At 36.9% G+C, this 144,179-nt stretch overlaps 4 protein-coding genes across 4 annotated transcripts; 2 read left to right on the top strand and 2 right to left on the bottom strand.

The window, feature by feature from the left end:
- Positions 1 to 18,658: 18,658 nt before the first annotated feature.
- prrx1a (paired related homeobox 1a) lies at positions 18,659 to 24,225 on the bottom strand. The gene is made up of 4 exons (XM_048164055.1): positions 23,535 to 24,225; positions 20,924 to 21,099; positions 20,558 to 20,739; positions 18,659 to 19,541 (listed from the first exon to the last, which is right to left on the bottom strand). The coding sequence occupies exons 1-4, from the start codon at positions 23,779 to 23,781 to the stop codon at positions 19,409 to 19,411; spliced, it is 738 nt and encodes a 245-aa protein (XP_048020012.1). The 5' UTR covers positions 23,782 to 24,225; the 3' UTR covers positions 18,659 to 19,408.
- A 33,353-nt stretch (positions 24,226 to 57,578) lies between these two features.
- Positions 57,579 to 96,122, top strand: kifap3b (kinesin-associated protein 3b). Its single transcript, XM_048164678.1, has 20 exons — positions 57,579 to 57,765; positions 58,154 to 58,285; positions 58,387 to 58,538; positions 58,704 to 58,765; positions 59,623 to 59,764; positions 60,019 to 60,118; positions 63,358 to 63,482; positions 63,579 to 63,677; positions 63,775 to 63,953; positions 70,777 to 70,939; positions 73,982 to 74,082; positions 77,549 to 77,657; positions 77,856 to 77,968; positions 78,275 to 78,440; positions 79,234 to 79,359; positions 80,823 to 80,921; positions 81,937 to 82,022; positions 86,104 to 86,269; positions 86,598 to 86,679; positions 94,876 to 96,122. Exons 1-20 carry the CDS (start codon positions 57,734 to 57,736, stop codon positions 94,958 to 94,960), a joined length of 2,319 nt encoding a protein of 772 aa, XP_048020635.1. The 5' UTR covers positions 57,579 to 57,733; the 3' UTR covers positions 94,961 to 96,122.
- Positions 96,123 to 130,619, bottom strand: niban1b (niban apoptosis regulator 1b). Its single transcript, XM_048164677.1, has 14 exons — positions 130,419 to 130,619; positions 111,961 to 112,091; positions 111,697 to 111,825; positions 111,491 to 111,605; positions 110,657 to 110,821; positions 105,976 to 106,091; positions 104,600 to 104,704; positions 104,092 to 104,254; positions 100,228 to 100,415; positions 99,804 to 99,950; positions 99,398 to 99,508; positions 99,172 to 99,279; positions 97,842 to 97,953; positions 96,123 to 97,742 (listed from the first exon to the last, which is right to left on the bottom strand). Exons 1-14 carry the CDS (start codon positions 130,471 to 130,473, stop codon positions 96,733 to 96,735), a joined length of 2,655 nt encoding a protein of 884 aa, XP_048020634.1. The 5' UTR covers positions 130,474 to 130,619; the 3' UTR covers positions 96,123 to 96,732.
- Positions 130,620 to 132,995: 2,376 nt separating this feature from the next.
- Positions 132,996 to 139,283, top strand: rnf2 (ring finger protein 2). Its single transcript, XM_048164679.1, has 7 exons — positions 132,996 to 133,123; positions 133,932 to 134,044; positions 134,623 to 134,783; positions 135,074 to 135,289; positions 137,043 to 137,315; positions 137,438 to 137,609; positions 138,209 to 139,283. Exons 2-7 carry the CDS (start codon positions 133,958 to 133,960, stop codon positions 138,308 to 138,310), a joined length of 1,011 nt encoding a protein of 336 aa, XP_048020636.1. The 5' UTR covers positions 132,996 to 133,123; positions 133,932 to 133,957; the 3' UTR covers positions 138,311 to 139,283.
- The last annotated feature ends 4,896 nt before the right edge of the window (positions 139,284 to 144,179 follow it).

Below are 144,179 nucleotides of genomic sequence, written 5' to 3'. Positions count from 1 at the left end.
TATTAACTAACATAAACAAAGATTAATAAATACTGTAGCAAATATATTGCTCATTGTTAGTTGATGTTGGTTAATACATTAATGTTAATAAATGAGACCTTATTGTAAAGTGTTACCATTTTTATTTATACTGTTTTTATTTCTACGATCAGTTTGTGGAAAGGAGTTCAGTTAGGAGGTCAAAAGTTGTAGAAGTCAGTCAGTTGAAAAAAAAAATAATAAAAGTTGAAATATTATATTAGAAGTTGTACTTATAATTTTTTGTAAAGTTATCCAAAGGATTCATTAGCTAATCAAAAAAAAAAGGACACTAAATTAAAAATAAATAAATAAATAAAATAATCGTTAGATTAGTCGACTAATCGAAAAAATTATCGTTAGATTAGTCGACAGAAAAAATAATCGTTAGTTGCAGCTCTAATTCATACTACTATTACATACTTTTTTTTAGCAGTCGTGAAGTAATCATTCAAATATGTACCTACTCAAGAGAGTGTGCGATTTTGGACAAGGCCCATATCTGGGAATTTGCTAGGCTTCCTTCCATATTATGTTTGAAACAGATGTCCACATCAACATGTAAGATAATTTAACTTTGGGAGAATTCAAGAACTTGTATGTAGAATGTATATGTAATTGTATATGTGATATGTAAATTGTATATGTAAAAATGTATGTGTAAATTAAAGTAGATTTTTATAAATTAAAGTAGATTTAGCACAGTAAATTTCCCGGTGTTAATTTAACACCGCACAGTGTTCATATGAGAATGTTAAAAGTAACACCGAAGCAGTGTTAGAGTTAATTAGATACTTAAGTGATTAATTGAGTGAGTGCTGATTGTTTGATTATTGAAGACACCTGTTGATAACGAGCAGAATCACTGAAGGAAAGAGAAACTGACAACTGACTTCCAGCCACAGCCTTAGATGAAATCAACTGAAAAGACATTAAATCTTTCTTATTACAAACTTTATTTCTGCCATTCTATTTCTACAGTTTTTTTTTTTTTTTTTTTTTTTTGAGAATTAACAGAGGTTTAGATGTTCATGTTTTATTGAAAATGTTTGGTCGCCATTGTGGTGATCGGTGTTCATTCGACTTTCAAGTTTTTATGTCAGTTTGTGGTCTTTGTAACAGTGTTTGTTAAAACATAATTCATTGCAAAGGAAGCCATAAAGACAATCAGATGATAAAGTTTTAATCATTGTAAAGAAAAATGATTGATTAATCTCATAACTGACCAAAAGTAGTGCGCAGATCAGACATTTCGAATTTTGATTTTTAAAAACATTGTGGGAAAAATGTTTTTAGATACACACAGACATACAGAATCAGCATATGAATCTCAACAATGGTGACATGCTTTTAATGCATGCTGGGAATCATGAGTTTTATACTATGGTGGCATGTCATCAGTTGCTTCGGTGTTACTTTTAACTTTTACTTAATAATTTTAATTAAAATTATAAATAAAAAGATAGATAAGATTAAATCAGTTATATACATAATATTTTGTTACTTTAATAATAATAATAATTATTATTATTATTTCAACTTTTTAGCAAACTATCAAGAGAGAGTGATTGGCAGTGACAGACCCTGTAGAAAACAAGCTGTCAATGCCACATCAGTTGTTATGGAGCGAGGCAGCTCTCTTCTTTAGATATCTCAGCATACTGGACCTCTAACCACCAGAGCCTGGGAAAAACATGATCTTAGGGGTGCTTTCCAAGAATGACATGTATTCATTCCCCTTCTTTAACATTATTCAGGCCCCAAGGCTTGATTATCAATGACTAACATGGTCATATTTCCAATGGTTGATTGTGAATCTCGTTGGACCATGTTGGTGCCATATGTTACAGATTGAAGCCAGAATTCAACATTCAATGCTAAAATATGCTACAAACAAAAACACTGGGAAATTAACTGGAATATGTCCATGAATAACTAGACAAATGAATAACCAGACAAATGTATAACTACACATGAAATAAGTCTTTTTAAGCTTTGCATAATATCTAACTAATATCTAATAGAGATTCAAGAAGAAAGGTTTAGATTTGGTCACGCATATCTGTGTCATCTAACGTCTCTGTTGATGTGATTTAGTATCAGTGCTGGCTGGAACTGACGTGTTTTATTCACTGTGGCTGCGGCAAGTGAATAAAAACAAGAGCGAGAGACAGAAAAAAAGGATAGATGGAGGGACAGAGAGAGTGTGCGAGAGAGGAAGAGAGAGCATGCTGCCACTGGATCGGTCACACCCACCACGTGTGTTGTGTTTAGACAGCTGCTGTTCAAATGACCTGCCTGTGGACACGAAACATGCACTCCACATAGCCGTAAATCATCTCTATTATGGAGTTGGTAAAGCTTACAGAGATCTCTGCAGAGCACTTACAGAATAATAATTGTCTCTTCAAAGTATAGTGCCATATTATACTCTGACACGCCAACCTACCTCATTTGATTAGTTTGACAATCCTCTAGGTGCTTTAGGGTAGTTTTTCAGTAGTTCGGACCATCAGAAATTGCTTTAACACAAAAGTTCAATAAACATGAAGTTGATATTAAGTAACTTGCATTTTAGACAGTTATGCAATAGTTCCAAAAGTAAGGTGGCCGAGAGAGCTCAATGCGCTGCAAATGAAGAAAACATATGCAAATAGAAAAAATACCAGCAAATAAGGAAAACATCTTCATCAGTTTGACAGCACATGCACTGCAAAAGTCCACAACACATGCAAATAGAGAAACGCACTGCAAATAGCACAAACTAGGCCCGGCGATCTCGAGCCCCTTCTGCGAAAATCTGAATGATGATGATGATAACGATTATAATTAGGCTACTTTTACAATTAAAGGTGCCCTAGATTCAAAAATTGAATTTACCTCGGCATAGTTAAATAACAAGAGTTCAGTACATGGAAAAGACATACAGTGAGTCTCAAACTCCATTGTTTCCTCCTTCTTATATAAATCTCATTTGTTTAAAAGACCTCCGAAGAACAGGCGAATCTCAACATAACACCGACTGTTACGTAACAGACGGGGTGTACGCCCCCAATATTTGCATATGCCAGCCCATGATCAAGAATCAAGACATTAGACATGGCCAGTATTAACTTCTGGATGTTCACAGCTGAATCATCAGACTAGGTAAGCAAGCAAGGACAATAGCAAAAAATTGCAGATGGAGCAATAATTACTGACATGATTCATGATAACATAATATTTTTAGTGATATTTGTAAATTGTCTTTCTAAATGTTTCGTTAGCATGTTGCTAATGTACTGTTAAATGTGGTTAAAGTTACCATCGTTTCTTACTGTATTCACGGAGACAAGAGCCGTCGCTATTTTCATTATTAAACACTTGCAGTCTGTATAATACATAAACACAACTTCATTCTTTATAAATCTCTCCAACAGTGTAGCATTAGCCGTTAGCCACGGAGCACAGCCTCAAACTCATTCAGAATCAATGTAAACATCAAAATAAACACTGTACTTACGCGATTAGACATGCTGCATGACGAACGCTTTGTAAAGATCCATGTTGAGGGTTATATTAGCTGTTTGAACTTTTTTTATGTTGTTTAAGGCAAGCGGGAGCTCATGGGGCGTGGAGCACGAGATTTAAAGGGCCACACACCCTGAATCGGCTCATTTCTAATTATGCCTCAAAATAGGCAGTTGAAAAAATGAATAAAAAAAAATCTATGGGGTATTTTGAGCTGAAACTTCACAGACACATTCAGGGGACACCTTAGACTTATATTACATCTTTTAAAAAAAGGTTCTAGGGCACCTTTAAATTAATATTTTAATTTGACCCGCAATAATTTATAGCGCATCATGCATAACCTATGTGCTGTAATAAGATTAGCTAACTCCCCATTTAAAAAAAAAACAGCTTGTTTAACACCTACACCTCTTCTCATTTTTTTCAATACATACGGGGCACAAGAGAAATATTAAGAAATAAATTAATGTTAAATAGTGTTATCAGAACATGTTGAAGTAGAGCTCTCATCGCTGAGTTTTTAGTTTCATTTTATGCAGTGAATAACTGACTGGGATTTGAGACATAAAATCAAGTAACTTATTAAAAATTATATATATTATTTATTATTAATAATTTATTAATAATATTTTTTAATGCAAAATAATACCCCCCAAATCGTTTGTCCTGGTTCCGGGACTGTCACAGACCACAATGAAAATGTTATAAGGGAACACCAAGTGACGTACCTGTCTGGGACCGCTGGCTGGGATTGTTCAATGTTTACTCTTAGGTGGTGTGCACCTGAAAGGTGAGTTTTTTTTGTTTATCTTAAAGGTGCTCTAAGCGATCCTGGGTGGAGTAACGTCCTGTTGACGTGCAAAGTGTTGTCAAACAAAACAGAGGCTAGCTAGACCCTCCCTCCCCTCCGTGCTTCCTGAAACAGTCATGAACGCGCATTTAAAATGGAAGTAGCTTGCGTATTGGCTGGAGCACTGTTTATTATGTTTTGTGGTCCAGACTGCACCAGTTTGTTTTTGTTGCCGTTTTTGGAGCTTGTGGCAACTACAGAGACCGCGTTTTTTTACAGCGTGTTCAGGGGACAGGCAGCTAGCGGATAGTGAGGAGATGTTTGCTGTATGTGACAAAAAATGTTTTGGCCTAAAAATGCGTGACATCGCTTAGAGCACCTTTAACATTCTGATCATATATGCATTATGAGCAGGCCTATTTGCAGCGCGTTTCTCTAGTTGCATGTGTTGTGGACTTTTGCAGCGCATGTGTTGTCAAACTGATGATGTTTTCTTTATTTGCTGGTGTTTTTTCTATTTGCATGTGTTTTCTTCATTTGCAGCGCGTTGAGCTCTCTCGGCCACCGTACAAAAGAAGGTACAGCAGCAGAAACAACAGTGTGTCTCAGGGTATGTTTACACGACAACGATATGCTTAAAACGTTGAAGTTTTTCTATTGAGTTTTCTACATAGACGCCATTGTCAAAACGATCCCCATTCACGCGGGCCCAGACTAAAAACGCTGTATTCTGCTGCCAGGCCATTAGATGGCGATGAAACACCATAGACGCATGTGCATGATGTTGTAGTTTCCACAGATTCACGTTTTTGTTGTTTGCATGGAGTCTGTTTTCAAAATCTTGCACTTTGAAATCCGTTTTAAAAGGTTGCATTTTCAGGCACCCAAAACGCCATTGTTGTGTAAATGAACAGCCAAAACACATTCAAAGTTTTACGTTTTTAGTTGAAAACGGTGTCGTGTAAACTGCCCCTCAGTCGCTTGTTCCCAACAGAGTGTTTCTGAACAAATCGGATAAAGACATTGTCACCACCTACTGGCATAATGTATCACGACAAACAATGAAAAGTTTTAGAGCTGTTGGACTGGAATCACTGCTCTACTAATCAGATTCTAGTACTTAATCTTGTATAAAATGTCTCATAACATAACGGTTCCCTGAAATGAGGGAAAGAGGCATTGTGTCATCCTATGACACTATAATGAAACACTTTTCTCAGACATATTGAGGCCTGACTGGAATAACTCTGTTGCACCACAATGGTGGGAATGCCTCATATAATACAGCGCTGAACAAAATTTCCTCAGAAACTTTTGACTGAATAAGGCACTCACCAAACCCCCTGAGCATAAGTACACGGCATGAACGTGACGTCTTGTTTCCTCATTTCAGAGAACCGAGGTTACGTTAGTAAGCAGAGATGTTCCCTTTCGATATTGGTTTCTTGACGTTGCATCATCCTATGACGCTATGGGGATTGGGAACGTAGTCCAATCATGCCGTGTTACTGCGAAGGGTGCTCAGCATAAGTGGAGCAAATGACCCTTTAAGCACGTCTCACATTAGAAAGACTGCGTGCAAGATACAACTATCATAACAAATTGCATAGCAATAAATGTCTCGCAACAGTATGCTTATGGTGTTAACAGACAGCAGTGAAGACTTATGAACGTAGTTGAACATCAGCGTTTTGGGGGGTTCGGTGTAAATGGGTTGGCTAAGTGGCGGCAATGCCGGTGTCATGACAAATCGGGTCCTTCCTCAAAATCGGGTCTCCCCAAACTGTCAGTTTGAGATTATTCTAAGTATATACAAATGATATTAATTTAAAGGTGCCCTAGAATTAAATATTGAATTTACCTTGGCATAGTTGAATAACAAGAGTTCAGTACATGGAAAAGACATACACTGAGTTTCAAACTCCATTGTTTCCTCCTTCTTATATAAATCTAATTTGTTTAAAAGACCTCCGAAGAACAGGCGAATCTCAACATAACACCGACTGTTACGTAACAGTCGGGATCATTAATATGTATGACCCCAGTATTTGCATATGCCAGCTCATGTTCAAGGCATTACACAAGGGCAGGACGTCTGGATGTGCACAGCTGAATCAACAGACTAGGTAAGCAAGCAAGAACAATAGCGAAAAATGGCAGATGGAGCAATAATAACTGACATGATCCATGATAACATGATATTTTTAGTGATATTTGTAAATTGTCTTTCTAAATGTTTCGTTAGCATGTTGCTAATGTACTGTTAAATGTGGTTAAAGTTACCATCGTTTATTACTGTATTCACGGAGACAAGAGCTGTCACTATTTTCATTTTTAAACACTTGCAGTCTGTGTAATTCATAAACACAACTTCATTCTTTATAAATCTCTTCAACAGTGTGTAATGTTAGCTTTAGCCATGGAGCACTATCATACTCATTCAGAATCAAATGTAAACATCCAAATAAATACAATACTCACATGATCCGATGTATGCATGCAGCATGCATGACGAACATCTTGTAAAGATCCATTTTGAGGGTTATATTAGCTGTGTGAACTGTGTTTATGCTGTTCAAGGCAAGCGTGAGCTCCGGGGGCGGGGGAGCACGAAAATTAAAGAGGCCGCAACCTATATATCGGTGCATAGTTAATGATGTCCCAAAATAGGCAGTTAAAAAAAAGGCACCTTTAAAATACCCATATAGCTTACTAAATAATGCATTTTTCCAATCAGGCTTCCGTATTTTTAGGAGAAAGGTGTTATTCCATATAGCGTCATAGGATGACGCAACGTCAAGAGACTGATATTGCAAAGGAACATGGCTATGTTGAGTGTTTTCCTGTCCTCAAACTGGACTGTATTATTGGTATGTTTTGGATTCAATCCATCATTTGAGAAAAGAGACAAAAGACAAAGTGGATGAATGTAATAGTTATGTAATTTTAATAACCAACTGAACTGTGCATAAAAGAAGGAAAAAAGGGGCCTACTGTTTGTTTATAGTTTTATAATAGGGGTAAAGGAGGTCTGGCCTACCACTGGCCTATACTTTTATGGCATAATTTTAAACAGTTTATTAATAGTGAATGTAATTTTTGGAAATCAATAAAACTACATTTGAATGCTGAAACAAGTAGCCTCCACTAGCAAATATGCATTATTTCATTTTAGAATCAATTATGTGAAAAGTGCAGGAGGAATTATTTGAAAATGATAAACATGCATACAGTACCATTACTGAACAGTATATATTGAGCATTTGTATTATTGTATTACTTCATACTTAGGACATGGACCATGAAGTAACAGAGCATGCTAGATGCTGCTATATATATATATATATATATATATATATATATATATCATCCTACAAAGCACAAAAAACCAATGTATTTCTAAGAGTCACCAGCAGTTCGCTTCGGTGTGTTAATATTTGCCCCAATTTTGGATAATTTGTCATTGGCTGGAGTTTGTGAGGCTGATGAGGAGCTGATCATGTGACATGAGGCTGAAGCCAGGCTGGGCTTTGAAAGGGGAAATGCACAGCATTCCTCAACGATCCCTGCTGAGGTCTGGCTGAAAACTGATAGTCCTGATGTACAGCGCATGGCACGGCTACAAGAGCCAGATTCAAACAGCAAGGCACGAAAGAGCGATTCAGAACCCCTCTCTACCACTAACATCATTTTTCTTAATTCAGTTTAACTTTAAACTGCTATCCAGAGTTAATTGTATTTATATGAACCTTGAGTATGGAGTTATGGTTTAAGCAAATGATTTTTGTCTAAATTGTATTTAGCCCAGCTCTGTTCAAAGTAGCCACGCCTCTTAAGCATTGTGAATTTGTATGTGTACACATTTGTGTGTGTTTTTTTTTTTTTTTTAAGTGCGTGTGGTGTTTTAATGTGGCACATATGCACCAGACTGTTAAAGGCATGGAAGAGTGTTTGTTAACATTTGTAGTGTGGGAAAAACAATAGTTTCCTCATACCTCTTTCCTGACCTTCTGTGCTGTGGCGGAGAAGGCCAACTGATCAAACTCTTTAGTCATTCTGTGGACTAGCATGATGATGGAAAACAAAAACCCACGCCTTCACTCTCCACCCATTAAGTGGTCCTTCAGCTATTCCCCTTGATATTGTAGTCAAAGTTTCCAGATTTAGGGAGGGAATTCTTTCCACTCTGAGTCAATATAGGCAGTACAATTTCCTTTGCAATTTAATTTGACGATTGCGTTAGGTTGGAGTTGCAAAGGGGCGGTGTTTGTGCGGAAAGAGTGGTAAGCAACATCTTGAAATTGAGACAAACACTGGCAACATGTAACAAGTTCTCAGGAAAAGAAAAACCTTTGAATGCGTTCCATCCTTCGGAGGCAAATGTAAGATGTGTTTGAAGTCTATTTTTTTGTATTGCATTCCATTATAAGTTTCTAATAAATACCTTTTTCCTTTGGTTTCCATTGTTTTATGCTTAAGTACAGTTTTTTCCATACATCATTGTATTTGTACACTCCCTGAAAACTACTCAATCTGATACTAACATCCCCTTCAAGGACTTGAGAACCCAAAGTTTTATCCCTAATTAGGGAGGACTGGAAAATGAATTAGGGAATCTTGTAAATCTAGCATGTAAATAAAACACACATTGGAATCCAGTTGTAGGGCTTGCCGCGGTTGCCCACCAGTGTGTTTGTGAAATACTCTGGCAGAGATCCTGATCAACCCTAATCAAAACCAAATGAGAGAAAGAGAGAGTGAAAGGAAAAAAGAGAGCAATGGAGAGTGGGAAAAAGCAAAGAGAAAAAAAGAGAAAGGGAGAGTGAACATCATTAAAATACTATCCAAAGCAATTACCAGCAGATTTAAAACAGATGACTCAAGCATGTTTTTGTCTTACTAGATCAACCAGATTAATTTCTGCACATTATTTTTTTTGTTTGCACAGGCTTTCTAACTGCTTCCTGTCTGAATATGATAAAAGTGAATGAAAACTATAGGTCATTAATGACCTGTGGTCAGAGATTTTCCTGTTATTATGATATCATGGTGAGTCTGTAACAAGTCAACATATGACATAATGAAGTTTGCATACTACAAATCCTAGTTTAGGAACCTTTGCTTTATTAATTTCTTTTGATGCTTAGAAAGTCTGTTAGAATACTCTTTAACATAAATAACATCAAACATCAAATGTTAATCAAAATTATATGTAAAACATGCTGAATAGAGGGAAACTAAACAGTAGAAGATGCAAATCAGCACTGACTGAGATCTAAAGTGTTTGATAGTAGCATTTAGAATCGTGGAGATCTTCTCGCCACACTGCCAATTAGTCATAATTGGTAATTGGAAAACTAAACTTCCGTGTGCTGTCAGAATGCTGCCAGAAAGGAAATTGAAGGCAGATTTTCCACGGCCTCCTGACCAGACCCTTTTTGGAGAAAACACTCACCGGCACAAGATGTTATATTATTAAATATCTCATTAGTATGACTGAACCCTTAAATGGATTTCATATCAAAGTTTCTTTGAAAATGTACCTATTAATGAATTAAAGTAGCTTGAGTTGCTATTACTAGGTACAGTACTAATAAGAAATAGCTATCTATATTAACATATATGAGGTGTCAAATAATATATAGTTTAAAAGTTTGGGGTCAGTAAGATTTTTTTAATGTTTTTGAAATAAGTATCTTATGCTCACCAAGGCTGCATTTATTTGACCAAAAATACAGTAAAACAGTAATATTGTGAAATATTATTACATATTAAATATTATAACTGTTTTCTATTTGTATTTTCTAATGTAATTTATTTCGGTGATGGCAAAGCTGAATTTTCAGCATAATTACTCCAGTCTTCAGTGTCACATGATCATTCAGAAATCATTCTAATATGCTGATTTGATGCTCAAGATTATCTGAGGAATGGAAAACTAAAAAAAAGAGCATTTATTTGATATAGAAATTTTGTAACACTGTAAATGCATTTATTTTGTTAAAATGTCATAACTAAACCATTTTTTTTAAACAACTAAATAAAAAAGTGATAAGCAGTATTTAGTTATTTTGCTATAATATTGGGGGGTGGGGGTGGCTTCACAACACAGGGACTTCCTTAATCAGGGTTGACAGCATTTTTATTTTTTCAGAAAGACATTTCTTCAGCTGAACAATCGATATGTTACTAAAAAACAATACAGTCCATTGAACACTTCTATTCTTCACAGCCTTGTTCATTACAATGAATCATCCACTAAACCAACTCATAGAAATGAATCCTCAGTTCTGTTAGAGACATTAGGTGTCACATTTTGAGTTTGTTTTTGATCTTCATTTTGTTTTTCATTGTCAGTTTTCTAGTTTGCTGTTTCAGTTTTCCTCTTTTGTCGTTAACTCCTTAGTTCACTGTGTATGTACGCCCTTAGTTTCAGTCTGTTCTTTTCTAGCTTTATGTTACACTGTGTTTGTAGTCGTTTTCTTGGTTCTTTTCCCTGATCCTTGTTCGTAATACTCCATTAAACTTTACTGAATATATCTTCTTCGTCATGCATTGAATACTACAATCCAGTCCATGACACTAGGAGAGTATGTTTTGATTATCGCTGATTTATCATGATATCTCTCAGTTGCTTTGAAGGTATAGAAGATCAGGATAATTTTCCTGGGCCTGCTTGATAATAATCTAATTTGTTGTCGATAATTTTTTTCAAAACAAACTTGACAAAGTGATAATATGCTAGTTCTCCCGAATTCCCTTTTGTAATAGTGAAGTTTTGTGGTCCAGTGAGGTTCGTAATTAAGCGTGTAAATCAGTGGAATTTTTACCTGCAGCAGGGGGCTGATTGTATTGAATATACAGATGAGTTATGATAAGCAGCACAATAGCAGCCTTTATGAATGAGTCCACTTAATCAGCCTGGGGAGGAAGGTGCAAAGCCTCTGGGACAGATGTATAATATCACTACTTCCTTCCATAAGCCTGTGCTGCAGATTTATGGTGTGGCTACTTTGTTAGAAAAACTCTCTCATGCCGTCTTCCGCCCCAACCTGTTTTCCTTCTCCTGGAGTTTTAGTGTAGTGTTGTTTCCTTCACTTGGGGAAAGAGGGAGTTGCTATTAAAGCAACAGAGAAGGAAAGGAAAACTGAACTTCAAATGGTCCAACATGCCACAGAGCAGCTGGATGGTTTACAAACATGTTTAAAGGTGCGCAGTCATTTTTTTGTTTATGCTGTGCTGGCCCATATAGCACCATCTAGAACTTACATTTAGCGCGGTGGATGTAGCATCACACAAAATAAATGTTTTCAGATATACTAATGCCATCATAGAAATACACTATTCGTTGTCAGCCATGATTGTAGTACATTTACATTTAGTCATTTAGCAGATGCTTTTCTCCAAAGCGACTTACAAATGAGAATAGTAGAAGCAATCAAATCAACATGAGTACAACAGTATGTAAGTTCTGTGTCAAGTCACAGTTGCATCAGTAAAGTGCTCACAGCAAGGCATTTGTTTTCCTTAAAGGTGCCCTAGAACTTCTTTTTAAAAGATGTAATATAAGTCTAAGGTGTCCCCTGAATGTGTCTGTGAAGTTTCAGCTCAAAATACCCCATAGATTTTTTTTAATTCATTTTTTTAACTGCCTATTTTGGGGCATAATTAACTATGCACCGATATATAGGTTGCGGCCCATTTAATTCTCGTGCTCCCCCTCCCCCGGAGCTCGCACTTGCCTTGAACAGCATAAACACAGTTTACACAGCTAATATAACCCTCAAAATGGATCTTTACAAGATGTTCGTCATGCATGCTGCTTGCATACATCGGATCATGTTAGTATAGTATTTATTTGGATGTATTACATTTGATTCTGAATGAGTTTGAGGCTATGCTGCGTGGCTAAAGCTGACATTACACACTGTTGGAGAGATTTATAAAGAATGAAGTTGTGTTTATGCATTATACAGACTGCAAGTGTTTAAAAATGAAAATAGCGACGGCTCTCTTGTCTCCGTGAATACAGTAATAAACGATGGTAACTTTAACCACATTTAACAGTACATTAGCAACATGCTAACGAAACATTTAGAAAGACAATTCACAAATATCACTAAAAATATCATGTTATCATGGATCATGTCAGTTATTATTGCTCCATCTGCCATTTTTCGCTATTGTTCTTGCTTGCTTACCTAGTCTGATGATTCAGCTGTGCACATCCAGATGTTCTGCCCTTGTGTAATGCCTTGAACATGGGCTGGCATATGCAAATATTGGGGGCGTACACCCCGACTGTTACGTAACAGTCGGTGTTATGTTGAGATTCACCTGTTCTTCGGAGGTCTTTTAAACAAATGAGATTTATATAAGAAGGAGGAAACAATGGAGTTTGAAACTCAGTGTATGTCTTTTCCATGTACTGAACTCTTGTTATTCAACTATGCCAATATAAATTCAATATTTAATTCTAGGGCACCTTTAATACACAAATACATGGAAAAAGAGAATAGAAATTATATATATATATATATATATATATATATATATATAAAAGTAAGATAAATAAAAAGTAAGTGCTACTATTACTGGGTCAAGTGTTGACGACAAAGATATGTCTTTAGCAGTTTTTTGAAAATGGCTAGACTCAGCTGCTTGGATAGAGCGTGGTAGGTCATTCCACCAGCCAGGAACAGACCCGGAGAAGGTCCGTGAGAGTGATTTTGTGCCCCTTTGGGATGACACCACAAGGCGCCATTCACTTGCAGAACGCAAGCTTCTGGAGGGCGCATAAGTCTGAAGTAGTGAGTTTAGGTATAGTGGTGCAGAGCCAGTGGTTGTTCTGTAGGCAAACATCAGAGCCTTGAATTGGATGCGAGCAGCTATTGGCAGCCAATGCAAAATGATGAAGAGAGGTGTGACATGCGCTCTCTTCTGTTCGTTGAAGACCACTCTTGCTGCAGCATTCTGGATCAGTTGTAGAGGCCTGACAGTGCATGCTGGAAGGCCAGCCAAGAGAGCATTACAATAGTCCAGTCTGGATAGAACAAGAACTTGGACAAGAATTTGTGTGGAATGTTCCGATAGAAAGGATCTAATCTTCCTAATGTTGTACAAGGCAAATCTGCAGGACCGGGCCGTTGTAGCGATATGATCTGTGAAGCTTAAACAATCATCCATCACCACTCCAAGGTTCCTGGCTGTCCTGGAAGGAGTTATGGTTGACGACCCAAGTTGAATCCAATCAGGGGTGCGTTTCCCGAAAGCATCGTTGGTGAACCATGGTCGTAAGTCCCATTGAACTCTATTGGTAACGACGGAACTTGCGACCATAGTTCGCTTTGGGAAACGCACCCCAGAGCAGGGCAGGCTCACGGAAAGGAGGGATTTAGAGAAACTGAATTATCGGACGAGTCGTTTGAGAATCATTGAAAAATGTGGTGATGTGCAATGTATATTATGAGAAAAAAATTGTTGACCTTTGATGCATGAAAACCTGTTATAGGAGACCTCCAAAACACAATTAGGAACCTTTAAATTAGCATAATAGGGGCACTTTAAAACTAAATCTCAGGACAATACTCATCATCAGCTAAACAGATGATGCCTTGCGTGCTGATGTCTCTAAATGTAAACTATTTTAAAGAATCTGACTGACCTGTTTATTCTTAAAATTATTCTAAATCCAACTATTTCACATGCACAAGATCCAAAATGGAGAGAGAATGAAATATTTTAGTGCCTGTGTGTCTCTTACAGCTATTAAATATTTGCAGATGTATATTTCCCCCAATATGGATCATTTACAGTTTCCCCCTACTTATTCACTGGCTCTGAATGTCTGTGTACCTGAGAGTGATCAGTAATGAACCGTGACAGACTCTAACATGAGTGCCACATCACTGTTCACATGCTGAGGAAATGATAGTCAGATAGGTCCGTGTGGGGAGGTGCTGGTTCAGAAGGTTTCCTCCTCTGGGAGAGAGCAGAGAGAACAGAGACTGAACGAGCAATGTTGGGATTGTTTGCTTTGATGAGTTCTAAACTGCTCCAGAGGGCATTATCAACTAGAGATGTCCATTTCAACTAACTTCTCATGGACACAATTTGAAAGACTGCTATTAAAGAAAGGAGAGGTTGTTTGAGGACAGACCTTTAGAAAAACATTTCAATTTTAATATGTAGTGAAAACAGATTGATCTGACAGGACCATTGCTGGGGCAATGTATCTCATCAGGTCTGGAGTGACTTCTTTTGGGGCTCTCAGAGCATATTTTTCATTGCTCAGAGCAATCATTTTCAGTGTCTGTGTGAGAGGTGACCAGTGTTTTGGACCATTTCATCTCCAGCATTCATCATTTCTGAAAAATGTAAAACAATGTTCAAAGCCTCATAACTTCCACAATCTGGAATGCTGTCTTCAAGGAACAAGCTACTTTTTTCCAAGATGATGCATCTGTTTGGTATTTGATGAATAGATATTGTGATAATAATTTATTAGAACAGCAGATAGATTTATTTTGTTTTTTTCTGAATGGGCCAAGCTCAAGTTGTTTTGAGTTTGCCTTATTTTATGAGTTTGTTTTGTTTTTTATGTTAAAATATTTAAAAATCCATTATAAAAATAACTGAAATTAATTTTACAATTTTATTATTAATTTAAATATTTTTTAATATCTTTGAAACAATATAAATGTACTTGAGAAGCAATGCTGCTTAATATATTAAAACTTGTTTTCAGATAATGTATCTTTAATATAAGGGTATTTTGTTTTGGCACTGTCAGATTTTATTCCATGTTATAGTGTTGATTCCCAAATAAATGTATCCTGTTTTCAATGATTTTAGGCATTTTTATTGGAAAATATGTTTTTTTCTTTGTTTGTTTTTACTCATTAAGAAGTTGTTTTTGCACTGTGGTGTTTTTATGGTGTTTTTTATGTTTGACAGCCCACGATTAAAATGAAATGTTAAATGGCAAGAGCTGTGTAACTATTCTTCCAAAAAAACAAAAAAACAAAAAACAGTCATGTTAAAATAGCAGCATGGTTTGGAACAATATGAGGGTGAGAATTTAAAAAATCTGCAATTATATAATTTAATTAAAAGGAGCATGTTATCAATATGATACCATAACCCATGTGGTCATAATTAGAATTCTTTTTATTTACATGGTAATTGTATTGATTATCTCTGAGATTATCTCCAGAAAGCACAATAATGTTTACTATAATGAGCTATAAAAAAATTGGCATTTTCAAAGGTAACAGCTTGAGGAGAGATCAAACCGCAATTCCAGCCAACACTAGTTTAGCTGAACCCCCACCCCATTCTCTTTAGCATTCTCTCTCTCTCTGACTGTCTCCTTCTTAATGGGCTCCAGATGTGGAGGTTGATGGGGGTGAGCTGCTCGCTTGTCATCTGTGGAGCTGTCCGTCCGTGGGGAGGCTCTGTCAGTGGGCTGCAGGGTGCAGAGGGATGTGGGGGTGGGGTGGACGTATGATCAGGGCCGCTGGGGCTCAGGTTAGAGCTAGACGACATCTGGAAGCACTTGGGGTCAGCGAGCCCAGGCTGTGAAAGGTAAGATGGACGCCCAGGCAGGGGGACAGAGGAGACAACATGAAAGTTGTTTTTTCAGTCTTTTCTAGTGGCTTCCTCAAACAACTCTCCTAGGGACATGAGCAAAGACTTCTCATTATTTATGAAATCAACAGTGTGAACAAACATATATGAGCATAGTAGCCCACCTGAGAACATTACAGGATAAAACTTGCACGTGTTTTAGAGTCATAAATTCATTCTTAGGTGTTTGGTTGATGTTGGCGCGAGGACAGTAACAAATCCGTCCAGCTTTCTGCATGTATCATTAAAAATCCTCCAACCAGAGACTCACTTTGTTAAGGAACCTTCAAGGCCCATCAACCTTGATATAAATGGTTCAAAGAGGGTAGTGTCAAAAAAAAAAAAAAAACCTGTAGAAATAGGAAATGGCTCCCTCTCCAAAGTGAACATCCCGTATATTGCAGGTCCTCAGAGGATGGCTGTATTTGGAAAGGGTTTGACTCATGAACTGCTTGGATCATAAAGATTCCGCTGTAAATTGGCTGGAACGAGCACAGCTTGTGGGTAGAAGCCACATTAAAGGCATCACAAATGGAATAAAAACAGGAATTTTAATATAGATGCATCATTTAAGAAAATGCTCAAACTCGGATCATTGAGAAACACAGTTCTTGTCCATCACTGCTAACTCGGAAGAGGTCAACTAATGAGGAACGTAGTCGGTCCTAATCTAGATATCTTGGATGTGAAGAGGCTCTTGCCAACTGTATTTGGAAAGCCTAAGGCAACATTTTATTGAATGTTAAACAACCTTATCTTCCAATAGTTTTTAACAGTTGGAATAACACGATTTATTGAAACTCTTTTGACTGAAGCTGTTCTACTGCCTGCAGATGTTCATGTGCTACAAGTGAATTTATATAGGCATAACAACATCATAAAGTACAATATGAAAAATAAATAATTCGATTTGCTAAAGATTACATTAAACAGCTTTATCAAATTTTTACGTGTTTATTTGGGGTCAGTATGATTTTTAAAATGTTTTTTGAAGTGCATTTATTTGATAAAAATAAAATCGGAAACATTATTACAATTTAAAATAACCATTTTCTATTTTAATATCTCAAAATGTAATTTATTCTTGTGATGGCAAAGCTGAATTTTCAGCATCATTACTCCAGTCTTCAGTGTCACATGATCCCAATATGCTGATTTGCTGCTCAAGAAAATTTCTTATGTTATGTTGCTTAATATTTTTGTTAAAACAGAACAATTTTTTTTTTCAGGATTCTTTGATGAATAGAAAGTTGCTTTTATTTGAATTACAAATATTTTATAATCTTTACTGTCACTTTTGATCAGTTTAAATGCATCCTTGCTGAATAAAAGTATTAATATCTTAAAAGTAATAATCTTACAGACCCCAAACTTTTAAACAGCAGTGCTCTTAAGTGAGTGTTAGATTATGGCAATTGGCAAAGGTAATCAAAATGTAAAACTAGAAATGAGCATGCACAATCAAAATAGCCAATATCAACTAATTCAGTACATAAAGCGCACTAATTTAGTGCGCTGACATCTAAGATATTCAGCAATGCTGTGTGAGAATCTCATTTTATCCCACAAAACATGATGTAAACAAATTGTTGGCACACATTACAGTGATGACAGCTGACAGATTTCATTCACAGAGCTGAAAGACAGATGAAAAGAAAAACAACTCACCGGCTCACCCCCTTCCTCCAATTGACTGTCTCTGAGGTCATATGAGGTCACATGTAATCAGCAGACCAAGGGAGCCATCAGGTACATAAACAAGCCAGTGTCAGCCATTCAAAAACAGCCCGAGGCCACTTAAACTCAAACGATCGCTTCCTGTGCCATAAACAGACTGTTTTGAAAGTAAACATTCCTGTTCAACAAAAAATTAACAGCGCTGGGCCTGAAGACTGCGTAAAGGAATCAAGGTTCACCACGCGACACCAAAGTCTCCATCATCAGGTAGTAAAAAGCAAAGGCTATTTTTCAGAACACTCCTGTCAGCTGATTTTTCTCTTCAACCTTTAAAACGCTTTCAAATCCAAAGCAAATACACAACACTTTATTGGAACGATAGCTGGCAGGAGAAGAACAACAGCGCTAGAAGTGTTTGGATCACATTGTAAATGACCAGTTTGATTAGCTAAATTTTTTAGTTTCCTTGCCTTTGTTTACCCTAGAAAAGAACAGAGTTGAAAATGGGTGGAGAGGAAAAGAGCCGCAGGAATTTCTGCAAAGCTTTCTACGGGTTCTCACGAAACCCCCAGGAGTCCCGACAAAGAGTTATTTTACAGTTTAAAGGTAGATGTTCACACTGAGAGAAGGAAAGAGTAACAATCATCCATGGGAGCCCACAACACACTTTGAGCAGTTTAGCTTTGGAAAAGCACTTAAACTCTCACTACTCTTGGGTTTCTCAATGATTTCACCTGCCTTTCCTTCTATTACATAATTTTGTAAATTCAATGCATGGGCCAATAGTGTGAATACGATTTTCATCTAGTTTTATTCTAAAACACCTCTTCTGAGGCTATACGTACATAACGAAATAGGAATTGATATCTGAAATGTGGAACTGCTGCCAGCAACAGAACAAGCCAGAGAAGAAGTAAAGTCTATATACATGCTAATTAGTGAATCTTGAACATAGTTGTGGTAAAAACATGGTAACAATTTTTGCAAATGCCGAAGTGTTCTCTAGCAGGCCATAGACATTTGAGGACACTCTAACCCTGAAGCGCAACTGCTTGGACATCTTTATTGCGAAGGAATATTACATGTTTAGATATGTTTAGACAATATAAGTGGGTAAAATCAACAAGGCTCCAAATTCATTACTTACATATATGGCTAGAGTTCTGAATATGCCAAAATGAACAAATAACCCCGGCATGTTTTAAACTGAAAACAGTGAGGATTGATTTTAGAGTAATAAGGTAGCCGAATTTCACCCTGTTCCAAATTATCAAAATATCCAAATCCCAATTTTGTGGCCTCAGTGCATAGTTATGAGTTCCAAGGAGAAATCAAGGGGGAAATCCTAAAAACTTCCCAGATGTCCACAAGATTGTAGTATATGGATTCCGCAAAGGTCATCAAATCCCTGTGGTCGGCAAAAGTCTCGAGAAAGAAATCTATAGTAAGCCACGGTCTTCAAACGGGATGACCACACTCATACTGCCACAGTGAGTGCGAACAGAGAAAGTTTCCATTTTGTGCTTTCCAAAACTGAATTTTCCCACATGTCATTTTCCCACATGCCAAGAACATGACAGTCTTATGTAAATCATTGGTTTAGGAAAGCTCTGTACCTTGGAGAAGTTCTCGTTTCCTTGTAGAATTGATGGATAAGAGTAAAACACATATAGGATGACAGAAAACAACATTTATGTCAATAGTAGGGGGCCAGTTTTGTCGAGACTTTGGGATTGCTCTCTGACATGTGGCTCAGAGTCTCTGACAGCCCTGCTGTCCACATCAGTTGACGGTGGGTACCTGGTTCAGGCTGTATTCTTTGGCCTTCAGTCTCAGGTTGGCGATACTGTTGGCCATATTCATGCCCTGGGCTGTGTTGTTGTTAGCGCATGATGGTGAATAAGTTGCCATGGCGCTGTAAGGAAGAAGTCAGGATGAGAGTTCACACTTTTCATTAATTATAAATAATGCATGTTCTGTGTCTGTTCATTTTATTTACTTAGACAAAAATTATTCATATGTTTTTGTATGGATAGCATTTGTGGCACCACATCTCTGATTTCAAGACAATCATTTTATATTTTTTAATAATTAATACTTTTAATAATTTTCACTCTCTTAGTTGGAAAAAAGAGATGTTAACACCAATAAAAAAAAGGAACGTAAAGTGGTATTTTTGTTAAAGCATTTTTATGAAATCTTCCCTAAAAATGCCTCTTACTCAAGTTGTAGAGTTGTCTAAAGTATCCTTAAAACTACTTTTCTTATTCATCGTTATGTATCACTGATATAATTTCTGTAGGTGGATTTCGCAGAATTCAGCTCCAACGGTGCTTTATTTACATCTAAACTTTTATCCAAGGCTAGTGACATTGCAATTATTGGGTAACACTTTACAATAAAGTCCCATTAGATAACATTAGTTAATGCATTAACTAACATTAAGCAGTACATTTGTTACATATTTATTATTCTTTGTCAACGTTAGTTAATAAATAACTGTTCGCTGTTAGCTCATTTTAGCGCATGTACATCAAATAATATTAAAAGATGCTATTTTTCATTGTTAGTTCATGTTAACTAATGTAGTTAACTAATGCAAATCTTATTGTAAAGTGTAACCAATTATTGTACATACATTCCCAGGGAATTGAACCCTTGGCCTTAAGTCGAATGTAACTTCGCACAGACAGGTCACACTTACTAACATATTTAGTGTTTAAATCTCATGGTTATACTTTTGAAATGGTGGTATAGTTGAATATTTCAAACATTTATTCACAAGTATACTACTTTCATTCACATTTTTAGTTAAATGAGGGCAACGTTATATTCTTGCTGCAGATGTTAATAACCCAGAATATTCTTATAACTTCTGTGCAACCAATGGAAACAGCAGCAGAGGCTTAAAAAATGAGATGGACTTCTAACCTGTACGATGGTGAGCTGCCCCAAGACAGATAGTCATTTGGTCTGGGAGCGGGTCGTGGGACAATAGGCTGCTCTACGGCTGTTACTTCTCCTGAGAAAGTCTTGAGCAATGAGGCATTTTTACTGGCCAACATTGCGCGTTCGTTTCGTCGAAACTTCGCCCGCCGATTTTGAAACCACACCTGGAAAATCATGAAAGGTGCTCAGTTTGACATAGTCTGAAGAGTAGCCTTATAATGGAGCACTGTGTTTAGTTTCAACTGAGAAGGTAAAATACAAGGATGTGCTTCTGCTGCATCCACATGAAGTGACGACAGTGAGCACGATTACATTCTGTAGACCAGGCTAATATAAAAAATGGCTAACCTGCACTCGAGCTTCAGTGAGGTTGACTCGGCGTGCTAAATCCTCCCTGACAAAAGCGTCGGGGTAGTGCGTCCTCTCAAACACTCTCTCTAAGGCCTGCAGTTGACTGCTGTTGAACGTGGTCCTATTCCGCCTCTGTTTACGCTTTTTCTTCTCCTCTGAGTTGAGCTGCTCATCTGCACACACAGAGAGATTTAAGGATGACATGAATATCCCCATTATAGTCTGTAGGCCTACTCAATAAACAACCTGGAAAAAGGAAATTAAATTCTTAGGATTATGCTTAAGTCATACTAGTAAATATTCAACCCAAAGTCACAAACATTTCTTTGAAAAACTGGAAGTTTATAACTGTTTAATGGACACTTGGCTTAATGGAATGGAGCTGCAGATACTTGTAAGGCAAAAGTGATGTTCCTTCCTAAAACCGTATGCCAATCAAATCATGCGTAAGCAAGAATACTGATCCTAATTCGTTAAAAATCTGCAATTTTTCTCCTATTTTTTTTCCAATACATTTTCAACACATTTTAAGTTAATAAACCCGCTGGGTCAATATAACCCCAGACCCTTATCAAATTATTTAAAAATGTGCACAATTATTATTATTTTTTTATTTCTTGATTTTTCCTTATGATTACATAAAATCCTTTCAGAAATGTGATTTTGACTTTCTGATGGTTGCTTTTTATAAACAGTGCGGAAACATTTTTAGAGGAAAAACTTTGTTTTTTTTAAAACATCAAAGAAAATAAAGTAATAAATAAAATAATTGATGTGTTGTAATATTTTATGTCATCCAGTCTAGCATAATCTTATATAAATGATATTACACCAACAGAAATGGAACTTAAAACTAATATATATATATATATATATATATATATATAATCATCAGGTTTTATAGAAAAACCCATCAGCTAAAATGTATATGAAGTAAAACTACATGTATCAGTTTCCAGTTAAATTATTTATCCATAGTATTTCATGTATCTATTTTCTTCATTATTTTACCTTTTTTCTTTCTAAAATTATTCTGGCTTCTTCTAGTAGTAAAATGACAATTTTAATGTCTCTAGGGATTTTTTGATCCAGGGAGAAGCAGATAGTTGCAGACTCACTCCTCTTTTGATACATAAATCAGTTCTTAAATCGCTCCATAAAACTCCCAGAGAGGGAGAAAATGCCCCAGTGACGAATTGATTCGCCCCAATTCCTCCAAGGCCGTAAAGTCGAAAGAAAGCTGAAAGAAGAGGTTATCAGTACTGGGCCCAGAGCATGAACAGCTATGTGACAGCTGTGTGCTTGGTGACAACGAAAATCATCTCGACTTTTTCGTCTATTATAGGCCTACATGAGATTTATCTTCATTTCAGTTATGGTTATTCATTGGTCATTTATCTTAAAATAGACCAAGTACATATAAATTCACATCTGAAATGTTGCGTAAATGGTTCAGGATTTTTTTTTTTTTTTTTTTTTTGCCTAGTCCTAAATGCCCCCGAGTAAATCGTGTGGTTATAGGCCTAATTTTATTTCTCCAATGTACGAAATACACGCGCTATTATAAGGCTATTATTTAGTTAGGCTACTTATTAAAATTTATTTCGTTTTAATCTTCGTGTTCAAAGAGAAAGATTAAAAATTATATGGGCAAAAAATAAAGCCCATCAGGTAGCCTAGACATAGGCTAATTAGCCTATAGCTTTCGCAAAACAAGTATAAAAATAAACGAACAGTTTTGTTAAACCCTTATAGTTTGGAAACATGTAGACGGTCTAACAAATTTAGTGAATTTAGTACTTCACTGAAACTTTGGACTAGCCAACTTCTTTAAATCTGAAACGCATATTTTTTTTCATATGCTCTAGAAGACTTAGCCTACAATCTCCTTTAGTGAGTTTGCAGATCCGAGATCACTCTTGCCATTGGCTTCATTGAGAAAAAATTGCTGACTGGTAAGTCTACAGTCATGACATCCTGCAGAATTAGTCTGAAAGGTTTACAAAATTATCACTTTTCTGCTCAAAGTTTAAAATTTTGTTTTGATAGGCTATTGTTTTATTTTAATAAACCTTAATAGGCCTATCGAAGAAAACTATTAGGCAGGCCTAGATGTAGGCTATTTTTAGGCCTATTGTTTAAACAAGTTTGGAATGTCTAAGCAACAATACACTACAATTAATTACTGCTTAATTGCTAACTAAACGCATATGGAGTAAATGAAGCAGAACGCATTCAGAGTTGGGACTCTTGTACGGCCAATAAGCATCCTTCAGTAGCTACTGATGTCTTGTCACATATCTGCTAAGGTGACTGTTTTCTGCACGCTACAGTGCTAATCATCTATTAGTTCATGTGTAGGGTGTTCATAGGCTATAAAGAATAGCTTGTACAAATTCTTTGCATTTACTCAGCTGGGAAACCCTAAATAGAAGTAATGTTAATTAACTTAATATTCAATTTTTGTGTTGAAATCTTGCTTAGCTATACTTATGTCTTATTAAATTAGAAAAAATTAATTAACTATCACCCTAAGCCTACTTCAAAGCTACGAATGTTTTGAGTAATTAAAAGAATTTCGGGGATCATGTTCTACTCGTGCACTTACTCTCCTGCTGTGTCGTGTCGCTGCCGCTGGTCAGTCCCGGAGACTCGAGCATACTCCTGCCCGCCTCTCCTGCGCTCTCCTCCGCTTGAGCTCCCACCATTTCCCGCGCCTCCTCCAGATCCAACAGGTGGCTCACGGAAAAGTTCTTCTTAGCCTGTAAATGATCCTGATTCGCGCTGATCGGACTCTCCAGTCGGTTAGGTAGCGTGGCTTGTCTGTCCATTACATGAGCATAGCTGGAAGTCATGACGCAAACTGACGAAACCCAAGATATCCTCTACATATAACCAACATGGGTTAAGTCTTGATCATAAACAATCACTCTATATTCGACAAATAGATCAATTTTGATTTCTGCATCCGTAGTTCAGTGTCACGTGAATCCAAACAAGCGTAATTATCGCTCTTTTACTTGGCAATCATGCGTCTTTATGGAAAAAGGCATCACCGAAAGATATCTCCAAATTTAGAACTCCAAAGTTTTCGCCTTTTACCCGACGACTCCCTCTTAGTTTCTGCAACTGAGACTTTCTCCTCTCATTCCGAGAGTGAGGGAAGGAGTTATCTGGCGAGAAAGGTTTGATGGCACAGACGAACGATTTACGCCCAATAGTAGGAGGTCGGACGAGCCTCTCTCAGCTCCTTTCTCCGGTACTTCAAACGGTACACACTGGCGCTGAGGGGGGAGCCTTAGAGCAAAATACACGAGCATTTGAAGCCCTGGGGAGGGATGATAGACATACAAGAAGCCCTAATTACGTGGCAATGTTTTTTGTCGGCGTTTCTAACGTTTAACAAAGTCATATCTCTTTTCTCCACCCCTAACAACCCCACTAAAAAACTTAATAAAAAAAACGTGATAGTTTTTTGGGGGTCCGGATATATAGGCTACGAGTTATTCCGAAATAAAAAACTCATACAAATATGATAAACATGGTATAAATTTCTGAATTAAAAGTCATTGATATTTATTTTGGGTTTAAATAAAATATATCAAAGACTACATTACACTAGTTTGTCATTTTATTTTTATTTATTTAAAATTAAGCAAAGTTTTTGTTGTCATAGGCCTATTAATCCAAACCAATAGCGTAACCAACATTCAGGAAGCGATTTTTGTTGTCATGCGTTTTTTTTATATATCATATTTGTTTTGGCTCCTTAATGAAAAAGCAAAAAAAAAAATTTTTTGGGTTCAACTTTTGTCATTTTATCATCTCGAAATCATTATTTGTCAAACTGAATAGACTTAAATGTCTGTGTAGTGATCATCACAATCACTTTTGTTGCATGCTGAATAAAACAGTGTAACCTTACTAAATCACAGGCTGCGGTGTCTTAAAGTCAAGTTTGAAAGGGACAACAGTCTTGTTAAGATTAACTGATGTTAAGCTATATTAAAACGAACACTTAAAATGATCAAAGTTACACAATGGCAAAGTCGGTCCATGATGTGACACTAAAATGTTGTTCTTTTTGAATCGGTTTACAGAGGATGTCGAAGCATTGCGTGCGCTTTTAAAGAGTCTCTCGACAGGAGGGGATCGAGCTCTGCATGTGTCGCAGTGACATGAGTTCAGGCTCCAAGCTGCCTCCGTCAGCCTCCTATAGGTCTGGGAAAAGAACACTTGATGCCATCAAAGGGGCGCAGATTGAATCCAGATGTGCAGTGCCTCTCTCGTTCTTTCCGTGCATTTAATTAAGGAGCTTGGATTGAGGAGATCTTTCTTCATCATTAGTTTTCCCCCAAGATCCCATTTCTCCCTCGAAGCCCAGCTCGCTGCCCTGTGCCAGCGCAAGGCTTTGCTTTTATTATTATTATTTTACTCTGCCCATAAATCTGCCACATATCGAAACTTTGAATCTTTGTGAAGAATGAAATTTCTTGCTTCTTTGAGGAATACAGGGAAACAAAACCAGGCCCGTATAGTTTACCAGCAAGAAAAGTTCTAATCAGCCTCCATAACATGTTTTTCTTTATGAGCAGGGCTTAAGAGTAATCTGAATATGGATGAAGAAATACATTATGCACTAAAACAAAATTACAGTAATAAAAAGTCAACGTCTAGCGACCTCTATATTTTTCACGAAAAGTAGGCAATAAAAAGTAAAATTGTAAAACGAACTGGATAAAGTAAAAATAATAGGCCTAATCTACCCTGAAACGATAAAACAATAATTGTTTGCACAGAGGAAAAAAAAAAATACAATAAACGCATTGATATTGAACAGCGGTCATTTAGTTACAATTGAACTTTATTAAAATGTGGTGAGGTTTATTTTGAGGGCAACACTTGCCCTACATTTATTATCGAAAGAAATAGAGGTCATGATGGTCACACTAACAGCAACAAATAACAGTTGACAATAAAACAAGACGATCAAACATCTTTGCATCTTGTCAGGGTTTGTAGTGAGTCGTCAATCGCATTTTTGTTTGTAACTTGTAACCCAGAATAATTGGAAAACCAATACAGATGCCAATTTGAATTAAGTGAACGGGACTAATCGAATAGGACTAATAGGACTAATCGAAACAGCTTAATTGTGATATTTTTAATAATACGGTAAGGCAATATTAAACCTTAATAGCAATAGGCATAATTTAGTACATTTTACCTAGTATGGACAGTTTCCTTTCTTCATGACAATAGCCTACCATTATTAATAAATAATGGAAATTATTATTGTGGTTATTATTGCTTTAGGAATTTAGGAATAACCAAAAAACAAAAACAAAAAACGGTCACGTGGGTTTAATGGCTACGAATTTGCTCCAAATAAATAAATAAATAAATAAAGTAGGCCTAAGTAGGTTAAGAAATTAGGAATGGCTCATTTTAAACATTTGGACTGATATATTTTTTATCAGGTTTATTTGATCAGTAATAATGCATAAGTAAAATTAGGTGAATCAACACAGTATAATGTATTAATATTCAAATTCGTTTAATTTAAAAAAAAATTCCCCACTTGTCGGCAACACGGAGGAGAATAAATTTCACTAAAGCAACTTTTTTGTAGCAGCTCTACACAGATCATTTTTCACGAGGATCATATCACATGTCCATAGGATTATTAGGGATCAACTGGCGATCATTAGGATAATTATTATGATCAGACTCGAGGATCCTCTCGTAAAAAGGGCTCGTGCCGAACCCTTAGGATCACAAACATACATGTGCACACCTTGCACAACATTTGTTTTCAGCAACGCGACATTTTCTCATAACTTAACGTTACTCATAACATGTTTGTCTAACGAGCAACAAGAAAAGAAACAAGGGCTTGCGAACTACAGTGAAGGCGTAGGCTATCATATAAACAGATGTAGGCTACATGCACATTAAACTCGGCATGTGCCCCACATTGAAGAAAAAAAACAAAACAAACTTTAGTTTAAAAAGTCCATAAATGACTATAAAAATCAGTTAATTTGGAGTTAAAATTTTTATAGCCTCCCTTTACAAATATCCAAAGTGAACTCTTAACACGGTTTTGTTTTCTTAGACATTAATTTAAAATTAATTCAATTTATGTCTTACATTTCAAATGATGCAGCTGTTCTGACTTTAATACAAAAAATATAAGAGATAGATGTCTAACTTTCTCTTATACCGCGCGAAAAAAAACATGTCCAGTAGTTATTAATGATTTATTGTAATCCAATTATTTAACCCATTTCGTTTACATACTGTGTCAAAAGCTACAATCTATAACTAATGCGTGGCCAGCGGCGTTAGTGCTCTGTATTTATCACACAGACTTTTTACGTCTCATGTTACACACTTTTCCAAGTTGTCTGGAGAGGAACCCCACTAAATTAAAAGCAGATCCAGAGAAATGCTGCTCTATGAAGATGAACTGTTAAAACACATATTCTCATATACACGTCTAATTATAGGCTATGTATCACTTATTTTTTAAAACGCGCATAATTAGCCTATTAGCCTAAGCCCTATCAGTTTTTTTTTATGCGTATATTTACAAAGATGAACAAGTAAAGCACCTGTCTTGAAATTGTCTCTTACAACAAATTATGAGGATATGAATGTAAATTATTTAATGTAGTCTATAATCTTCTGCTCTCATTTAATACTGTGGCATTTACAAACTACATTTTCAATCAACATGAGGACAATGTTAAAGGAAATTAGATTAGACTAAATGAGAGCCAGGAATAAATATAAAATAAATATATAAAAATGCTGAAAACCGCTGATAAAGCTTCTAAAATGTGTTCCTACTGGCCAGTTACCACACCAAAAATGGTATACTTTACCAAGACAGCCTGATCAAATTCAAAACTTAGGAAAAACAACAGATCCCACACAGAGATCAGTCTTACTTGATTTGCTATTCTCTGACCTCACTGCTGCAATGCAGAGCAATGCTGTAACACAGCAACAATGATCATTTCCCTTATCCTCTTAGTTCATGATATATTGATCGTCTTGGCCTGGAGAGCAGCATTTAAGCACCACCTCTTCACATTCCAGGGACCTCTTGGGACTTAAAGCTGTTTGGAAATTAGGCTCATTCTTATATTAACCCTTTGACCCTGCCGGCCGACAGGCTGAAGCCATGAAGAGGAAGGCCAGAGTGGCTAATTGATGGCCATCGCTGAGGGGAGAGAGCATGAAAAGATAAACAAAATTAAGAGCAGTGATGAATATCACCTCTGAAGGAGCGAGAGGCCAGGAGAAGTAGTCATTTATTAATGGGAAGTGTTAGGCTATTAGCCCAGTTATTGAGTGATGGGCCAATGACAGGGCCTTATTGCAGGTCCTCATGGAGAACTGCGATCATAGGCCGTGATAGGAGTTGTGTTGGTCTGCGTCAGCTTCTCCCAAACGCAGATGTAAGGTGACTGTGCAGATTGCAACGCTAATCCAATTTTCCCTTATTTGTCTATTAAAGTCTGATTTTATCAGCAAGCTAGTTCTGAAATCAGAGCGTTATGGTTTCAGGAGAGAACCATGTAACACAAGCAGAGATGTGAGACAGTTGATGTGGATTTGGGAAAGCGTATGTGTGCATTGGAACATTGAAAAAGTCTGACACCCAAGGTCCAACTTCACAGCGCTGCCTATTAATATCTAATAAAGTTTCTAGAAAATGTAATGACCATTAGTCACAATATGAGGAATTTCTCTGTGCCAGACTGTGCTGCCACAATGAGGGGCTCTGATTGAAAACACATGGGCTGCAAAAGATGGAGGGGGCCCATCAATGAAAATATGATAATTGTGTTTCTAAGGCTGAATACATTACTAGTACATCAAGACAAAATACAAATTTAGGCCAAATCCATAAAGTCATATTAAAAAAAAAAAAAACAATGCCTGAGGAAAAATGTCAAATCAATTTGTCGCGGCACATTGAGAAGAAGCAAATGTGGGATATTAGTGAAGAAAGACGGTATTATTTAATTATTTGGGATAAATGAGATTCAAAAATTGAAAACTGACCATATTCTGATTATATTTAACATCAGCTTCCTAGAAGTGCTAACAACACATGGGTGTGAGAGAGTCTCATTGCTATATACACTACAGGTCAAATGTTTGGGGTTGATATGATTTTTATGATGTTTACATGTTTTCTATTTGAATAATTTTAAAATGTAATTTATTCCTGTGACGGCAAAGCCACCATTACTCCAGTTTTCTGTCACATAATTCTTCAGAAATCATTAAAATTTACTGATTTGATGCTCAAGAAACATTTATTATTATCATCAATGTTGAAAACAGTTGTGCTGCTTCATATTTTTGTGAAAACCATGATGCATTCTTTGATGAATAGAAAAAGCATAGCATTTATTTGAACAGAAATCTGTTGTAACATTATAAAAGTTTTCACTGTCACTTTTCATCAATTTAATGCATCCTTTCTGAATGAAGTATTCATTTCTTTCTTAAAAAAAAAAAAAAAATCCTGATCCCAAACTTTTAAACAGCAGTGTACACAAAAAAAAAACACATTTTTGTTTGTTCATCAAGGGTGGTACTAAGATTGATATACTGAGCTCTAATGACCCACCTAATTTTAACACACCGTAACATTTCTGAATGAGCCTTTGAATCTGAGTTAATGAACATTTGAGAGCACTTAATCAAAAATAAGCTTTGTTTCATGACCAGGACATGTATAAGCCACATTTCACTCTTTAGGTTTATTTATACTGGGTGAACCAACCCTGAAACACACAAATAAGAAATAAATCAACGCGCTGATGCAGCGAGTGCTGCTGAAGTTTCTAAACACTAAACTTCTAAACTCTCAGACACAAAGGCAGCTTGTCATTCCTCCTCCACATGCCAACGCTAGCGGGACTTCAGAGAGTATTTTCATCGACTATCACCCATTAACTCAAACAAATTGGCAGCCAACTTTTCCACCAATATGATGGGATGTAAGTGCTAGGGAGCCTGAGGCGAATGTTGGCATGGCAGCAGAAAGGATTCGAGCAGGAAACAGGAAATTAGGTTTCAAAATATTTTAGATTTGTGCAGTGCAAGCACAGAGGATAGCATAGACTGGAAGCTAAGCGTTCAAGCCTTGCTTCCCAACAGAAGCGATTCTACATTCTCGGGAATCTGAAAACTTGTTGAAATTGTTGCAGATGACACTAAAACATTAAACGTAAATTTATGAATTTATCAAAGTCTTCTCCTACAGAAAGCACACAAATTTTATGATTGGGTTTTATGTATAATTTACATACTCAAATTATCATTATCATATAGTGTCTGTTAAAGGAATTCCTTAATGTTTGAAATTTGAGTAGCATGTGCTAAAATGTGTAAAAACAAATTTAAAACTGCATTACAAATCATGCAAAACATTTTAAACACACATTCTTTGATTTTTCTTTTTTTTTTTCTAGGCAAACATTTATCCATCTAATGTTGAGCATGATACTGATTTATGGACAAGAAATTGCCAGTTGGGTATTCTCTGAGACAAGAGGTTAAAGAAAATTAAGCCAGCCCCATGAACACAGCAGCCCAAGTTCAGAGTTCCCTTTAGCCATCAGCTTTGACATTTGTAAAATATCTTGCACTACTCGGTCAGGAGAAAAGGTAAGATACAAGGTTTCAAGGAGGGCAAACAGCTAAAGACAAAGTGTATGGAAGTTCTTGCATATGTCTCTCATATGTGTGTTACGCTCATGCACATTCGAACCTCTGATGTGTTTAAAGAGGCCACATGCTCTCTGGACAACCCTGACCTTACTATGGAGGATGTGTCCCTCTTCCTAACCACCAATGGGCTCCCTTACTCCTGGTCTGAATTTGTTCTTTAATTTCCAGTCCTGACCTTGCAGCTCTCCACATCTGCAGTGAGTTTGGGATGCTGGGATCCAGAGCAGGGTGTACAGCGTTCTTTTCAGCTCCTGGCCTGCTTGGAGAGACCCCTGCTGGGCTTGGTGGCACTGATTAGTAAGAGACAGCTGTGTAGGAGCATGAAAAACAGAAGGGTTTATGAATGATGTATGCTTGCTTTTTTGTAATTTACATTAGATTGAAGTAATAAAAGTAGAAGAAACAGTTAAGCAATTTCACATGAGAAATAGAGTTGTTCTTACGAGTATATTTTAAGACCAACAACACAGTTTCAAAATATTTCAAAAATTAGGAAATTAGGGCTGCACATGATATATCGAAATTATTGAAGTAGCCTATAGCAAATGTACATATCGCGATAGTTTGAAAGTTTCGCTCAAACTTTCACAGAAATTGAATAGAAGATTAGTTCACTTTAAAATGAAAGTGACCCCAAGATTTACTCACCCTATAGGTGTATATGACTTTCTTCTTTCTGATGAACACAATCAGAGTTATATTAATAAATATCCCAACGCATACAAGCTTTATAATGGCAGTGAACGGGGTTTGAAGATCAAGAAAGTGCATCCATCCATTATAAATGTACTCCACATGGCTCCAGGGGCTTAATAAAGCCCTTCTGAAGCGAAGCAACATATTTGTGTAAGAAAAATATCCATATTTAACAAGTTATGAAGTAAAATATCTAGCTTCCGTCAGACCTCCTTCTGTATTCAACTTACAAAGAAAGTGTAACACCTCTCACAGTTCAAAATGCTTATGCTACTTCCTACGCCTTCCGTATTCAACTTACAAAAAAAAGTTGAATACCAAAACCGGTCTGGCAGAAGTTAGAGATTTTACTTTATAACTTGTTAAATATGGATGTTTTTCTTACACAAACGCTTCACTTTCACCCGAAGCCGTCTGGAGAACGTTTATGAGGGATGGATGCACATTCTTGAGCTTCAAATGCATTGGCCCTGTTCACTGCCATTTTAAAGCTTGGACGTGTCAGGATATTTATTAATATAACTCAGATTGTGTTAATCAGAAAGAATAAAGTCATATACACCTAGGATGGCTTGAGGGTGAGTAAAGCTCTGGATAATTTTCATTTTAAAGTGAACTAATTCTCTAAGTTGTCAGAAGCTTAATGATCATGTGACTGTAATGTAGCTAATTTAGCATTTGTTTAGCTTTTTTCTTCTGCCTATTGTATTTATGCTCCAAAATTCATGAAAGCTGTGTTCCTTTGTGAAGAAAATCATGATGATCAAAATGTAAAAATCATAAACTTCTGCTGGTCACAGAGCTTGTTTTGTGCAATAATCCAAATGCCAATGGAAAAAAATCAGATTGGCTTTCTGTCGAGGGCACCAGGATGATGTAACTTCCGTGTTGGCCTAGAAAAATATGTCATCACTGCAGCACTCTATATCAGTGCCTGGAGAATCAAATTTGAGGACCAGAACTAACTGTTGTATAAACGTGTTTAAACACAAGGCTTTCATGAGTTTTATGTGTTTGGCCTTAGGACTGTCATTCGAGAATGGATTGAGCACACCAGTTAGTAGACGGTGAACATTCTTCAGGGAGTTTGTTACCATCAGAGACTTCCCTCATGTTTTCAATTACCATTAGGAGCAATACATCTCCATTTCCTGAACAAAAGCCAGGTTTCTTGATCTAGCCCCAAATGTACTTACTCATACACAATTAAACTAAAGTCATGGTCAGCTGCAGAAATTGTCAAAATCCCAGTGCCCCTATCCATATCTTGTTCCCACTGGCCTAAAGTCACAGAACTCCCTTTCTAAACCAAAAGCACTCAAGCACATCCAGAGTTCAGCCAGAATCCCTACATATTGCATTTCAAACAGTAGCGATTTCAATAGAATGCAAAATATTCAGCATGTCCAATCTGGAAAGTCATATATGTATTATATTTATGCCAATGTGACCGGGGTGAAAACAGGTTCGACAGGCCGTTGAGGGAGGCGATGAAATTAGTGAGACCATACGTTGTATGTAAGAAGGTTACTTTGAGTACTTGCAGAAGGGTCGGCCAACCTTAAAGGATTAGTTCACTTTCAAATTAAAATGTCCTGATAATTTACTCACCCCCATGTCATACAAGATGTTCATGTCTTTCTTTCTTCATTCGAAAAGAAATTAAGGTTTTTGATGAAAACATTCCAGGATTTTTCTCCATATAGTGGACTTCAATGGCCTTCAAATGGTTGAAGGTCAAAATTACAGTTCCAGTGCAGCTTCAAAGCATTCTACGCGATCCCAGATGAGAAATAAGGGTCTTATCTAGAGAAACCATCGCGTGACTTTGGCGCTCCGAACAGCAGATTCGATACAAAAATATTCTTGTCGCTTTATAATATTAATATTGTACCACTGTACTCACATGAACTGATTTAAATATGTTTTTAGTACCTTTATGGATCTTGAGAGAGGAAATGTCATTGCTCCCTATATGAAGGCCTCATGGAGCCATCGGATTTCAACTAAAATATCTTAATTTGTGTTCCGAAGATTAATGAAGATCTTACGGGTGTGGAACAGCATGAGGGTAAGTAATAAATGACAGAATTTTCATTTTTGGGTGAACTAACAAGCCTGTTAACAAGCAGAATCACTGAAGGATAGAAGAGAACAGAAAAAAGAGGCAAACAGAAACACAAGAACTATAACTGACTTTCAGCCACAGCCTTAAATGAAATCAACTGAAGATAAAAGAAGACATTAAATCTTTCCAGATATCAGCAGAGAAGGATTAAACAACTTCACAAACAGCATTACAGCTTCACATAATTCTAAATAGACTTTTTTTCTGTCATCCATCTACAGAATTTCTTATTGAGAAATAACAGAAGAGTAACGCTTATGTTTGTTTCATTTGATGTCACCATAATGGTGATTGGTGTTTCCATTAGTTGGGCTTTTAACTCTTATGATACGTTTGTGTCTCTGTTTCTCGAACATATTTGCAGTAACAAAGAATTCTGAAATGTACAGCGCCCCGCACATGACATGCAGGGGGAAAAAAGTAAAGCATGCTCAAGCTTTACTATTTTGTGTGCACGATTTAGTAAACTGAGGGAGCGAATAAGTAAATTGTGAACACAATTTATAAATCGAGGGAACGACTTAGTAAAGTGTGCGCATGATATAGCCTACTATTTTTTTTCCTTGCATGTCATGTGCGGGGCTCCGTAGAAATGAGATCAGATGATGATTTTTAGCTATTGGTGGTTTTATAATCATTGTAACATAGCTTGAATCACTGATGTCATTTGAATGTAATAATTGTGTTGAGCCATTAATACATTTGAATTACAAGCCCTGTTTTACTGCAACATGAGATCACACTGTATTGCAGAAATCAGTTAAAAAAATTTAATAAATAAATAAATAAATAAATAAAAAACTTGAGATGAAAACAAAATATTTGGACAATCAGATCAACTCTGGACATCACAAAAAGCTAATAAAAGACAGAACAAAAACCACAGCTAAAAATAAAAGCAAATAGTTAGAATTAAAGAAAATAATAGGACAATTCAGCTGCATAATTTGTTCATTCTTTTGATCTGGTTTGTTCTATTATAAGACGTCAGTGATGGTCAGTTTTGTTCAGTTGCGAGATCTCAATCGGTTTAATTTCGCTACGAGATTTCAATGATGGTCAGTTTTGCTTCGTTACAAGATTATAATGACAGTCTGTTTTCAGTTGGTTTAATTTGGTTACAAGATTTCAATGACAGTTCATTTTTTTCAGTTTGAGATTTCAATGATGATCAGCTTTGTTCCATAATGAGATTTCAACGATGGTTGGTTTCATTTCATAATGAGATTTCAGTGAATCTCAATGACAGTCAGATTTGTTCCTTTACAAGATTTCAATGACGGTCATTTTTGTTCCTTTACAAGATTTCAGTGACGGCCTATTTTGTTCCTTTAAAAGATATCGATGACGGTTGTTTCGTTCCTTTACAAAATTTCAATGACAGTCAATTTTGTTCCTTTACAATATTTCAAAGATGGACCGTTTTGTTCTATTTGTTCAATGACGGACCATTTCATTCAGTTACAAGATATCAATGACGTCTGTTTTTTTCAGTTATAAGATTTCAGTGACAGCCGGTTTTGTTTTGTTACGAAATCTCAATACGGTATGTTTTGTTCTTTTATGAGATTTTAATGACAGTTGGATTTCAATGATGTTCGGTTTTGTTTCGTTACAAGATTTCAATGACGGTCAGTTTTGTTTCTTTGCAAGAGCTTTGTTCCATTATGAGATTTTAACGAAGGTCGGTTTCGACAGTTTCGACAGTCGATTTTGTTCATTTACGTGATTTAAATAATGGCTGTTTATTTTCCATTGCGAGATTTCAATGGCACTTGATTTTGTTTCCTAATGAGATTTTAATGATGGTCAGCTTCGTTTCTTAACAAGATTTTAATGACAGTTGGTTTTGTTCAGTTACGATATCTCAATTATGGTCGGTTTTCAGTGACAGTTGGTTTTGTTCTGTTATGAGATTTCAGTGATGGTCGGTTTTGTTTCTTTGTTCTTTTATGAGATTTCAAATAAAGTAGGTTTTGGTTCGTTACAAAATTTCAATGACAGTCAGTTTTGTTCCTTTACAAGATTTCAATGACGGCCTATTTTGTTCCTTTACAAAATCTCGATGACAGTCGGTTTTGTTCCTTTACAAGATCTCAATAATGGTCAGTTTTCAGTGTCAGTTTTTGTTTGGATACGAGATTTCAATTTTTTCAAAAGTTTTGTTCCTTTAAGCGATTTCAATGATGGTTGGGTTACAAGATCTCAAATACGGTTGTCTCGTTCCTTTATGAAATTTCAATCACTGTCGGGTTTGTTCTTTTACAAGATTTAAATAATGGCCTTTTTTTTTCCATTACGAGATTTCAATGCCACTTGTTTTTGTTTCCTAACAAGATTTTAATGACAGTTGGTTTTGTTCTGTTACGAGATTTCAATGATGGTTGGTTTTGTTCGGTTATGAGATCTCAGTGACGGTTGGTTTTCAGTGTCAGTCGGTTTGGTTCTGTTATGAGATTTTAAAGACGGTCGGTTTTGTTTTGAAATGAGATTTCAGTGACGGTCAGTTTTGTCCTTTATGAGATTTCAACGATGGTCAGTTTCGTTTCATTACGAGATTTCAGTGACGGTCAGTTTTGTTCCTTTATGAGATTTCAACAATTGTTTGTTTTGGTATGAGATCTCAATGACGGTCGGTTTTTAGTGTCAGTTCTTGTTTGTATACGAGATTTCAGTGACAGTTAGTTTTGTTCCTTTACGAGATTTCAATGACAGTCGATTTTGAAATGGTTCAAACGGTCAGTTTTGTTCCATCATGAGATCTCAATGATGATTGTTTTTTTTCCATTACGAGATTTCAAAGATGGTCAGTTTTGTTTCATTACAAGATTTCAAGGACAGTCGGTTTTGTTCTGCTATGAGATTTCAATGATGGTTGTTTTTTTTTCCTTTCCAAGATTTCAAATTGGTTTGTTTCCACAATCAGATTTCAAAGATGATCAGTGTTGTTTCATTATGAGATTTCAATGACAGTTGGTTTTGTTCCGTTGAGAGATTTCAATGACAGTCAGTTTTGTTCCTTTGCAAGACGGACAGTTTTGTTCTGTTACAAGATTTTAATGATGGTTGGTTTTGATCTTTTATTACTGTTACTATGGGGTTTTTTTTTTTAACTGTTTTTCTGTATTTTTGATCAAATAAATGCAGGCTTGATGAGCATATGAGCATTCTTTCAAAAACATTAAAAACAGTAATGAAAAAAAAAAAAGAGTGCTTCCATGTAAGTTTTAAGATCTAATAAAGTACTATATCATTTATTATGTCATGTGAAACTGAGGTTTATTTTAACCCTTTATTCAGTACAGTTTATGGTGACTATACTGGGGCGTTAGGCAGTATATAATGTGCTGTATGGACTATTTTACACCAGGGTTACACCCTCTATACAGTACAGCTTATTGCAACTGTACCTGGGGCATTAGGACCCACTCAGGCCACAGGTTGATCAGACTTGTTGGCCCCTCTAACACCTCTTCCAGTCTTCCCAGTCTCCCATCCAGATAAAGACCAGGCTCAACCCTGCTTAGCTTCAGTGGGTGTACAGGTGAAAGTTCAGGATGACCGCTGCAGGCAGTCTTCTCTTTGCCAGAGAAGACAAACATATTATAAGGGTTAAGAGACCAACTAATGGAAACATTAATCACCATTATGTTGACTTCAAATGAAACACACATGAGTGTTAAACTTATGTAAAGTAATGACAGAAATAAAGTCAATCTGGTTAGTAATATGTGAAGCTGTAGTGCTGTTTGTGGAGTGGTTTAATCCTTCTCTGCTGAGATCTGGAGAGATTTAATATCTTTTTTATTGTCAGTTGGTTTCATCTAAGACTGTGGCTTAAGTCATGTTATAGCTCTTGTGTTTCTGTTTGTCTCTTTTTTTTCTGTTCACCTCTTTCCTTCAGTGATTCTGCTTGTTAACAGGCTTGTTAATGCTAAGATGATTCTATAAATAATAAAGTTTTTGTGGCTCAGATAAGGTCCAGTTCTGGTTTGTTTCTTTGCTCTTGGCTGACATGTGGCATTGCTATGGCCTGCTTGTGGCCCAGATCAAGCAAAAAGGAGCGGCCCACGCTACATGGGCCGGCAAAAAGTTAGAAGCAGGACAAATGGGCAAGTATTTATTAAGTGGTCAGTATCTATCAAAAGTGATCCAAGGAAGGAAGAGTGGTGAACCGGCGACAGGGTCATGGGCGGCCATGGATCATTGATGCACGTGGGGAGCAAAACCTGGCCTGTGTGGTCTGATCCAAGAGATGAGCAACTGTAGCACAAATTGCTCAAGAAGTTAATGCTGGTTCTGATAGAAAGGTGTCAGAATACACAGTGCATCACAGTTTGTTGCATATGGAGCTGCATAGCTGCAGACCAGTCAGGGTGCCCATGCTGACCCCTGTCCATCGCCAAAAGCACCAAAAGTAGGCATGTGAGCATCAGAACTAGACCACGGAGCAATGGAATGAGGTGGCCTTGTCTGTCGAATCAGGTTTTGTTTTATATCACATGGATAGCCGGGTACGTGTGCGTCACTTACCTGGGGAACACATGGCACTAGGATGCACTATGGGAAGAAGACAAGCCGACAGAGGCAGTGTGATGTTTTGGGCAATGTTCTGCTGGTAAACCTTGGGTCCTGCCATCCATGTGGATTGTTGCAGACCATGTACACCCTTTCATGTAAATGTTATTCCTTGGTAGCTGTGTTCTCTTTCGGCAGGATAATGTGTTTTGCTACAAAGCAAAAATGGTTTAAGAATGGTTTGAGGAGCACAACAATGAGTTTGAGATGTGGTCTGCAAATTCCGCAGATCTCGATCCAATTGAGCATCTGTGGGATGTACTGAACAAACAAGTCCGATCCATGGAGGGCCCACCTCGCAACGTACAGGATTTGCTGCTAACATCTTGGTGCCAAACCACAGCACACCTTCAGGGGTCTAGTGGAGTCCATGCCTTGATGGGTCAGGGCTGTTTTGGGGGACAAGTATTTGAGTTAATGAAATTAGTTACTGTACTTGAGTATCATTTTGGCTACTCTGTAGTTTTTCTGTAGTATAAAAGATATTAGCAACTTTTACTCTTTACTTGACTACATTTTTGAATAAGTATATGTACTCTTTACTCCACCACATTTGTAATGACCAATTATTTACACATTACATTTTTCATGGCACCAAACATTTTCTTCAGCAGTTTATTTCTGCTACAAAAGAAGTGATATCACCATCTACAGGGCACTGCAAGAACTACATCTTGTGTGTTTTGCCCTTACTCACAGAAACTTGTCAACAAGTCTACTTTATGTGAATGCTAATGCATTCCCTGAAAACAAGCCTGCACTGACCCTTTACAGGCCCACTTAGGGCTGGCGTAAGGGCCATTTCCTAAATCATACTCTGTAAAATGTAAATCTCTTTGATTCTGACCACTGCAGTAATCAACTTCATCTAACCAGAATTTCTCTTGCAATTTTTGCTAAAACAAATGTGCTTCAGAAACACACAGTTACAGCAGCCAGAGAAACATTAAAGTTAGAAAGTTAAGGGTCAAGATCCCAACTAAAGCAAACACTCACCTCCAAAATGGTGACTTCAAAATGGACTATTTTCAATAAAACACCAACATGTAAAAGTTTTGTATGAAACAGTCAAACTGGATTGTAATAAGTAAAGATGCTGAGATCTAGACAGATCTGTTAGCGTTCAATGTTCTGCTGCTGGTCATGTAACAGTGTTTTCAGCTTATTTAAATAAGATTTTACTTTACTGCCAGTCATTTGACCGTTTATCATCCAACTGTGAAACCAGCACATCCAGTGCTAGAAAGCTTTGACTTTATTATGTTACTTAACATTATTTTATTTATCTGTTATACTGAAGAGAGCTTTTTGATGGATATTAATTTACTTATGCTCTTTTTGAGCACTTGAGCTTAACTGAGACTTGACTGTCTATAGACGTTTAAGAGGATGTTGTGTCAACCTTGATTTATAGCAATTTTAAGGTGTTTGGTTTTATTTTGATTATAGAAAATAAAGATGATTGCTCTTCTCACAAATCAACTGTTTCTTGTGTTTCACTAGCATGTCTCTTTGGTGTTGAGGAGTAGTGCATCTTTGAGCCAAATACTTAAGTACTGTTAAAATCAGATACTCTAAGACTTTTACTCAAGTTGTTTTGGAATTGGTGACTTGTAATTTGCAGTGGAGTCATTTTCACTGTAAGGTATCTGTACTTTTACTCAAGTATGGTTTTTTAGGTACTCTTTACACCTCTGGACCAACACAATATTAGGTGGTCATAATGAAAAAGTTGTGAACCACCACCACCCATACACAGACAATCTGTCTAAAAGTCACAAATGCATCAAGTGAACAGTAAAAAGTTAGGGTTCTATAGGTATAATGCAATATTATCATTACAGAGTCTTTTATTTACTTTTTTAAAAGATCGCTCATATTTACAAAGTAGTCACTGAGCTTGGCAACTTGCAATATAGGCACTGTTGTGACAGCAGAATAAACTTTTCCACCAATTTGTCTGGAACCACCTCCCATTTGCTTTAAACATGGGTGCGCTGTCCTTTGGAAACTGCTTAGCAATGGATGTAACTTCAGCTGATGTGTCTGACCACCAACTAAACATCTGGGGTTGAAGACTTCCTGAGGCTTTTGGCAGGGTCTAAACCCAGATACTACTTGTCAACACCAGTTGGTTTAGTCCTGGGTGATACTGAACATGTTGACCCTCACAGTTGCACTAAAGTTGAGAAAACTCAAAAACTTGCGGCAACCTGCTTTAAGACTTAACAATTAAAGCTGGCATACGGAGCCCTGGACATGACATGCAGGAAAAAAAATAGGCTAAATCATGCGCATTATTTTTTAATTTGTTTCCTTGATTTACTAACACATGCGCATGATTTAGTAAATCGAGGGATCGATTTAGTAAATCAAGGGAATGAATTAATAAATTGTGCGCACAATTAATTTTTGTTCTTGCATGTCATGTGCGGGGCTCCATAGGAATGTGCTTTTATCAAACATAATTTAATAAGTTCTGTCGACTCATATATTGTTTTTTAAATAAAGTTCAAGAAGCATCCATTTTAAGTGCCCTCGAATGAAAAATGTAATTTATCTTGGCATAGTTAAATAACAAAAGTTCAGTACATGGAAATGACATACAGTGAGTCTCAAACTCCATTGTTTCCTCCTTCTTATATAAATCTCATTTGTTTAAAATACCTCAGAAGAACAGGCGAATCTCAACATAATACCGACTGTTACGTAACAGTCGAGGTGTGCGCCCCCAATATTTGCATATGCCAGCCCATGTTCCCAACATTATGAAAGGCATTAGACAAGGGCAGGCATTAACATCTGGAGCAGCACAGCTGAATCATCAGACTAGGTAAGCAAGCAAGAACAATAGCGAAAAATGGCAGATGGAGCGATAATAACTGACATGATCCACAATATCATGATATTTTTAGTGATATTTGTAAACTGTCTTTCTAAATGTTTCGTTAGCATGTTGCTAATGTACTGTGTAATGTGGTTAAAGTTACCATTGTTTCTTACTGTATTCACGGAGACAAGAGCCGTCGTTATTTTCATTTTTAAACACTTTCAGTCTGTATAATTCATAAACACAACTTCATTCTTTATAAATCTCTCCAACAGTGTATCATTAGCCGTTAGCCACGGAGCACAGCCTCAAATTCATTCAGAATCAATGTAAACAATGTAACAGTATACAATACTCACATAATCCGATGCATACATGCCGCATGCATGACGAACACTTTGTAAAGATCCATTTGAGGGTTATATTAGCTGTGTAAACTTTGTTTTGATGGCACCTTTAAGCTAACCATAACAGTGATATAGAAGTTTCTTGGATTGCCTAACCTGTTTATCAGTTTGTACAGCAAACTGTCAAAATTATATAAAGTTATTTATATACCAAAAATCTTATACAACATACATATTCATTGAAATAAAAGATACTTCACCAAAGGAAACGCTAATCACTCCAATGGTGACTATATGTGGTGGAAATATAACAACATTTGTGACAAAATATAGGCTAATAAAAACACTATAGAGCTAAAACAAATATTTATTCTGAATAATAATATTTATGTCATCATCAGTCCCCATGCCGCGAATACATTTCTCTTGTCTTGTTTTTTTTTTTTTATTCATTTATTTTTTTAAGCGGGTGAATGGGCACCAGGCATTGCATACAAGGCCGTTCACCCAATGCTCTGCAACAAATAAGAAAGAGGAGAAAATCTCTGCAGTTGAGAATCTTCGCTTATTTTGGTTTTATTGTGTTTCTTATTGGAAAGGCACAACCATGATTTAAGAAAAACAAAACAATCGGATCCATTGCCCAAAATACAGAGGAACATTACTGAGACATAGGCTATATAACAGATAGTGCAAACAGCTACAAACTCTCATGAGAATAGCGGCACAGCCTGTGTCTATCATAGCAAGGCAATGAACGGCAGCAGCACTGACCTATATAGTGGTTAGTGTAAGCAACACCATATGCCTTTATGAGTTCCTTTTCAGAATATATTGCACTTGTAGCACTTTTTAACATCATGCATGTCCCGCTCTCTATATTCTCATTCAGCTTGTCCTCAGACTCTCCTGCCTCTGGCTGCCGTCAAAGATTATGGCGATACAGAGGCGAAGGATACTGACAATCATCACTTCACAATGAGGAAAGAAAGGTCCTTCCAACGCTGAAAAAAAATGCCATACTCACCGAAACGTAGAGCACGGGAGCAGCAAAGTTAGCTAACTTACGCGCTAAGTTAGCGTATGAGAAATCACTTAACTTGTTCCCCAGTTTGTGATTAGGTGGGCAGACATGGGAAATCTTTAACCAAACCATAATCCATACCAACAAAAGACAATAGTTTATTTAACCTTACCTGATATAAAGCGTGCACAATTTGACAAACACAAGAATTTTGATGATCGTTTCTGTCCAGTCTGCTCGTTTTATTGCGTTTAACCACAGCAGTCGTAATTTTTTTTGTCTGGCAAAATGCAATAAAATTTCAATTTGGAATCTGTAATCCATAAATTCTGGCACCCAACAAACACAACAAGATGACATTTTAAGCTCCTTATAGATGACTATAAATATTAATAGCTGACAATAGCTGGTTTGTATTGGCTGTCTCCAGTTTTCCCTTTGTTTCTAAAAAGGTCTATAGCATCATCAATGATGCAACGTTGAGAGACCGATAGGAACCAGATATTGAAAAGGAACCAGTCATATCAATAGGAATGCAGCATCATCAATGACCCAGTGTTGAGAGACGGATATTGAAAGGGATCCAGTCATATCAATAGGAATCCACACGACAAGACATTTCACTATCGGGCAAAATATTTCCCTGTGCAGATTTCACAACACTTTTAAGTTGGTCACACGTTCACTGCATTGAATAACAGAAAGCTGCTTGGTTTGAAAGTGACTTCGGTGTGAGCTGTGCTTTAGTTTATATGGCTGACAATAGACAATGAAATTTTGCACCTTTAGGCCAAAACAGCAGTATAACAACCACAACAACATCCATGTACTTGTCTCACCTATTTAACGCCATTAAAGTGCCACCCCTTGTGTAAGTATCAGAAAAAGCAAACACTGGCTAAATCCATTAGTTTAAGTGGATGACAGGGTTAATAGCTAGTTTATTTAGTTAAGCTCAAAATGTTCTTTTGTTTTCCTCTGGCCCAGTAAATAAACTCTTGCCCAGATATGGGCTGATTACAACTGAGAGAAAGAGAAAGAGAGAGAGAAACGTGGGCTGTGGGATGTTTACAGAGGTAATTGAGTGTAGGGGCTCACCTCGGGGGCTTTAGGACAAATGTTCATAGCCATTCTCCCTGGTTTATTATGCTTTTCCATATGTTTATTAGACACGATTGGGCCTCACCCAAATACAAAACCCAGTTTGTCACATAGGCACACCTGAAGTGCACTGAATATTAAAACGCACTCTTGGCATTCATTTGCTTTCAGAACATTGTTTTTACAAGATTCTTTATGCAGCTCTAAAATAATTAAGTGTTATTAGACCTATGACAACAAATGCTGCTTTTGTAGTTGATCAATAATATTGTGATGGCCTTGAGGGCCTATATATCTGTGGTATCCAAGCCAGCATTTCAGGGGGCTCACATATGTTACCAATTGGACTTCTCCACTGCCCATCTGTGCTGAGGTTTGCCTAGGTAATCTCAGTCTATTGGGATCCCAAGTCTGGAGGGAACAGCACAGCGTCCATTATAAACCCACCATTAGCATTACAGTCGCGTAATTGTTGCAATGCCCATTGCAAACTATAGAAGAACAAAAGGAGGCCTGAATCAGCCTCTGGCAGCATGGAAATCATTTCAAGTTTGCCATCAAACATGACTCTCTGACATAAATGCCTCCTGGCAGGATTGGTAGGGCCTACTGCCCAAGTAGAACAGTGTTGTGGATGTTTGCAGTGTCAGATATAGTCAGAATGATGGAGGAAAAATACCTGCACTCTCAAGATTTGCTGATTTATTACTTTAGAAATGATTGCAACCACTTGTCGTGTTTCTATAGCACACTGTCATTCACGAACAAACCAAATCATGCAATGCTAATAATCCAATTTTTCTGTTCAATTATCTGCTATTTGCCTGAGGTTGGATGTGTTGTTTGTTGAAAAATGGAAAGTGGTGGGTTTTGTTCTGAGCAGATCTAAATTTAGATTGTAAAGCCCAGATCTAATTAGGAATGCATGTAAACCTCATCCCTCACTTAATAATGCCCAGTTGTTTTCATGTTTGGTTTATATTAGGGAACAAAGGAAGTACAGGGTGTTCTGTTGATCAAAACCATCAAGAGTGACTCAACAGCACCAGACTAGAGCTGGCAGTCTGTGCACATGAGGAGCAAATAAAGTGCGCTCTGGTACTGCAAACCCGTAAACATGTGCAAAGCTCAGCTATTCTGAAGAAACTTGGAGAAAAAGTCTCTGATGGCTTTGGAGAGTAGGAGACAAGCTTAGTGTTCGCCGAAGATATGCTGAGTGGTTAGTCAGTGATATCCACAACAGTAAAAATATCAAATCTGCTCAATAAACAAAAATACTGTGTAACTTATATTTTAGACACCAGTAACTTGGTGCCTTTTTGCTACGCCAATGAAAATAGTTCCAAACAAAGTAAAAGCTGTTAGCCTTTTCACTTAAGCACACTGCCCCACAAGCTTTGAAACATTTACAAATCTTTACTTTCAAATCAGAGGTTCGGAGCTTGTCAACTCACCAAGTCATGTGATTTCACCGTGGTTTTCATAAACGAGAGTCTAATGGTTTTAACTGATCTCGGGTCAGGTTTATATTGCACATTAATTTTAATTAATTTAATGATGATATAATACATAAAAGGAGAAAATATTTAATTCCTTCTAATTAAAATTTTTACAGAACCTGCATATTTAATGAAAGGCTATTTAATTATTTTTTAATTACAAGTAAAGTGTTAGTTCACTCAAAAGTGAAAATTCTATCATCATTTACTTACCCTCATGTCGTTCCACACCTGTAAGACTTTTGTTCATCTTCAGATCGCAAATGAAGATATTTTCAATCTGAGAGATTTCTGTTCCTGCATTGGTAGTCTATAGAACTACCGCTTTTATGCCTCAAAAAGTTCATAATGAGATTATAAAACTCATTTTCATTTTTGGGTAAACTAACAATTTAATAGATTACACTTTCATTAAAGTATTTGCAATTAGTTTGTAAAAGCTGCCATTATAGCCTATATGCTTAGGCTGAATTTTCATTGCATTTATGTGTTCGACTTGAAGCGGCACTGTGCATACCAATCGGTGTCAATGAGTTTTTCAAGATGCCACAACATTGTGCAGCCTCTGGTTGTAAAAACTGTTGAGATTTAAATTCCTGAAGAAATGGGTTAATCTTTCACAGGTGAGAATGTGTTGGTTTGTGTTTTTATACAGTATGTAGGCCTATTAACTCAATATTACAGGTTTTTAAACTATGGTAACTTTTTAATGTCATGTTAGCTAATGACTTCATCTTGTATTAAATCCTTTGAAAATCATTTTCTGAAGTCCATTGCAGATATAGATATTGATACTTGCATATAACTAAGTTTGCAGATGCACAGTCAACTTGCTCTCGAGTGTTCACGGACTGGCTTCGACCGTTCAAATATAGCTTACGTATAGAGGCTCATAGTAACAGCTGCTAATGAGGCATCTATCTATATCTATGAGCATACATAGCCGTCTGCTCTCTAATCGCTATTGCGGTACTTTGATGTCGTAGACCAATCAGTCTGCAATTCAGCAATTGACTCTGCATTTTTGAATGAATCGGTTAAATGAATGATTCAGTGACTCACTCATAAAAAGTGGCTGCATCCAAAACTTCATACTTCCCTACTATAGAGTAGGCAAAAAACTGTGTGTGACAAAATTAGTATGTTTGAATTCACAGTACTCATAAAAGAGTAAGCAAAAAATACCTGGGTGACTTAGTTCTTGTGGCGAGATAATGAAGTGTGCATACGATGGACACTTTATTATCCCTTGAGGCCATGGGAGAGGATTTGTGAATGGCATTGAAGAGATGCAACCGATGCTAGTATGTCACATGATAATGACAATATGGCGAATGTAATACGTCCAGATTACATTCATACTACTATTTATACTATATAGAACATACTTTTTTAACAGTCATGAAGTAATTATTCAAAATAAGTACCTCTTCAAGAGATAATGTGTTTTCGGACACAGCCAGTGTGATTCTGAAATAATCAGTGTTTTGAACAAATTACTGGAATGAACAAGTCGATGACTCACTCACTCACACTTGCCGCCACCTACTGGCGTAATGATATTGCTAACCTGCAGAAAGAGTCAGTGAAAACTTATTACTCAAATATATATATATATATATATATATATATATATATATATATATATATATATATTTGAGTAATAAGTGATAAGTCACATTCATTAGCCTCATTTATGAGGTTCCATGTATAGGAAGACAAGCATCCAGTGAAGAAAATCCCAGTCTTCTTGGCAATTTACAGTAAACTCCAGACTCATCATTTTTCATAATTGTAGGGAAAGATATGTTTTTGCGAGGGAAGCCTGCGAATAGCCTCCCTATGGTGAGTGTTGTCTGTGTAAACAGGCCGGTTGCTAGGGAGCGGAGCTGTCAGATGATGTGTGTTATTGTGGAGCTCCGGGCCCTTGGCACGGCGAAAGCGAGCCTGAGATCAGAGCGCGGAACTGGGCTGCTTCTCCACCTCGCTCCCTGAGATCTCTTAAAAAGCCATTAATGAACATCTGGTTGAGATTACTTCAATATTGCCATCAGCAAGAGAGCGCTGGCAAACACAGCAACCCACTATGTGTGGCTGCACTTTTCCCATTTCTCCACTCACTCTGGGCTTAAAATAGTTTATGTGTTCTTTTGAGTATCATTTATGATAATGAGAAAATAAGCAGCTGGTACAGACTATTGTCCCCCGTGAACCCTGATCTAATATCAGCCTCATGTCATCAACCTTAATGCACAAAGGCAATTTGTCACCAATGTTACATTTTCTTTAGCCCCAAACATTACAGCGGAGGTTTTGTTTTTATGTTAGTATGAGACTATTCATGATGTCTATTGGTGTTTATTATGTAGAAAGTCCTGCATCCTGTTTTGCACATTTCCATCGGTGATTCACTGAGCATGTGGTTTAAGCTGTTGAAGGCACTATGAAAATGGACCACAGCTATTAATAAATGAGTCATTTAACCCAAACTGAGATTTCATAATATGGCATGTTTTTAAAAGTCAAGCTTCAGAGGTCTGTAAATAGATCCAAATAAAACACCACTGCATTTCTGCACTAACCACAGGTGTCCCGGACTGACATTAATTTATACTCCTCACGTTCCATTGATATATGACTATGACTAAATGATGACACAAAGCAGTAGACATGGTTCAGGAAAAGCTCATTACTTGTTCATTAAACATTCCTTTATCCCTTTTGGGCAAAGACACAGAATTTCTTTTAAACATTCAATTTTTGTTTTTGGTGTGCAAAAGTAACAAACCATCAAGCTCACATTGGTTGATTAAGCTTGATTTAAGTGCCCCTATTATGCTATTTTAAAGGTTCCTAATTTTGTTTTGGAGGTCTCCTACAACAGGTTTACGTGCATCAAAGTAAAAAAAAAAAAACTCTTTCATTTTCTTATAATATAAATTGCACATCACCACATTTTTCACCACAAGATTCTCAAACAACTCATCCAAAGGTTCAGTCAAAGCCACTGGAAGGCAAGCCTGCAACGTTTAGCCAAAAAAAACGTAACGGCTAATGCTAACGCCCCGCCCCCGGCGGTACGCAGGGAAGGAGACCAGAGGCTGTTTTTTGAATGGATGTCAATGGATGAGAGGCTTCACTGTGCTGATTAAACAGCTTTTGTGGGGAAATAGCTAATCATTTAATTAATCGACAGCCTGTTTGCTAATTTTCAGCATGTTTTACACTAAACAATACTTTCGTTGGGAACTATATGTAGATTTTAGCTTGATAAAAATGTGTTTTTTTAAGAGAAGGCAGACTAGGGAATGTTGCGACTGATGTCACTGCCATTACGCCATAGGCTGAGAGGTGCCACACGTGATTAAGTTAGCCGTTACGCTTTCTCCAATGGTAAGAGATACAGACCCTCTTATCTCCCTATAATAATATGATCTCTGGTTCAGTCTCTCTAAATCCCTCCTTTCCGAGAGCTACTCTGCTCTGATTGATCAGACGGCCCAGTCTGTTGTGATTGGTCTACCGTTTACAATGTGTCTCAGAAACAAAACGTCCATTACCATAACTGAATTTCAGCTCTGGAGGCTTACTAAATCCCCAGCGATTGTTCACACTGTAAAGACAATAACAATGGCGTTGAGAATATAAAACTTGAATTTACCATATCAATTTGAGTGCGAATCTGATGATAAAATATTGGACTAGTTATTCTACCCGAACCTCCATATAAGGACAATTTGAGCAGGACGTTTCTCGGTGATACACTACTCAGTTTGTCATACATTATGAGATGCAACTGTAATTCCTCACCATCAGCATTAACAAGTGTATGTCCATCAACAACATTTCTAATTTATTGCAGTGCACATGTGAGAACTGTATCTTTAACTGTATCAATAAGTGTATACGTTAGCTGAGCACTAACATTAATGACTGATGAAACATTAAAGATTGTAAAACAAATCTTGCTCCATCCCTTATAATTACTCAAAGTAGTAAGAGCAACAGACAATCTGCAATTTTAGGTAATAATGAGCCCACAGCTGATTAGCAGAAGTATTTCAGCAACAATAACATGAGTTAGTCAAAGACCTACACAATATAACACAAAACTACATATTTTTGAACACCCCGTAGAAAATATATACATCAATAATTAATCATACTTACAGGTTATGATTATGAGGAGCAACGTGGTCCAAATAAAGTGGTTTAGACCAGGTCACTAAAGTTTAGACCTCATGGAGATTTGAGATGCAATCGTCAAAAGGTTATATTGCTGTTGTGTTGCTGTGGAAATTTTAACCACTGACTCTTTACATCCTCACCCTTTGGAAGTGAATAGAGAATATGTTTTTGCAGTGACATCTAGCTACAAAACAAGAACCAGCTACAGTGTTGGTCAAAGTAGACGTTGTTTGTGGGCAGCCAATGCAAACCAGGACATTATGTAAGTTAATGGAATTACTGACAACTCATTGTGGCAATTCAGAATCAATTCATTTTTTGAGAGACAATAACTTTATTTATCGTGCACTTTAATCTTTATAACTTTGCAGACCTTTTACATTCACAAACAGCGATATTATACACTGCATGAAAGGTAATATCTGAAAAAGCATAATAGGGGCACTTTAAGATTCTGTGCACTGATTTGCATAAAAACCTTTTATTTATAAAAATCATAATATTTATAGTTGTAGCATTTTATTTTAATAAATTCTCATTCTACAACATGTAACCTTTAGTAATACTTGCATAAATGTTCTGAAAATCCACCTGGATCTGCTGGTAAGCTAGTTTTAGAAGCTTTGACAGAAAATGCACCCAGCTTTAGAGATTTTATATCGGTTATCATCACCTTCTGTGTGTTACCCTCGCCCTAAACAACAAACATTTTTCACACTTGAAATAGTTAACCCTGGGTCATTCTAAACCCCCTGATAAACGGAACACTGCTCGATACCCGGGTTTAAGTCCTTCTCTGCATATTCTTGGTGTCAGTGTCACTGACTGGACAAGCGCAGCACGTAACCTATTTACATAAAGGCTCTAGCATTGTGCGTCCTCATATTACACATTGCTGACTGTAATATTAATTTTTTTCTTAGTGAATTTCTCGAACTATAAAGATAAGAATGACGGTCTCTTCTTTGCTCCAATTGTCGCATTTTTCCACTGCCGTTTGACATTTTCCCTATCATATGCAGAAACCACTTATAGACCTTATGCGCCAGAGAAACAAGCACGCCGCCATCTTTATAATATTGTCTTTGAACTTCCGCTTTTGCGGTAACGTTAGCTCTGTATATTTCTATGGCATCGCTGTCAAAGAATATTTAACAGTTAGCTAGTGAAGTGGATTTACTTGTTGTAGAGTTCATGAAAGTTATCATGAGCATTGTAATGTTAAAAGCAGATGTCTTAACAAATGTTAATAGACCGGGAATATTTTAAAATGAGCAGTTAATTCATAAATATTTAAAATCGCTGTGGAAATTCAAACCGGAAGTCAAAAGACAACGAGCGCAGCGCTGAAAAGCGAATTATGGGTGTAATTTCCGTTAAACTGTAAACAGTCAGTGAAAGGCTCGCTCTATGAATGCAATAATATATATATTTTTTTAAACTGGGTAGTACAATGAGATGACATTATTCTACTCACCCTTCAACCAACGAACATTAAAAGGACATTGGAACATTAAAAGGATCACGTGGAGATGTGAGGCTTTGAAACGATTAGTTTCAGTTTTTTTTAAATGGAAGTTCCCCAAACCGGAAGTGCAACCCATAATTCGAAACGCAATAGGCTAGTCAGGAATAAGGTGGACGTCGTGCGTGTTTCCGTGACTGCCCAAAGCGTGTGAATATAAGGCACGTACGCAATTGGTACATCCAGAGCAGGGTTTCATAATCAATAACTGGAGATAAAAAGCGATGCTTACCCCGCTTCTAAGGTTTAGAAGGACCATAACCCGTGTTATAAGTGCAGTGTGAAATGGGGAAAATTCCTAAGTAAAAAATGTTAAGGAAAAAGAAAGGTGAGAAACGAACAGGTAGCATACTGTATTGGCTCTGCCATGAGAGAAAGAGAAAAAAAGGACAACAAATAGATATAAACAGCGCTGGTTGTTTAACGTAGGCCTATAGAGTCTGTATGTATTGTATGCATTAATATTCAGCCAGTAAAGTCCACTGAGAAATGAAAAATGTCTTTATGGCTAAGCTTGAAAAGATGACAGATCTCAGCATCTCACACTAATCAAATCCTCCTGCAGTAGTCAGGGCCTGTGAAATATATGGAGCTGACCACAAAGAGTAAGCGTGTGAGAGTGTGCAAGAGACTTGCAGCGTGAAGCCCACTTGCCATGTGTTAAAGTGAGTTTAATAAGTGCAGCAGTACCAGCAGTTAGGAAGATTGAGTGATATATGTTCCATATGGAGTTGAACTCTCTGAGCCTGTCAACTGTGAACCAGTACAATACCAGCAGGCCACTTCAGGGGTGTCATAATGTTCACTCTAAACACACTGCCTATTAACTTACACATCTATCATAGCTGGATCTCCCAACAAGATCAGGTGTGAGTTCCTATACCCGCCAAATTAAAAGAACATGTAGTAGTTTTACTGTCATGTTTTCTGTTGATCTGGTAGATAGTCACGGCTGAAATGTCCTCATGTTTAGTTCCTTACTTAGAATTATAGCAGTTTAGGTCTTTGTACACTTTTGAAGATGGGCTGACATGATCCAAATACCTATTATCTCACAGCTTATATACTGAATTATATAATTTCACTACATGACTCTCTGGAAAGCTTTAATCTGGTCAAATGCTTTTGTATAATGACCTCTAAACTGTATGATGTCTGTTGCTCTGTTACTGCCTTATAAGCTCAACTTTATGCAGTCCTGACCATTGGAATATCTGGAAGATGACTGTCTGTCTAGACTACTGTATGACAGAGACTGAGGCATAATTCGGTACTCAGATGAACTGAATGTGCTGAACTTTCTGCTTGGTTTGTGGTGCGGTTTCTCTTGCTCTAATTGTGACCTCTCATGTTGCTGTTTTCTGGCTGAGGTCAAAGTGTTCCTGCATGAAGACATTTAAAGGTCCCGTTTTTCATGTTTTTTTGAAGCTTTGATTGTGTTTATAGTGTGCAATATAACGTGTTCATGTTTCGCGTGTAAAAAAACACAGTATTTTTCACATAATTTACTTATCTGTATACCGCTGTTTCCAGTGTCATAAAAACGGGCTGATGACTTCCTTGTTCTATGAAGTCCCTCCTTCAGAAATACGTAACGAGTTCTGATTGTGCCAGCGGTTCCTGTGTTGTGATTCGACAGCAGCTTAGCGAACCTTGCCCGGAAAGGTCACGCCTCTTACCATAACGTGGAGATGCACGCGCTCAGTGTTATTGTAAACATGTCTTTAATTTTACCCTGTTAGTTTGAGCCGGAATCAGACCCGGTGATTGGACTGCGGGATGAAAATAACAGCGTTTCGACGATATGGCGACAAACACACTCTACAAACGCAACTCTTGTGTATTCCTGTGGGCGGAGGTTAGTCAAAAAACTGTTTTAGTGACGTCATTAAAGAAGGAAGTAGAGGGATGTAGTCCAAACTGGCCGTTCGATGTAGGCGACTTCTGTTAAATAAAATATCTCGCTTGGCATTGAACTTTGAGCTTTAAAATTTTACAGATTTTATTTATACTCTAACAACAACATTACACACTAACTAAAGTTTGAAACATGGGATCACGAAGAACGGGACCTTTAAAAAGGTAATATTGTAGTTTGAAGCAGAGGTGACTAATAAAACATTTAGGAGAAAGAAAACTGAATTGAATTTGATCTGAATTGATTTAATAGTTTGATTTAATTTAATTATTGGTGTAATTTAATGTAATTAAAAAATATTTAATTTACTTCATTATGTCCATTTACCATTTATTTGGTATAACATACACTACTGTTTAAAAGTTTGAGGTCAGTACAGTTTTTTGAATGAATACTTTTATTCATCAAGGATACATTAATTTAATTGAAAGTGACAATAGACATTTTGTAATGTGACAGTAAAGACATTTATAATGTGACAAAAGATTTCTATTTCATTTAAATGCTGCTCCCTTGAACTTTGTATTTATCAAAAAATCCTGAAAAAACTGCATCACGGTTTCCACAAAAATATCAAGCAGCACAACTGTTTTCAACATTGATAATATTAAGAAATGTTTCTTGAGCACCAAATCACCATATTATAATGATTTCTGAAGGATCATGTGACACTGAAGACTGGAGTAATGATGCTGAAAATTCAGCTTTACCATCACAGGAATATATTACATTTTAAAATATATTCAAATAGAAAACAGTTCCTTAAAATTACAATAATATTTCACATTATTGCAGTATTTTTGATCAAATGAATGTGACGAGCAAAAGAGGCCCGAAGCGTTTGAACATTATTGTAGGTACAAAAGCATTTGACACATAAAATGACCCAAAATCAAAAACACACCATTACATAACCCAGAACAGCTTGCATGCCCAAGACACTTTTTATCCCTGCAAATACTGAGAGCCAATGTTATTTTTCTGCAACAGAGGCCTAATTCACTTTCAGATACATTGACTCTTCAGAACTCCTTTGTTCTAACTTTTCCATAGTCACAATGGATGTGCTTCTTTTTCTCAAGGAGTTCCTCCAGAGCCATTTAAAAGGTTTCATATTTTCCACTATGCGTGTCCAGGACATTTACAGTTGGCGTCAGAATATCAGTTGGTCGGAGGGGAGGCACTTTGAAGTGTTTGCGGTATCACCACATCTGCGGGCAAGATGTGCGCCCGGCAGGGAGGGGGTGTCGGGGGGTGTTGAATATTGCCTGTCTTCTCCCACATCATGTGACAATGAACAACATTCCTTAACTCTTTCTGGAGCAGACGCACATTGTGAAACTCTTCCCATCTTCATTCCACATCAGCGCAGACATAAATCTGCACACAGAACTGTGATCAGTAGCCATGTTTTTTCGTCTGATTAATTAAGAATGTGGCCGAGATGCTTATAATGCTCAAGGGGAGCCTCCATGCTAAGCAGTCCTTCGTTTAATTATTTTCAAAAGTATCAGTCTCAGGAGGTTACCTTGAAATGCGTCTTTCAAAGACTTCAATTTCAACAGCGATTATAATATAAAAAACGAGACATTCTAAATGGATTGTATAAATGGTTTGTGTGGTGTAGTACGAGGGCTCCAGTGTTTGATCCCATTTTGTTCTGTTACCTTATGCATATTATTGGTGTCAGACGTGGCAGGCTGCTCACCTACGGGTCGTACAAAGCATGTGCATAAAACGAGAGGGAAGCCAGAGGACCGAACGAGTGTCAAAGTAGCTTCTGAAGCGTAATGACTTCTGAAGTGAGTGTAATGACCCTGAAGGTCACACAGTAGTTTGAGAAATGTTCCCTCAATGTTCTGGGCACAATTTTAACAAGTTCAGCCAATATAATTAAGTTGCTCTGTTTTAATAAAAAATGTTTTCCATTTAGGATCAGTATCCCAATGTTTTTTCAATCTGTCATAACAGTAAAATCACTAAATATAGCTAAATACCTTATTGACGCAGATTGTCAACAGTAAAATCAAACTGTTATGAAGTACTGAAACAAACAAGCTGGCTCGTAAATGTAGGGCAGCACCAATCCAGTCAGCCCACTGGCACCACACACATCCCACAGTCTGACACATGAAAGTACCTTCAGCTCAATTACAACAGAACCACAGGACAGCAACTTCATCAACAGTTCAGTCTGCAATAACCGTAACAGCCACACCACAGTCATTTTCACATTTCATTGATAACAAATGTGCTGCCAGAAATATGGCAAATGGGCCAGCCTTTTTCATAAGCTCTCGAGCTCTTCTGCGTTTCTCAGACAGACAGCAGTGGAGCCATTTGTAACCATTATTAAAGTCATATTTCACAGCTTTGCCTGTAAATCACCACAAAATGTTTCAAATTAGTTAGATTACTGTTTTACTTTGCTGTTACTGCTGCAGTGCGTGCTAGACGGCTCTAATGTGTCAGAGGGTGGTTGGCAGGGTGGGCCGGGAAAATGAGCATCGTGTTTCGTGGTGGGACAAAAATGTGCTATAGCAAACAACCATAAGCAGAGCGGGCACTCTGTATGTTGTTATAGCATTATATATGGTGAATCCTCAACAACATGAGCAGCCAGTGACATCATTAAAAGTATGGCCCTGGATGTGATGCATCTGAAAGAAAAGGAAAAAGTTTCACATGAGTGCAACGTTAAACCTGAAAATATCCCTATAAACTCTTGCCAGCTTTCAAGGGCTGACTGGTAAATGAATCCAACTGGATGATTCATTGTGAGAAATGAAAACATTTAATTATGGTAAACTGGTTTTTGGGTAATGCTATGACTCACATGTGTGAGCCAGCATAGATCATTATAGTATAGTATAACTGGTAAAGGTCACTAGACTGAATCCGTGTGAAATCATGCAGAGAGTATATCCGCTGCCCTGTGCTATAGGCTGCTGAGTTTAGTCATGCCACTATATATAGGCCACCCAATGCTGTTGATATTGTTTTCACTATTCCCAAACATTATGGATTCTCTCTGTCTTTTAAAATGTAACACAATCTATTTGTGTTCACGGTTGAAATTTAGAACTGATCATCAGCATAAAAGCATATGAATGGCTGATGTTTATGATATAGCATATTTTTATATTGGTCAGAAGATATTATAAACGTCTGGTGACTCAAATAGAACAAAACTTGTGAACATTGAGGTATGTAATCAGATTACTTTTTCAAGTAACTAGTAAAGTAACATTAGTTTTTCAATTTACAACAAAATATCTGTTACTTTTTCAAATAAGTAATCCAAGTTACTTTTTCACATTTATTGACTGACAGCTCTCCTGTCCCCAAAATGGATAGAAACAGTGAAATGCAATCTCAGAATTTTACACAAACCTGTAATAATTAACTATATTAAATGACACAAATATACTTTATGTATTTAATCTCACTTTATTAACTAGTGTCTTTGCTGCTGACCTTCAATGATCTAATTCAACCATTCTAATAAGCAAAAATTACTTTAGATTAGATTTAGAAATAAGAGTGTTGAACTTCCTTCTGTGTCCTATTCTTCTTTAATCCAGAATGGCAGCACAGCTGAAAGGTTTGTTTGAGTTTCGGCCTCTACTGTACAGGCGTAAATATGCGTTTACTTCAGCATTTCACTTTTGGTGTGAAAACATTTGCCAAAAATATAACTTTTTTGTTGTTATTAAAAAACAAACAAACAAGCAAGCCCAGCGCAGGTGAGAAAAAGTAAGGCATTACTTTTCATAAAAAGTAACTTTCCCCAACACTGCTTGTTAAACTGTAACAGTGAAACCTCCTCAACTAAAAGTATTTTTTTTCTAAACATTCACCTATGGATTTGGATTAACTGCCAGAACAAACAAATCTGTCATCCTATTTTGGAGTGAAAAACAAGTTTTCTTGCTTTCTTTCATGTTCTCTTGTCTGCAGAGAAGAGCTGGATAAATTATCAGGATATGAGTTCTGCTGCTAGACAGCTCTGAAATCAGCAATGCCAAACATATGAATCACCACTCACTGAATATAAATCCATGCATAAAATAAGCCAGAACAAACACACTGGTGACCAGCCAAGTGTCCAGCACATTCAACAAGACACACGAAAAGCTACAAAGCAAAATGATAAAAATGATCAAAAATGAGTGTTTCTATTTATATATTCCTACACCCTTCAATGGAATTAATCATTATAATTTTTCTTTATTACTCTTACGCCTGGTTTCACAGACATGGCTCAAGCTAGTCCCAGACTAAATTATATTTGAGCTGTTTTAACTGAAAATAACTTGCACTGAAATATCTTAAAATATTTTGTCTCAGGATGTAAAATGTTTTGTCTCAGGATGCACACCAGTAATGTTTTCTTTTTCTTTTTTTCTAAGACATTTAATATAAGCTGCTTAATTATCCTAATTTAACTAAGGCCTAGTCCTGGCTTAAGTTAAGCCCTGTCTGTGAAACTGGAAAGACCAGCTCAACTCATACTGTTAATCAATCATATTAATCAATCATATTCTCTGGAGAATGTAGCCTAACTGCTTTCATTTATGCATACATTTGCATAAATTATATTCTCTACTGTATAACACATATGTAAATAAACAACTTACATAACCAATGCTACAATCCATAATTTCCAATGAAGAAATTCATGTTTGTTGTCTTATAGAAACATTAACATTTGCTCAACTTACTGTAACTATGTTAGACAAAATTGTTTGTTTACATTATTTACCATTTATATGAATGAATGAATGAATGAATGAAGCAAGCAAGCAAATGTTAGGCTATCCATAAGAGTGACTCCAGGGTAGAATATCAAATGATATGTGGGTAAAAACTGCATATTACTGACTTCCTTAGAGACCCCTTTTACGTTTTAATTCCAACAATGCAATTTCGAAAAAGTGAAACTGAAAACTAACCATAACACTATACCATAGTCATTTGGAAACTCCATAGAACTAGGTTTGTTATCTATGAACAGACACCTCATATTCCTCCCGTCCTACAGATGGCGACCGCGCTCAGTTCCGGCTTCTGTCCCTCCTCGACCCATCAGATGTGAATGTGATAGCGGATCAGCCCAGTGCGGATGAACGATGCTTTGATTCTCATTCATGTCAACAACAATCTGAAGAGCACCCAAACCGACGTCTCGCGCTTTCACATGAACGGAATAAAATGCAGCCGGACGATTCGCAGTATTTGCATCGGTAACCATTAAATTTAACTTAAACATATATCGCAGTATGAATGCTTTATGTTAGTTCGATCGACAAGGAAGAGACACTGCATATAATGTGTGTATACTAAATATTATTAATTTGTGTTTACTCCCGCTGGTTTTATTTTAAAGTGAATTAGTTCCTTATAATTTCTATAGTGTAAATCTGGGTCAAATTCATCCGCTCCACTTGCCGTGGGCGTGGCCTACTGTAACCATCCCAGTGTCTGTGCTCATCTAGACAATTATGTAGTATTTTGGGCGCGTCCCGAGTAAACTGCACCTGTGATACAGCTCACTTATAGGGTTTGAGACACAGCCAGTGTTTATTGCAACTCACTGTAACATCCAATCTTGATCTCTTCTGTGTCTTTTAGGAAATGTAGGATTGGTGATATAGATGTGCATCCTACAGAAAAGGCTCTAGTGGTGTACTATGAGGTGGAAGCATCCATTTTAGGAGAGTCAGGCAATACCAGGCATGAGGAAAAGAAGGAATGCCAGAAAATGTAAGCAGAGATTAGCTATGTATATGCACACACTCTTCTCTATTCTCTTTATTACATTTCACTCAGCTTGTTTTACATTTATGTCTATGTTTGTTTTTTAGCATCCGGCTAAGGAGTCTGAATGCCAGCACTGATATTTCCTCCCTGGCCAGGAAGGTGGTGGAAGAGTGTAAAATCATTCATCCATCAAAACTGGCAGAGGTGGAGCATCTGCTACTGTATTTACAGAACCGAAAGAAGCCAAGCAGTAAATGTAAATCCTTCCCTTTTGCATACAATAAAAAGTATTTTTTGTGGTACATTTATATGAGTGACCCACCATGTTGTTGTTTTAGTAGTGTCTATTTATTTATTTTGAACGTATCATATGTAATTTTAATGGCGATGGCATTCCTTGTTTCATGTTGTCTGTCCATAGTGGAGAAGAAGGAAAAGAAACCACTGAAACCCAGAGAACTACTGCCGTTTGAAGGAATGGAAGTATGTTTCCCACCCAAACACATTTAAAGTTATTTGTAATTAGGGCTGACAAAGTGAATGTGTTAAAGCATAATTAAAAAAGTCAAATGCTGCTGATTTTAATGCCGTTAACACATTTATCTATTTTGACATGATTCATTCTGTGCTGTGTGATTTTTACCAACTAATTCGAAACTGATTGAAACTGATCCTCCTTCTTTTTAGTTTGTATATAAACCAAACCCTGATTAGGTGTCTAATAAAAGTAATTTTCAGTCTTTGAATGGTGTAATTCAATCATCAGTGAAGCTCAACAAATGAAATATCACCCACAACCTCCTTAAAGGGTTAGTTCATCCAAATACAAAATTTCTGTCATTAATTACTCACCCTAATGTCGTTCCAAACCTGTAAGACCTTCGTTCATCTTCGGAACGCAAATTAAGATATTTTTGATGAAATCCAAGAGGTTTTTTTTATTTTTATTTTTTTTATCACCAATAGAAAGCAACATAATTACCGCCATTCAAGGTCCAGAAAAGTACTAAAGACATAAGTTTTAATTACGTTGCTTTCTATTGGGGATAAAAAAAACCTCTTGGATTTTTATCAAAAATGTCTTAATTAACATTCAGAAGATGAACAAAGGTTGTACGGGTTTGGAACGACATGAGGGTGAGTAATTAATGACAGAAATGTTATTTTCTGGTGAACTAACCCTTTAATAGAAATGTTATTATCAATTGAAGACTGTCTTTTTACTATTATTTAGTTTCCTGAATGCTTTCACTGTGACAAACTTTAGTTGAACATTTTAGTTGATTGACAGCCGTAGTCTAAAGTTAATGTATTTCCATAATCCTTTTTTTCTTTTTCAGATTGATGAGGAGGCCAATATTAATAAAATCGATGATTACATAGAGCTGTTGTATGAGAACATCCCTGAGAAGATCAGAGGGTCCACTCTGATCCTCCATTTGGCCCGTAACCCTGATAACCTGGAGGAGCTCCTACATAATGGTACTAAATTAACCAATTGTTTTTTTTTTTTTCAATTAATTGTCAACAGTGTTATTATTCTATAACAAACCTCTGTCATAAACATATGAAAAGTCATGAACTGCTGCACAACAGCAGCAATTTCAGCGGTTTTGACTTCTCATGCAATGTATATTTGATTTTGTTGGTGGAGCGTGTGGATTTAATCTGTGTCAGTGATCATTAATTTATCCAGTTGTTTGTGAGTTTGATGTCATGTGTTTGATGTTTTTCAGAGACTGCACTTGGAGCTCTGGCCCGGGTACTGAGAGAGGACTGGAAACACAGTGTGGAGTTAGCAACTACTATCATCTATGTCTTCTTCTGCTTCTCAAGGTAGACAGTTCCTTTACAGCTTTTTTTGTCCTTTATGTCAACCGCCATATTCATTTTTGTTGTGGTGCTTTACAGAATAGAATAGAATAGAACAGAACAGGGCCGTAACCACCATAGATATTGAGGGGGACAAGTCCCTCGCAATAATTAGAAATGGTCAAATTGTCTCCCCTAATATTTTTAATTCTTGCACTGCTCTGCTGCAAATCATTATGCAGCAATCTGAGGGTGTTGGGATGACAAAAAGTTTTAAAAGTTACATTTTTAGTCTGCTCTGCCTCAGCGGTCTAACAGCGCTCATCAATGTCAGAATGATTGAGATGGCCAATCAAATCAAAGTAGGCAGGGTTTACGTTCTCTTTTGGCTTGTGCACAGTCTTCACACAGATGAGCGCGTCAGTCATTGATTAATGCTGTTGCGGAGACTCTATTCTTTCTGGTGAAATCACAAAACAAAATGCACACAAACGCGACCCTGCTCTTGATATACAGTCATTGATGAACATCTTTGATTTTAATGAGAAAAAAAACTATATGAGGGCAGATTAGAACCCAGAACCTTTTACATGGTTAATGAAATTTTTAGCACCAGACCACCAGGTAATTCGAATGCTAATTGCAGATCTATGTATTTATTTCCTACACTGTAAAAAATGATATGATGAATAAGTTTTATGTTTTTACATTACTTTAACTTATCAAAATAAGTTAAGCAATTTTCAATTTTTTTTTTGTTAAACAAGATGCAACAAATTTTTTAAAGTCAGTTTAATGTCATTTAAGTTGAAATTACTTAAACAGCCAAGTAAATTTTTACTTAAAGGTGCCATCGAACGTTTTTTTACAAGATGTAATATAAGTCTAAGGTGTCCCCTGAATGTGTCTGTGAAGTTTCAGCTCAAAATACCCCATAGATTTTTTTAAATTAATTTTTTTAACTGTCTATTTTGGGGCATAATTAGAAATTCGCCGGTTCAGGTTGCGGCCCCTTTAAATGCTCACACTCCAGCCCACGGAGCTCTCGCTTGCCTTAAACAGTGCATAAACAAAGTTTACACAGCTAATATAACCCTCAAAATGGATCTTTACAAAGTGTTCGTCATGCATGCTGCATGCATACATCGGATTATGTGAGTATTGTATTTATTTGGATGTTTACATTTGATTCTGAATGAATTTGAGGCTGTGATCCGTGGCTAACGGCTAATGCTACACTGTTGGAGAGATTTATAAAGAATGAAGTTGTGTTTATGAATTACACAGACTGCAAGTGTTTAATAATGAAAATAACGACAGTCTTGTCTCCGTGAATACAGTAAGAAACGATGGTACCTTTAACCACATTTAACAATACATGAGCAACATGCTAATGAAACATTTAAAAAGACAATTTACAAATATCACTAAAAATATCATGTTATCATGGATCATGTCAGTTATTATTGCTCCATCTGCCATTTTTCGCTATTGTTCTTGCTTGCTTACCTAGTCTGTTGATTCAGCTGTGCACATCCAGACGTCCTGCCCTTGTCTAATGCTTGAACATGGGCTGGCATATGCAAATATTGGGGGCGTACACCCCAACTGTTACGTAACAGTCGGTGTTATGTTGAGATTAACCTGTTCTTCGGAGGTCGTTTAAACAAATGAGATTTATATAAGAAGGAGGAAACAATGGAGTTTGAGACTCACTGTATGTCATTTCCATGTACTGAACTCTTGTTATGTAACTATGCCAAGATAAATAAGTCAGATCACACTTAAAATCACCTAATCTGAGCAATCTTTTCCTGCTATGATCAGATCATGATCTGTAAGTCTCTGTTTGGCTGCACATTTTTGGACTTTTCAAAAAGACGTCATTCTGTTGCTTACCTGTCCAGCTGTTTTTGGACATAATGACACATCCTGTGGCTTTCTTTATAATGACCAGTCAACTAATAATCATTCAGATAAATATGTGCACTACCGTTCAAAAGTTTGAGGTCAGTAAGTTTATTATTACTTTTTTTTTTTAATTTTTAAATGAATGCTTTTATTCAGAAAGGATGCATTAAATTGACCAAAAGTGACTCCTGCGTCAGCATCACGTGTCTTGTTGCTCTCATGAACAGAAAGTATCCTTGTCGCTTCATAACATTAAGGTTGAACCACTGCAGTCACGTTGACTGTTTTAACAATATTTTTACTACTTCTGGACCTTAAATGTGGTAATTTCATTGCTTTCTATGGGAGATAAAAAAAACCTCTTGGATTTCATCAAAAATATCTTAATTTGTGTTCTGAAGATGAACAAAGGTCTTTTGGGTTTGGAACAACATGAGGATGAGTACTTAATGACAGAAATTTCATTTTTGGGTGAACTAATCCTTTAAGGAGTACAACCATTTTCAACATTGATTATAATAAGAAATGTTTCTACGTGTATCGTACATTGTGATTTTTGCTGAGCTTTCTCCTGTTATCTTCTATGTGTTCTTTCATTGGAGTTTTTGTTAAATTCTCTATCGTCGTGCACTTTAATACAGCCACACCATGATACACAGAAATAAATGACACTTTAAAAAAATATATTAAAATAGTAAACCGTTATTTAAAATTGTTATAATATTTCACAATATTGTTGCTTTTACCGTGTTTTTGATCAAATAAATGCATAAGAGACGTTCTTCAAAAAATCAAAAAAATCTTACTGTGTAGGGAGAGAGATATTTTGGAGGATTAATATGCTACCTTCACTATTAACTTTTTATTTTAAGAAGCAGATTGCATATCATATATCATTCTGATGAAGCTCTTGTATAAGATTGAAAGCCTTAAGAAAACCATGATATGTTTTCAAAACATCTTTAGTGGCCGCTGATCAGGTTACTGCTTTTACTGAGATAGCTTTCAGCATTTATTTGAGCAATGAAAGACTGTGTTCTCATTTGAAGGTTTTCCTTGGCTCTCATTTTCAGATGGCTAATGTGGAAATTTCTTTCCACAAGCTAGATTGACTTTGACGTTTGAAGGATGTATTTGAAATGTATGATGAGTTGTTTGGCCTGATCTTTCAGTTCTGTTTATGTACTAATCAGGACTAGAGTATGAAATTCATCTGGCATGTCCGTCTCGGTGTCTCTGCATACCAGCCATTGTCTAGTTCTCAGATTGTATCGCATGCATCAGTGTCTGGCTGAATGTACCATTAGAGGTCAGAGGAGGACAGACCTTCACGACTCGTGTTCTTCCTGCAGTTTCTCTCAGTTCCACGGGCTCATCACGCACTATAAGATTGGTGTGCTGTGCATGAACATCATCGAGCATGAGCTGAAGAAATATGACCTGTGGCAGGATGAATTAGAGAAGAAGAGCAAGGCTTATATCCTTTTTGTCAATCTCTTTTTAATCAAAAAGTCAACAATGAATCACTAAATTAACATGTTAAATTAATTAGATTATTCCTTAACATATCCACGTGACGAAGACCCCGACAACCAGAGCTTGCGGAAGGACCATGAGAAAACCCTAAAGAAATACCAAAGCTTCCTGGTCAAACAGGAGCAGCTGCTGCGAGGTACAGGAAGTGAAAGATTTCTAGGAGTAGGAGTCATTCAGTAGGAGTCATTCATGAGGCTTTGTTTATGTGTTCCTCTTCCTCCCTATGGCTCTAGTTGCGTTCTACCTGCTGTTGAACCTGTCTGAGGACACCCGCACAGAGCTCAAGATGAGGAACAAGAACATTGTGCACCTGCTGGTCAAGTCTCTAGAGAGAGAGAACGAGGAGCTGCTGGTGCTGGTGGTCTCCTTCCTCAAAAAGCTCAGCATCTTCTTGGAGAACAAGAACGACATGGTAAAAACCCTCATGTATTACCTTTTGTAATACTGATCTCACAATGTATTTTGAAACCTTTTCAAACATGACAACACAAAACAAGAACCTCATAAAACGGTTAAAATTCTAAAGCCTTTCAAATGTATAACTGCTCAAACATTTTGTGGTAGTAGTAGTATTTATTTATTTATTTATTGTTTTTATTCATGACACACATATACAGTATGTATTTTTATGTGTGTGTATGTTGACTTTGAATTTTATACATGACATGCGGAAAAAATATATACATCATGGGCACAAATGAACTTACTAATACATCAGCGCATTTTACTAATTCGTAAATTGTAAGTAAATTGTGCTCACAATGTAATAATTTCCTTCGTTTTACCAAATTGTGCGCACAATACAATAATTTGTTCCCTCGTTTTACTAACTCTTTCGCATGATGTAATAATTTGTTCCCTCGTTTTACTAACTCTTTCGCACGATATAATAATTTGATTCCCTCGTTTTACTAACTCTTTCGCACAATATAATAATTTGATTCCTCGTTTTACTAACTCTTTCGCATGATATAATAATTTGTTCCTTCGTTTTACTAACTCTTTCGCACGATATAATAATTTGATTCCCTCGTTTTACTAACTCTTTCGCACAATATAATAATTTGATTCCTCGTTTTACTAACTCTTTCGCACGATATAATAATTAGTTCCCTCGTTTTACTAACTTTTTCGCACGATATAATAATTTGTTCCCTCGTTTTACTAACTCTTTCGCACGATATAATAATTTGTTTCCTCGTTTTACTAACTCTTTCGCACGATATAATAATTTGTTCCCTCGTTTTACTAACTCTTTCGCACGATATAATAATTTGTTCCTTCGTTTTACTAACTCTTTCGCACGATATAATAATTTGATTCCCTCGTTTTACTAACTCTTTCGCACAATATAATAATTTGATTCCTCGTTTTACTAACTCTTTCGCACGATATAATAATTAGTTCCCTCGTTTTACTAACTTTTTCGCACGATATAATAATTTGTTCCCTCGTTTTACTAACTCTTTCGCACGATATAATAATTAGTTCCATCATTTTACTAACTCTTTCACATGATATAATAATTTGTTTCCTCGTTTACTAACTCTTTCGCACAATATAATAATTTGTTCCCTCGTTTTACTAACTCTTTCGCACGATATAATAATTTGTTCCCTTGTTTTACTAACTTTTTCGCACAATATAATAATTAGTTCCATCATTTTACTAACTCTTTTACATGATATAATAATTAGTTCCCTCGTTTTACTAACTTTTTCGCACGATATAATAATTAGTTCCCTTGTTTTACTAACTCTTTCGCACGATATAATAATTTGTTCCCTTGTTTTACTAACTCTTTCGCACGATATAATAATTTGTTCCCTTGTTTTACTAACTTTTTCGCACAATATAATAATTAGTTCCATCATTTTACTAACTCTTTCGCACGATATAATAATTTGTTCCCTCGTTTTACTAACTCTTTCGCACGATATAATAATTTGTTTCCTCGTTTTACTAACTCTTTCGCACGATATAATAATTTGTTCCCTCGTTTTACTAACTCTTTCGCACGATATAATAATTTGTTTCCTCGTTTTACTAACTCTTTCGCACGATATAATAATTAGTTCCCTCGTTTTACTAACTCTTTCGCACGATATAATAATTAGTTCCCTCGTTTTACTAACTCTTTCGCACGATATAATAATTAGTTCCCTCGTTTTACTAACTTTTTCGCACGATATAATAATTTGTTCCCTCGTTTTACTAACTCTTTCGCACGATATAATAATTTGTTCCCTCGTTTTACTAACTCTTTCGCACGATATAATAATTTGTTCCCTCGTTTTACTAACTCTTTCGCACGATATAATAATTTGTTTCCTCGTTTTACTAACTCTTTCGCACGATATAATAATTTGTTCCCTCGTTTTACTAACTCTTTCGCACGATATAATAATTTGTTTCCTCGTTTTACTAACTCTTTCGCACGATATAATAATTTGTTCCCTTGTTTTACTAACTTTTTCGCAGGATATCATAATTTGTTCCCTCGTTTTACTAACTCTTTCGCACGATATAATAATTAGTTCCCTCGTTTTACTAACTCTTTCGCACGATATAATTTGTTCCCTCGTTTTACTAACTCTTTCGCGCGATATAATAATTAGTTCCCTCGTTTTACTAACTTTTTCGCACGATATAATAATTTGTTCCCTCGTTTTACTAACTCTTTCGCGCGATATAATAATTAGTTCCCTCGTTTTACTAACTTTTTCGCACGATATAATAATTTGTTCCCTTGTTTTACTAACTCTTTCACACGATGTAATAATTTGTTTCCTCGTTTTACTCTTTCGCACGATATAATAATTAGTTCCCTCGTTTTACTAACTTTTTCGCACAATATAATAATTTGTTCCCTTGTTTTACTAACTCTTTCGCACGATATAATAATTTGTTCCCTTGTTTTACTAACTTTTTCGCACAATATAATAATTAGTTCCATCATTTTACTAACTCTTTTACATGATATAATAATTAGTTCCCTCGTTTTACTAACTTTTTCGCACGATATAATAATTAGTTCCCTTGTTTTACTAACTCTTTCGCACGATATAGTAATTTGTTCCCTTGTTTTACTAACTCTTTCGCACGATATAATAATTTGTTCCCTTGTTTTACTAACTTTTTCGCACAATATAATAATTAGTTCCATCATTTTACTAACTCTTTCGCACGATATAATAATTTGTTCCCTCGTTTTACTAACTCTTTCGCACGATATAATAATTTGTTTCCTCGTTTTACTAACTCTTTCGCACGATATAATAATTTGTTCCCTCGTTTTACTAACTCTTTCGCACGATATAATAATTTGTTTCCTCGTTTTACTAACTCTTTCGTACGATATAATAATTAGTTCCCTCGTTTTACTAACTCTTTCGCATGATATAATAATTTGTTCCCTCGTTTTACTAACTCTTTCGCACGATATAATAATTAGTTCCCTCGTTTTACTAACTTTTTCGCACGATATAATAATTTGTTCCCTCGTTTTACTAACTCTTTCGCACGATATAATAATTTGTTCCCTCGTTTTACTAACTCTTTCGCACGATATAATAATTTGTTCCCTCGTTTTACTAACTCTTTCGCACGATATAATAATTTGTTTCCTCGTTTTACTAACTCTTTCGCACGATATAATAATTTGTTCCCTCGTTTTACTAACTCTTTCGCACGATATAATAATTTGTTCCCTCGTTTTACTAACTCTTTCGCACGATATAATAATTTGTTCCCTTGTTTTACTAACTCTTTCGCACGATATAATAATTTGTTCCCTTGTTTTACTAACTCTTTCGCACGAAATAATAATTAGTTCCCTCATTTTACTAACTTTTTTGCACGATATAATAATTTGTTCCCTTGTTTTACTAACTTTTTCGCACAATATAATAATTAGTTCCATCATTTTACTAACTCTTTCACATGATATAATAATTTATTTCCTCGTTTACTAACTCTTTCGCACGATATAATAATTTGTTTCCTCGTTTTACTAACTCTTTCGCACGATATAATAATTTGTTTCCTTGTTTTACTAACTTTTTCGCACAATATAATAATTTGTTCCCTCGTTTTACTAACTCTTTCGCACGATATAATAATTTGTTCCCTTGTTTTACTAACTCTTTCGCACGATATAATAATTTGTTCCCTCGTTTTACTAACTCTTTCGCACGATATAATAATTTGTTCCCTTGTTTTACTAACTCTTTCGCACGATATAATAATTAGTTCCCTCGTTTTACTAACTCTTTCGCACAATATAATTTGTTCCCTCGTTTTACTAACTCTTTCGCACGATATAATAATTAGTTCCCTCGTTTTACTAACTTTTTCGCACAATATAATAATTTGTTCCCTCGTTTTACTAACTCTTTCGCACGATATAATAATTTGTTTCCTCGTTTTACTAACTCTTTCGCACGATATAATAATTTGTTCCCTCGTTTTACTAACTCTTTCGCACGATATAATAATTTGTTCCCTTGTTTTACTAACTCTTTTGCACGATATAATAATTTGTCCCCTTGTTTTACTAACTCTTTCGCACGATATAATAATTTGTTCCCTTGTTTTACTAACTCTTTCGCACGATATAATAATTAGTTCCATCATTTTACTAACTCTTTCACATGATATAATAATTTGTTTCCTCGTTTACTAACTCTTTCGCACGATATAGTAATTTGTTCCCTTGTTTTACTAACTCTTTCGCACGATATAATAATTTGTTCCCTTGTTTTACTAACTTTTTCGCACGATATAATAATTTGTTCCCTTGTTTTACTAACTCTTTCGCACGATATAATAATTAGTTCCATCATTTTACTAACTCTTTCACATGATATAATAATTTGTTTCCTCGTTTACTAACTCTTTCGCACGATATAGTAATTTGTTCCCTTGTTTTACTAACTCTTTCGCACAATATAATAATTTGTTCCCTCGTTTTACTAACTCTTTCGCACGATATAATAATTTGTTCCCTTGTTTTACTAACTCTTTCGCACGATATAATAATTTGTTCCCTCGTTTTACTAACTCTTTCGCACGATATAATAATTTGTTCCCTTGTTTTACTAACTCTTTCGCACGATATAATAATTAGTTCCCTCGTTTTACTAACTCTTTCGCACAATATAATTTGTTCCCTCGTTTTACTAACTCTTTCGCACGATATAATAATTAGTTCCCTCGTTTTACTAACTTTTTCGCACAATATAATAATTTGTTCCCTCGTTTTACTAACTCTTTCGCACGATATAATAATTTGTTTCCTCGTTTTACTAACTCTTTCGCACGATATAATAATTTGTTCCCTCGTTTTACTAACTCTTTCGCACGATATAATAATTTGTTCCCTTGTTTTACTAACTCTTTTGCACGATATAATAATTTGTCCCCTTGTTTTACTAACTCTTTCGCACGATATAATAATTTGTTCCCTTGTTTTACTAACTTTTTCGCACGATATAATAATTAGTTCCATCATTTTACTAACTCTTTCACATGATATAATAATTTGTTTCCTCGTTTACTAACTCTTTCGCACGATATAGTAATTTGTTTCCTCGTTTTACTAACTCTTTCGCATGATATGATAATTAGTTCCCTCGTTTTACTTAATTGTGCACGATATGATAATTAGTTCCCTCGTTTTAATTAATTGTGCACGATATAATAATTAGTTCACTCATTTTACTAAATTGTGCACACAATATAATAATTTGTTCCCTCGTTTTACTAACACTTTCGCACAATATAATTTGTTTCCTCGTTTTACTAAATTGTGCACACAATATAATATTTTTTTTCCCTTGTTTTACTAAATTGTGCATACAATATAATAATTTGTTCCTTCGTTTTACTAAATCGTTCACAAAATATAATAATTTGTTCCCTCATTTTACAAAATTGTGCGTAGAATATAATAATTAGTTCGCTCGTTTTACAAAATTTTGCACACGATATAATAGTTCTTTCCCTCATTTTACTAAATCTTTCGCACAATATAATTAGTTCCCTCGTTGTACTAAATTGTGTAGACGATATAATAATTTGTTCCCTCGTTTTACTAAATTGTGTACACGATATAATAATTTGTTCCCTCGTTTTACTAAATTGTGCACACAATATAATAGTTCTTTCCCTCATTTTACTAAATCTTTCGCACAATATAATTAGTTCCCTCGTTGTACTAAATTGTGTAGACGATATAATAATTTGTTCCCTCGTTTTACTAAATTGTGTACGCGATATAATAATTTGTTCCCTCATTTTACTAAATTGTGCACACAATATAATAGTTATTTCCCTCATTTTACTAAATCTTTCACACAATATAATAACTAGTTCCCTTGTTTTACTAAATTGTGCGTACAATACAATTTGTTCTCTCGTTTTACTAAATTGTGCGCATCATATAATAATTATTTCCCTCATTTTAGTAAATCGCGCGCACAATTTATTAATTTGTTCCCTCATTTTACTAAATCTTGGCCACTTTGTAATTGTTCTCTTGTTGTAGTTAAATCAATATGAGGGAACAAATTAGTACAATGTGTCCATTGTTTACTAAATTGAGGGAACAAATTATTATATTGTGTGCACGATTTACTTAAAACGAAGGAACGAATCAGGGCCACGATAAAAAAAATGAATGACACAGTAAGATCTTCTTGGTGTCCAGCACTTCAGAAGCTTTGAAATAAACATTCATGAAATTATTATAAGATCACTATAGATACGAAATCACTATAGATGCATTTTAAGCATAAAGCTACATCTTTAAGGTGTCTTAGAAGTTTATGGGATCAGATATATCAGGATTTTTCTGTCATTGCTGTACAGAGACTCGTCCTACTTGTCCTACTCTGCTCCACCTGGAATCAATCTACTCTGGCTATAAATGTGCATTTATCAAGACAGAAGTTGTTTTTATTCCTGTATCCCTTAACCAAATCCTTGTTTTAGATAAAAGAAATGGACTATTGGATTTGAAAATCTTTCATCATGTACATACATAAAAACACATGTTGAACAAAACATTCTGGCTGTTGTAGGATACCAGGAACAAGTGAGAAAAGAAGATGATTCTGTTTGTTTCTTCAGACTAAGTAAAGGGAAAAGATAGTTTAAATATTTTTATGTAGTTGTTTCTTCTGTCATCTAATTTAAAATGTATTATGTGTACTTCACTTATGCGTTTATAATAGGCCGAGATGGACACGGTGGAGAAGCTGGCTCGTCTGGTTCCATGTGAGCACGAAGACTTGATGAACGTCACTCTGCGACTCCTCCACAACCTCTCCTTTGACACGGGCCTGCGCACCAAGATGGTGCATGTGGGTTTGCTGCCCAAACTCACTGCTCTGCTGGGTAACTCTCTTACCTTTCATATGAATGACAGTGGACCATTGTTCCACTGTAATTTAATTGCACAGAAAGGTTTTTTAAATTTTAATGCCAAGTACTTTGCAACAGATATAGTTCCAAAGTAGTTTTGCAAGAGATATTGCCTGAAACCCGGAACCCCAGAAATAATAACAATTATATATTTACCCTACAATTCAAAAGTCTAGGGTCGGTAAGATTTTTTTTTAATGTTTTTGAAAGAAGTCTCTCACGAAAGCTGCATTTATTTAATCAAACATACAATAAAAACAGTAATACTGTAAAATATTATTACAATTAAAACAGCTTTTTTCTATTTTTATATACAGTACAGTCCAAAAGTTTGGAACCACTAAGATTTTTAATGTTTTTAAAAGAAGTTTCGTCTGCTCACCAAGGCTACATTTATTTAATTAAAAATACAGTAAAAACAGTAATATTGTGAAATATTATTACAATTTAAAATAACTGTTTTCTATTTGAATATATTTGACAAAGTAATTTATTCCTGTGATGCAAAGCTGAATTTTCAGCATCATTACTCCAGTCTTCAGTGTCACATGATCCTTCAGAAATCATTCTAATATGCTGATCTGCTGCTCAAGAAACATTTAATGTGTACAATTGTACAAAATATTTGTGTACAATATTTTTTTTCAGGATTGTTTGATGAATAGAAAGTTCAAAAGAACAGTGTTTATCTGAAATCTAATCTTTTGTAACATTATAAATGTCTTTACTGCCACTTTTGATTGATTTAATGCATCCTTGCTGAATAAAAGTATTCATTTCTTTAATTTCTTTTCAAAAAAATAAAAATAAAAATTCTTACTGACCCCAAACTTTTGAACAATAGTGTATAATGCTACAGAAGCTTTGTATTTCAGATAAATGCTGTTCTTTTGAACTTTCTATTCATCAAAGAATCCTGAAAAAAAAAGTACACAACTGTTTTCAACATTGAAAATAGTTGAGCAGCAAATCAGCATGTTAGAATGATTTCTGAAGGATCATGTGACACTGAAGACTGGAGTAACGATGCTGAAAATTCATCTTTGCATCACAGGAATAAATTACTTTGTCAAATATATTTAAATAGTACACAGTTATTTTAAATTGTAATAATATTTCACAATATTACTGTTTTTTACTGTATTTTTAATTAAATAAATGTAGCCTTGGTGAGCAGACGAAACTTCTTTTAAAAACATTAAAAATCTTAGTGGTTCCAAACTTTTGGACTGTACTGTATATTAAACTATAATTTATTCCTGTGATATCAAACCTGAATATTCAGCATCATTACTCCAGCCTTCAGTGTCACATGATCCTTCAAAAATCATTCTGATATGCTGATTTGCTGCTCAAGAAACTTTTCTTAATATTATCAGTGTATAAAATAATAATATTTAATATTTTTGAGGAAACTGTTATACATTTTGTGATGAATAGAAAGTTTAAAAGAACAAACTTTTGAACAATAATAAGTTAACTTTGACATTTTGTGAAATCTTTTGTTCCACTTAAATTTTCTGCTCTCTTGTTCCTGCACAATGGGCATTCTTGGACCTGTTTGAAAACCCCTGGTTTAGAAAACCTTGTGGACCATTTTCTGATTAGCACATCTCATCCAAGCCCAAAATGAACTGGATTTTATAATTTTTTACTCTTTTCCATTTGAAATAAAACTCTTTGGGCCAGCAAGAAATTAAATAAAACTTGTATATGCGAGGTTAATGGACAAATTGTATTTGTACGCTTTCAAATTAAAGATGTGCATTATACGCTCTTATTTGCGTTGGAAAATCAGTAATGCTGAGATGTTAAAGTTTGAAAACCAACATATGATCTACATCTGAATGATTTTCTTTACAAGCTGAAGAATATACAGTTACACTGAAACCAAAAACCTGCTTTGGCAGAAGCTTCTGCAGGTGTAGATGATGGAGGTTTGACTTAAATTATAGCCATTTTTTATCAGATATCCTGAATCTAGCTAAGCCAAACACATTTACCCTGTGACTCTGAGTTCAGCCACACGTCATAGGAGAATAATTCCTCTTTGTGTCTGTTTTCATTTTCAGTCGTTCATAACAATCCAGCTGCGCTTTCTGTACATATTTGTCAGGCATCAACCACAATATTCTGGGTAATTTGAGGCCAATCACATGCTGCTCTTTTGCTGACCAGTACAGATGACACCTCCGCGTCAAAACGCTGCTTTGTAAATCGTTCTCGTGATTACATCTAAGGGCTTAATTGCTGCAAGTTTTTTCACCGTGTCAGCCATTTACGCTTAAACAGTTAGGGCTGAGTTTAAGAGGCTAACGTGACTGGTGTCGTAAAGCCAGTCCCGTCTCCGCTTACTCTCCCTGAGGTGAAGCAGCGACGTGGGTCATCTGCGTCTGCAGCCACTAACGAGAAGCACATGTTCCAGCCACCGAGGGCCCGCCCAGGACGGCCCTCGCTTATTAATGCCACTAAAATATATGCCTCCTCCTGTGTCCCCAATTAAACAAACTAAGCAAACCTCTTCTCTCCTTTTCTTTACCCACTCAGCTTTCCCTCACTATTTCTCCCCAATGGTCACATCTGCTTCTAATCGCCGATGTGATAATGTGTTCAAGGGTGTCTTGGGTCCTGACTGCCATGGTTGGACTTATAATGACTGATTATACCATTGATCTATCCGAGTGTTTCCTATCTCACAGGGGAGTATCAGCATTAGGGAAGAAGAGGAGGAGGGCATAAAGTGTTATTAATGAGAGTGTTTGTAGGGAGAAGTGTGAGTGTTTGTATTGCATGTGTGTCTACGCTCTCTCTCTCCCCCGTGAAATGAGTTTGGATTGTAATCACATACCCCACATGCTCTTATCTCCAATCTCTATGATAAATGACTCGCTCTCTGCACGAGCCAGTATAAATACATTATCTAACTGACCACGACTGATCAATTTAGATAGCGTTTTTAAAGTTTACATGCATTGTTAATCTTTCTGAAGGTTTTTTCTCTTCCTTTTTCTGTAGGCGATGACATGCACAAGCACATAGCGATGCGTATCCTGTACCACATCAGCGTTGATGACAAATCTAAATCCATGTTTGCGTATACTGACTGCATCCCTCAGGTGAGTCTTTGATTATTGAGATTAAGGCTTTTTGATAATCAATTATTCTGTTGATTATTTCTTAAAGGGATAGTTCACCCAGAAATGAAAATTCTGTCATCATCTATTCCCTGTCAAGTTGTTCCAAACCTGTATACATTTTTTTGTTCTGCTGTACACAAAGGAAGATATTTGGAAGAATGTTTGTAACCAAGAAGATCTCGCCCCCTATTGACTACCATAGTAGGAAAAATAAATACCGGGCGAGATCTGCTTGTTTACAAATATCCTTCCAAATATCTTCCTTTGTGTACCGCAGAACAAAGAAATTTATGCAGGTTTGGAACAACTTGACGGGGAATAAATTATGACAGAATTTTCATTTTTGGGTGAACTGTCCCTTTAAATTAATTAGATAATCCCCAATTGCCCAATATAAAGGTTATAATGCAAAGTGATAAATGTAGCAGAACAGTTTAAATGCCTAAATAAATTATATTAAATAATAATATTAAGAAAAAAATAAAGCAAAATTAATTGACATGAACAGGTTCTAACAGGACATAGACATCATTTCCTTTTCATATCAAAGTAGCATGTACTGATTTTTTTTATTGTTACTTGTGTAAAATATTCAATTGTAGTTGATTTAAAACCTAATTCAGTTTTGATCTATATGATTGGGATCTGTTTGATTGACAGGCATGATCTATGAAGTATGCAGAGTCAAATACTTAGAGTGACAGAGGCATTTAATTGCTTATTTGCTGTTACAAGCAAAATATTTTGTTTTAAACTGCTGTTACTGATGGAAGTTAGCATGCATGGTGCAAAGACACAAATAACAGAGTTAGTTGGGTTAAACTGTGCGACGCTATTTCAAATACTGTATGTTATTGCTGCTGTTGTGTGTGTCATGCATGTGTCATGTGTGCACCTCACAGTGTTGTAAAGTGGGATAATTGTAGTGCTGTCTTTCTCTCACATGGAGTTAATGAGATAACAGAGCTAATTTAATAGGAGGGGGCCTCTGTGGGGTCACCAGCAATTGCCTAGGTACAATTTCTCTGAAACAACTTCTGCCTGACCGTTGTCATCTTTAAAATGCTTGTCTTCTCTAATTGGGTGAAAATGCCTACCAGATGCTTGTTAAAAAAAAAAAAAAGAAAAAAAAAAGTTAAATTCCTCAAGCTAATCGCTCCGCCAATCCGCCTGGAGACGGTTGGGGCATGATGTCAGAATAGCTGCAGGACTCCTTAGGGAAGAATGCAGTGTTTTTCTTTCTTTCTTTCTTTCTTTTGTTTTTTCGTTCGTTGATTCACTTGACTGTTCTTCAGTTTATTCTTTTTTAGTTCTTTCATTTTTTCTTTCTTTCATTTAGTTTTTTCTTTCTTCCTTTTTTGTTTGTTTGTTCTTTATTTCTTTCTTTCAGTCGTTCATTCTTTTCAGTCCTTTCATTCTTTTGTTTGATCTTTCGTTCTTTTTGTCTTTCAATTTTGTTCAGTTGTTCATTCTTTTGTTCTTTAATTCATTCTTTTGTGTGTCAGTTTGTTCTTTTTTATTTCTTTCTTTGAAGACTCCCCTGACTCTTCATCAATAGCTAAAGTCAGTCTGTCCATTTCTGCCAGTAGATCTGGTGTCCCTTAGGTCTTCTTTGGCAGTTAGCCTGGACCCTCTTCAGTAAGGGAGGATTTAGATCAAACAGCCTCGCTGCTCTGGGTTCTGAACTGGCGAGGAGAGGCCCGGCATTGGACCCATTCCTCTGCCACAAAGGGGTCTCGCTATAATTACTCAAAGCTGTGAGGTGTGTGTAAGGAAATGCTTGCAGGGGTTATGGAGCTATGAAACCATGGAGAGCTCAGAGACGGAGATGGAAGGGAGGGGATGACTCAGGGGTATGAGGCAGGGCCTCCCATTGCTGGTAAATAGGAGCAAGCAGGTGCCAGTGAGTCTAGACTGCGTGATTTGGAGGCCTGGGACCAGGTTATGTGATACTCAGTATGGGAGAGGCCTGATTGCTCACTGCTGCCTCTTCACAGGCCTGCTCTGGTCTGTTTGTGCCTTCCTGTTTAATATCCAACTGGCCCATGCCCATTGCAGACTATTAAGCTCATCTTTCTTCATCTGTTCATCTTTTCATTTTTCTCTTCACCTAGAGAACTGGCTTCTGACCAGTTATCTCTTTAAGATAGGCCTGGCATGTCCCATGTCCGCAGTGTTGACCTGATTGAAGTGGACTGTGGGATATTGCCTCAACTCTCTCTGGCTTATGAATAAAAACACAAATAACAATCCCTTTGCCAACACTGACAGCACTAATACTTCTCTCTGTCAGGAAACGTCTGTTTCATCATTTATTTCTTTTCTTTTGTTTTCCCTCTGGTTGTTGCACGAAACTCAACATACTCTGCAGTCGTCCTCAGTTTTAAATTGTGCTTTAAAGGTGCCCAAGAATGCTTTTTCACAAGATGTAATATAAGTCTAAGGTGTCCCCTGAATGTGTCTGTGAAGTTTCAGCTCAAAATACCCCATAGATTTTTTTAAATTAATTTTTTTAACTGCCTATTTTGGGGCATCATTAACTATGCACTGATTTTTTTCAGCGCGCCGCCCCTTTAATTCGCGTGCTCCCTGCCACACGAGCTCTCGACTATATTACAGCACATTTACAAAGTTCACACAGCTAATATAACCCTCAAATGGATCTTTACAAGATGTTCGTCATGCATGCTGTATGCATGCTTCGAATTATGTGAGTAAAGTATTTATTTTGATGTTTATATTTGATTCTCTATTATTGGTAGTATCATTATTAAAATATAAATAATGATGTTAATCATCATTATACTGAATATAACCTAAATATAATCAATAAAATATTTATGTTCTAATTCACTGTACATTTGGAATCACACTAATTTATACAGTAGGTGAACCTGAAGCATCATTATAAGCAAACTGAATGAACTGAACCAGTATAAAGGATCTGATAAGATTCTAAACATGCTATCATGTTAATCAGCTATCATGTTAACCAAAGGAGCACTCAGAAATGCAGAATGACACATACAGGACTTCACAAAGAGTGACTGAGTTAAACAGGTTTATATAGACAGAGTTAACAAGAGTAAATGAGAAACAGCTGAAACTGCCATCTGTTGGATATCCTGGGCACTCCAGCTGGTGATCATGACAGTGATACACAGTTTCCTGCAATCTTTGTTTAAATAAATTTTCCACCTCTGTAAAAAAAAAAAAAAAGAAAAGTCTATTAATGCACATTTTCTGTGCCATGTTTGCAGCACTGTACTGTAAATACAGTTTGAACAACCTTAAAGTTTCTGAACTTTTCTCCCAACCAAACTTTATGTCAAGCCCTGCTATACCTTCATAGTTTGGTGATTCAATGTTTTAATGTATGTTGGTGCCTTGGGTATAGTAATTTTATAATTTTAAATGATATCTTGTGTTGTGTGTGTGTGAGCAGCTCATGCAAATGCTCTTTGAACATGGTGAAGAGAGAATCGACACCGAGCTCATTTCCTTCTGCATCAACCTGGCTGCTAACAAGACTAATGCTCAGATTATTTGTGAGGGTAAGAGCCTGTATCTCATTTCCCCTGGAATGACATGCAACACTGAACTACATTGTCACAAACATCTGTGTTTACACGTCATATAGCGAACTGTCACACATCAGTGACGACTGTTGCTCTTCTGTAATAAATAATACACGAAGTCTGTCGAAACTTATGATTAATCTGGCTGAAACTGATTATTTTTTGTATTTGCAGGTAATGGATTGAAGATGCTGATGAAAAGAGCACTCAAAATGAAGGACCCGCTGCTGATGAAAATGATAAGGAACGTCTCACAACACGATGGACCCTTGAAACAGCTCTTTATTGTAAATACAATATTTCTGCCATTCCATGAAGTCACAATTTACACATTTTAAACTTACTGAATACATCAAAGCACAATTTAGCATTGTCATGTTATTAAAATGACCTTTATCACTTTTAAACTAAAAATATGTTTTTTTAAAACTTTAAAAGTTTTAAAAAATTGAACTAGATTTTTGTTTTGGATATTTTGATAGGCCTAATATTTGTGATTTTATTAAGCAAAATTGAAATTGTACAAGAATTTCTGTGCCAAATGATGTCTTACTAGAAACACCTAGAGATATTTGGTGTCATTTACTTTCCAGGACTATGTGGGTGATCTGGCAGCTCAGATCAAGCTGGAGGGCAATGAAGAGTTTGTTATTGAGTGCTTGGGTACAATGGCAAACCTCACCATACCTGACTTGGACTGGGAGCTCCTGCTGAAAGAGTACAACCTAGTGCCCTACTTAAAAGACCACCTCAAACCCGGTAAAGCTAACATGTATCTGTTTGTGTAGGTGTAATACACTGCAGTACTACACTGTATATGAGTAGTTTTCACATAGCATAGTAGTTTTTCATAATTCTGTCTTAGTTCATTAAAAGGTCCTGTAGTGTGACATGATTTTTTAGAAGTATAAGTAGCCTATGCCATCTCTAATAATTTGAGCTTACAAACTGTATGTGTAATTTTTCAAAATGCTGTAGTTTTAAATAGAGTATAGCAAGATACTCTGCAAGACATCTCAACTTTCCAAAAGTTTTTAATGTCAGTTACTCATACTTTATACTGCATTGTGCATCCTATTTTGTTAAATTGTTATGTGGATTGGTAGCATTCAAAATATTAATGTTATAAATATTTTTCATGTTATAAATATGTTATAAATGTTATATGAAACAGTAACCAGTATGCAACCCTAACATTTTAATCTGTAGTATGGTATATTGTGCTACATAACATTCTCACGTTTACTTTAGTGAGAGATGTCCGTTTATTATACCAGGGATAAATATTTGCAATCCATTTTTGTGTAAAAATGGCCTGACTTTTGACAGTCCAATCATGATAAGTCTCAAAAGAGCTTTGAGTTGACATCACCCTTGTCACAATTGAAATGGTAGGTCTATATAGTGTTAGTATATATTGCTATATGTGCATATATTACACATTTTGGCAAAGGTAGCAAGTCATCCTTCTGCATTCCTTCTACAAGTAATATGATATACCATTTTTTTCATCATACTCAACCAGATTTGGTCTTTGACCTCTGTGTTTCAGGTTCAGCGGAGGATGACCTGATCCTGGAGGTGGTGATCATGATCGGTACAGTGTCAATGGACGACTCCTGTGCAGTCATGTTGGCAAAGTCCGGCATCATTCCCGCTCTTATTGAGCTGCTAAATGGTAAGAGTGCTGCCAACATTTACACACATTTATTACCATTGAGCCAGTGCATGAGTGCTTAAAGAAACAAACGGATCTCCAAACTCTCTTGACAAAAAAACTTTTTCATTATCGCTAGCCATAAAAATAATTTCAGAGGAAAAGATCAGCGCTGTTTTGATTTCTACTTTTGTTTGGCCGAATTGCGACAGCTGCCCCCCTGCTTTGCGTGTCTGTAGCCACTCAAGTACCAGATTTCAATTTGGCATGCTTTGTCTTCTCTAATGTGATCTTATGGAATGAGTTTTGAAGAGTTTATTTAGACTAAACTAATATTAAATTAGAATAAATTAGAATAAATAAACAGCCCATGGCTGCTAGGGACACGGAGGGCTGGTTCTCGCTTTATGCATTACGTGCTGGGAAGTGACAGTGTTTTCAGGAACAGGAAAGAACCAGGCTCATGGCATGCATCAGATTTGCTGGTTCTGCTCAATGTGAGCCCTCATTTCAATAAATCCTGATGGCGGAGCTTTTCCTTGCCATGAAAAGAATAAATGTTTAAAGAGGCAAGGAGGTGGAGGGCTAAGATCGGGACCGTCCCAACATATACAGCTCCTCTCAGAGAGAAAAAGAAAAGAAACCTCTTGAACTGGCAACTTTTTGTTATCCCACTCCAGACACAATGGTCTCAATTACATGACATTTAACATCCGAAATGTTTTTGCACTACATGCCATATAATATTTTGAAACTTTGATCGCAACAATGCAATAACAAATCTGACATTTGTTTCCCTCGTGATGAGCATTATGTGGCAATGCCGCATTGACAGATGCTTGGGGTGTTGTTTTATTTATACATATCATTTCAGCACTTGTGTTCGTATACTCGTTCATTGGCTCTTTCTCATCTGAAGAGGCGTTGACATGTTCACTGTGATGTTATTTGTAGCTTGTGCAAAGCTTGTACAACTTCTTGCTGTAGCGGTATTCAGTATCTGGTCCCATGGAGCAGCTAAAGCCTTTTTGCTATCATTCTTCTAGAGGAATTTCAATCCCAGGGGACGAGTTCGTTCTGAGCCAGATCAAAATTGAAATAAAGGCTTTTATTAAATTTAGGAGGGGGCAGTTACAACCGCACAGTTCTCCATAGGAGCTTTCTGTATCGTTTCTGAAGAAAAGTTGATACTCTTCCCAAATGGCGGCTTCTCACGAGAGCCTTCATACATAAACATGATCCACTGGAGGAGGTTTTTTTGAACATCAGCTCACATGAACAGGCACCATTGGATAGGAAATGCCTGCACAGCTGCTCTAGAGTGTGCGTGTTTGTTAGTTTTCCCGTATTGCATTTCAGCTTAATGCTGATGTGCAGATATTCGCGTGATAAGGAAATGAATGTGCCTTCTTTATATGAAGCAAAATGCTTTATTTCGTGAGTTCAAAGTAATGTTCTTCATTTGCTTGTGTTGCTGTTTCCAGCCCAACAGGAAGACGATGAATTTGTGTGTCAGATCATCTACGTCTTCTACCAGATGGTTTTCCACCAGGCCACCAGAGATGTCATCATTAAGGACACTCGTATCCTTGTTACAATAAATTGATTTTCCGTGTGTGTGTGTTATTTTGAGCAAATGTTTTGTAAATGGACTTTGACAGCTGTTTGGCCTGTGTTCACTGATGCATTGATACTGTTGGGTTCTTCAGTCTTCAATACCTCAGCTAAATGCTTATTTTAGCATCTAGACAGATGGAGAATGTAAAAAAAAAAAAATCTGGTTTGTCTGCACTGTAAAAAGTGGCAAGATACAATAGTTACCCTATAAATCTATTTCTACTTGATCTAACCAGTAAAAATGACTTTCACTTGTGTAGCCTAAAGTAGTCAGGTTGATTCAGACATATTAAATAATATTTGTTTTATGTTACAACATGAAGCACATTTTTTGGGTTTCCAAAAAAAATATTTTACAGATGCCTCTGAGGTAGACCAGACCAAAACTTTACATTCTGAGACCCAGACCAATGGACTCAAACTCAGACCAAGGCTATTTTTATGTGGTTTTACGAAGTCTAAAGACCAAGACCAGAAAATGTAGACTTTTTAGCAAGAATTTTGTCTAAATTATTGAAATTATAAGATGGCAATTTGGAAATTTTACCATGAGCTTTTGAGCTGTTTACACCCTCATACTTAGAAATTATTTTCAATAACGAATTATTTTACATAGTCTCTATGGTAGCGATGGTCAAAATGTGTGGCTTTATTATTATTAACAACAAAATATTACACTACATTAATAATACTAAAATACTATCGATACCTTTACATTAATACACTTCAGTGCTCTTACTCAGTATTTAAGAATGAATAAGGTGCAGTATCACTTGCTTTAAAAAAATGTAATATCGATTGAACACAAATTTTGATAGAGGTTTTTATGACATCATAAAATTTCAGCAGTGTTCACTTTGATGAAGATGTGAATGGTTTTTATTGATTGAAGATTTGTAATTATGGTAATTGGATTTGAACTCAGCAATTATTAGGCTATAATTGTCAATGAATTGTGACCTCTTTAACCGTATCTCCAAGAGGTCCCAGCTTACCTCATCGACCTAATGCATGACAAAAATGTGGAGATCCGACAGGTGTGTGACAACACTCTGGACATTATTGCTGTAAGTATTTCTAAAACAACCCCACTACACATGTGCACTCAAATCTGAATCGGAGACCTCGTGTGAGTTTTTGCTCAATGCTGACCATGTGTGTTTACAGTGCAGATAAAATCTCTGTAGTTAATGCTCACTCACTGACATTAGATAGCAGTAATTGCTGGTGAACTCTGAGAACCAGGTTTGTTTGAGGAAGTGTTTCATTCACTTTATTAGCCTGCTCGTTAAGCCTCGGCCACATAAAAGCATGCGTGTGGGATCTGGTTTGTATCCGTCGTGACAGAGAAAGTGCAGATGTATAGCTCTGGCTCAGCAGACTGACATGTTTGAGTTGAGGCTGACGTTGGTACCAAGTATGCAGATTTACACTTTCATCTGCCATTCTATGAAAAATATCAACTATGCAATTAAACATACTTTGTTCCAGTTTCTAAAGATGATTTATATTTGATATGATTTGAAATATTCTTTCAGACAATCATGTTTATCAATTGCCTTGTACCAACTCAAGATCAGTTAATTTTACAGATTAATTTGACATTAAAAGCCTTGCTTATGCTCAGTAAGATATTTTATTAAATTTCTGCTTTATTGTTATCATTTTTTTACTTCACGGTAGCATAGTTGATATTTTAAGATCATCTCCTATTGACAAACATACAGAGAAAAATTAAGTGATAAAAGAGAGATGATTATTTTAAAATTGTCTTTTTAATTGCACATTGTCAACTAACATCATCTCCATTTTGATTCATGGAGTCGTGAAACGATTCTTAAAGCATCTACATCCAATCTTGCTCCTGGAGGGCCAACGTCCTGTAGAATTTACCTCCAACTTGACCCAACACATCTGATTTATGTATTTTATGACCAGAGAAGTATGACCCACGTGAATCATGAAATGGCCTTAAAGGGTTAGTTCACCCAAAAATGAAAATTCTGTAATTTATTACTCACCCTCATGCCGTTCCACACCCGTATGACCTTTGTTAATCTTTGGAACACAAATTAAGATATTTTTGTTGAAATCCGATGGCTCCGTAAGGCCTTCATAGGGAGCAATGACATTTCCTCTCTCAAGATCCATAAAGGTACTAAAAACATATCTAAATCGGTTCATGTGAGTACAGTGGTTCAATATTAATATTATAAAGCGACGAGAATATTTTTGGTGCGCCAAAAAAAACTAAATAAAGACTTATATAGTGATGGCCGATTTCAAAACACTGCTTCAGGAAGCTTCGGAGCTTAATGAATCAGCGTGTCGAATCAGCTGTTCGGAGTCTCAAAGTCACGTGATTTCAGCAGTTTGACATGCGATCTGAATCATGATTCGAAACGCTGATTCATTACGCTTGGAAGCTTCCTGAAGCAGTGTTTTGAAATCGGCCATCACTATATCAGTCGTTATTTTGTTTTTTGGGCGCACCAAAAATATTCTCATCGCTTTATAATATTAATATTGAACCACTATACTCACATGAACTGATTAAATATGTTTTTAGTACATTAATGGATCTTGAGAGAGGAAATGTCATTGATCCCTATGAAGGCCTCACTGAGTCATCGGATTTCAACAAAAATATCTTAATTTGTGTTCTGAAGATTAACAAAGGTCTTACGGGTGTGGAATGGTATAAGGGTGAGTAATAAATGACAGAATTTTCATTTTTGGGTGAACTAACCCTTTAAACAATTACAAAACAGTTACAAAACAGTCTGCAAAACTGATCTACATGTGTCAGCAACAGCTTTGTTTTTCTAGTTGCATCAATGAATTTTTATTTTTTTTCTGGGAATCAATCTAGAACGGATGTAAAGGAATAGTTGACCCAAAAATGAAATCGTTAATTCACCCTCATGTCGTTCCAAATATTTCTTTCTTCTGCGTAACACAAAAAAAAGATATTTTGAACTTTTTTGGCCATTGACAAAGAAAAACACTGAAACATTTCTCAAAATATCTTCTTTTATGTTCCACAGAAGAAAGAAAGTCATTCAGGTTTGAAATGACATTAGGGTGGGTAAATGATGACAGACTGTGAATTTTTGGGTGAACTAACTCTTTAAAATAGTGGGTGCATGTTTGTGTGAGTGTGTATTCTCACTGGCCCTCTGGGCTTTGCATCAGGCTTCTTGCCCCGGGCTCCCGCGCAGTTCTGCACTGCTGTCCACATGATGAATGGACACAGCAAAGAAAAGAGAAACAGGGCTTATTTACTCAGGTTCTGCCACAGGGGGCCTCGGCTGATTAATCCATATTTTCATTCAGCGGAGCAGGCGGCGGCAGGACGCCTCTGTGGGCCTTTAGACCCCGGGACAGAGAGCTAGCCTTGAGCTCTGAGCTCCAGCAGCCCTCCTCCTTCACCCTCCACCCCTCTGTTGCCAGCTAATACAGAGCTAATGCTGAAAAAAGTCCCAGCCTCAGCATGAGTTAGTATTGGTACATCTAATACTTTGTCTCAGCAGAGATGGCTAAATTTATAATCTTTCTTTATGAGGTGAGCTCTGTGCAAAGGATGCTAGACGTGTTTCCCACTGTGCGAGAGTAACAATTCATTCATTGTCTTCAGTTTAGTATAGTTACAAAAAAGCATTTGAAAACTAGATTTCTTAACAGAATAGTTCATACAGACTGCAAGTGTTTAATAATGAAAATAACGACGGCTCTCTTGTCTCCGTGAATACAGTAAGAAACGATGGTAACTTTAACCACATTTAACAGTACATTAGCAACATGCTAACGAAACATTTAGAAAGACAATTTACAAATATCACTAAAAATATCATGTTATCATGGATTGTGTCAGTTATTATTGCTCCATCTGCCATTTTTCGCTATTGTCCTTGCTTGCTTACCTAGTCTGATGATTCAGCCGTGCACATCCAGACATTAATACTGGCTGCCCTTGTGTAATGCCTCGATCATGAGCTGGCATATGCAAATATTGGGGGCCTACATATTAATGATCCCGACTGTTACATAACAGTCAGTGTTATGTTGAGATTCGCCTGTTCTTCGGAGGTCTTTTAAACAAATGAGATTTATATAAGGAGGAAACAATGGAGTTTGAGACTCACTGTATGTCATTTCCATGTACTGAACTCTTGTTATTTAACTATGCCAATATAAATTCAATTTTTAATTCTAGGGCACCTTTAATTTTTTTTTTTTTTTTTTTTTCATTTTTAATTTTTTAAATGTGTGTGTATATATATATATATATATATATATATATATATATATATATGTACACAAATAGAACATGTATTTTAAATTGTGATAACATTTAATAATTGTAAAAATATTTACTGTACATTTTTGATTAAATAAATGCAGCCCCGGTGAGCTGGATAAGAGACTTCTTTCAAAAACATTACAAAATCTTACTGTGACCAAAACTTTTGAACGTAGTGTATAGTGTAAATTGATTAAATTGTATTTGTTATATATTAAATAACTGATTGTATAGTCACACTTCTCTTAGACACGCTCTAGTTCATCACCGTTTCTTTGGGAAGAGGTGTATTAAGATGGAGGTAGACAGAGTGACACACTTGACATGCTTTGGCAAAAGAATCCAAAAACACAAAATCATCTGATTCCCCATCTCACCAAAAGTGCAAGCTGGGCAGAAAGAGTACGGTTGTGGGCGACCTGTGTGTTGTGTGTGGCACTCCACCCAGTCTGTGGGCTCTGCACCTTTAATCACTGGATTAAACCAGAGTCTGTTTCTCTGTGGCTCCATCAGCAGCCACAGTCTATAGGGAAAAAGCTGCTCAGACAGAAGCCCTCATTGTAGGATGAAATATATCTTCTGCGGAGGGTCCGGACGGTGTTAGAAGTCTGTGCAACGGTAAATGGTAGATTGCCAGGCGTGACAGTGTATGGGACCCTCTCAGATATTCACTGGAAATCTCTTATGGGGAGTTCAAGTAGAACTGGCGCTGAAATACAGAGTGCCAGCCCTGTTTTGACAACTTAAAAACATGAATTTGCACAGCTGTGTGGTATAATTTAGGTTAGAGGGGAGTAACACATCTCAGGCAAATAAATATACGTGTTTGTGTGTGTTCTGCAAAGGAGTATGATGAAGAGTGGGGGAAGAAGATCCAAAGTGAGAAGTTTCGCTGGCATAACTCGCAGTGGTTGGAGATGGTGGAAAGCAGACAGATGGAGGATGCAGAGCCATACCTGTATGGAGACGATCCGGACGCCCTAGAGCAGCCTGATCTCTTCTACAGCACTGGTTAGAAACCACACATACACACCAAAACACCCCTCAGAGGAACATGGCTGACGCTCACTGTTTTTTTGTCTCCTGACATGACTTGATTGACATCCTGTTACACAAATTGAAAGATATGGAAAGTTAAAACCCTTACATTTAGATTGAGATTTTCCACGAGAATTGTGATGCTGTATTTTGGCTTTGGCTCGAGATGGTGTCATCAAAGGCTTGTCATAGTGAGAGGTTGTCAGGAAGATAAATGAGGAGAGCTGTTGGGTGGAAGTGGCTCTGCTGGGTCACTGTCTCATACGTTTGTTTGCTCTATATACTCTGTGTGTGTGTACAGACGGTATGATGCCCCCTGAGCCCGGCCTCAGTCCAGACTTCTACAGCCAGTTCCACTCTCAGAATGGAGACTTCAGCGCCTGGTGAGTTAACAGCTGTTACCCTCATCAGCTTCTCTCACATTAAATACATATGTAAAATGATTTTTAAATGTATTTCCTTAAATAATAGTCAAGTCACTTTTATTTCTATATCGCTTTATATTCTATAGCGCTTTACATATTGTTTCAAAGCAGCTTTACAGTGATAAACAGGAAAATCACTGATGAGATCAAATCTGCTGTAAAGCAGCTCTGCATTGACAGTAGTGTCACTAGCTGGAGTCAGTTCAGTTTTGCTTCAGTTCAGTTCAGTAACTGTGTAAAGTTCATCAATTGTGAAATGAGCTCAATTTAAGACAATAGTGTCACTATTCACTTTGAGTCAGTTTAGTGTTGATTCAATTCAGTTCAGTAACTCTGTTAAAGTGTCAATGTTGCGAAATTCGTCAAAAATGAAACGTCAAATCAGCTATAAAGCAGCTCTGCTAAAAACAGTGCTGTCATCATCCAGCTCACCAGACCTTAGTTAGGGTAGCGCCATATTTAATGTGAGGGATAAAATTGAGTGTATTTAATAGATTGTAGTGTTGTTTAACAGCAATCCGATTATTAAGCTGATGAAACGTCTTTCTGAAAGTGGCACACTTCCTGCTGCCAGTTGGTGGTGCTATGACTTTAGCTCTGTCCACATGAACACGGGTATTTTCAAAACCACAGATTTTTCTATGCGGTTTGGCCATTCGTCCACACACAAACGCAGTATCAGGTCACTGAAATTGAAAGTTTTTTGAAAAAAACTGCTTGTGTAACCGGTGAAACCGAAGATTTTGGCTTGTGACATCAGATTGTGTGCTGCTCTCTCCTTCTGATTGGCCAACATGGCTTTACGGTTAGGGTTATATCGCCACCTGTTGGTTTGGCATGCTCTTGACAGCACTTCATAGCGTGTTTTTGCGTTTTCATGTGGACGAGATTTTTTTAAACAAAGGAGGAAAAACTCTGTTTATAAAAATACCCATGTACGTGTGGACTAGGCCTTAGTCTAGTCATATCCATGTGACCGACCTACTACAACGAACACACAGCTAAAGTTTAATCAAAATCTGTCAATGTATGCAGAAGTTGTAACACACTTCCTGTTTCCCTTTATTCGCCATAAATTTGTTGCCTCACCATGGCCAAACCATTCGAGACACTTGCAATTTAGCATCCTCAATGTCTTGACCTCATGCTGACTGAGTTTGGTTGCGATTGGATTAATCAAATTCCAGAGCGTGCATTTTTCAAACAACACATAATAGCCGACTTCCTGTTAGACTGGCATATGACTTAGAGTGCGAAAGTTGTTTGGCCCAATGAGAGTGTATGAAGCTTGGTTACTGTAGGTGAAAAGGGGTGTGCTACAGAGCTCCTCAAATACAACCATATAAAAGGGTGTGCCACAGAGCCCCCCCCCCCCCCCCACGACCCCCCTTGTGTCCACTTGTGCCCGCCCCTGATGGCCAAAGATTCCAATGTGTGTTTGCATTTGGTTTTTGACAGAAATACTGAAAAAAATAAAAGATTAAAGCTACCGCAGTTTGAACGGCAAACCACCACATTTATTATAAGGTTCATATCATAGAAACATATCACGTTCCTTTGAAATAACTACTGAAATCAAATTAATAATGTCAGAACCGTTAGCACTAACATATTAAAGCTCGATGATGAAGGTTAGCCAATCATAACAGTGCTCATTTAAATAAAGAATCATTTACTCACCCTCATGTCATTCCAAACCTGTATGACTTTCTTTTCTCAAAATAAAGAAAATATTTTGAAGGGTGTTGGAAACCAAACAACATTGGAGCCCATTGAGAAAAAAAACCCCAGATATTTACAAATATCTTCATTTATGTTGTACAGAAAAAAGAAAGTCATACAGGTTCGGAACAATATGAGGGTGAGTATTTTTGGATGAACTACTGTATACTTGTAGAAGTGCTGCCAGCTTAATTCTAAGATTCAGAGAGAAGGTGGAAAATGGTCATTTAATACTTATTTAATACTTTGGTTCAAGAAACCATTATTAACATAATATGACCTTCAAAGGAAAAATAAAATACTTTTTCACATCTTGCCCAGTCAGACCAGTAGTTTATATATTAATGTACCCAGCACTGTTTTAGAAAAAAACTGTATTTTAATTAAAGGTTAGTATTTTAAAAAAAAGCTTCATGACAGCTATAAATGGGAATACACTTTTGCTACAAAACATTGCCATACGATGTGAAACATAATATTCATCCAGTTCTAACTGATGCTTTTGGCACTTTTATAATTCATCCTCATGTAAACCATCTACAGTACAGATTATATTACCTCAGTGATGTATTTAAATCAGCAACAATCTTTAATACATCACAAAAATCCAAATATTTTGGATATGGTTAGCAGGGCATAAAATCACGAACATGTAGCGCAGTGAAAGCAGGGCAAGTAAAGGTCCTTTTCTCACACTGGTCACAGACCATCAGGCAATTGATATTGTTTATCCCTTTGAGTTCACCAGTTTGTTTTTGTAGTCTTCAGAGAATAGCATTTTAAAATTTTCCACATTAAATGTATTTTTGGCTTTTCTAAGTTGTTTAATCATTTGAAGAATATGATGTACAGCTGTTCAAAAAAAAAAAAAAAAAGTACCAAGTAATATTACTCTGCCTTCCTCTCTGTCAGTGGCACTCTATGGCCCAAAAATAAACATGCCTTTTAAGTCCCATGCAGCCAAATATATTGTCTACATTCCTCTACAAACACAGACACACATGCGTACAGATGAAATAACATTTCACCTCTCCATCCACTCCAGTGCTCACATTGACTATCTCAGGCTGCCAAAGAGCTGATCCGTGAGGAAATGGATCTGCCACTTGTGTTTGATATGCAGCTCTGATATAGTGCATGCTTACTCTTGTAGTCTAAACTTGCCCTGATAGTGCATACTTGATACGATTGCTTTCACTGGACATGTTTAATATGCGCTGTGTGCTTTGTATGGAGAATGTGCTGCTCGTTGGCCTGTTTGTTTTGGCTGGGTGGGGATTTGGGCACTTTGCGGACTGACGGCTGGGGCGCTGAGTGCCGCCGCGCTGTCATGTGGGTGAGGATAGAGGCGGGGATCCAGATGGAGGGGCAAGTTCTCTGGCGGCTCTTTGTAAAGTGATACATTTCAAATATACACCGAGGGGTGGGGGGCAACATTAGGGTCCTGGGATGAATGGTTTAATTTGAGTGGGCAGCTCTGAGTGACAGAGGTTACCATAATAATCAAATAGAGTCTCAGTCTTTACTTAAGACGCTTGTGAAACGATGTGTGTGAACGCAGGCCTATTGGAGTGGTTTGACTTCACGGGCCAACCTGAGACATGTATTTGATTCACTCATGTGGTCCATCTTGATTCCCATGTAGTGTTGTATGGTACAAAAATAGTACAGCGGTATTGAAAATTTACAGGTTTTTATTTTTATATAAATGAAATCTAGATAGTTTTCTTAACTACAGTCATTTGCATTCTTCATACTATATGGCAGAATTTAATAATTATCATCAAAATAAAAAATAATTTTTTTTTTGTTACAAATATACTGATCAAGTTTGGGGTAAGGTGTTTTTTTTTTTTTTTTTTTTTTGAAAAACTAATACTTTTATTCAGCAAGTATGCATTAAATGAATCAAAATTGAAAGTAAAAATTGAAAACTCCAATATATCTCCCAGGAAATACATTAACTGATTTAAAGAAAAAAGAGGTGAATGCAATTTATGTTGCTTTGGATAAAAGCATCAAATAATAAATAAAACTGTAGAGTGTATGTATTATATACACTTTTAAAGTTTATATATAATATATATACATAATATACACTGCTTTTTTTCCTTCTTTTTTTGCTCATTGTTCAAAGTACCAAAATCCAATGCAGATGAAAGAGAAACAAGTGAGTAAAAGATCACAATTAGTGCTGTCAATCGACTAGTTAATCACACATTTTTTCTGATTAATCACGAGCAGGGCTTGACATTAACTTTTTTGCTCACCAGCCACTGTGGCTAGTGGTTTTCCAAAGTTACTAGCCACTCAGCATTTTCACTGGCCACAATTTTAATGTTGGTAAATTACATTTTATATGATTAAAGTTGACTTTGTTATGCTTAAATTACTTTATTTTGAGTCATTTTACTTGATTTAAAACCCTTTCAAACTTTTGAATGCAGATTGACCACCCAAATCAAGACTACATTGTATATCAGCTGGTATGTACAGGTGGGCAAGAGGTAGACAATATGAGCATGGGCTAATATGAGAAATTTGATAAGTTATTTGTGTTAGGCTATATAAAAGAACAAAGAAGCAAATTATAAAAACAATAGTACATTAAAAATAATCTTTTTTCAGATACAGTAGGTTTATTTAACATATAGCCTAGCCTACATTTATTTAACATCTTTTGTTGTTTGATTAACATTAATGACAGACAGGTAGGCCTATTTAATTGCATGGACGTAACTGACGCATATTCAGTTATTACCCACCTGCTTACGTCCACTTAAGCCATAACCGACTGTATTCACGCGAGGTACTCCACACGATGGACATTTAGACATCTGTGCACGTGTATTTGACTATTAAGGCGCGAGGAGAACTGATCGCGCGCGCAACAGAGAGAGAGCGCACGCGAGAGAGCGCTTCTGTTGTGTGTCATTCAGCGCAATTCCGCCTATCCCTCCTTCACTAACTGCACATAAATAACGAATTGTGTGATTGGATTGTAATTTTGTGCTACGACGATCTTCGACGATCATTTGGCTGTAAACTGAAATTATATTCAACCCGCCGAAGTGGCTAGTGGGAGTGGCTGTCTTACCCGCCACAGCTGAAATTTACCCGCATTTGGCGGGTTGGCGGGTGTTAATGTCAAGCCCTGATCACGAGTAATCACACCTAACATTAAAGTTTTTAATATTGTCATAATTTCACATTTAATCTCCAAATTAGTGTAAAAAAACAACATAAAGACAGTATATTTTAAATATTTGATCTAACAGGTAGGAAATATACAGAAATTAAATAAAATTATCTGAAACGTTACAGTCTTCACTGCATAAATTATATACACTTTTATTAAAGCTATAAAAGTCATTCAATCAAGAGCAGTGATTGATTTTCTCTTTTTCTTTTGTTGTTTGATTAAGATTAATGACAGACTGCAGCAGGTTTATTAGGCTACTGTCACTTTAATACCTGATGCACATGATGTGGATTTGACGCGCATCCCATTTCTTCACTCTTTATGTTCATTTAAGACTTTATTTAACTCATTAAGACTGCTTACGAGAATACTCAACAAAACGGGCATTTTGGTATAATTTTTCGTGTTTTTGTCCGTTAAAGCGCAAAAGAGTACTCAATGCTGCCGGCGCGCTAAAGTGGCTTTCTGTTCGCATGAGTCGTGTATCTATCACACAGACATATAATGTAACGCTAGCTAAAGGATGACAGGAAAAAAATGGATGCTGCGTTAATTGCGTTAAATATTTTTAATGTGTTAAAAATTGCATACATTAACGCATTAATTTTGACAGCCCTAATCACAATATATTACCATTTTGAATAACCATACAGTAAGCTTTGCAATATTGTTGTATTGTGTCCTACATACCAATATAATTATCACCAGAGCCCTGTTGATTCCCAGAGACAGACAAGGTGCTGAATCAAGCTAAAACTGGTCACTCTGAGCATGAGCGGGGCACGCTGTCTGCAGATGGGCTTCTGATGTCTCGGAGGAAAACCAGTTCTGTGTGCGTGTCTTTTGTGCGCACACATCAGCCTGACAAATCCGCCTTTATTCAAGCAGTGTGGCGCTGCGTGTCCCTAAAGCCTTGGGGAGCTTGGACGAGAAGGCAGGAGGAAAATGGAAAACAGGGATGTGGAGACGCAATCAGGCAAAGGAAGGGGAAAAAAGGGCTGCTGTTGATTTGACACAGCCAAGGTAGGGGCATGTAACTGGAGATGTGACAGGAACGGGAGATCAAAGCGCGGGCTGGAGAACAACTTGGGGAAAAAAGGAGGAGAAACGTCCTTTTATAAAAGAGCCGAGACCCGTTTCCTGTGCAAACACACTCTTCTGAGCTATGAAACAATGTCTGGTTAAAAGGGCCTTTTTTTACGGGCACCTTTGGCCGTTTCCCCCCAGAACGTCAGGGCCGACCTGGCTCCCTATGAGCTGTCAATCCCACCCCCACTCAGCTTTTATTACCCTGTTTTGAAGCCCCATGCAGGAAGAGGTGACAGGCTGCCTCATAATTGGACAAGAATGTGCTCGCTATGGATCATAGGCAGGGTCGGTCACAGGACTGAGATAAATCATCAAACAAATTCAAATTAATTTTCTTATCTGAGTTCATAGTGTCGTTTTTGGGCGTTATCATCTTCTTGTAATTAATGATACCAAGATACCAAGTTGAAGCACAAAACTAACCCTGATAACTCTCAGCTATAAATTCTACCTCTGTAGATGATTATCCCAGGCTCTTGAAGCCTGTATTTTTTGATAAATAACTTGCTTTCAAGGAAAACCCAAGTGAAGAGGTAAAATTTAGGTGTCTGAGTCAAAAACAGAGGCTCAGAGCACCTACAGGTGGCGTTGATCCGTGCATGAATCCCTCTTAACTGCTGTTCAAATTCAGCCTGACAGATCTGGCAGGCCAATAGGAAAAAGACATATTTTAGACAGCAGAGTGTGTGAGAGTCGGGGTGCTAAGAGGAGCTAGCTGTATTTGATTACTGGAGGTCATATGAGGCTAAAAACAACACAATGTAATGTGGGCACATAGGGGCAAAGCAAACAGCTCATATTTTAAAGGCCGTGGGCCTGAAACTGTTAGTTTAAAGCAAGCAGACAGAGCCAGTGGCCAATTTGTTTCTAGAACCGCAGCACTTTTCTAGCTCTGTTCATTCTGAATGAGTGTAAAATTCTCGTTGAGGTGCAAGAACGACAGGAACGTGTCACGCCTCTCGAAAAATGAAACATCACTGTTGTTGTTTTTATTCATTCTTTGTTAGTTGCTTTGTTTTATTAAACAAATCTCATCAGATTTACTTGAATAATGTAATAGTTTTAGGAATATTTTGAATATTTAATACACTTAAATATTTTGTAAAAACAAATCATTTTGTAGGTTTGACACTTTACATGTAGCCTGTATTGTACACTGACGGTGGGCAATAGTATACAGTATGGGAGGCTCATATACTGTAGGAGGTATGGCTTACATTGACATGCAGAGCTCATTGAATTGAAATCTTGGCATTTGGAAGTCTTTCATGGGACAATATGCATCCTATACTGTACTACAGTATCTTGGACAGCAGGTAAATGTTTTACAGAAAGATTGCAGTTTTCATTTTATACTTGAATAACTTTTTTTTACATTTCTGGTTGTTCATATTGTCATAGACTTGGTTTTGTTGGTTGATTCTTGTTCTGTGATTGTAAGTCTTTATATTGTTAAAACATTCATTTATTATATTCTCTTTGTTCACTTCTCATTTAAAGTAATTGTTACAATGAATCATTATTGGTGTTTATGAAATGTATCTGGTGTGCTTGGACCACTACCACCACAAAAACAGATCATTTTTTAAAAAATATATATATTTTTAAGAACATCTATATATGCGAGAATGTGTGTGTGTGTATATATATATATATATATATATATATATATATATATACATATTTATTAAAAATTAAACATTTTGTTTTTACCAAAAATATAATAATATTTTTTAGGAATAATAGTTTGTATACACCGCTTTTATTTCATTTTTATAGTGCAAAATATCAATATCAAAAGTCATTCTTGGAATTTAAAAGCCAGCTAGATAGCAATTTTCATAGAAATTATGTGCAAGTGTAAAATATATAAAATATTATGCTATAGTTATAGTAAATAATTTATATTATATATTTAAATTGACAAAAAAACGTTCAAGCTTAATGAATTGTGTAGCATCAGCACAGCACTGACACAAATACAGAATAACGTTAACAAATTGATCTTTCTATACACACCTGATATCGCCTCCTGATAATGTGTATGGAAGAAGGCCATCTAGTGACTCTTGGAGGCAACACTTTAAAGGTAACATGATCATGAGAGTTTACGCTCACTTGATTCAATTCTCTTTCCTCAGTAATGGAGCCGAAGGACGTCCTGCCACTGCCTACGGCTTTCGTCCTGATGAGCCGTTCTTCCACGGGTACGGATCCAGCAGATAGAGCCACTGCGTAACAGTTCGCTACAAGCCGATTTTTATCTCCTTGAAAACTCAAACGCTGTGAACCAACCAGTCTCTTCCACAAAATGTGAGCCCACCCTTGGATTTAAAGGCAGATTTAATGACGAGACCCCGTAAAATTCTTGGTGATGCTTTAAACTTTAAATGATTAATTAGCAAGCAAATCGGTAGTTCACGTACATTCAAATATGAATATAAAATATATATTTTATATTCATATGCTTAGTTATAAATTGTTTTTTTCTGACTTTTTGAATGTACACACATCTGCAAAGCTTTATTACATTATGTAATGCTTTACATTATCTTATACAATGTATTCATATTATTTATGAAAGATATAAAGCGCTGTAGTTCACTGGGCATAATTTGGGTTCAAGACTTTTTGAGAGACATACAGGTAAAGTATAATGTGCTGCAAGCGCCACATACCACCAAAACAACTGACTTACTAATGACAAAGTTACAGTTTAGCTTCAGAATAGTCTTCATTTATTTATACATTTTATTTTTGTTTTTTAGGTTTTGGAGAGTGCACTTTAATAGTATAATCACTGAACTGGATTAAATCTGTTCTTCATATTTAAATAATTATCAGCTAAAATGTTATTGACTATTTTATTTTGACATGATTTTATCATGTACTTTCGGCCAGTAAATGGATTATTATATAGCCAGTTCTCATTAACCCAATGACCATAAACTGCATTTACAGCTTCATAAAGATGTAGCATCACTCACTATCTTGCACTACTTGTCTTATAACAAAACTATACGCTGTGTCTGTCAGATAGCATATATTAGTAGACATTCCTTTTAGAGATATTTATGAATTAACTACCTAACCATGTCCAGGATTCATTGCTGTGAAAAGAGTCTTACAACACTATAAGTAAGGTGCTAAATGCTGCCTCTGTTCTTACTTGATTATCATACATTTCTGATTGAGCTGTAGCATGTGTCTGTTCATTTTTAAGTCTTATTTTAATTTATCACAATGAATTCAGGACCGCTCTGTATTTCCAGACACAAAACGTGCCTCGTAACATCTTGGCCTTTGCTGCTATAATGATCCTGGGAGTTTGACAAATTAATGTGAACTGTCCTTAACTGCAAACAGAAGAAATAAAACAATGCACTAATTTTGTTTTGTGGAAATTTATTTAACAGACTCTGTGATAATCATATGTACAAAGGTACTGTGTCTCATTTTCAGAAAATCTACAGCATGGTAAAAAATAATTGTTTAGTGATCAGCATGACCCCCTTGTTATTTAATATAAAGAAAGAGTTGTCTGTACAGGCCAGCACAGCATGTGAATAAATTAGTCCACTAAAAACATTTGTGTACCATCTAAAAATTTAGAGTTTCTAGTTTTTGTCATTTAATTTTAATAGCCTAACATTGTTTTAAAAAAAAAAATGTTCCAACATTAAAATTATTGAACATTATATAAAAAAAAAAAACTGTGCAGGTACAAACAACCATATTTTTGTTAATATGATACAAGATAAAGTGTTAAAAAAGACAGTCTGTTTACATAGACACTTGGTTGCTATGCGAGTCAAAGTATTTTACAAAAAAGTCAGACTTTAAATGTTAATCATTAGATTAATAATAAAAAATAGTAACTGATGTAACTATAAAAAATAAAAAATATATATATGGAATTTAAAAAAAACATGAGAACACTGTAGTTGGTTTTGTTAGCAGAGCTGGATAGTTGATGATCATTTTTCATTAAAACATTTTTAAGGCTGGTTTTCATCACAAGGTCTCACTATGTCCTCTACCTCGATGACCTCCATTATGAGATTTCTGATAGCCTGCACACTGTCAGCGGTCTCCTCTGATGAATCTGTGTTTACAGCGCTGTTATGGTTCTCCAGCTCTGATGTTAAAGCAACAGCTCCCCCTACCGGCCCATCAGGAACAGAGTCAAGAGCAGGAGAAGCATCCACTGCAGGACTGTCTTGCGTTTCATTACTATTCTCATCACTAGATGGCGCTGCCTCACACACCTCGTTATCCACACTGTGCTTGGCGTCCACATCGGTGTCTTCAACACATACATCTGTGCAAACTTCTTCACTGACTGTCAGTGTAGCGTCAGGTTGGACAGTATTGACACATTCCTCTTTGATTTCAGATTGTGGTGGAGTACTTGCATCTTTACTCTGCTCGTCTGTTTCCACATTTAGGGTTTCACAAGCATCAGCGACAGGAACAGGCCTTCCTGCAGCTGAGTTGAGACAGACTGCTTGGTCTGAACTAACAGAAGATCCCTCTGTAACGTCATCATCCTTCACTTTGGAAGGTGTCTCTGGTTGTGGAGAAGATGAATCTTCTGCACATATGATGGTTTCAGGTTTGGTTGAGGAAACATCAGTCTCTGTGACCTCTAGAATGGGAGGTGAATTATTAGGTAATGTTGGTGGAACATCTGGCTGGCTTTCAGCAACACTGAACGGTGATGTAGGTTCTGCAGATTCTGGAGAAGACACTGTAATCTTCACTGTAGGAATGACTGAAGTATCATGTGTCTGGTGGGTGTCTTCACTGACGGTTCCTCCTGATGGGGAGGAGATCTTTTGCTCTGCCTTCTGAGAGAGAGCCACAGAGGACAGCACTGGGGGTGGGCTAGAAGGGGCAGAGAGGGGCGGTGTGCGGCTGTCGGCCAAGCTGCTTTGACTAACGCACTGCAGGTCAGTACTGTCCGCAAACAGGTTGTTCTTCTTCAGGCTGGCTGCCTCCTTCACCACTGTATAGCAAACATATGGAACGAATATGTAGATGTTGAGTAGTCTGAAGTTAATAATATGTCTCTAGACACTCAAAACAAGAAGCTAAAACAGTTTACCTTTGTTAACTTCGTTATTCAAAAGGTTGAGTAGTAAGTTCTCGTAGATATTCTCCACTTGAACAAAGTTTGTGTAATCTGCAAAGACGAATTGTTCAAAATTCTGAAGCTCCTGCCAAAAAAAGAGAAAAAAATTCAGTCAACAAAACGCTAATCACCCCTGTATTTGAGCAGGAGCCTAATATCAAACAAAATCATGATTCTGTACAGGCCCATTACTAAGTGCATTAATTGACACAAACACATATCACTATCTGTGAGTATTCTCAGTCATCCAGGACATCATTAGGGTTGGGAACCAAGAACTGGGGCCAGTTGCATAAACAGCCATTATGTTAAAGGGTTAGATCACCAAAAAATGAAAATAATGTTATTTATTACTCACCCTCATGTCGTCCTACACCCGTAAGGCCTTCATTCGTCTTCGGAACACATATTAAGATATTTTTGATTAAATCCGATGGCTCAGTGAGGCCTGCTTTCACAGCAATGACATTTCCTCTCTCAAGATCCATAAAGGTACTAAAAACATATTTATTACAGTTCATGTGAGTTCAGTGGTTCTACCTTAATATTATAAAGTGACGAGAATACTTTTTGTGCGCCAAAAAAACAAAATAACGACTTTTCAACAATATATTTCAAAACACTGCTTCTGAGATTTACAAATCGAATCAGTGACTCGGAGTGTGATTTCAGCAGTTTAGCCGTTTGATAGGAGATCCGTGTCACTGATTTGATTTGTAAAGCTCTGAAGCAGTGTTTTTAAATCGGCCCATCACTATATTGTTGAAAAGTCGCTATTTGGGGGGTTTTTTTGGCGCACAAAAAGTATTCTCGTCACTTGATAATATTAAGGTAGAACTACTGAATTCGCATGAACTGATTTAAATATGTTTTTAGTACCTTTATGGATCTTGAGAGAGGAAATGTCATTGCTTTGAATGCAGGCCTCACTGAGCCATCGGATTTTATCAAAAATATCTTAATTTGTGTTCTGAAGATGAATGAAGGTCTTACGGGTGTGGAACGACATGAGGGTGAGTAATAAATTACATTATTTTCATTTTTGGGTGAACTAACCCTTTAACCAACTAGCAGTTAGTTAGGGCTAATCAATTTCAGAATTTTTTCCAAGCTGATGAATGGTAAAAACAATGACAGCCAATCAGAATCCAGCAGATTTTAAAGAGCTCAAACATTTAAAGAGGCAGATGACAAAACTGCAGCGCATGCTTAGAATAAACAGAACAATATCATCCTCTGATAATATCATAATCAGAACAATATCATTTTTTTGCAAACTTCTTAAGGGATGAATAGTGCGTACAGTTTTGCAGGCGGGGGCCAGGTTTCTCTTGATGGCTGGCAGGGTGATGTCAACCAGGGCCTCCTGGAATATCTTCTTCCTTACTGTGCTGCTGTCATAGTCAAATTGCTAAAGGCAAAACAAAAGTTTCCATAATGATTGTCATATATTACAATTCTTCTAATAAGATGGTGTACTACTGCCTTGCTCATGAACACACTCATATGTAAACGTGCTCAAAACCAACCTTGAGGACACGTAGCTTGGCTTTCTCCATGACCGAGGCCTGTTTGTCTGGTTTATCTTTTAAGGCAGACTGAAGCAGGAGCTCAAAAGTGTACACCGCATTCTCCATCAACTAAAAAGAGTGGAACAAATCAACAGCCATGCCACAGTTCATTTATATTCCTTTGACCTGTAGGGGGAACCAAAGTTCATGACAAGATGAGGCAATGCTCTCCATTGACTTCATTTTTGGTGGAGCAGTCTATATGACAAATATGATTCCAGTAGTTTATATCCACTACTGAGGTCTGAAAAAGACTTGAAAAGATTTATACTTGCAATTCTACTTGAGTCAGAAGGCCAGATTAACTATTTCATTACACGAACATAAAACATCTAAAAGCCCCACCAAGAGCATGGAAACGCACCTGCTGCATTTGATTCTGGGTGCAGTGAACTACTCGAGTCGAGTTGGAGAACTTGAAGCGGTTGCGGAGTTCCTGGAGCTGTTCTTTCAGGACATTCACATGCTGGTAACAGTCCTCCATCCGGTCACGACCCACCTGCTGCAGAGCCTTCAAACGGACAGGCATGACTCATGAGAACTCGAGGGAGTCTGAGTGTGTTTATGACTTCAGATGATCGTTATTCCAGCATGAACTAATCATGTCAGCTCTGCTGTCTAACACTTCACTCTCCTCTCAGAGGAAAAACTGACCTGATTTGCTTCAAGTGTTGTGCAATAGCTTTGGCCAGGAAATGTTGAAATCAGCAGATAAATATTCATTTTAAGAACTTGAATGCCAGAAAGCTGTATTGCCACATATTTCTAAATGTTCTGCACTCTCTTACGGTCTGAAGTTCCTCTGTGACTCCCCCCTGAGGGAAATCCTTGCAGACTCGGGTCAGCTCGTCTTCCAACAGCAGCCTCACGGCCTGGAAGCCTGCGCTGACCGGACCCATCAGCTCCTCCAGGATAGAGGTCAGGTATGGGGCCACACTCTCTGAACAGTATTTCATGGCTGGCTCTGATACTAAAGCTTAACACAAACAGAAAGTAAGTCAAAAGGTGCCGTACAGCATGAAGATGGATTTGGTTTGTGTCGCTGACTGCATTTACATGCATACAAATATTCAGATACATTCATCAAAATATGGTCATATTTCATTTATTAAGCGTTGGGTAACCTGATTATCTTAACATAATATAAGTCAATACTCTGGTTGAAGGTGGCCATTTGCTTACACATTCACTGGTAGCTATTAAACAAGATTTTATTATAGTTATGAGGTCTGGGGCAATTGCAAAACTATGAAGGCAGCGGCTATTTGCACTAAGCGAAAATAGCATATTTTCTTAGTGATAGATGCTATTTACACTAATTGCAAATAGCTGTAGATGCTAGACTGACAATAGCAGCATTTTTTTAGCGATATGCTATTTACACCAAGTGAAAATAGTGATAGATTCTGTTTACACCATGTAAAAGTATCAGTTGTTTGCAATAAGAGTAAATAGATGCTATCTACTTTATATTGGCAGATACTATTTGCACCTCAGTATTTTTGTACATTAACAAGATGCAATAATATCATAGAGTGCAAATGATTATAACTATTACAGTTATTAAATGGATGCTGCCTTATTGGGAGAATAAAAACACTTCCTACACCTTCCCCAAACCCTACCCAATAAACACTTTTAATATTATTAAACACTCATTCGCAGTTTATTTCCATTTTTTGAGCATTATTTTCATTTTTATTGAAAATAAATGTGAGCTCAGCAAAAGGCGGATTCGAACCCACGTCAATTGCATTAAGAGAAGTCTGTGAGCCTTACATGCTACTGCTGTGCCACTAAAGACATTGAATTCTATGTGTCTTTTTTAAAACTTGAGTGGCCCAATCAGACTTTGGTGGGCGGGTCTAGTGTTTGCCAACAAGGGACGCTATTAGCACTTAGTGTAAATAGACACTCTGAACTAGGAAATTGTATGACTAAATTGAAAGGCTGTAGTATGTAATGAAAATTAGTCATTAGCTGATACACAGTATTTTGGCAAAAATGTAACTCATTAAACACAACTGTAATGTAGTAACTAATTATTATTTTGCTTTAAACACATTATTCATGATAGCAAAAAGAAATAGTAGCACATAAAGGAGAAAATGATTCACTAACATTATTAAATATTAAAGAAACAATTATTATTCCACCTATGGTGTGCTCTTGAAATACAATAGGTTAATATGATTTTTGTGTTATGAAGGATTTTTTTTTTAATAATGCTACATTATTCTATACTGTATACAGCTATGGAAAAATTAAGAGACCACTTAACATTGATTTCTGAACTTGGAGTGGTCTCTTAATTTTTTCCATAGCTGTATATACTACCGTTCAAAAGTTTTGGGTTACTAAGATTTTTTTTTAATGTATTGAAAGAAGTCTTTTATGCTTACCAAGACTGCATTTATTATTGTTCTGATTTAATCTGTTTTAAATGGTCATTCATTCCTGTGATGGCAAAGATGAATTTTCAGCATCATTACTCCAGTTTTCAGCATACTGATTTGCTGCTTAAGAAACATTTCTCATTATTATTAATGTTAAAAACAGTTGTGCTGCTTAATATTTTTATGGAAACCATGATGTATTTTTTCAAATACAAAGTTCAAAAGAACAGCATTTATTTGAAATAGAATTTTTATAAATGTCTTTACGGTCACTTCTGATCAATTTTATGCCTCCTTGTTGAATAAAAGTATTAAAGGTGGACTGTTCAAAAACACTGTTTGGAAGTTAGCCGGGCCGACACCAACAACAAACGTGTAACCAATCAGCATTAGGGGGCGTATGGCGGTCAAGGAGACAGAACAAGCAAGAGAGAGATTTGAAAATTTTAAAAAAACAAAAAAAAACTGCAGAACGAGAGATGGGACACAATACAAAAGAGCTCAAAAGAATTTCACTGGAATTAAGTTTTATGACTGGGCAAGTGCTTTAGGACCCGCATTTATATTAGAAAAGCTTTCCAGCGCTGGAGAAAGCTAAGCGGGAAGGCCTGAAAACAGATGCGGGTGCTGCTTTGATTCCGCTTCACATGTGAGTAACACAGTTTTGAATGTCTGGAGCTGCTGTGCTGCTTACGACTAACAGTGAACACGTGTTTGTATTTACTCTTGTGTACTGTACGTTAATTTTTTGTGCTTCCTTGTTCGTTCATCAACTGCGCTTTATTTTTCATGAAGCATTTTGTAGCACGTCAGCTGTGATGAACAGACATCCACTCGCATTGCATGTGTAACAGTGGCCAGATAGTTAAAGGTCCCGTTTTTCGTGTTTTTTTGAAGCTTTGATTGTGTTTATAGTGTGCAATATAACATGTGTTCATGTTTCGCGTGTAGAAAAACACAGTATTTTTCACATAATATACTTATCTGTATACCGCTGTTTCCACTGTCATAAAAACGGGCTGATGACTTTCTTGTTCTATGAAGTCCCTCCTTCAGAAATACGTAACGAGTTCTGATTGTGCCAGCGGCTCCTGTGTTGTGATTCGACAGCAGCTTAGCGAACCTTGCCCGGAAAAGTCACGCCTCTTACCATAACGTGGAGATGCACGCGCTCAGTGTTATTGTAAACATGTCTTTAATTTTACCCTATCAATTTGAGCCGGAATCAGACCCGGTGATTGGACTGCGGGATGAAAATAACAGCGTTTCGACGACATGGCGACAAACACACTCTACAAACGCAACTCTTGTGTATTCCTGTGGGCGGAGGTTAGTCAAAAAACTGTTTTAGTGACGTCATTACAGAAGGAAGTAGAGGGATGTAGTCCAAACTGGCCGTTCGATGTAGGCGACTTCTGTTAAATAAAATATCTCGCTTGGCATTGAACTTTGAGCTTTAAAATTTTACAGATTTTATTTATACTCTAACAACAACATTACACACTAACTAAAGTTTGAAACATGGGATCACGAAGAACGGGACCTTTAAACCACTGCACACTCACGACCGCTAGAGAATCCGGTGTTTAGCATCGTTGTTAGTGCACTCGCCTCGCTTGCCAGAAGTGCTCGAGCCAGTGTTCCAGACCAACTCGGAGCAGGGTGGTTAGGATTGGAGTAGGGCTGTCAAACGATTAATCGTGATTAATCGCATACAAAATAAAAGTTTGAGTTTGCATAATATATGTGTGAGTACTGTGTGTAATTATTATGTATATATAAATACAAACAAATTAATGTATATAGTTAAGAGAAATATCTTATTTATGAACAAAATATTTTTATTTATATATAAGTTATATAAAATATAAATAAATACATATACTTGTAAATATTTCTCAAATATATACATGAATGTGTTTGTATTTATATATACATAATAATTACACACAGTACTCACACATATATTAGGCAAACTCAAACTTTTATTTTGTATGTGATTAATCACGATTAATCGTTTGACAGCCCTAGATTGGAGTGTGAGTTTTGGAGGCGGAGCAATGAAGAGAGGGGTGGGTTTGTTTGGGCTGATTTCAAATATCAACAATGTCCAACAGCATTGTTTAAAATCTACTTACCGCACCTTTAATCTTTTAAAAAATATCTTACTGACCTCAAACTTTTGAACGGTAGTGTAAAAAAACACAAAATGTAAGGGAACTGAACATTGTATATAGGACCGATATCTGTCCATACCTTGCAATTTAGTTTCCAGGAATGTTTGTGAGTTGATGATTTGGTCCATGTCAGAGCGGATGAGTGCCTCCTGCTGTTTGGTAGCATCTCTGCACTCATTTTTCAAACTCTCCAATCCTTCTCGCAGTTGTTCATGGACAAGCTCATAGGTTGCTTCCACTGTCTAACCACCAAAGGAAAAAAAATCAAAAACAGTAACATCCTAAATGTGGCCACCATAATCCCACTTCATTATGAACATAGAGCTGCCTTTGTCTACATGTTGCCCAATGGCAAAAAAAAAGTCCTTTTATAGAGCAGTGACCTCATCTAACTGGTACAATCTGTGAAAGAGAATTATGTTTCATGGTATAAAACATTTATTGTTTTGGGTGGTGTGGAGGCCAGAAAAACAATGGATTTATATATTCAGAATGGACCAGCCAAAATGTTGCCTGACTGTGACATTCAACACATAGTGTGTCAAAGATCTAAGAATAGATGTGAGGGGCATGCTGATCTCACTGACCACAAACCACACCCTCTTCCTCTCTGGCTTCTTTCCCTTCAGCTTGGGCAACAGCTCCGTCTGCAGCGAGGGCAGCAGCTCCTCCATCACCAGGTTAGCCAGCACCTGCAGAGATGCAGAGCGAGTCACTACGGAAGCCCGTGGTAGAATGAGAGTTGTAATGATACCGGACCGAGTCACAGACGAAAAAATATCCACATGGCATTGACTCATGGAGGAACAGTAAAAGTGTTGAATCACTGGTGTAATGTCACAGCAATGAATCAGTCCACAACAGACAGAATCATTATCAATGTTGTGCTGCTAATTATTTTTATGGAAACTCTTTTTTTTTTTTTGATGAACAGAAAGTTCAAAAGAACAGAATTAATTTGAAAAAGAAACCTTTTATAACATTATAAATGTCTTTACTGTCACGTTTGATCAATTTAATGTGACCTCGCTGAATAAAAGTATTAATGTCTTTAAAAACTAAATGGTAGAAGTTATGGTAATGTAATGTAATATAATGATTTAGTTTACAATATTTCATTTGTTTATTTATTTGAAAAGTAGAGGTCCTGATCACCTTCTCAGGATTTGTTTTGTGATAGTGACTGATTGCTAAAATAGCCTATTTATCATGTCTGTTTTCGGTTCTCATACACAACAACACCTTGTCCACCAAATTAGGGTTCAAAATGGGACCCAACAATAGTTAGAGGAAGGCAGAGGTGTTTCCTTGAGTGGCTACGGGACATCCTGTGAAAGACCCTGTTGTGATCTCAAGACAACAGGAGATTACAAGAGGAATTTTGGCACGAGGGACAATATATGAATAATTTGTTGTGTCCTCTAAGGCACGTATCACTATTAGATTTGTTCTACAAATGTGAATGGTCCAGTACCTCAAATCATGTGACGTATTGAGAAGAGGTGTGCCTAGTACTGAAATATATTCACCATGGCCCTCTGTAGTTTCTACTTATTAAATAACTTAATGTAAATGTAAATACTTAAATGTAACATTTTAAATATAAATTTATTAAATTAAATAGATATTAATAAATCTATCATATTTACATGTTCTTGTAGGCACACATTTAAAAATTTCAGTCAAGCATGAAATGACCAATGATCCACAAATGGGATGTTAACAGCATGACACTCATAAATCCCTGACCAGACCCTCTGTCCACACTCTCCCGCCTCTGACTGCACCAGTCTGCTGACCACACTATGACGTCCACCTAAGTCAGACTATTTGTTCATCTCTGTGGCCACTACATCAAAAAAGAACCATGACTCATCTGATTCATTCAAAAGAAGTGGAATCTGCTTTTCTGGAAACTCATTCAAAACATAGTTGTGAGTAATATGGAGACCAGGAGGCCCACCTCACAGTCACGGCCCATCAGCATATCCCATGATTCATAGTGGCCCTTCTCCTGCCTGTAGAAGTGAATGGCCTTGAGGAAAGCCTGCACTTCACATGCCATAGTCTTCAGATAATCTGCACATAATAGAGAGAAGAGAATAGTTTTGTCAGATAAATTGATTGTGTAATGAAGAATCATGTGAGCGCTTCTCAGAAACTTCTCTTTTCTGGTTTATGAAAACGAAAGGGAAAAAGACCAAGACACAAAAATAGCTTGGAATTACCAAGTATGATGCTGAAAAGAGAAAACTGAGAAACCCATCATAAATGACTTGTAATGTTAAATAAGGGATAAACAATGTCACTTTTACTGTTAAGGAGTAGCTAATTAAGTCCTGCAATACCACTAATGCAACTACATTTTACTTAGCTTACCTTTTTTCAAAAAAGCCATTAATAAGCTATTTTACCAAGCAGCGCGACAAAATGCTACATTGCTACTTTTAATGACACACTGTATTGTGGACTTAGATGAGGTAATAATAACACACTCACCTTAAACACATAAGTAGCATTGGGAAGACGATTCGTTTTAGTGAGTCGGTTCATTTGGATTGTTAATGTAAATGAACCAGTTCAAAAAGAAATGACACTGATTTGAGCTTCTGTGCAGAAGTCCCTGTGCATTCTCAAAATAAATATTTGAATGCTGCTCTTCCTTACTTTTTCGATTCAGTTTCATTAACTTTTTAGCTGTATTTAGAGTACATTCATCCGTTACCATAATCATAACCATAATCAAGATTCAATCAAAACCCTTACGGTTTAATAACCAAGTAGCTTTAAATTATATAAATTATTAGTAACATAAAAGATATTGTCCTCTTAAATACTTTTTGTAGTTTTTTTACCTTAATAATAAAAACTAACAAAAAAGAGTTTTTTTCAAGTGTGCTATTAGTACACTTCTTTTAAACTAAACTAAAATTATATAGATTATCTGGTAACACTTTATATTAAGGTACGGAAGAGGATTAGGGCCAAGCAATAATAAAAAAATAAAACCATCTCGAGATTAAAGTTGTTACATTTCGAGAAAAAACTCGTTAAATTTCGAGAAAAAAGTCGAAATAAAATGTTGAGAATAAAGTCATTTTTTCTCATAAAGTCATTAAATTATGAGAAAAAAGTTGTTAAATTACGAGAACAAATTCGTTAAATTATGAGAAAAATGTTAATTTTCGAGAAAAAAGTCGAGATAAAATGTTGAGAATAAACTCATTAAAATACAAGAAAAAACGAATTTGTTCTCATAATTTAACGTCTTTTTTCTTGTAATTTAATTAGTTTATTCTCAACATTTTATTTCAACTTTTTTCTCGAAATTCAACAACTTTAATCTCGAGATGGTTTTATTTTTTTATTATTGATTGGCCCTAATCCTCTTCCGTATTAAGGTGACATACAGTCAAACCAAAAATTATTCAGACATGTTTGATATTTTTGATATATTTTTACTAGTGGGTGCAGGATACTATAGTTCATTTATGTAAGTGAGGATAGCAAAATAAAGTAAACTGTGACATATTATACCCAAAAATTATTCATTCAGTGGACCACCAGTAAAATTTGGAACCAAAAATGATTCAGACACTTTGACCTGACCATGTTTTGCTTAAGTGTTATCTGACATAATTAAGATTATTTTTTTCTGACACAGTTTAACTCTGAGATCTTGTCATATTTTATTACCATTTTTTCTAAAACTATAGTGAATAAACTATATTAATGAATGAAATGTTCAAGGTGTCTGAATAAATTTTGGTTTGACTGTACTTAAACATTACTACATGTACTTACATTAGTAATAACAGTAAATTATGCATACTTACAAGTAACTAGCACTAAAACAAACCCTAACCTTAACATTATAGTAAGTACATGTAGTTAATTTATAGTACTTATTTGAGTAAGTACAATGTAACTACATCACCTTAAAATGAAGTGTAACTGAATATAAATTCGGACAACTTTTATGTAATTATCAGAGATATACTTAAAGTTTTACTTATGTACACTTGGCTTGCCTTATTGACAAGTATACAGGAAAGTCTAAGTATATTAGGCCAACACTTATACCTTTGACCAAGATATACTTAAGAAAAGTAAGAGTATACTTCAAAGTGTAAAAAACTTTTATAAACTAAAAAGTGGGCTAGAAGTATACAGCTGGTAAACTAAGGTATACCTTATAAGTTCGATTATATTATAGTTCACAGTAGGGATGTCCCGATCACGTTTTTTTGCCCTCGAGTTCGAGTCCGAGTCATTTGATTTTGAGTATCTACCGATACCGAGTCCCGATCCGATACTTCTATAATACATGAAAAAGAATAAAGAAGAGCGAAAAAAACAGATCCAGGAACAGTGCTTTTCAGGTTTTTCAGGAATCTAACAATCGTTTTCACGTACAGAAAATGGATAAAGTAATCAAATATAAAATATCACTGCATATTATCTTTACTGTATAAAATAAATAAAGATGAATCATTATTGAAGTTACAAAAACTATTCAGTCAAGAGCAGCGAGTGATTTCTTTGTTATTTGTTGTTTGATTTAACATTAAAAACAGGCAGCAGGAATAGTTTTTTTTCCCTATAAGACATGCACGATCCAGTACATATACTGTTACACATGCGCTGTCTTTCTCGACTGTTATACGTTCACTTAAGACATAACCGACTATGTTTGCTAGGATACTCGCTAAGACGGGCATGTTGACATAATTTTTGTATGAATTTGTCCGCTGAAGCGCAAGACTTGAAAGAGAACTCAGTATTTGCGCGCTGACTGAAATAAGCGTGTGCGCGCTTCGGATGAGCGCACACAAATCTTCTCACAGCGCGTGCGAGTTCTCTTTCGCGTCTTGTTCTTGAAGGTTTAAATCAGCAAGGCTTAAATGAGTTAGTTTAAACACAGACAGCAACGTGTGCTGTTCAGGTCTCACCTGCGCTCGCGCGCTATCAACACCAGGGTGATGACGGCGTAAATGACAGGACATTAGAGCATACGGCACTCGCAGTTAACAGTTTACAAAGAGTGACTGTTTTGTCCACGCTTTCTGATTATCGTTGTTGTAACGTTTTGCGCATCCATCGACTGAAACATACATTCTCTGAACTCTGTCTGTTTTCCACGTTGCTATTTTAAACAAACCATATTAACCAATAGATGCGTCGTCATTCGAGATGGACCGCGGTGCAAGTGCGTACCTAACCGTAAGTGGAGAACCGTAGGGTTCGATTTTTTACTGAGAACCGTTGCACATAATACATATATATCCGAGTCCTGATCGGGAGGTAACGTCCGATTCCGATCGAGTCTGAAACCACGTGATCGGGCCCGATTTCCGATCACGTGATCGGATCTGGACATCCCTAGTTCACAGTAGCTGCAATAAAAACTAGTTGTGTATTTAAAGTTTACTACTGTTACACTTAAAGTACACTTAAAAGTATACTTCTATAAACTAAAAAGTGGGCCAGTTTAGTCCCAGTAGTATTAAAATAAGACACTTACAAATATACTACTAGTACATTAATTTTATTATACTACATAAAGTATACTTGGAAAATATGATTGAACTATACTTAAGTTTACTTTATAAAATTAACTTTAAGTATACTTCTTTTTGTAAGGTTAGTATGGATATAGTTTAACTACTTTACATTATAAGTAGCTAGCTTGGCAAGCAGTGTTGCCAAGTCCACAGTTTTGGGCTACTTTTAAGTTGTTGCCGTGGGTAAAAAAATTCCACTGATTGATGTCCACCCCCGTACATACAATTTCGGAGCCCCCAAAACACCCCACAGATGTAAATTCAGTGGAGAATTCGGCCACCCAATGGAGAATATCGCATTGAGCTATTTTTTGTTTGTTGCACAGACCTGGCAAACCTGTTGGCAAGTTACAGTTTTGTAGTAGCTTTCCCAACACTGCTAACATCCACAATCATTAGTGCTGCTTTGCTATCTATCTAAGATATCATAACTATTATTATTATTTTGCATAATAAGGGTTTGAGATTTGACCCTTAACTCTTTTCTAATTGAAACTTACAGCTTACGATAACAGACAACAAAAGTGAAAAAAAAAGTTATGTGTAACATAAAAATAATCTTTACAACAGTATTATTTTATTTTGTGTTGGTGGTTAACTCTCCTCTTACCCAGTACGTAAAGCATGAAGGTGTGAAGAGTTTTTTTTTTTTTTTTTCAGTTGTATGTGTGATGAAGTAGAACATTATTGCACACAGTTTCATGCACTGCAGAGGCCGTGTAACCGCTAAGCGACAAGTATGCAGGAAGAGAGCTTTGCAATTCTGGATATTATTAGTGTATCACCATGACCACCACAGAAAAACACTAGTAAACTGATGAGAGAGCAGAGCAGCTTGAGGTATCCTCTGATCAGCCTCACTACTGTAATATAGCAAGTGTTGAGGCTTGATTTTGGGTGGGTGTACAGAAAATTAGTCAGAATGACCTCAAGAAGTACTTTCAAATTGAGTAAACTAGAAATTATGTAGGAATTAAATATTTCCCAGTGGGTCTAAGTTATGAATTTAATCAAATATACCACAAACAACATTAAAAAAAAAAAGTACACTCTGAGACAGAGTGAGAACTGATCTGTTACCTTGGTTCTGATGACGAACGCAGTCGTTCAGGATTGAGACAAAGCGGGCCCGCTTCTCCTCCTGCTGGAAACAGAAGTACGAGTCTCGTCTGTAAGGCAGTCTCAGGTACACAGGAAGCGGACCGGGAACTGCCACCACAGGAACAGAGGGCTCTTCCTTAGAACCTGAACAACACACAAAGGCTGCATCTGAAATTGCATACTTCTCTACTATATAGTAGGCGAAAAAATATGTGACAAAAGAAGTATGTCCGAATTCACAGTACTCAGAAGGTACCCCGGATGACCTACTTCTTCTGGCGAGATTCTGAAGTGTGCGTACGATGGACAATTTATTATCCCATGAGGCCACAAGAGAGGATTTGTGAATGGCAGTGAAGTGACACAACTGATGCTGGTACAGAATGTAGTACTAGTGTTGCCAGATTGGGCGGTTTTGAATTTGATTGTGCGGGTAAAAATTGGTTTGGGTGGGTGGACAATATTTTGTCTGGTTTGGGGTCAGTTTGGTGGTTTTCAAACATCTAAATTGATGTATAAAAGTGATGAATAAAATTCTATCACGTTATTTTGAAAGTTAAAGTTTTGGGCTTGTTAAGTTTTTTGTTGGAGTAGGCGGGTTTTTGTGAGCTTTTGGGCTGGAAATCATCCACCCAAACCTCCAACAGTGTGTAGTACGTCCAGATTACATTCATACTATACACATTCATACTATATAGAATGTACTTTTTTAGCGGTCACAAAGTAATTACTTATTCAAAATAATGGTTGCAGCCAAACACTCATTCCAACAGGAAGAAAGAAATCAGAATGTGAAACTAGACAAACACTCACCATTAAGATCGGGAAAGGCCTTGTCTACGATGGCAGTGTATTTTTCCTCTGAGGTCAATACAGCGCCTCCTGTTGGCAGGAGTTTGTGGCGTGCAGGGGTTCCCTTTGTATAAGACTAGATGCATAAAATATAACAGAATCATGAGCATGTTCTATCATAACAAGTGGATTTTACATGATAATGATCAAAGATAACATTTACAGACCTCCTGGCTATCATGTAGCTCTAGGCTATAGTCAGCACGGACTACAACAAATCGCTCTCTCCACTTTCTGTTGTCATCAAAGTAAAGCATGCTGTCCTTGTACAGGACTTCTGAGGCCTGCGGAGGTTCCTGGAAGTGAAACATACTAGAATCAGTGAGAGTTAGACTCTGCAACATCATAAATCAGATAACACTGACACTGTACAGTAAGTGAGAGTGCAATAAAATCACCACATTAGTTGATGTTGTCAATATAAAATTTACCTTCTGTTTGAGGAGCTGGGCCTGTCCTGCTCTGTGCTGCTCCACCTCATCCTTCAGATGGCAAAAGAAGGCAACACAGCTTTGCCTTCTGTAATGAGGACTAAAGTTCTTCAGCTCAGCCTCTGTCCGGCCTACACACACATGAATGATCAGATTACCCTTGTGAAAAAAGAAGTGCCATAAACTTGTAGTGTACTCCAAATTTGTACTTGCAGATATTACAATATTAAAGGTGCCCAAGAATGCTTTTTCACAAGATGTAATATAAGTCTAAGGTGTCTCCTGAATGTGTCTGTGAAGTTTCAGCTCAAAATACCCCATAGATTTGTGCACAAAAATATTCTCGTCGTTTCATAAAATTAAGGTTGAACTACTTTGGTCACATGGACTATTTTAACAATGTCTTTACTACCTTTCTGGGCCTTGAAAGTGGTAATTGCGATGCTTTCTATGGGAGATCAGAAAGCTCTCAGATTTCATCAAAAATATCTTAATTTGTGTTCCGAAGATAAACGAAGGTCTTACTTGTGTGGAACGACATGAAGCTGAGTAATTAATGACAGAATTTTCACTTTTGGGTGAACTAACCCTTTAAGTGTACTTAGAGTACACTTTCATCACTATTTCTTAACACACTTCAATGCATTTTTAAAATGTTTGCTTTGTAGTAATGTCAAATTAAGTTACTAAAATATTAAAGCACATGTAAAGTACTATAATCCTAAGTGTACTATGGTATTTTATATTACATTTGAAATACTAGTACCAGAATTACCCTAGCCCTGTTGATCCAAAATCCAGGCAGTAAATTTTAATGAACCAAGATACTACATTTATTTCAGTATTTATTAATAATATTTAAATATTTAAACAATTAAAACAGTTGTTTTAACACCTGTTTACACATATTTATGAACAGCATGCTAGCATAAAATTCATACTTTTCTGCCATATCTTTATATACAAAAATACTAAGTGTAGTATACTAGTATATTTTTCCGAAATCAGTTAGAGCTTTTGAAGCATGCACGACAAGGGACTGGCAATATGACAAAAGTTTTATATAACACTATAAGAAATTGTTCTTTACAATAATGATATATATCACAATATATACTTTTCATGTGGTTTGATTCGTGACAGTTGTCAAAGTTAATACAGTAAGATCATACATATTATTGTTCTTGACTCTAAGGGAGTTGACAGACAGTGACTCATTCCAGAAAGACTGAGGCATCTTTACCACTTCACTGCACTGCCAAAATAACATGGCACAGACTGCAGGCCATTTCAGAATTATTCCACTGTGCAACCTAAATTCAAAACTTTATTTGCAACAACTCTTGAGCTTGGATCCCAATTTCCTAAGATTTTAAGGGAAAATATCCTTTGATTTCACTAGGAAATATTATTTTCTGCCAAGGAGTAAATAGTATAGAATTCTGATTGCCTGGATGAAGTTCTGCTCAGCCACTGGTGGCTGAATAATATGTAATTTACGGTGCTCATTAGACACGCTATATTAACCATTACCAGTGCTTTACAAAACAGTGTCTGATACAGTTTAGAAAATGACAGATTACTACTGACTTGTGGTCCACTTATGGTCCCCATGATGTTTCTGATCAAACAGTTGGTTTGGGATTACAAAAAGGGATGTTGTTGAGTATTAAAGTCCCCCTGCAGTCAATAATTTTATCTCTTAAAACTCATCTTTTGTAATCTAAATGACATATTTAAACAGTTTTCCTGGGAAAATAATTACTTCATGACTTAAAAAAGCTTGACTGAAACTATAAAGTGCCCCAGGGATGACGCGTTTTTGTAGGCCAACCCGGAAGTTAGCCGTGCACGGGTTCCCTCGGTTGAAAGCAAAGTCCCTTTAAGACAAGTCATTTCACTCGGCGGCCATCTTTGAAACGCCTCTTGGGCATCCTGGGCATCATGCAATCTCTTTGAATGGGGAAACATCAAACTCTCCAAAATTGTTCACCAACCTTACGATTAAATTTCATATTTGAAATCACCAATGAAATCTAACAACCGGCTCATAAATTTAGTTTCTAAATGCTTGAATCATGCCAAAAAAACTGTATTTTTCAGGCTGGATCAAGCTAATGCGCATGCGCAGACCTAAATGCGCATCTCCAAGATAATCTTTACAAGTGAACACAACATTTATAGATTTTGAAGCCTAAATAAAGCCGTCAGATATAAAAGGCTAACAGTAGGCTATAAACGGACTACAGCACGCCATGGTTGCGGATCAACGTCGTCACCACCAAGCTTCCTCAAACTTTATTTAGAAAACAGCTTTATTTAAAAACATGCTCGCTGATTATGCTGTTATGAATACTTATCCACTTTTTCATGAGAAATGCTGTCCAAATGTCCCGTTTTTATTGATGACGTCTAAAGTCCCCGCCAAAGGAAGTAGTCCCTTTTAGCAATTTGTTAGCAACCGCCGATTTTAAGATCACAAGTGGGTTATAACTGGTGTGTTTTATGTCATAGATCAAAACGTGAAAGTATTTAGAGGCTTTGTTAACCACAGACCTTATTTCAGGCGATTTAGCAAAAACCCATTCAAAAAACCCATAAGTTGCGTCCCAAATGAGGCACTATACACTATGCACTTGTGCACTATGCACTCATCCATGTAGTGCATGAATTGTATAAGGTTATTTTGTCATTTAACAATGGAGTCAGATCCTCCCTTCCCCTCCACTACGTAATTAAAGCTGCCGAGAGTCACTTCGAGTGCACGAAGTGTCCAACATTCCACACTTCGTTTTTTCCGTTAATTTAGTGCATCATCCGGGTATTTAAAGTGCACTTTTTCTTTTTGGAATTTTCTGTGTGAACGCACTACTCGCACTATTTATACTTAAAAACGTCATAGAATAGTGCACAAGTACGCGAATTGGGACGCACCTATAGACTTGACGGCGTTGGAACCGGAAGTCCTAAAATGCTAACTCGCTTCCAGATTTTGCCTACAAAAATGCGTCATCCCTGAGGCACTCTATACACCCTTACTTCATTAAGTAACGCCAAAGACTATAGAATAACACAAGACTTGTCACTCGTATTGTTTTGAATGGGAGAAAGTGTAACGCGCAATATGGCGGAATAAGCCCCGCCTTCTAAATAAGAGCCAATCGCCGACTGGTAAAGTCATCGCGTCACTTCAGCGGCCGTTAGAATCACCGGCTTCTATAGAAACAGTCAGACGCGCGCCTCCAAAGAGACGCGCATTTAGGTCTGCGCATGCGCATTAGTTTGATCCAGCCTAAAAAATAGTTTTTTTTTGTCATGATTCGAACATTTAGAAACTAAATTTATGAGCCGGTTGTTGTTAGATTTCATTGGTGATTTCAAATATGAAATTTAATCGTAAGGTTGGCAAACAGTTTTGGAGAATTTGATGTTTCCCCATTCAAAGAGATTGCATGATGCCCAGGATGCCCGAGAGGCGTTTCAAAGATGGTCGCCGAGTGAAATGACTTGTCTTAAAGGGACTTTAGTAATGCTGAGGCATGAATATGCAAATTAGCCCCGCCTTCACTCAATCACACCAGCTCAGAATACCTGATCCACTCTGTCAACTTTACTGTGGTAAACGCTGCACAATGACAAGTGGAAATATTGGTTTAATTCATCCAAATATATTTGAACCAGAAACTGTTCAAGAAATGATACAGGCTCGTATGAATGTGTCAGAATTGTAATGAGTTTCATGTATCACTCTCCACAACACCGGACACATAACGGTAATTGATATGATTAGCCTTTGTCTTGACTACATTATCAAACAGCTAATAATGTTTTGCTAATGTTACACAAACCGTGTTCCCGTTCGCCATCTCAGTGTCAGGCAGCTGCCTTCTAAAAATCAATATGCTTTGAACATCATAAAAAGTCGGTGGAGAAAGACATACAGTTCATCATGACTTCGTAATATATACGGCATAATTCATCTACTATATGCAATATTTCCTGTCTGTGTTTTTGTGCTCACTATGTCCTCAGAGCATGATAGGAATTATAGGAAAAGCCCTGCCCCACACGTTGATGAGATTGGTTGCATTTCTGTGATGGTTTCAAACCGAAGATTGGTGGTTTCAAACCACGTTTTTGAGACTGTCTGGTAAACAGTTTTAAGGAGAAAATACTCAGCAATGGTGTTGATAGATGAATTTGCACATGGTTTGTCTTAAAGTAGGCTATATTAAAATCACCACTTAGACATATAAACAACATTAAAAACTTGATTTTCACCAAAGGCGGTCTTTAAAAAAGTGTAGTCATGCAGTGTTCTGCCTTCTCTGCACAATGAGTGTTAATCAGAGGTCTAAGTGGAACAATATATTTATCAGTAAAGATTCACTGTGGGCCTGATATATCAAGTAACCATCACTGATCTCACCTGCTAAAACTTTTTGGCAACTTGTCATCATTGTGTGGAGTTATTCAAGACATTATTTAAAAACCTGAATAAATTGTCAGACTTATGCTGTATACAATTTCTTTGTGTAAGGAAACTATCAGAAATCATTAGTCATGGATAATCCTTCCAGTTCATTTGAGACTGAACGATTTGTTCATAAATCCTAGTTATTGATTTCAACTGACTGACTCAGTGATCTCAACTGATTTAAGTTTCTTTTTTCTACACATTAATCTCACATGACTTCGGAATATTTAAAATATAGCACATGAGTCATAAGGAATTCTTATATGGTGCTTTGTTGTCCTGTTTTGGAGCTTAACAAACAGATAAACTGTTGTTGTGCAGAACAGATTCTCCAAAATACACAATCATACAATAAACAAATGAATAAAGACTTATTAAAATTTAAATTCTTAATTTTAGGTTAATTATTACTTTAATTCAGCTAAATGGGAGTGAATTTGGATATAAAATTACACAAAAAGTATAATCAATTCCTGCTTTTGATATTCACGACCCATTATAAACTCGGTACAAATATAACAAGCTTTGTAGGGCTGCAACGATTAATCGCGATTAATCGTTTGCAAAATAAAAGTCTGTGTTTACGTAATATATATGTGTGTGTTCTGTGTATAATAATTATGTATATATAAATACACACACATTCATGTATATATTTAAGAAAAATGTTATATTTATATATAAAATATTTATGTTCATATGTAATATAAAATATATATAAATATATATATTTATAATACATGCATATATTTCTAAACTTTATACCTGTATGTGTGTGTATTTATATATACATAATTATTATACACAGAACACACACATATATATTACATAAACACAGACTTTTATTTTGCAAACGATTAATCGCGATTAATCGTTGCAGCCCTAAAGCTTTGATGACTGATGATCAGAAAATAAGTTAAGTATTGAAAAGAACAGCTGAACATCAGTTAAAAAATAAAATGCATATGAAATGTGTTACTGCATTCTTATAGTTTTGGAATAAAATAATATTAAGGGAGTCTTAAGGGAGTTTTCCTTAGTATTAGAGTTCAGGGACTTTGATGTAAAGTTGTTTTTAAAGGTGCTGTACAAATGGACTGACTTGAGTTGAATTAAGTGAGTTAGAGAACAGACAACTGCTCTGAGGAGGGCAGGGAGATGAGATAGTGGTTTCCTGTGAGGACTCAGACATACACACACACACACGCACACACACACGCACACACACTTGTGCTAAGAGCATGGCCGTTGTAAATCCTAGACAACTCAGCAAATTTTACTTTCTAAAAGACACAGAAGCTATAAAACATACCACAACACCTCTCTAACCATGTACTGCCATTGTACAGTCAGTACTAATAGCGCTGCACCAGTGCACTAAGCATTATGCTATTGTATCACTGTCCAGATTCAGGTTTGAAACATGTACAGGTTTGAAACATGAAAAGGTACAAGAGAGTAAAAGGGCATTCAAATGAGGACAAATCTACTACACATCTTTGAATACACACAATGTTTATGTTTGTCCTCGGCATCCTTTCATCTGACTGCTAGTGGACTGAGATTTCAAGCAGCTACTAGTGATGATGGAATCTCTATATGGCAGTGGGCCTTTCTTGGTAAGTGGTGTAATTAAACATAATCAGTGCTATTACAGGCCTTATGTAATTGCAGGATGTATTGATGCAGATAAATCCTACACCGTCAAGGAAACAGAGAGAAAAAGCTAAAATATGTATTGAGGTTTATATTTATATATATAGTACAGTCCAAAAGTTTGGAACCACTAAGATTTTTAATGTTTTTAAAAGAAGTTTCGTCTGCTCACCAAGGCTACATTTATTTAATTAAAAATACAGTAAAAAACAGTAATATTGTGAAATATTATTACAATTTAAAATAACTGTGTACTATTTAAATATATTTGACAAAGTAATTTATTCCTGTGATGCAAAGCTGAATTTTCAGCATCGATACTCCAGTCTTCAGTGTCACATGATCCTTCAGAAATCATTCTAATATGCTGATTTGCTGCTCAATAAACATTTATGATTATTTTCAATGTTGAAAACAGTTGTGTACTTTTTTTTTCAGGATTCCTTGATGAATAGAAAGTTCAAAAGAACAGCATTTATCTGAAATACAAAGCTTCTGTAGCATTATACACTACCGTTCAAAAGTTTGGGGTCAGTAAGAATTTTTATTTTTATTTTTTTGAAAAGAAATTAAAGAAATTTATACTTTTATTCAGCAAGGATGCATTAAATCAATCAAAAGTGGCAGTAAAGACATTTATAATGTTACAAAAGATTAGATTTCAGATAAACACTGTTCTTTTGAACTTTCTATTCATCAAATAATCCTGAAAAAAAATATTGTTCACAAATATTTTGTACAATTGTACACAATAAATGTTTCTTGAGCAGCAGATCAGCATATTAGAATGATTTCTGAAGGATCATGTGACACTGAAGACTGGAGTAACGATGCTGAAAATTCAGCTTTGCCATCACAGGAATAAATTACTTTGTGAAATATATTCAAATAGAAAACGGTTATTTTAAATTGTAATAATATTTCACAATATTACTGTTTTTACTGTATATTTAATTAAATAAATGTAGCCTTGGTGAGCAGATTAAACTTCTTTTAAAAACATTAAAAATCTTAGTGGTTCCAAACTTTTGGACTGTACTGTATATATATATATATATATATATATATATATATATATATATATATATATATATACACACCACTATATACACCACTGTTCAAAAGTTTGGGGTCGGTAAGATTTTTTAATATTTTTGAAAGTCTCTTAGACTCACCAAGGCTGCATTTATTTGATCAACAATATGGTAATAACTGTAATATTGTGAAATATTATAATTTAAAAGAACTGTTTTCTATCTGAATATATATTAAAATGTAATTTATTCCTGTGATGAATTTTTTCAGTCTCACATGATCCTTCTGAAATCATTTTAATATGGTGATTTGCTGCTCAAAAACCATTTCTTATCATTATTAATGCTGAAAAGAGAGCTGCTTAATATTTTTTAGGATTTTTTGATTCATAGAAAGTTAGACAATATGGCATTTATTTATATTTATTTTGTAACATTATCAATGTTTTATAACTGTCATTTTTGATTAATTTAATGTCCTTGCTGAATAAAAGTATTAATTTCTGTAGTATTAACTCCATGACCCCAAACTATATATTTCTTAATCAACATATAAACAGACAAACAACAGATAAGGGGGCAGATGGTCAACGATAAACAGAATGTGAAATGTATTATGTCCAATGATGAGTTAAGCAGATCTGTGGGTCTCCCGTGTCGATTCATAAATACAGAGTGTTTTCTCAACTGTTTTGCAGACAGCAGAATGGCTATGTGCACATCTGTACTATAACTTAAGTCTTAAACTTCCCTTCATCTCTCCACACACAAACAGGTTTTTAAATAGCCCCCGTCCAGTTTCTCCCATGATCATTATATCCTCACAGAGGATAGTGTCTGGGACTTCAGTTTTGTTGGTTTATATGTCCCTTATCCTTTGCCCTACATAAGTGTGTTCCTTTGATGCAGGAAAGAGCAGGGAGAAAGAAAGGCAATTGTTACCCACCCTTATGTCAAATCTCTTTTGGACAACAAAAACTTCTGAAACAATATATTATGCACGCAATCATGTGACCGAAAGAAAAGAAAATCTCATTGCACTGACACTGCTTTTGGTGGCACAATTATTTACTAACAAAGCCGAAATTTTCACTCTAAAAAATGCTGGGTTAAAAACAACCCAAGTTGGGTTGAAAATAGACAAACACAGAGATTGGATTGTTTTAACCCAGCAGTTGGGTTAAATGTTTGCCCAACCTGCTGGGTAGTTTTATTTAACTCAACCTTTTAAAAAATAAATTACTGTATTGCTTGCTTAATATCAACCTAAATTGTTGGAAATTAACATTTATAATTAAGTATAATGAATCATAATTCAACAACAAACATTTACTAAAGTGCTTATTAAAAAATGTTCACCTTTTGATTATTATGGTTGCCTCTAGTAATTATGTGTCTGATTTTTAATTTTCAACCTATTTTGGATTCATTTTAAGCCAGCTATATAGTAATTTTTAAAACAATAGTTGGGTTAAATAAAACTGCCCAACACTTTGGGCAAACATTTAACCTCAGCTGCCTCGGAAGTTAGCTGCGCTTGTGTTGCAGGAAATGACTTGGGTTAAAAACAACCCAGTCGCTGGGTTTGTCCATTTTCAACCCAGCGTGGGTTGTTTTTAACCCAGCATTTTTTAGAGGGTAGAATTAAGCATCTATGTCATATTTGTTATGTGTGAAGTGAAGTCATTTCCTGCAACACAAGCGCAGCTAACTTCCGAGGCAGCTGTGAAATCAAGCAAAAGGTTCAGCACAAACGTTACACCTCAGATGCGGGCCAATGATTTAAACTACCATCTGAAACTGAAAATGGAAAGAATAGCGCTTTCCATTCTCTATCTACAGATGTCACAGTGGGACTGGAAAAAGGTTTTCTTTATGGACATATTTCAAAATGTCCTACATTTAGCTGACAGCCTGAGATGCTGCCAATACATGACATTTATGTAGCAGAACAACCAACAGATAAAAATGACAGTAATATGCAGAATTTTTAAGCAAACTGAGTGTTTGCATTGAACTGCTGCTTTCTCAGTGCCGTGCAACAACGTTTGGCAGAACCTGTTTCTCTCACAGCTGAAAATATAGTTTTAAGTACCCAAAATGGCTTAAGTTAAAAGGTGTAGGAAATATTTCAACAACTCATAAAAACAATGAAGAACCTTTAACATCCATTGAAACTTTCCATTGCAAAATAGTGGGAAAAAAGTTATTACATGTATATATAAAATGGTTCTTTTAAGAACGGACCACTGAAATGTTCATTGGGGAACCCAATATGGCATCGCTGTGAAAACCCCCTTTTGGAACCTTTATTTTCAAAAGTGAGCATGCAGCCCAAATAGCTTGCAATACAATTTTAGAGAGCCAACTAATTACACTTTATTGTATTTTTTTACAGCATTTTACAATGTTTTACTAGCCACACTACTTGTCTAACTCTTGTTGATGTTTAAAAGTATCAGAGCAGAGTTATAAGTCCAGTGGTTTGGATGACCAGCAGAGAGTCTGCTTTTCCCATCACCTCTTGGCCTGCAGAGCAGATCTGAAGCATGAAACGCCCAAAAAGGGAGACAGCTCCATAACTAACATATCAGATTGTAGCGCTCTCTTTCACTCTCCACTGTCCCTCTAGTCCAAACTGAAAAATAGTGTGTGGTTCAGCAAAAGTGAGAAGTTCTTGGAGGAGCTACATTATTCTGTCAGTGTGGGCTTATGAGGAGGCTGTTTCAGTCCTTAATAGTTTTGAATCCAAACTGTAATGTGGCAAGCTTGTCACTCAGTAAAGACAAGTCTGAGGCCACAGTGAAAACCTGATTGATTTTAACATGGAAATATAAAAAGTAAGATAAATATACAAGATGCTCTTTGGATAATCTCAAATCTTACTGAAGAAAATTATCATCAGGTCTGAGGTCAACAGTTCATGCAGCTCGAGTGCTGCTGTCATTAAAGCAAAAGAGAGGCGTTCCAAAATAGTAAATACCAAAGACAAATTTCAATTCAACTATTCACTCAAATTGTTATGCTGATAAAATCAACAGCAGAGGTGGTGTTCTGTTAACTCCCATAAGCCAAAGCAATGAGATGTTGAGGCTGAGGTAAAAAACTTGAAACCTTCGTCAGTTCAGAATGAAGGTGTGGTGAAGTTGTGATAGAGTGACACGTGTAGCAGATTTGTTTGAGTGTGTATGTCAGGTGTGTGAATCATGAAATGAATCCGAGAGGGTGTGGGTCAGAGGGAGGCTTTTGAGCTGTTCTCCACTGGAGGTTTGCTCTCATTCCTCCTTTCAGAATCAAACTGATTCACTGACTAATACTCCTCCCAACAGCAGAAACACACCAGAGACGTTTTTTTCAAAACCTCTTAACGTCTTGCCCAACACCGTTTCTTCATATGAATGATACCTCAAAATGTTTGACTTGTGTGCTATTATGTTTCTAAGCGATTAAATTTATGATTTTCACCTGCATGGCAGACTATAAACAGGGGGAATAAATCTTTTAGATTTACATTGAAGGAAGAACCTGAGCCAGAATGCCATAAAGACTTAGGTGGGCTCTTTTGTCTTGGAACAATAACCACCCGGAAAACCTTTAGCAATCACCTACAACACTTTAGCATATATCAAGGCCTTGGCAATACCTTGAACACTCAAAAAAACACAGAACACCATAGCACAGGCTCCAGCAGCCCTGCGACCCTACAGAGGATAAACAGTTTGGATGGATGGATGGATGGATGGAACACCCTAGCAACGCCCTAGTTAACACCCTGAACATCCTAAAGAAAACACATAAACACCATAGCATAGGCTCCAGCAGCCCTGCGACCCTACAGAGGATAAACAGTTTGGATGGATGGATGGATGGATGGATGGATGGATGGAACACCCTAGCAACGCCCTAGTTAACACCCTGAACACCCTAAAGAAAACACATAAACACCATAGCATAGGCTCCAGCAGCCCTGCGACCCTCCAAGAGATAAACGGTGGATGGATGGATGGATGGATGGAACACCCTAGCAACGCCCTAGTTAACACCCTGAACACCCTAAAGAAAACACATAAACACCATAGCATAGGCTCCAGCAGCCCTGCGACCCTACAGAGGATAAACAGTTTGGATGGATGGATGGATGGATGGATGGAACACCCTAGCAACGCCCTAGTTAACACCCTGAACACCCTAAAGAAAACACATAAACACCATAGCATAGGCTCCAGCAGCCCTGCAACCCTCCAGAGAATAAACGGTTTGGATGGATGGATGGAACACCCTAGCAACGCCCTAGTTAACACCCTGAACACCCTAAAGAAAACACATAAACACCATAGCATAGGCTCCAGCAGCCCTGCAACCCTCCAGAGAATAAACGGTTTGGATGGATGGGTGGAACACCCTAGCAACGCCCTAGTTATCACCCTGAACACCCTAAAGAAAACACATAAACACCATAGCATAGGCTCCAGCAGCCCTGCAACCCTCCAGAGAATAAACGGTTTGGATGGATGGGTGGAACACCCTAGCAACGCCCTAGTTATCACCCTGAACACCCTAAAGAAAACACATAAACACCATAGCATAGGCTCCAGCAGCCCTGCAACCCTCCAGAGAATAAACGGTTTGGATGGATGGGTGGAACACCCTAGCAACGCCCTAGTTATCACCCTGAACACCCTAAAGAAAACACATAAACACCATAGCATAGGCTCCAGCAGCCCTGCAACCCTCCAGAGAATAAACAGTTTGGATGGATGGATGGATGGAACACCCTAGCAAAGCCCTAGTTAACACCCTGAACACCCTAAAGAAAACACATAAACACCATAGCATAGGCTCCAGCAGCCCTGCAACCCTCCAGAGAATAAACGGTTTGGATGGATGGATGGAACACCCTAGCAACGCCCTAGTTAACACCCTGAACACCCTAAAGAAAACACATAAACACCATAGCATAGGCTCCAGCAGCCCTGCAACCCTCCAGAGAATAAACGGTTTGGATGGATGGATGGAACACCCTAGCAACGCCCTAGTTATCACCCTGAACACCCTAAAGAAAACACATAAACACCATAGCATAGGCTCCAGCAGCCCTGCAACCCTCCAGAGAATAAACGGTTTGGATGGATGGTGGAACACCCTAGCAACGCCCTAGTTACACCCTGAACACCCTAAAGAAAACACATAAACACCATAGCATAGGCTCCAGCAGCCCTGCAACCCTCCAGAGAATAAACGGTTTGGATGGATGGGTGGAACACCCTAGCAACGCCCTAGTTATCACCCTGAACACCCTAAAGAAAACACATAAACACCATAGCATAGGCTCCAGCAGCCCTGCAACCCTCCAGAGAATAAACGGTTTGGATGGATGGATGGAACACCCTAGCAACGCCCTAGTTACACCCTGAACACCCTAAAGAAAACACATAAACACCATAGCATAGGCTCCAGCAGCCCTGCAACCCTCCAGAGAATAAACGGTTTGGATGGATGGATGGAACACCCTAGCAACGCCCTAGTTATCACCCTGAACACCCTAAAGAAAACACATAAACACCATAGCATAGGCTCCAGCAGCCCTGCAACCCTCCAGAGAATAAACGGTTTGGATGGATGGATGGAACACCCTAGCAACGCCCTAGTTATCACCCTGAACACCCTAAAGAAAACACATAAACACCATAGCATAGGCTCCAGCAGCCCTGCAACCCTCCAGAGAATAAACGGTTTGGATGGATGGATGGAACACCCTAGCAACGCCCTAGTTATCACCCTGAACACCCTAAAGAAAACACATAAACACCATAGCATAGGCTCCAGCAGCCCTGCAACCCTCCAGAGAATAAACGGTTTGGATGGATGGATGGAACACCCTAGCAACGCCCTAGTTAACCCTGAACAACCTAAAAAAACACATAAACACCATAGCATAGGCTCCAGCAGCCCTGCAACCCTACAGAGAATAAACGGTTTGGATGGATGGATGGAACACCCTAGCAACGCCCTAGTTAAAACCCTGAACAACCTAAAAAAACACATAAACACCATAGCATAGGCCCCAAAAGCCCACCTAGAAGGTAAAAACCACCTAGAATACCTTGCAACCATCTACCGACACCTAGCCACTACCTAGCAATGCCCTAGAAATCACCTGCAAACTGTGAAGTAATAGCATAGCAATGTATTGAAAAACCACATATCAACCACCTTGCAACACCCATTAGTAACCACATAGCAACATTTTGAAAATCACCAAGGTGGCAAGTTGTCACAAGAAAGCATCACTTTTTTACAAAAAGGTAAAAAAAAAAAGAATTTAAAAAAAGTGTTTATTGGTGGACCCTATTTATTTTCTTTAAATTAAATGATTCTTGTCCATTTCTGTACTTAATTTGTGAGGAATGTTCTGCAGTAATGTGTTCTAAAGAGATGGCGATAAGGCAATCTGCATGTCTTCAAGGTGTTTGGACACAATTGTAATCAAATGGGAAATGCTGAAAAATGTTAAACCTCGCCATATGGAACGGGTAAAAAGTGAATGTTTCTGTCAAGGAATTCCCTATACACATCTTCCTCCCATATGGTGAGTAATGTGAACTATGACCATTCCCTCTAGAGCCCCACTGCAAACTTTAAATGAAGGGCCCGGAGTAAGTGGCAAAGGACATATGATGTGAAGCTCAGTTGGCTCCTTCAAGCACTCAAACAACTGCATTAGGAAAGTGGATCCAGATTGTAGATTTGCACAATTATCTACTAATGCCAGAGTTGCTGGCATTAAAAAGGCAAGAGGACAAGTAACAGCTGAAGAACAGAGAATGATTGTGTCATCTGATTCCTTTTAGAGGAATGTGCCCAAGTTGAATAGCACACCTCAGCAAGGTGCCATCATACCTCAGTGGGCACAGAATATGGTGGTATTAAAACTGCGCTGAGACCAACAGAACACAAGATACACTTAATGCACCGTCATTATATAGTATGATATATGTGGATTAATAATGTGAAGACTAAACAGCAACACAAACTAGATTCCAACTGCATCTCATCAGCAGCATTACTTCGTCTATTAATCTGGTGATGTCAAATGCAGGAGATTTTAACGGTCAACAGTTCACAAACACTCTCCATTTAAAAAAATAGTAGTACTGTTTGTGCTTAATCTTTTTATGTGACTAATAAATTGACTTTATTATGGGATGTCATTCTAAGATGTAATGGTGGCTGTGATAGCACGAGGACGAAGGAGAATCCAAAATAAATCTTCACAAATACGCAGCAGATTTCTGGAGTAAACAATCCAACACAAAAAACATAAGTCATATAAGAGAACCGACAAGGGACTGATCATATCAGGGAGTTTAAATACAAGACGGACACAATGAGTGACGATAATTATATTTAATTACTGGTCAGTCATATTTTATATTATAATTATGCATTGATTGGATGTACATAATTACATACCTGCAGAAAGCACAAATCATTACTGTATGCATGCATTTAAATGATAAAAACAGTTCTTTATTGGATAACACTTTACAATATCCATTTGTTAACATTAGTTAACATTAGAACATAACCTTCTGAAGCATTTATTAATCTTAGATAATATTATTTTCAGTATTTATTAATGCATTATTAAAATCAAAAGTTCTATCTGTTAATATTATTTAATGGACCTGAGATAACATTGACAATGACAAGTTAATGCATTAAAGGATTAGTCCACTTTCAAATAAAATTTTCCTGATAATTTACTCACCCCCATGTCATCCAAGATGTTCATGTCTTTCTTTCTTCAGTCGAAAAGAAATTAATTTTTGATGAAAACATTCCAGGATTATTCTCCTTATTGTGGACTTCAATGGCCTCCAAACAGTTGAAGGTCAAAATTACAGTTTCAGTGCAGCTTCAAAGGGCTTTAAATGATACCAGACGAGGAATAAGGGTCTTATCTAGCGAAACGATCGGCCATTTTCGAAAAAAATGTAAATGTATATGCTTTATATAAACAAATGATTGCCTTTGTAAGTGCTTCCGCTTTCCATATTCTTCAAAAAGCTTACGCTGTATGTCCTACGCCTTTCCCGATTCTACTTACGGAAAAAATGTAACTGCCGCTGCGTTCGTTCCGTAAGTAGAATAGGGATGGCGAAGGACATACAGCGTAAACTTTTTGAAGAATACGGAAATGTGGTTTTGGTGGAAGCACTTAGAAGGCGATCATTTGTTTATATGAAGCATATACATTTACATTTGTTTCGAAAATGACCAATCGTTTCGCTAGATAAGACCCTTATTCCTCGTCTGGTATCGTTTATAAACCTTTGAAGCTGAAACTGTAATTTTGACCCTCAACCGTTTGGAGGCCATTGAAGTCCACTATAAGGAGAATAATCCTGGAATGTTTTCCTCAAAAACCTTAATTTCTTTTCGACTGAAGAAAGAAAGACATGAACATCTTGGATGACATGGGGGTGAGTAAATTATCAGGAAAATTTTATTTGAAAGTGGACTAATCCTTTAAAGGTCCCGTTTTTCGTGGTTTTTTGAAGCTTTGATTGTGTTTATAGTGTGCAATATAACATGTGTTCATGTTCAAAAACACAGTATTTTTCACATAATTTACTTATCTGTAAACCGCTGTTTCCACTGTCATAAAAACGGGCTGATGACTTCCTTGTTCTATGAAGTCCCTCCTTCAGAAATACGTAACGAGTTCTGATTGTGCCAGCGGTTCCTGTGTTGTGATTCGACAGCAGCTTAGCGCATCTTGCCCGGAAAGGTCACGCCTCTTACCATAACGTGGAGATGCACGCGCTCAGTGTTATTGTAAACATGTCTTTAATTTTACCCTATTAATTTGAGCCGGAATCAGACCCGGTGACTGGACTGCGGGATGAAAATAACAGCGTTTCGACGACATGGCGACAAACACACTCTACAAACGCAACTCTTGTGTATTCCTGTGGGCGGAGGTTAGTCAAAAAACTGTTTTAGTGACGTCATTAAAGAAGGAAGTAGAGGGATGTAGTCCAAACTGGCCGTTCGATGTAGGCGACTTCTGTTAAATAAAATATCTCGCTTGGCATTGAACTTTGAGCTTTAAAATTTTACAGATTTTATTTATACTCTAACAACAACATTACACACTAACTAAAGTTTGAAACATGGGATCACGAAGAACGGGACCTTTAACTAACATCAACTAATGGAACCTTATTGTAAAGTCTTACCATTTTTGGTAACAAACAAGCTAAACCAAACATGATACATTTTTGGCTTTCACAGCTGTGCTAAACAGCAACATATGGGTCACTTTATAGCATATGAAGGAGAGTCCAGAGCACATCAAGCCCCTCTCAGCTAAATCAATCCTAGTGCCAAAAACCCATGACATCATTTAGGAGTTTAGTGGAGGAGGGAGTGGTGAATAGTGCATCATAATTAAGGACACATTCTGTGCAGCTTTTATATGCTGGTGTTGTTATGATTTTTACCATCTGTTACGTCAACCCACACCCTTATACTGTTTTATGCCTATTCTTTATGTTTTCGTCTACATGATGACTGTTTAATGGCAAGTAAATAACAGTGATGGCACAGAAAACAAATGTAATCAAACATGCAGCGTTCTAACGACAGCATAAACCCCTGAAGTGATCTGAGTCCTCATTTAACCTGCATGTGTATACATTGGACAGCACTGAGCAAATACATGCCAGGACCCAAAAAAAAAAAGCCAAGAGGACGTGGCAAATAACTTGAGTTTTTGGAGCACAAGGGCGGTATTCACTCCAAGACTGAAGCCCTTTCTGTTTCAGTTTATAACCTAAACTCCTATTCTGCTAATAGATTACCAGCTGAACCACATGAATGTGATGTCACTGTGTCAGCTATTATAAACAGTGTTTCATTCTGCTTTGATCATAGTAAATTTATCTGTCCAGCTGTATTAGGTGTCCGTAATATCACTGCAACAGGGGACATTATAATTTCTATAATGTGCGGTTTATTAAATTACAGTTTTCTTATAAACTGAAGCTCACATGCAAGTACTTTAACTTATGCAGAATTTAGGCAACGCAACCGTTTTATTCGGCATTGGCATTAACAAATGGTGGTAAATATTCAGTTGAAAAGACTGAACAATAAAGAGAAGTGAATGTTGGAATGAGTTTCCACTCTGGTCCAATACTTCCTGCTCACTGCTGGCCAGATGAAATAAGAGCAAAACAATTCCCATTATGCAGAAACAGCTGTGCTCCCCATCAGGGGAAGGAAACCCATTCTCTGCACTATATGCGCTCAGAATGTGTGACATTCCAGTGAAATCACAAACACACTTCAGTGCATTCACAAAGACAGTATATCAGCGATTCTGAGAGCGCTGCAAAAGAACTGTGGAATGCATAAATTAATCTGTAAATCTTTGGGGAATTGTAGTAACACTTTGCATTATAGTCTCAATGTCACATACATTTTAAGTTACGGTGCCTCTTTATATTAGGTGTCTTAAACTACTATGAGCTTACGTCAAAAAAAAAAAAAAAAGTTGTTTTGTACAATGTGCATATTGCGTTTATTCTGTATATTGCAAAAGAGTTTTGCTGCTATTGAAGTGGGATACGGGTAAGGTTTGTGGTGGGTTAAGGTTCAAGGAAAGGGTCATTACAGAAATTAATTGCAGATGTAATTTCATTTTTTAAATATAAGTATAATGTTAAAAAAAATGTATGTACACAAGTACCCTACGTGTATGTTCACAAATAATATATGTGTCTATGTTACTAAAGTTAGGCTAAATTTGCACCTATAGTCAAATAAAAAACATGCAGATATTGAGAACAACAGCACTCTTTCTCAAGGTTCATTTATGTATGTGACATAGATTATTAAACTGAGCTATTGCATGACATTAGTTGCGGGGTAACTGTGATAGGTGGGGTTAAAGGTGTGGTGGGCGTGTGGTAGTTTGTGCACTCTGCATGAAACTGATGACATTTCCTGCACTACATGCATGTCTGATGTGTTTTATTAGTAAAGTGAAGGTTATTCTTGAATTTCAGTTGCCTGCAATAACTAATATAATGAAATAATGATTTGGTGGTTAGACGCTGAATTTTAATTTAAAACAACACAACGCGGATAAATAAAAGAGTAGGCTACACGAGAGAAAGTCCCATTCAATTATGATAATAAATCTCAAGTTTAAACATAAGAAAGCTAAAACCGTTATGTAGGCTGACTTTCGAGTACTATACGCATGGAAATCTGTTTACCTCGTATGTAGCTTATTTTACTCTCGTCCAACAGACTGGATGAGGATGCTCCCATTGTGCAGTGTGGATTGTCCCGGTCCCGAGCGGATCTTTTTCCCGTTAGTCCGATTCAGTTCTAAAGCACAGCGGCTATTTTGACTGTCAGATAATGACGATCGCAAATAAACTGTGACTCAAGCATCTCAAACTTCCTCAAACTGCAGCGGCAGCGCCGCCCGCTTATCCTCTCAGCTCTGTCAACATCCGAACAATATTTTAGTCATTTTTAAGGAGCATAGAGCATTATGGATCATTTAATGTTATACTGTTTTATTTATTGATTAATGTATTTACAAATAATTGTAATGTATCTCCAACAACTTTGTATTTTACCGCGAAAAAGATATTTTGGAAAAACTTCAGAACTTCGATGGATTAAATGGTTTGGCAAGATATGGCATAAACATTGTTTCATTTGAATAGTATTAGAACGTAGAATAGAACTTGCATCGCAGTTTATCTTCTTTTAATCAGCCTCGATTATTCTGTATCTAGGGACCGTCAACAAAGTATAAAACGAAGAAAATAAATGTTAATGGTGCGTCCTCTAGTTGAAATTACTCCCAATTAAAAAAGAAGTGCAAAATGTGCATTAAGATTCACACATGCAATTTGTGTATTGTTAGCAGAATGAATCCTCTTATTTAAAAAAAAAAAAAAAAAGTTTACAGGTTATCCAAAAAAGCGTAGGACGTTATTACTCTACTCCCCCCTAGAGGTAAGTTACAGTTTGCAGTTACTCTTCTAGGTTTACACACAAAAAAATGCTACTGAAATATTTAATTTTTTTTTTGTTTTTTTTGCAATATGTTTTGTGTATAGAAGCCCATTTCCACCACATAAGAAGAAAAACAATGTTTTGATAATGATAAATTATGCATAATTTATCATTATCAAAACATTGTTTGTCATAAAAAAAAAGAGAGATAAATTGTCACAATCATGACATAGTCCCCTGGTTTCACAGACAACGGTGGCAGAGAGAGCTCAGTGCACTGAAACTGAAGAAAGGTTGACAACACGTGCGCTGTAAATGCTCACAACTCAACCACATACAGAAATAGCACAAAACTCAAAGTGCATATCTGTATTTAGTTGCGTTGTGTGCATTTGCAGCACGTGTTGTCACACCGATGAAGATGTTTTCTTAATTTGCTGGTGTTTTTTCTATTAGCATGTGTTTTCTTCAGTTGCAGCGCATTAGACTCAAATGCATGTTTAAGCTGTTTAACTGAAAGCAACTTGCACTGGGATATCTTAAAATAAGTCAGTGGCATTGTTTTGTCTGAAGATGCACACCAGTTATGTTTTTCCAAGGAACGTTAATAAAAGCTACTTAAAGGTGATAGAGAGGATTTTTTCGTTGACTGAGAATCTAAAGACTGTTACTGAGTTTTTGAAATGAGCGCATGCGTAAGAACAACCCCCCTCCTTCACAACACATTTCAAAGGAACGCCTCCCAAAACTCGTAAACACTCGTATTGGAACACGAGTGTTTACCGCCGGCATTCGCTGTGTCGTGTTTTTTGGATTCATTATGTCGGACTCACCGCAGGTGACTCATAATCTGCAGTTGTTACTCCTGTCTCCTGACAAAAACATTGCATGCGGCGCCTGTAGAGTGTGGAAAGTTACTGGAGAGCGCAGCCACGCTCGTCTCTCAAAAGGAACGTCACGGCAGTGACTGACAAGCCAGAGGGCCAATCCGCGCACGTCTCTCACAAGGAACGTCACGGCAGTGACTGACAAGCCAGAGGGCCAATCCGCGCACGTCTCTCACAAGGAACGTCACGGCAGTGACTGACAAGCCAGAGGGCCAATCCGCGCACGTCTCTCAAAAGGAACGTCACGGCAGTGACTGACAAGCCAGAGGGCCAATCCGCGCACGTCTCTCAAAAGGAACGTCACGGCAGTGACTGACAAGCCAGAGGGCCAATCCGCGCACGTCTCTCACAAGGAACGTCACGGCAGTGATTGACAAGCCAGAGGGCCGATCATCGCGTAAACGATTGGCTGATGTTTTTAAGGCCCTACCTCGTGCACAGATGATGTATATTAATATTATTACTTTCAGTGCACCTAATAAATAGTCTTTTATCAGTTAGTAAAGACAGTTTCAAGTAATATTGCAAAAGTGTATAAAACAAAACATCCTCTTTAGCACCTTTAAATGTCCTTAAACTAAGGCTTAATCCTGGCTTAATCTAGCCTAAACCCTGTCTGTGAAACCTTGCCAGTATCTCATAATTATGTATCTCATATTTGTGATTTATTTTAATTTACCAAAGCATGATTTCTTTTTCTTGTGTGACGGAAATATGCTTTCATAGTTTTGTTCTACTTTATAATGATCTTCACTATAATGGACAGTGCATCAAAGTGCAAGCATAAACTGAAAAACCGTAGTCAAGTTTTTCCATTTTCTTTAAACATTTTCATACATATAGGCTAAATATTAACGTGTAAGGCCGAACAAGACGCGTAGGCTACTTTATGCAACTGAACTTATACAGAAAAAGAAACAATGTACTTGCATGTCTTCATTTTGCAGTTTTCTGACTCCAAAATACCACATTTCCCAGAGTTCATTTGGGCCCACAGAATCCGCCATATTGAGCTCAGCAGAACGCGCTGGCAGGAGAGAGAGTGTCCACAACATTGAAATGTAAGTATGTAAACAGCTCCGTTTTAACAGAAATATTTTTTTCCCTAGTTGTCGAGATTGACGTTTTTATTAGGGCAAAGGGTTTTATATGTCACAATCTCGCCGACACTGAGTTCAAAGTTGATTTAATGGGGCTTGTAAATACAGCATCTGGATTAGCAGAGAGAGTTAGCCGTTAGCTCTACGTTTTCATGACAGCGCAGGAGATAAAACCTTTCCGCCTTATTTTTTTCTCTTCCGTTTCTTTTGTTTTGTTTTTGTTCTATCCGTTGCTGGAGAGCAGGCAAAGTCATTCTAAAGACACTTTGTACGTACATGAAGATGCTTTGTCTATTCAGTGACACAAAGAGTTATAAGTGCCTTCAGAAGCTAATTTTAGCCTGCTAGCTCTGTGACTGCAGGGTTAGACAGATTAATGGTTTATTAGAGTATGAAGATCTAAAACAAAACAAAAAAAAAAACTGCAGAGTTGATGATGGAAGTAAACATGAGTAGAGTTAAACGGACGTAATCACGCTCCAGCTTTCGGCTTAAACCAACGTCATCAGACCATAACATCCCTCAGATGTCAGTTGTCAGAGATTATCATGAGGAACAAAAATGACTTTGCTGTCCTTGTCCTGAAATGTTGTTTGAAAATTGTTAGATCATTGTCTTAAAGAGGTTTTTAATAAGTCCTAAATATTTGTGTATGAATTTTGACATAAAACATGCTATTTTTGTTTTGATTCTGTATCTCATCACATCATGTAGTAGATTTTCATATTATCTTCTGCACATCATCATGTCAGTAATGTTCTCTTCACAGAGTTGAAGGAGACACGGTATATAAATATGACACAGACGGTCCAGACGAATGGGGTTCAACCCCTCAGCAAGACATGGGAGCTTAGTCTCTATGAATTACAGAGAACTCCACAGGTAAGAAAATTCATATGCAAATTATTGTATATTCAGGTTTCTCAAGCGTGATTCTGACTGTATGCTAGTGCATGGGTTTTCAAACTGGGGTCCGGGGACCCCCAGGGGACCGCATAGGAGTAACAGGGGCTCCATGGAAAAGTCTGAAGAAAAACTAAAAAAAAAAAAAGAAATGTAATAATAATAATAATAATAATATATAGTGTTTTAATAACTAATACATAAAATATAGTAAATATATAAATTAGATTAAAAATAAATTAATTAATAAAAAAATATTAAAAGAAAAATATTGGTTAGTTAATAAATAGATTAGAATAAATATATACATTTTTGATAAATTTTAGATTTATAGTATTAATTTTTCAGCCTTTAAATTGGGTGTTTTTAAAAGATAGATGTCTTTTAAAATTTAGGATTGGGATCCCTCACATGAGGATTATTTAGGATTAGTAGTCCATGGCACCCAAAAGATTAAAAACCCTTGTGCTAATGAAAGCCTTTCGAGAAACAGTTTTGGTTTATGCAGTTTAGTTTTAGAACCTCAATTCTGCTTCTGTGGTGTTGTGCTCCTCTAGGAAGCCATCACGGATGGTCTGGAGATCGCCGTGTCCCCACGCAGCTTACACAGTGAGCTCATGTGTCCTATCTGTCTGGACATGCTGAAGAACACCATGACCACCAAGGAGTGCCTGCACCGCTTCTGTGCCGACTGCATCATCACTGCACTCAGATCGGGGTGGGTTTGTGTTACCCATAGGATTTATGTATTCATATTTATATCATACTGTACATTTTGTTTGTGACGTAAAATAATACTTGTTAGTACCACTTATTGGAATCGAAATAAGGAATTGATAAGTATCAGAATCCTTAAAATTCAAATGATACCCAACCCGTAATCCCACCCTACTTTTTTTTTTTTTGTCAGTCGAGAAAAATAGGGAAGAGAAATATGGTTTCATGCTGATTTTAAACTGTATATTCGCATTGTCACTTTGTAATTTTCATATCTTCTCTGGTTCGCAGGAATAAGGAGTGTCCAACATGCAGGAAGAAGCTGGTGTCTAAGCGCTCCCTCCGTCCAGACCCCAACTTTGACGCCCTGATCAGTAAGATCTACCCCAGCAGAGACGAGTACGAAGCCCACCAGGAGAGAGTGTTGGCCCGCATCAGCAAGCACAACAACCAGCAGGCGCTCAGCCACAGTATTGAAGAGGGCCTAAAAATCCAGGCCATGAACAGGTTAGATGGCTGATATTAGGGATGTCCAGATCCGATCACGTGATCAGAAATCGGCCCGATCACGTGGTTTCAGACTCGATCGGAATCGGACGTTACCTCCCGATCAGGACTCGGATATATATGCATTAGGGGTGCAACGGTTCTCAGTAAAAAATCGAACCCTACGGTTCTCCACTTACGGTTCGGTACGCACTTGCACCGCGGTCCATCTCGAATGACGACGCATCTATTGGTTAATATGGTTTGTTTAAAATAGCAACGTGGAAAACAGACAGACAGAGTTCAAATAATGTATGTTTCAGTCGATGGATGCGCAAAACGTTACAACAACGATAATCAGAAAGCGTGGACAAAACAGTCACTCTTTGTAAACTGTTAACTGCGAGTGCCGTATGCTCTAATGTCCAGTCATTTACGCCGTCATCACCCGGGTGTTGATACAGGTGAGACCTGAACAGCACACGTTGCTGTCTGTGTTTAAACTAACTAATTTAAGCCTTGCTGATTTAAACCTTCAAGAACAAGACGCGAAAGAGAACTCTCGCGCGCTGTGAGAAGATTTGTGTGCACTCATCCGAAGCGCGCACACGCTTATTTCAGTCAGCGCGCAAATACTGAGTTATCTTTCAAGTCTTGCGCTTCAGCGGACAAATTCATACAAAAATTATGTCAACATGCCTGTCTTAGGGAGTATCCTAGCAAACACAGTCGGTTATGTCTTAAGTGAACGTATATTAGTCGAGAAAGACAGCGCATGTGTAACAGTATATGTACTGGATCGTGCATGTCTTATAGGGAAAAAAAACTATTCCTGCTGCCTGTTTTTAATGTTAAATCAAACAACAAATAACAAAGAAATCACTCACTGCTCTTGACTGAATAGTTTTTGTAACTTCAATAATGATTAATCTTTATTTATTTTATACAGTAAAGATAATATGCAGTGATATTTTATATTTGATTACTTTATCCATTTTCTGTACGTGAAAACGATTGTTAGATTCCTGAAAAACCTGAAAAGCACTGTTCCTGGATCTGTTTTTTTCGCTCTTCTTTATTCTTTTTCATGTATTATAGAAGTATCGGATCGGGACTCGGTATCGGTAGATACTCAAAATCAAATGACTCGGACTCGGACTCGAGGGCAAAAAAACGTGATCGGGACATACCTAGCTGATATACATCCATGTGGAAAATCTTTCTAATAATATTTATTTTCGTGAATTCAGTATGACATAAAGGTTTAGCTTGCTGTTTTCAGTGTTATCATACATCTTATTAGCTGCCATCATGTGCTGAAATCAGTTGTAACTTGACTGGATATTAAATATTATGTTTTCAGGTAACAGACTCTATAACTCGATAAATATATTAGCGTCCACACCAGCGGACGATAACCTCCTTTTCATGCAAAGCGCGCGCTGAGTTTTGTCGCCTGTCACTTTAAATGTTTGAGCTCTTTAATGTCAGGTGAAATCTGTTTGGCTGTCATTGTTTTTATCATTCATCAGCTGGAACAAAATCATTCTGAAAGTGATTCCAACTATATCATTTCTCTGTGCCGCTATTGTTATATATCGCTATATAATATTATATATTGCTAGATCTTTATCGTTATTGTCCTATGTGTGAACGGACCTTAAGACAGCTCTCTTTGATCATCTTGTGTTGATTTTGCAGTTTTTTTTTTTATTATTATTATTCAACTGCTTTTGTTACTGTGTTCCCACTTCTACTACCTGGGGCACGATAGACTGCAGCGGGGGAAGAAGCACCAGATAGAAAATGGCAGCGGGGCGGAGGACAATGGGGACAGCTCACACTGCAGCAATGCATCAGTGCACAGTAACCAAGAGGCCGGGCCCAGCATCAAACGAACCAAAACTTCTGATGACTCGGGACTGGATATGGACAATGCCACCGAGAATGGAGGAGGAGACCTGGCACTGGACGGGGCCAGTGAGATTGAGCTGGTGTTTCGCCCTCACCCAACGCTGATGGAGAAAGAAGACGCTGCACAGACAAGGTGGGCCATCTCTGTTAATCTATTCACCAACATATATGCAGTTAATTAGTTTTGCTTAATCATAATTTATTGTTGTTGTTCATTTTATTTAGTCTGAACTTGAATGTGGAATTTGTTACCAGGTACATTAAGACTTCGGGGAATGCCACAGTGGACCACCTCTCCAAATACTTGGCCGTCAGATTGGCTCTGGAGGAAATGCGCAAGAACGGAGAAGGAAGCCCTATCAATGTAGAGGCAGCCAGTGAAAAACAGTACACCATCTACATCCCTACAGCGAACAACCAGTTCACAGTGAGTTTAGTGCCGCTTCTACTTCTAAAGACATCTGCACAATATGGTCAAGCAATCATATTATGATTATTTTGACAAATATTATGATAGTATAAACAATTATCATCTGATACTGCTTCTTAGATGTTACACCAGTTTCAATTTTAATGAAAAATTTAACCTGTACGAGTTTCTTTCTTCCGTTGAATACTAAAGATATTTTAAAGAATGTGGGTAACCAGACAGTTGACGGCACCCATTGACTTCCGTAGTAGAAAAAAAAAATACTATGGAAGTCAATGGGTGCCGTCAACTGTCTGGTTACAAACATTCTTTAAAATATCTTCTTTTCTGTTCAACAGAAGAAAGAAACTTGTACAGGTTTGGAACAACATGAGGGTGAGTAAATGATGACAAAATTCATTTTTTGGTGAACTATCCCTTTAATGTACTAAGACATTGATGTTAAAAGATCAAATTCAGTATACACCTTATTGATGATGCACACTAATACAGCCTATACATCACATGAAAACTGTGAATACCATTGGACTCCTATTTTTATAAACGTGTCATACGTACATTTCTTCAGTATGACAGTGTCCCTTTTCCCCTCACAGGTCCTGAACGGCTCCTTCTCCCTGGAGCTGGTGAGCGAGAAGTACTGGAAAGTCAACAAGCCCATGGAGTTGTACTTCGCCCCAACGAAGGAGCACAAATGAATCCTGTGAGACACGAGGGTCCAAGATGACCCGGGACAGACTGATGGTTCATCCTCTCTTCTCTCTTTCTTTTTTTTCCTCTCTGTTCCTCCTCATCTGGAGTAAAATAGTCTCTGGAGCCCTGGCTCCTCAATAACTGTGGCTGCTTTGATTTGTATTTTTATTGTCTTTTTGTATGGGAACGAGACCAGGGTCGATCATTGGGAATGGGGTGGGAGGGCCATGGAAGTCAAACCAGTGTGGATTTGTTTTTTTCCTCACCCTTTCAGTTGACACAATCATTTCATTGTTACATGTTGAGTCCTTTTTGAGTCGAGAGGACTCAGACGTTGCCTTCAACACGCCAACATTTTAGTCAAAATGGATATTGCAACGGTAACACCTTGAGGAAATCATACTGAGTGCTTCATGAAAGACTGGCTTTTCATGGCTCGGAAGGTGGCTTTTACAGCCAGTGGCGCTGTTCTTTAATATCAGACTTGACCAATGACGTTCGCAGAACTGTAAGAGATTTTAAGTGCATTTTCTGACACACCACTCCTGTAGCAGCAACATTTCTTCACTAACATGACTGCATCTTGCCACTGTGTACCAGTACAATGTGATGGCTTAGTTCACATGACATTGTCATGTCACTGGTCTGTACTACTGTGTTGGTCGTCAGATGTTTCGGGGATTGTACATACATCACTTTATAGAATAACTACCTGGAAAATGTATATTGACACCGTTGTTGCAGCTATTACAGTACCCTTTCATAAAAACATAAGTTGGCAGTTGTACATTTGGACCCAGTTTTTGATAGTTCCATTTCATAGACGCTTCATCCAAGACATGGAAAAACTTTTTAGAGCATGAAGTACTTTTAGTTTGACATCCTTGGCATACATTTGAGTTCATGTTGTTGTTTGGGAAAAAAATGTATACAGCGTTCTTTGTTTGGAAAATAATAAAAAAAAAAAATGTATGCAAATGCTGGTGTCACTCTTTGTGTCATGCAACAGCTTTTTTTAAAGAGGTTCTCTGGTGTAGTGGAGTAACAACATCACATCCCCAGCAGATGGCGCTAGTGCTCAGGTCATTTAAGGCTATGGCAATTGATAAAATTGAAAAATTAAGAATTTGCCATGGTGTAAAATCATACCACAATACAAATAACAAATAATTAACTTAAAAGCAGAAAATGTTTGCAAATATTGTAAGTTGATGTGTCCCACATAACTATTATATCAATTAAGTATGAACCAATCAAATTCTTGCCAATAAACAATTATTTTCACGTTATAGCATGTAATCTAAATGTAAAAATAAGGGAAATGAGCGGCACAAATTATTTTAAATTGTAATATTTCACAGCATTACTGGTTTACTATATATTTAATCACATAAATGCAGTCTTGGTGAGCATAAGAGACTTCTTTCAAAAAATTCATACCAGCTTACCTTAAACTTTTGAACAGTAGCCTATAGTGTATTTATATACATTTAATTGTGACAGTCTAGTCTCATCACATGATGTTCTGTAGCACTGTTTATTTATTTAAGAGGAAGTGAATTAGCAGATTTATATCAGTGTTTCTCTATCCTGCTCCTGAGAGTCAGTGCTGCATATATTATACTTCAGAACAGGTCATGTGGCACTCCATTTTGACAGCATTTTCTGCTGTTCTTTAGGCTGCTTCTTGTCATTCGTCTCTCTGAAGTGGACTGGAGACATATGAGACTCGTGGTCATTGTGGCTGGTGTCCTGTATTCTTCCACATGGCTCAGCATGTTCTTCTAACACATGATGCATGTGGCGTCTGCTTATACAGCTTTTTATTTTTAAATACTATGCATTTTGCTAGTCCTCGTGTCTGGATGTCTGTGGAACAACAAACAGCATCTCTTTCTTTGTCTCTCATCTTCATATATTATAAATATAATAATCACACATTAAAAACAATTGATAATCTCACTTTTACAATTTACAAGCTATGTTTACTTGCATTTTAAATTGTGATGCTGTGTACATTTTCATTCAATGTGCTTTGGACTTGTGTCAGTGTTTGTACAAATTCACTCTTGCTTTAGCCATTCATCACAGCTGTCTTGAAACTCGAGGGACATAAATTCATTTTGTTGATATTCTGGTGAACATACATTGGCACCAAATAGTATTTATGAAAATGTTGTCTTCTTGTTACAAAGAAGAGAAAAAGTCATACCAGTTTAGAACATCATGAGGGTGAGTAAACTATGACAGACAGTTCAGCTATCCCTTTAAGTATTTAAAATGTATGAATGCATTAAACATCAAAGTATCAAATCAAGGGGCATTTATTTTAAAGAAAGATAACAATCACACTTTCCAAGCAAATCAATGTGCTTGCTTTAACACTTGTATAAAATTGAAAAGATATCATCAAACTGCCACTAAAAATCACTTTGGAGACCAAGTTTTGGTATATGTTCTAGGATCACTTAGATTGATATTTTGTTTTCTAATGCAATGAAATTCATAGTCATAACGTCGAAATCATTTTCGAATACACTATCTGAAAAATTGATTTATGGGCTGATTCACAATATCCATATTACTTTATTCCTTAAGAGACTGTGATATTTCCCAAGCGACCAATTAATATGACTTCAGGTGACCTACCAGTCATTTGTGTCAAGAAGAGAGATTCAGACAGACCATGTGCTTCATGTACAGTCAGTGTCTGTCTGTGTCAGTTCTGCATAGTTTGATATGCGGCCATTCAGAATGGATTTTACAGCCTCACAGCGAGGAGGCAGCTGACACTAACTGCAGACTCAGAAATGTGTTTTTACAAGCGCTCTCAGGGCAGTCTTGAACTTAATGCGGTCGGGGTCATGACAGGGGCTGCTTACACCCTGCTGCCTTGAAAGGGCTGAGAGCTGCAGCCTCCCACATCAAAAGATGGGCCATGCATTTGTAAAAGCCCCTGACAGTATGCCCATATAACCTTAAGCACTCTGGCATTTTCACAGATCAAAAATGATCTCTGTAGACCCTTCAGGTTGACGTTTGACAGACTGTAAGAGTCTGATTAACTCTCGATCATCAGAATAATAATAAATCAGAATAAGCATAAATGTCCACATTGTTTTTAGGTAGATTAGTTGGGATATACTCATGCGTTTGTTTGTGTTATTAGTTCATCTGATGCTCACAGCTTTCATAAACAGAGATTGGAATCTATGAAGATGCTGTTGATGTTCATTTTAAACTGTTCTGAGCTTTTAAGCTGGTCAATGATCAGTTGTCGTGACGTCATCAGCACTCGTAGTTTGATGCCGCCTGCTACTCAGTGGTTTGCAGATGGCAACATTGTGCAGCTATTTCCTGGCAGTCACAACTAGGGACCTTATTTAGACTGTTTTCCCTCAGTGTAAGTGTGTGTTTGTAGAGTTGAGGGCTGGATGAGAACATTCTTGGGTTGGTTCCACATGCACTGCACTGAACAATCAGATATTCATGCTTTGACACACAGTGAGGAACAGGACCTGAATTCCCTGTCTGTGATTAAAGCCTTCATACACTGACAAACTGTAAAACAGATTCATTCAATTCAGATCTTCTCCCTTAACACTCTTTTGCAGTCAGAGTTTCTAATTTCTTTCATTTCGGAAGACATGGTGAAACAGTTTCTCTGCGGTCTCCAAGGCTGTTGGAAGTTGCTTTAATGGAATCAGTTTACAGGTCTTTGAAAATCGATCAACTAGGCCCACCACAAGGATGCAGATATGGTTCTATGATGCAGGTAAGTCTGTGAGGAAATCCACTCCTATGTGGGACCATGGACGTTGAGGAACGGGCAGTGGGTGGAGTTTGCCTGCTGGGAGATTACGTGGAGATTTAGCGATGGCACACTCAGGACATCCCTTCACAAAAGTTTGCACTTCTTGAGACATACGAGGCCACCAGTACTTATTCTGGAGGAGCAAGAGGGTGTGCTGAATGCTGGGATGGCCAGTGCCAAGTGAAGAGTGTGCTGCTTCGAGGAGGGTGGACATTCAGAGCAGACTCTGGAGCAGACTGGGGGACAGGAGCCGACTCTGGAGCAGACTCAGGAGCAGACTGGGCGACAGGAGCCAACTCTGGAGCAGACTCGGGGACTGGAGCAGACTCTGGAGCAGACTTGGGTAATGGAGCGGACTCTGGAGCAGACTCGGGGACTGGAGCGGACTCAGGAGCAGGCTCGGGGACTGGAGCGGACTCTGGAGCAGACTTTGGGGACTGAAGCGGACTCTGGAGCAGACTCTGGGACTGGAGCCAACTCTGGAGCACACTCAGGGATTGGAGCTGACTCTGGAGCACCCTCGGGGACTGGAGCCGACTCTGGAGCACACTCGGAGACTGGAGCCATCACTGGACACTGGTCAGGGGCTGGAGCCATCACTGGACACTGGTCAGGGGCTGAATTAGACATTGGAGCAGACTCATACTCCACTAGAATGCCTAAGGACACAAGTGTGGTGACCATAACGGCTGAGGACATTTTTAGTGCACATGATATTGGTTTCAGAACAAGAAGCTAAGTTAAAATCCACTATCCACTTAGAAGTTAAGTTAAAATCCACTATTTTTTAGAACCCATGAGGTTCTAAAAAATAGTGGATTATTCTCTGTGTAAACAAAGTTCTCGTTAACTACTTGATCCTCTGTGTGATTAAACCTTTCCTTCATGCATCTGCTGCCATCTATCTTCTAGTATTTTATCATGTTCCTGTTCCTGGTTCCTGGACTTTATTTTATCATGTGCAAATGTTCTCGGTAAGCACGTTCTTCATGTTTATGCCACAAAACCTTTTTGTTGTTGTTAAATAAAGTTTCACTTCGTTCTGAATCAAGCCTGCTCAGCCAATGAGTTAAAAGTACAAAATGTGCTGTGTTGTGATTGGTGCTCTGTATGTGAATGTTTCCAGCACTTTCTCCCTTTGTTTAGGGGTTATAGAAACTCTTGGGCCAAATCTGAGCACCTGGGCACCATGCCACCATTTGGGCATTTGGGACAATTGTTGGTGTGCTGTTGCTAAGGTGTTTTTTGACTTCCTAAATCAGAGAACCTCCAGAGAAGAACGCTGTGTTCACTATAGATCACATGACAGCCTGAAGCAGTTCTCAAGCAGATCATGCACCACACGTACACAAAATTCTTTTACAGAAATCTGAGAGCTTACCTATCTTTACGTCAGTGTGTAAATGTGATTTATGACGTTCAGACATAAATATTTTCATGAGGAATTGTGTCCTAATGTGACATATTAAATGCTTTTTAACCTGTTACTTTCACATTCAAAAGAAAATTCTTCATGTCTTAAAAAGAAAACTGAAAGCATCAATGACTAGTTCAACCTACATTATAACCATTCATTCTATATTCTACTAATTCATTCTAATTTCAGGAAAATGTATATTTTAATATTTAGTTATCATTCCGTATGTTCAATTTAGCTAAACATTTGAATAACAAACTAAATATTGGAAGTCATTTACCAAAGAATATATTCCCTGATTCAAGTAAACCATTTGTTATACATTAACTGGAGTGGAAATTCTTCTGCTATTCTTCTAATATTTATTGCTATTGCATGTCCATGAAGGAAGCATTCTTAGCAATAATCACTTCTGAATTTTGATATAGACATCCATTAGAACAAATGTTCTTCATTAGTCTCTGGGCAGTCTGCAAAAGTAATGAGTCCCAGAAGGACATTTTTCACCCATGGGATGTGAATGCTTAACAGCTTGAGCAAAGAGGATTCATCTGAACTAAAACCACACGCTGCATAATAAGTTGCCTTCTGGGACTGGGACTGTGAGCCTTGCTACATAACCAACTGAATTCACACACAAAAG

Source organism: Megalobrama amblycephala, linkage group LG17 (genome assembly GCF_018812025.1).
Source record: "Megalobrama amblycephala isolate DHTTF-2021 linkage group LG17, ASM1881202v1, whole genome shotgun sequence".
Classification (NCBI taxonomy): domain Eukaryota; kingdom Metazoa; phylum Chordata; class Actinopteri; order Cypriniformes; family Xenocyprididae; genus Megalobrama; species Megalobrama amblycephala.
The sequence above is the reverse complement of the archived record's forward strand: the minus strand, read 5'-3'. Positions and strand labels throughout refer to the sequence as shown.

What these genes read in the sequence shown, in the direction of transcription:
- prrx1a (XM_048164055.1), bottom strand. Translation starts at nt 23,781, where the DNA reads ATGACTTCCAGCTATGCTCATGTAATGGACAGACAAGCCACGCTACCT. An exon ending in CGACACGACACAGCAGGAGA is followed by an intron (nt 21,100 to 23,534) that starts GTAAGTGCACGA and finishes CTGTGTGTGCAG; the next exon opens with ATGAGCAGCTCAACTCAGAG. An exon ending in GGCAGCTCACCATCGTACAG is followed by an intron (nt 19,542 to 20,557) that starts GTTAGAAGTCCA and finishes TCTTCCTTACAG; the next exon opens with CGCCATGGCAACTTATTCAC.
- kifap3b (XM_048164678.1), top strand. Translation starts at nt 57,734, where the DNA reads ATGCAGCCGGACGATTCGCAGTATTTGCATCG. An exon ending in GGAGGAGCTCCTACATAATG is followed by an intron (nt 59,765 to 60,018) that starts GTACTAAATTAA and finishes GATGTTTTTCAG; the next exon opens with AGACTGCACTTGGAGCTCTG. An exon ending in TGCTCAGATTATTTGTGAGG is followed by an intron (nt 77,658 to 77,855) that starts GTAAGAGCCTGT and finishes TTGTATTTGCAG; the next exon opens with GTAATGGATTGAAGATGCTG.
- niban1b (XM_048164677.1), bottom strand. Translation starts at nt 130,473, where the DNA reads ATGGGAGCATCCTCATCCAGTCTGTTGGACGAGAGTAAAATAAGCTAC. An exon ending in CCTGGAAACTAAATTGCAAG is followed by an intron (nt 100,416 to 104,091) that starts GTATGGACAGAT and finishes GTTTGTGTTAAG; the next exon opens with CTTTAGTATCAGAGCCAGCC. An exon ending in GAATAACGAAGTTAACAAAG is followed by an intron (nt 97,743 to 97,841) that starts GTAAACTGTTTT and finishes TTTGCTATACAG; the next exon opens with TGGTGAAGGAGGCAGCCAGC.
- rnf2 (XM_048164679.1), top strand. Translation starts at nt 133,958, where the DNA reads ATGACACAGACGGTCCAGACGAATGGGGTTCAACCCCTCAGCAAGACA. An exon ending in AAAATCCAGGCCATGAACAG is followed by an intron (nt 135,290 to 137,042) that starts GTTAGATGGCTG and finishes GGGGCACGATAG; the next exon opens with ACTGCAGCGGGGGAAGAAGC. An exon ending in GAAGACGCTGCACAGACAAG is followed by an intron (nt 137,316 to 137,437) that starts GTGGGCCATCTC and finishes ATTTGTTACCAG; the next exon opens with GTACATTAAGACTTCGGGGA.